At 42.7% G+C, this 107,005-nt stretch overlaps 3 protein-coding genes and 1 long non-coding RNA gene across 5 annotated transcripts; 2 read left to right on the top strand and 2 right to left on the bottom strand.

The window, feature by feature from the left end:
- Positions 1-5,880: 5,880 nt before the first annotated feature.
- On the bottom strand, positions 5,881-36,161 carry ADNP (activity dependent neuroprotector homeobox). 2 transcript variants are annotated; one of them, XM_060124496.1, is made up of 4 exons: positions 36,146-36,161; positions 14,295-14,407; positions 12,407-12,499; positions 5,881-10,302 (listed from the first exon to the last, which is right to left on the bottom strand). In XM_060124496.1, exons 2-4 carry the CDS (start codon positions 14,400-14,402, stop codon positions 7,195-7,197), a joined length of 3,309 nt encoding a protein of 1,102 aa, XP_059980479.1. In that variant the 5' UTR covers positions 14,403-14,407; positions 36,146-36,161; the 3' UTR covers positions 5,881-7,194. The 2 variants fall into 2 exon arrangements, with proteins under 2 accessions (XP_059980479.1, XP_059980478.1); XM_060124495.1 differs by lacking the exon at positions 36,146-36,161 and adding an exon at positions 33,961-34,078.
- On the top strand, positions 35,929-37,849 carry LOC132506079 (uncharacterized). Its single transcript, XR_009535698.1, has 3 exons — positions 35,929-36,045; positions 36,742-36,816; positions 37,003-37,849. It is a non-coding gene; the product is annotated as an uncharacterized LOC132506079 (long non-coding RNA).
- An 88-nt stretch (positions 37,850-37,937) lies between these two features.
- Positions 37,938-60,075, bottom strand: DPM1 (dolichyl-phosphate mannosyltransferase subunit 1, catalytic). The gene is made up of 9 exons (XM_060124498.1): positions 59,902-60,075; positions 56,848-56,947; positions 51,365-51,398; positions 49,192-49,268; positions 49,082-49,107; positions 47,167-47,262; positions 43,767-43,835; positions 41,207-41,321; positions 37,938-40,308 (listed from the first exon to the last, which is right to left on the bottom strand). The coding sequence occupies exons 1-9, from the start codon at positions 60,060-60,062 to the stop codon at positions 40,204-40,206; spliced, it is 783 nt and encodes a 260-aa protein (XP_059980481.1). The 5' UTR covers positions 60,063-60,075; the 3' UTR covers positions 37,938-40,203.
- Positions 60,076-60,349: 274 nt separating this feature from the next.
- Positions 60,350-62,754, top strand: MOCS3 (molybdenum cofactor synthesis 3). The gene has a single exon (XM_060124497.1). The coding sequence runs from the start codon at positions 60,384-60,386 to the stop codon at positions 61,749-61,751; it is 1,368 nt and encodes a 455-aa protein (XP_059980480.1). The 5' UTR covers positions 60,350-60,383; the 3' UTR covers positions 61,752-62,754.
- Positions 62,755-107,005: the final 44,251 nt, after the last annotated feature.

Genomic DNA, 107,005 nt, shown 5'->3' with positions numbered 1-107,005 from the left:
GGGGTCTTGTTCCAGGATTACCAGTTCTTTCGAGATGACCTGTTGACCCAGGCACCTGGAGGCATCAAGGCATTTCCTTCCCATCTTAAAGCAAAATCCTGCTTTGTCTTTTTTTTTAAAAATAAATTTATTTATTTTATTTATTTTAATTTTTGGCTGTGTTGTGGCTGCGCACGGGCTTTCTCTGGTTGTGGCGAGCGGGGACTCCTCTTCCATGCGGTGTGCGGGCTTCTTATTGCGGTGGCTTCTCTTGTCACGGAGCACGGGCTCTAGGTGCGTGGGCTTCAGTAGTGGCAGCACGCAGGCTCGGTAGTTGTGGCTCGCAGGCTCTAGAGCGCAGGCTCAGTAGTTGTGGCGCACGGGCTTAGTTGCTCCGTGGCATGTGAGATCTTCCCTGAGCAGGGTTCGAACCCGTGTCCCCTGCATTAGGCAGGTGGATTCTTAACCACTGCACCACCAGGGAAGCCCCCCGCTTTGTCTTATGGTCAAGAGCACAACCATCTTTGGGTTTGAAAGAATTCAAAGCAATTCTGACTCGGAGCAGCTGTCTCAGAATTTCCTCTGTGAGGCCTCTGTGCTCGCTGTAGATTTAAAGCATCAGAATTCTTATCGGTAAGCACCAGCTGGATGCACTTTAGGCTTGCAAGCCGCTGGGGAGGGGCAGCGGTCTGAGGCTTATTTCTGCCTTCTTTGCGGGGACTTCTGGGGAGTGTGCTTTGCTGGCTGCCTGGGCTGCTGAGGTGGAGGAAGGAGTATGGAGCCGACTGCAGTGGGCAGGTGTACTTGCTCTAGATAATCACATGATTCCCTCAGAGAACCAAACCAGGCAAGCCTGACTCTGCTGGAGGTCGGCCCCTCAACCGGAAGGACTTTCTCATTGGGTCTTCCAGGGAGCAGTTCCGTCATAAATGTAGCATTCGGCGTTTCGCCAGCAAGGCTCTTCTGGGGGAGCCGCGCCCGAGGTGCGGGAGAGGGAGGAGACCTGCGGGAGCGCCCTGGACGATGAGGTTTGTGCTTTTCCTTTGTTGGCACCAGGACTGGGACTGTTTGCAGCGGTGACCCCGCCAGGGCGACCCGTGTAGGCCCGCGGTCTCATCATTGCTCCTGGGGAACCGGCGAGACCTCAGGGCATTAGCTTACACGTGTAACATTGTTTTCTACACACAAGTTGCATCTCTGGGTGTAGAGATGGGGGTTCTTAGGCTGTCCGGCAAGTGCGTGTTTGTTGAATGGAGAGAAATAGAACAAATGGTCTTAAACGGGAGACCACTGGTAGCAAATACATGAATCAGGGGAAGGCTCACGCTGTAGCCTTGGTCCTTGTGTCTTTAGAACGATGGTTCTCAGGTTTGCCTGGGAACCACATTGGAGTCACCTGGGCCACAGCTCAGGCCAATTGCATCAGAATCTCTGGGGGAGGGTCCCCAGCCTCTTTAAGTGTTAAAAATCCGCAGGTGATTTCAAGATGCAGCCAGGTCTGGGAATCCGTGCTTTGGAAGAATAGCAGTTAAGAGACTTTTCAAGGAGGTTTCCTTTGAAGAGTGTAGAGGCCCCAGTATCCGCCTCACACCCTCCTGAGTGTAGTGGGTAGAATCGGGCTTGAGGTGGCTTCTGGTTTGGGTTGAATTGATTGCACCCCAGCTCCAGAGATGGGTATTGCCTGATCTAAGCCCATCGGGGTAATCCTAGCTCACAGTGACTCACCGAGGCTTAGGTCTGGCCTAAGCCTACCAGCCACAGAAACTAGTTCTGGAGTGGTCCAGTTAGCTCCAAGTTCAGGACTCTCCCTCTGTGGTAAGGGAGGGGAAACCCTCTCTCAGGGCAGGTGAATGGGAAGCAACACAAACACCAGGGTCCCTCCTTAGGATGGTGACCGTGTGGGTGGCAGGACGGAAGCACGGACCTGACACCCTGCTGAACATCACTGAGCAGCCTGCCTTCCTCGGCCACAGCTGTTACCTGTGTCCCCTTTATTAAGCCCAATCTGAGTTGGAGTTCCCGTTACTGCCAGTGAGAGCCCTATTTCATAGAAAGGAGTGTAAAGCCAGGTAAGAAGAGCTGGGTAATGACTGGGCAAAGGCTTCCCTGGGAAGCACTCTGAACCGGAGCCATCTCTTGACAAATGGTTTGGTGCCACCTGGCATGCATCAGGTAACACGAGTCCATGGAGACACATCCAATTCTTCCAGTCTCGTCTGGGCCAAGGAAAAAGTCTCATCTTGGTGCTAGTGTGCCCCGGGCCCTTCTGATTTTCCTTTTTAACAGAGCAAGTCTCAGGCTCACAGCCCTCAGCAAGCAATGACGGGTGGCACATTTTTAGTCTAACGTTTTGTATGTGTTTTTAGGGATGCCTTCATTAATGGCAAATTATGCTGGTGGTTCCTTTTTTGTAGAGATGGTTTTCCCTTTTACAAAGGGGAGTTGAAACGTACTAAGTATGTAAAGCAGCTGTTAGGCAGACGTGGCAAAAGTGACAAAGATGGCAATGTGAACGAGTATAGTTTGGGAAACGCTGTGCCAGGGAAACTATGATGTGTTGGTTTAGAAACCAAGGCTCACATGTCTTTGCATTCATAGCAGGGAAAGCTTTTCTTAAGAGGATAGTCTTCAGCCAAGATCAAGGCTGGATGGTGCGGCTGGGAATTCCAGGGGCTGTGGACTCAGATATCCTGAGTCCGAGTCAGCATCTCCCCTCTGCCAGCTGGAATCTTGGGACAAGTTGGCTTCTCTGAAACTTCATGTCCTGAAACCCAAAACCTAGTACTAATACTCCCTTTAGAGGACTTTTTTTTGTGTTGGGGGGTGGTTTAGGGAATTGGGGCAGGACTGTTCTGAGGACTCAAATTATCTTGGAATCTAATGCCCTACAACTAGTCCCAGGAACACTTCTGTGATGTTTGGAAAGTCCTTGAGTAAATATGTACTCAGGATGTGTGCTGAGCCCAGGCATTTTCAGGAACAGTGCTGAACTCCTAGGAAAGGTGTAATCTCACCCCTGGCCTGGAGGCCCCCTCCTTGGAGGGCTCTGTGTTTAAGCCTCTCGGAGTCCTCTTCCCGGGGAAGCCCGCAGAGCCGTGTGCCAGCAGTTGCAGCCACCAGCAAGTCGTGCAGTGGCCTTTTCGCCAGTGGTCCCCAAGGCGAGGCCTTTTAAGTTTTAGATTCCCAGATGGCTGCCCCGCGCACACAGCTGTCACATTCTGCTCCATGCTAGATGGCAGCCAGTATGGCGCTGACATCAAATGCATTGGAAAAGCCCTTTTATTTCTAGCCTCTTGCTCTATCCGTTCCCAAAAGTTGAACAATTTGCTTATTAGGCTATCCATTTTGCTTCACTTGGTAATAAGACATTCATAAAGGTACAGCAAGATTTTTATTGCAAAAACCAGTTTAGGTTTAAATGGCCTCGCACCTTTCTAAGGTATACTGATAACACTGTACATAGCTGGAAAAAACCAGAGAATGTGTCCTGGAAATGACTATGGACTTTCCCTCCTGTGTCCTCTTAGCTGGAGCACTTTGAAATCATGACTTAAGGATTTTCAGGATACATGCAGTTTTTGCCTTATATGCCAATTTTTGAACACAACTCCATTAAGCTGTAATTCCACTAGGATTTGTTATAGTGAATGTTAAAGTTAACTTTTTAAAGTGGAGTAAGCTGATGGGAAGTAGCAGGATGCAAAAAATTACCAAACGGTGATCCAAGTTTGGATCCGTTTTTGAGCTAGCCTTCTAGTAGTAGTTGGCAGAAAACACCTTTTTTTCTAACTTGACTGTCTAGTTTCTCTCAGCTGAGTCTTTCCCTAGACCACGTACATCATGGTGGCCAGTTAATAACTGGTATGTTGGAATGCATTTCAGAATGGTGAGAGCAGCCTCTTCCTTTTGTTTTCAGTCCTCTGGGGGTTTAGGAGTTTGAAATGTTCCTACATGACACTTTGGTGAAACCTGCCTGCTACTGGTGCCAGGCCAGTGAGCTACAGGGTGGGTTGGCAGTTAAGGGTCACAATGGCTTCAAAAGATCATTGCCTAAGGGAGGGGCAGAAGGCTGGCCGGCTGCTCTGTGGAATCCAGATTCAGTATGCTCTACCTAATCTCGCTGGTGAAAAGTAGATTTTTCCATCACTCAAGCTAAGTGGTTCTCCAGCTCGCGTGGCACAGAATCACCTAGAGGTGATTTGGGATTCCCATCTCAAGGTTGGGTGCTGGTAGCCCACAATGTGGGGAACCACGCCTCTATGTGGCAGTACTCACTTGGCAAAAGCAAGCTGGATGGCTCCCGGGGAAGTGTTTCGGGCGGGGCACGCCCAGTCTTGATGGAGCATTTAAGTCAGGCACTTACTTTGTTCCCTCCTGAAGTACTGTGCGTCTTCGCAAGTGGGTAGGCATTTCGAGCAGACAGAAACACAGCCACAGGGGAGAGAAGGAGGCAGATCCTTTTTTACTTGGAATTTAAGAGGGGACAGAGAGCTGTTTGCTGAAGACCCTGTACTGCTCAATGACAGGGAACCAAAGATGGGACAAGAAAATGCTTCAAGGTGCTGAAAAGGGAGAGAAACCATAGTGCTACACAATCTGAGTCTGAAACTCATGGCCACAGGAAACTGAAAGGGCAAAAAGTTCTCTGGAATTTTGTTTTTCCTTGTTAAAAAGCAAATCTACAGGATTATTCAATCTACAGTTATAGACCTTCTCTAATTAGAAGATGGCAGAATGCCAGTTTTTATTTCCAGATTATTCCAAAAGCAAACAGTAGCAACAGCATTTTTTAAAAATGGCTTTTATTGAGACACTTTTAGGGCTTCTGCAACATTTCTACTTGGAAATCTTCTTTATTTCCAGTTCTTAGGTGGCTAAACTCTTCTCATATGCCAACAAGGCCCATTCACACCACCTCAGGAAGGAAGCATACTCATCTATCTTTGTTCAAATGTCCAACCTGGAACGTCCCCCCACCCCGCCCCACTATTTTGCACAAGTCTCACTAGCACTCCATGTAGGCCTCATAAGCCCAGGCTAAATTCTTCCTACCTTTTAATTAGGCAGTCTAATTTCAAAACAAATGTGAGATGGCTTAAATGCAGCTGGTATTACTGTCCTCAAGGGAAAGAGACCTTCTCAATGCCGGCTTTTCTGATTGGGTAATCTGTAGCCTCTTAACTTGGGGACATCCTGTCCTAAATGCTAGCTGGTGTCCACAGAATTTATAATCTGTGTAATGGAGTTAAAGTAGCTCCGTGCCAGCCCCGAACACCCTAAAGGTTCTAGTCTATTTTTGTGCTTTCTCCTGTATTGTTTTTTGAGAGGCACGACTTTACATCTTAGGGGAACGTCGGTCAAACCTTTATTCCTGTGTAGCAAAAGCATTAACAAGATGAACCTTCTGGGAAGAGTCTCAGAAATCATGGAAACTAGCCACTTCAGAACTCTTTAGGCCAATGTCCCTGAGAGGTGACTGACCAGCCTCTGCATGGATTGGAGCATCCATCCCATCACTGTCCTAACTGCCAAAAACATCGGCCTAATTCTGCCTCTTTGTAACTTTCTGTTTAGTACGGGGTTGGCTCTTGGGAATCCATGCATAGTAGACGCATCATACCAGCTCCTTGTATCTTGACAGCCCTCCAAACGTGTGATCTCCAAAGCCTTTTTCATAACAGCAAGATGGTCCAGAGAGTTATAACAAAAGCAGAGAATAGCTGACTGTTTAGTACAATTGTTCCCATTATAAGGTGAAAACTAACATTTACTTCATTTAGACAAAAGAACACCAGGGCATTAAGATTCTGCTTGCAAATGAATGCTAACTTGTTTACATCCTTTTATCGATACATTTACATATATAAGCAGGCTCTGCTCCTTAACAAAAGGGGAACTGAAAAAACTCGAGGATGTTTATTTTAGCAAGTAAAAAGGGAAAAAGACAAAAACCAAACCAAAGAATTTGCAACAGGTGCCTTGAGAGAAAGCATTCTTTATGCCAACGGCAGCAAATCTTGGTCTTCCACAAGTTTCCTCAGTGGCTGTACCTCCATCTCTGATGAAGGAGAGCCATGGCATCAACTGGCACAAGACATAATGGACACACAGGACTGTAATGTGTAATAAAGCAAATATTTACATTAAGCACAATACAGCAATTTATTTAGATGCTTAAAATGAATACAAAGGGAAATAAAGATCACAAAATTATACATACTACAACAGTGTGTCATATATTAGATGGTATAAATGACTACACCAGGGTGGTGTTTAACTAAAGAGAAAACTAAATATCCAAAAGGCAGCAGTCATTGGTTTGCTGCTTCAACACAACACACTTTCATACAGATCTAAAAGGTGTCAAAATTAGTAGCTGCAAAGTCAATTCTTGCATGTGATTTTAGCTTAAAAGATTTCAGGAAACATCTGAAATACCAGTTTTTGTTTTTGTCAGCTGTAATGTCAAGGATATTCAGAACAAGAAAAATTCTATAATACAAGAGAGTCCAGATATATATCTTATGTGGCTGGCCTCTGTTGCGAGATTGTACAAGGTTATGTGCAAAAACTAAGTCTGTCCCGAAGTCCACACTAGCGTAGTTTCAGGCTTTTGCTAGGTCAACTAGATACAGCGCTTATTAACACAGCAAGGGCAACACTAAAAAAAGAAACAAATCTATGATGGGTACACAATAACAATATCAGAAGCATCACTTGAATAGGTCTAAAAGACTGTACAAATATACATTTCAACTATTCAGAATGAATACATGAAAAAAAAAATCAATTTCCCCAAAGTCTACTATACACATTGGACTGGTAGCTTGTATGTTGGCCCTACACTACCGTTTGAATCAAGAGAAGGCTTCTCAAGGACATCCAACCAAACATTTTACAGAGGGAAAGAAATGTTGAGAAGGCAGATAAAATAAACCTCTGCGTTTTCTCGTGTGCGTTCATGAGCCCCCAACTTACTGGTTTTTCACATTTAGTTACTGTGCCTGTCACAGCACGTTCTAAAGCAAGATCAGCCAATCATGTGTCATAGACTTAGAAATAACCACGTGGATCGGAGTGGCCACATGTCCCCACAGCCTGATGACCCAGCACTCAAAAGGCGGTACCAGTTAGAATACAGCTTTGCAGTCATACTGAAAGGAGCACAGAGTTCCAGGCTGCAGCATCTGTCACCAATGCCAGAGAAGCTGGCCCTTACGCCTGCTGGCTGCTCAGTTTAACTCCGGTCAAGCTGCCGTGCATGGGCTCGGCTACTCCATCAGTCATGTTGTCAAACTGCTCCCCGTCCTCACTGTCAATTGTGCTATTCTGCCACTCAATCTGTGGGCTGGATAAGCGCTCATCATTTTCAGTTGCATTCTTCCATTGTGACTGGTCCTTGGACCAAAACCCTTCAACTTTTCCATAGGAACTATTCTTCCATTTCAACTGCTCTCTGTCACCTTGCATGGTAGCCTTTTTTTTGGCAGCTGGCTTACTGCTCCTTGCATCTTCACTCTGGGAAGACTCATCGGACCAGGTTCCTGTTTTCATCTCGCATGTGTTGTCCTCGAAGTCTGACACCTGTTGGGAACCAGGGCCGCTCTCAGATGGAGAAGCAGCATCTTTCCACTCAACAACGTCATCTTGGTCCACCTCACTATCAGAGGCGTCATGCATTAGTTTGGTTGGTTCCTCAGTCAAATGAATAGTTTCATATTTTGAACCATCCTCCTCTTTTTGGTCTAGCTTCTCAGACTCTAAAGCATCCTCAGAAATTACCTTCTGTATGTGTTCCTCTGGGTTATCATTAGGGATTTTAGGCTCAACTTCAAAAACAGGGTCAAAAGGGCTATCACTTCCATTGGATTCTTCTTCCAAATTTTCAAAACTGTCTGAGGAACTGTCATCTTCCTTCCCAAGGTTGAGCTTTTTGTCAGCAGTTTTACTAGCATTGACTCTGGAATCCTTCTCATCATGATTTTCAAATAGCCACTCAGCATCAAAATCCATCTCATGCTTAACTTTGTTTAATTCTTTCATGTTGAAGCCCAGTAACACACCAGGCTTATACTTTTCACAGTCTCGGACACACTTCTTCCTCTTGTTACTAAAATGGGAAGCAATGTCACTCTTCCACAACCATAAACTGGCCGCCAGCTTCTCAATTTCTCTCCTGGTGGGATAGGGCTGCTTGTTGAAATATTTTGTTAGGAAGCTTTTCCTGGCTTCATAGGAATCATCTTCATGACCCTTGGGGTCCAAAGCTAAAACAACAGGCTCCTCAGGCTTCTCTTCAAAGAAGCTGGGCGAATCGCTGTCATCATCTAACTTTCGCTTTTTCAGCAAGGGAAATTCCATTTGCTCATAAGTGCGCTTCACAGGTGCCAGGCCTGGTGACTGGTTAAGCCGAGAGGGTGCATTTGTCTTATCTTGGCCATTCTGGGTCTTTCCAACACCCCTGCAGTGGACCAGATGCAGAGTGATAGTCGAGGCGGTCATGTTGCTGGTATACACGCCAAGGCAGTGGATGCATTTGTAGGTAAGCTTTTTCTCCACTGGGTGAACCGTCTGAATAACCTGGTGCCTCTCTCTTAAGTGATGTGCAAGTGCATCAGATATGGGTCCTTTTAGGATTGAAAAGCAAAGAGGGCAAAGGGTTTTCCCGACATCCTTTTTATAGGGCACTGCAGCTTGAGGTGAACTTTTAACAGGAACATCTGCCTTTTCCTGAACTTTTGGCTGAGGCTTTGGGGGGACTGGAGGGTTATTCTGGGCATGGTAAGCAACAGATTCAGCAGGGGCATCTCTCAGGTTGTATGTAGTTACAAGGAGATGGATGTTAGTGTGACTGCCCTGCTGCAATGTCAAATCAAAACTCAGAGTAGAGTCTGTTTTAGGTCCCATCTCTTCGTCAATGTGAACCATCCGCATGTGTGCTGCCATCTTTTCCACATCATTGAAAGTTGAACGGCAATATGGACAAGACAGACCATGAATTAACATGTGGTTGAGCAGAGTGTCTGTGGGCAAATAGCGATTACAGTAGAGGCATTTGCTAGTAAAATTGTGTATTTTCATAATGTAGTTGGCTACTGCTGGGACTTTCTCAGCTTTATGTTCTTTTTCGAAGTGCACACTATAGACATTTTCAGGAAAAAGCTCATTACAGATTGTACATATTTTCCACTTCTGAGTTGAGGAAGTATTGGGTGGGGGAGGGCCAGTGGCAGCTGCAGTAGGTTTGGAACTGGACTGACCTAATACTCTGGATGCCTGTGACTGGGCGAGGGAAGGAGACTTTAACTGGCCCGATGAGAGAGACGAAGCATTTGGAGACTGCAGCGAGTATCTTGCTGGTGCCTGGGTCCTCTGCTCTGACCCAAGTCCGTAAGATCTTCCATTTCCACTTGGAAGTAACTGCTTCACAGACTGAGACTGTTGAGGGATGGAAACTGGTGCGTTGCCACCTAGACCCAGTCTCATTGACTGACCAACGCCATAGCCCTGGCCTACAGATTTGACTCCGTAGTTGTTCTGCTGTAGGTGAACATTGGACATCATGTTGACTCCTGTAGAATTTAAGTTAGGCTTTGGTATTGAGAGTCGATTCACCATCTGCTGTGATGGTAAAGACCGGACGTTTCCAGAAGCGAGGGAACCAATTCTTGATTGGAGTCCCATGCCCTTCTTGTCTTGAGGTTTGGGAGCAATCAGCATCAAGGGTTTGGATCGGGGAACCACCACATTTGTGTGCCCAATCATGGCAGTGACCTGATAGCCTATGCGTTCATGGTCTTCAATGACATGCTGTACCAAAGCTTCGTAGGACTTTGGCATGAAAAGGCATCGCTTGCAGTGAATACTACTTTCTTCCCGGGCATTTGTGCCTAAGGGGACTGCACCATTGAGTGATTTTTCTCCTGCCTTTGCTATGTAAGGTGCTGCCACATGCTGAAAATGTTCCCTGTAAATGTGCTTCCTAACTATTTCATAAAGAGGATCTCGGTAAGTGCACTTCTTACAGTAATAAACAGCTTGCTCTACACTGTCAGCCTGCTTAGGTTTAAGGCCATCGCTTTTGCTTTTATCTTTGAAAGTGCTGAGGCTGCTACTTGGTGCGCTGGCGTTTGGAGCATGAAATATTTTAATGTGTGTTTCCAAAGTCTTTTTGTCTGCATTGAAGGTACAGTAGGGGCAATTAAGGAGAATCCTATTTTCAAAGTCTTCACTATGGACATTCCGGAAATGACTTTTGTAGGCAGAGAAAAATTTTGAAGAAAATGGGCAAGCACTGCAGCAAAAAGGTTTTGTCCGATAGTCCTAAAGAAAAGACAAAAACTGGAATCAGAATGCCACTTCAGATAAGCAGTAACAGGTTTTAGGCTATTTTCCCCCAGTCTTTTTTGTTTTTTTTTTTTTGCGGCACGTGGGCCTCTGACCATTGTGGCCTCTCCCGCTGCAGAGCACAGGCTGCGGACACGCAGGCCCAGCGGCCATGGCTCACGGGCCCAGCCGCTCCACGGCATGTGGGATCCTCCCAGACCGGGGCACGAACCCGCGTCCCCTGCATCGGCAGGCAGACTCTCAACCACTGCACCACCAGGGAAGCCCCCCACTGACAGTCTTTAAGAGACATAATGCTATTTTTAGAACTGAAACTCTATAATGCACTGAGATTTGAGTATCAATTTTTCCTTTTGCAAAATGCAAAATAAATTTATAAAATATTCAAATGAGAAAGCTGTTTTAAACGAAACACTTGTTTTGGCATCACAGTGTAAATAAAAACTCCATTCAAAGTTCTTCCTCAGTGTTTTCAGAAAAGACCAGTCACATTTGCTCATTAGTTTTAGAGAAACCAAAGACAAACGGCTTCAAGATAAACATTTTAGTTAGAAAGGATAAAAATAAGCTAGGTGAAATCACTACAATTACTCTGTGAACTGGTAAGTTGCTGAAGGCTTCAGATTCACTATATAGTAAAACTCAGGGCCCAGAGTGCTGTAGTGCAATTAGGCATATGATATAAAGACACACCTTTGATCCTCCCCATCATGGAAAAATTTTCATAGAGAAAAAGGCTCATCTTCAAAAATCTGAAAACATTTCCCCCCTCTGATCAAAGTATAGTATTCAGTTTTCACTGAGATCAAAAAACTAATGATTTGAAAAGTCGGCTTTCTTCTACAAGCCATGCTGTTCCTTCTTAAGAGCAGCTTCAAAAGAAGTAATGAAGTGACAGCTGCTTTGATTCAAATTAAGAAATTAAATAAAAATTTCCTACGGACTGTGAGGAAAGCAAGGTGTTAAAAAGCCAATAAAAAAGTAAAGCATTGCAGAATATAGTGGTATCAAAGAGCAACTTACAGAACCATGCTCATTAACATCTGTGCAGTTGGTCCTTTGAAGATAGGTGAAACACAAGTTTGGTGAGAGGTGATCTTTTTTCCCCTAGAAACCTAAGAAACCTACCTTGTTTCAGATACCAATTCAAACCAAAATGAAATACTCTGGTTCTCCTTTAAGCTCAACCCTTTTTTAGTATTTGTAAAACTGAATTAACTAAGTGATGTGTCCCACTGGAAAGCTTTCATATTTTAAGACTGCTGGTTAATACCCTTTCTTGGGGTATTTCTAAGAAAGAAACATATGACTATATTATCAAATTTCTGAGGTGGATTTTAAAAGTACTGATTCCCTGCCAAGTATGTTCCAACAGATGAACAGATCAATAATCCAGAATTACTACAATCACTTGAAATAAACAGTGGTACAGTTTGAATTGATAATCACTTCTCCCTGTGGAAAAAAATCACCTATAACTTCATTTTTGTTATATCATCACCTATTGATATTTGCCGGCATAGCTGGTGCCCTTGATTACCTAATACTGTTTTTAATTCCAATTTGTAAAAATTAAGCTGCACCACTCTGCCATCCTACAGAGCCATCTGTCCCATCCCCCATGTGCTGGCTTAGGCTACTACCCGGAGAGGTTGGGTGACAACACAGATGAGTAAGAAAACATAAATGGAGGCAAGAGCCCTGTCTTCTCTTCTCTAGAAAAAACAAGGATTGCAACACAGAAAAATGATGGATACCCTAGGTGAACAGAATGCTGGAGGGAACATTTTAGAATTAGAACCAAAAAACTTTTGACAGGGGTTAGGGGAGGAGAGGGGAATGCTGGTATATAGTGGGCTTCACAACTTTTAAGTAACAAACTTTCCTATTCTTCTTACACTTGAAGTTTCAGTACAATGACAAAAAAAAGACCAAAAGTTCTTCCTAATTTTCCCTACCTCTTAGGAATATATGAAACAATCAGTTTCAACACTTCCCACGTTAGGTTGTTGCCTACAACAATGCAGTACCATGAAAAATAGAACTGAATAGAACTGGGGAAGTCTCCTGTGCCACTTACCTGGTTTTTTGTAAGTGAAGGGTCCCACAGTCCTACATCCTCCCATGTAGTGTTTTTCAAATAAAAGTCATTAGGTTCAAACTGTTTAAAATCCTAGAAAACAGTGAAAGAAGTTTCAAAAACATTGTATCAACTCTAGCTCAACTTTACATATAAATCCTATCTCTAACTAGGGTTGGGGAGATGCATAGGAAAATCGACACCACCGAGAACTCAACTAGGATCTAGGATCGATAAAGCTCTAGGAAATACAAAAGGGCATATGGATGTTACACTGAACTTTTTATATCAACTAAACATTCCCCTGATGGTCACCAGGTTTCCAAAGAAACCACTGGAAGTTCTAACTAAGTAAGTAAAAAATTCAGCCACATATTAATACCAAAGCACCCTTCGTAAGAGTACTATATAACTCATCAGTTGTAATATTAGAATGGAGTGTAAGAGAGCAACATTCACTTATAGTGCTACAGATGAGATATTCTGGTTCTGTGCAAGAAAAGTCTTTTGTGGGAGATGGGGGTGGGGTGGGATTGGACTGGAACGAAAACTCAGGATTTCTGAACCCCAAAAGGAGGAAAGCTATTCAAAGAAAGCAAGTAGTATTATGTTAAATTTACACTCTTGTGTAAAAATTTGATCCCCTCCACCCTGAGACAGGAACATAAAGAGTTTTATGGTAAAATTCCTCTTGTTCCTAAAAGGGTCACAGTTCAGTGTGGAAAATCAAGTACACATATATTCCAGAGTATGTAGTGGGCGCAATAATGGGAGGAACAAATCAAATGCAGGATAGAAAAGGTACCTTTAACATTTGCATTATTTATTCTTGTGAAGATTACCCCACTGCATGGGAAGTAAATGGACTGTTTCATCAGGCAGATCTACCTGAAACTGAGGGACTGAACTGCCACACCAGGGACGACATAACTAGAGAAATCCAATTTTGAGAAGCTTCAGTCTTCATGATATACCCCTAAAGTAGGATTAATAGGAACCAGGAAAAGAAAACCTGTTGCATGAAGGAAATTGCTTTTTTACTTTCAATTCCATCCAAACATTTACTGAGTGCCTATTACGTGCCCAGCACTGTGCTAAGTGCTGAGGATACAAAGATGGACAAGGTAGTTAAGGTCCCTGGCCAGCTGGAACTTAAAAGGCTAGTGGGGAAAATAGCTTTAAACATTTCTTTCCAATCAGAGGTTGTTGATCAACTAACCACAAGACCTGGAGTAATGAGATCTAGAAGAGGAGACCACTACACTGGCTATCCCACAGGGCTGTTAATAAAGCTCATAGAATAAAAAGGCTAGAAAAACAGTTTGTGAAGTCCAAACTGTTACCTAGGGGAAGATAATAGTCTACGATGGGTCAAAAGGGCCAACAAATGCTCAAATCCCAAGGAAAGAGACAACAAGCACCCAAACCACCACGCCTCAACAATCAGAAGGTCAATCAGAACATTCAGGCATATCAGAATGAGAACAGGCTCTGGAGTCTCACAGACAGACCCTGCCACATGCTCAGCTGTGAGGTGGACCTATTTCTTTACTGGTTCTTCATCTGTAAATTGGAGATAAGAATTCCTATATCCCCTAGGGGTTGTTTTAAGGATTTGAATTTAGAGACCATTTTAAAGCACCTAGTAAAAAATGACTGATGTGGTATGTCCTCAGTGGTAACTGCTTTTGCTCCAGGATGCAAAGATGAAAAAGCCCATTTTAGGGAGAAGGGAACAAGTTAGGCTACTTGAGAAAGCTCAGGCAAAGCCAACGCTGCAGTTAAAATACAGAATCACCCCAAAGAATTAACGATCCTGGCCACTGACACAAAGTAATGGATCAGAAGCTGAGTCATGTTAAAATTTAAAAAATGACATGCTACTTACTTCTATGTGTTCTTTACAGTATTCCAACCCAATGTCACTAAGTATTTTTTTCACAGTTTTCCGGGCTTTTCTTAAACTGCCAAGATTGTTGACAGGAAGTTGGAACATAGTTTCTATTGGAAAAAAAAATTTAAGTCAAGTCAAAACATGTACAACTTGTGATATTTACTAATTCCACTGATGGTAGGATCACAAACCCTGGCCCAGTCTGACAAAAAAGGTGAATAGATATCCTTATCCAGCATGTTCTGAATACTTAGAGCAGGCAGGCAAAATAAGTACTCTCTGATCTTTTCTATTTTTAACAGGACATTTTATATCACAGGTAACATGAATCTAATGTGGCACAATTCTGATTAGACTTTTAAAAAACTAGTTTGGTGATGAGCTTATTTAAAGTTGAGAATGAGGTTTATATACCAACCGATTACTTCAAAATCAAGTGTGAGTGCTTTTCTCCTTGTGATGCTGAACCTCTGAGAACAGAAAAATGTTCACCATTTCAGCATCATTACCACATAATTTTGAGTGCCAGGGGAAATAAGTTTCTGTTGTCTGGGAGCTACCCTTCGTATTGCTGTGGTAACCGTAAGTTTCTGCACACCACCCAAACGAAAGACAAGAATGGCTGTGTAACTTGCCCCCCAGCCAGCACCACACCTGGACAAAGGCACTCACTAATGCCACGGAATGAATGCTGAGACGGGGAAAGCTGGGCACTCAGCACCAGAGCAAATAATAACTGTTACAGACTTTGGGGGGGTCCCTTTTGAAAAATGAAAAGCTTATGTGTGTATGAGGGAATTGAAAAATTATTTAAATGACCCAATACATTAAAGAAGAAATTTAGACCCACTTTCCCAAGTTCCTTAAAAACAAAGGTTAAGAAAATAAAATTAATAAAACTTGGGCAGCTGAGAATTTGTATGGCTTCCAATGTGACCATAAATGTTTCCTACAAAATAGTGTAAAAACTAATCATCGACTTAATAATCCAAATAAATTTTGCAAGATATAAAGTAGTTCTAAAAATCAAAAACAGGCAGAAACAAAAGCCAATGCATCTGGATTTAAAATTTAGTATTCAATACATGAAAATCTGGTTTTCTAATTAATCAAGGCTGTCACTCTATAATACCACTACCATCTGTAAACCACAATCATAAAGTCAACTAATACACATGTAATAAGATATCATGTTACCTCACTTATTATTCAAATCCAAACATCAATATTAACTATGAAAAATGGAAAAAAAAAATGAAGCCTACCAAAATGTCCCAGCAACTTCTAGAAATTCTAAATCTCAATATGTTACCAGAACTTCGTATACCTGAGGCCAAAAGATGAATGCAGTTCACTGCAAAACACACCCTCAGGATGGAACTCCTAGTTATGAAGCATGACTATGGTATCCTCTGCACTCTGCCATCTAATAATCTGTGTATCATTTAGCTAACAGACTTAGAAGTCAGTTCTGATACAAATTAGTGTGCGTTCAAGGCCAAATCCATTATTCCTTGTGGAAATTTTATTCCTAAATTGTTCTGAACCATCTTTTTGATGGTTTAAAAAAAAATCAGTTGCTTAATAAACTGATTAAAAAGAAAAATCTAGGTTCGCACAAACTAGGTCATTTAGAGAGAACCACCTGATAGAAAAATGTTTCAGAAATACAAGAAAAGTGTTCCAGAAATACAGGAAGTGTTACAGGCTAATTCTGAAGAGACCAGGCATCAAAATGAATGTCCATAAACACCCAATTCTGAAAAGAGACATTTTGTTTCTCCATTCATTTTATCAACTCTCCACGGGCCAAAATCCAGTTCTTCTGGAACATCCCATGTGAATCCTGTTTCACTTCAGAGCACAGACGTACCCCAGAGGCAGCCCTTTCTGGCTTTCCCTGCCTCCTGGATAAGCACAGCAAAACACACACACACAGATTTGGAAATGCCGCCCCCCCCCCCCCCGCCCTACAGAAAACATCCTAGGGAGCCAAACTGCAGCTCAGGATAAAGGAAAACCCAGTTTCCTATGGAAAATACCAGGTGTTCTAAGTGCCCACCCACAGCTAACAAAGTTGTTTCAAGACCTCCAAGTGAAGCACCTCGCTGCTTCGTTGTACCCAATTTATCCACCTACGGTTCTGAAAAAGTAAGAATATGCTCTAAGGGAGCTTAGTTACAAAAAACTTATTTATAGACAGTGATATTTCAGCAATAGAATAAATCTTAAGTTTACTTATTTGAGTTGAATTAAACAGGTTTATAAATAAAAGTTACATTGCTTATTGGAAAATGCTACAAAAAAGTTATTTGTTCTATGATTAGCTAGGAGGAATCCAAGTTAAAGTTTACATCAGGACTTCCCTGGCAGTCCAGTAGTTAAGAATCCACGTTTCTGCTGCAGGGGGGTGCGGGTTCGATCCCTCGTTGGGGAACTAAGATCCCGCATGCCGTGCAGTGCGGCCAAGAAAAAAAAAAGAGAGAAAAAGTTTACATTGAAAAATGTAGAATATTCTGAGTTAAGGTTATAACTGTCTTCATAAGCAGATTTCTGACATTTCTAATGACCTTGGGAATTCTATCATCTGCCCCTTTCCCCAGATGGAGGTACCCTCTGCGGAGGCCATTTCCAAGATTTTGTCCATCTGGAGCTAGAATAACACATTCATATGTGTTGGCATCCTCAAAAGCACTTAGAGATTCTTCTGGTTTTTCGCTTATTAAATAAAACACTTCTCTCAGTATATAAAGCAGGTATGTAGTATAGGAATATAATAAGCAAAGAAGGCTCCCTCCTACTCCCATCCTCCATTTCCTGTGTCTATTTCTTAAGCTTTTCTATGCCTGTAACAAGCCAAACGTTCCTTGTAAGAAAGTCTCCAACAAATTCTTACCAGTTAATGTTAGAATCATGGGTGATAAGAAAAAGAACTCAAGGGCCCTATGTTGTTGTTGTTGTTGTTGTTTTTCAGCCCATCACCTGCTGTTAAGAAACAACTTCAAATCAACAGCTGCCTTCAGGGTTCATTGATGTTATCTATCTGATTCTTGGGGCCCATACCTTTCTATTTACTCTGTTAACTGAGGGGTAAGGACAGAGTAAATAGGAAGTTGACTGCCTGAGATTAAGGGGTGTTCCTCACTTTTGAATAGGAAGAGATGAAAACAAATTCTTACAATCCTTACTCTTAGGGAGGAAGATGTCTTACAATAATGTCAAAAACTGTCTAGAGATGGGCATTGAAAGGAATGCAGAAGGGTGGGATTACTTTCCACATTTGTCCCCAGTGGCTAAACCTTTCTCTTGAGCCTCCCTGGCTATCAGGATGGCCATTTTGACGAGGTCAGCACCATTTCCCAATACCAAGGAGAGCTCCCTTCAGCCAAACCATACATTTCTCAGCTCATGGCATAAAAAAGGGAAAAACATCCAAATTAATAGAACGAAACCACTGTTCATCAATCATTTTTGGAGCACCCTTCCCATTAATGTGCTAGAAACAGAAAGCTGAACAGGACACAGCTCTTCCCCTTCAACAGTCCATCGCTTCTGGGGTATACAGCAGGCACTGGGTCACTGGAGTAAAGGTGCTTGCTTCTCCCTGCCCAACTTCCTCTTGGAGCCACTCCTGCCGCAGTGGAGGTGCTGTCAGTTAAGAGGCCCTTCCTCCACCGTGCATACGACACAGGTTAACCAATTAGTGTTCTATCTCTGCAGACACTGGTTAGTACAAACCTGGACATGTGCCCCAAACAGGGCGGACAGTGACGATGCGAAAAGCACAGAAAGGGAAACACTCCTGTTGATACTGCTTAAGGTCCTCAATCTAGCTGTGCCTGAAAGATAGCCCCCTTGAACCATCCCTCCCCCAAACTTTTCATGAACAAGAACAAAAACACATGATCAATTTTGCTTAAGTTTTGGTTCATGTTACTTGCAACCAAAAGTTCTGGTAGACCCACTGGGTAGTGGGACAGAGAAGAAGTGAAGTGAATAAGTAAGGGAAGATGGGGAATTTTATGCAAAATAATTATTCTTGTGAACTGGGACTAATAGGAAGAATAGGAATTTGTCAGGGAGATACAGTTATTCTGAAAGAGGCGTTGGCCCATCGTTTCATTAATCAAAAACACTGTATGGAAAGAGTAAAACATTTTGTAAATTCTAAAAGATTTTGGGGAAAGCTCAAACCCATTAATAATGGAGTTAACGCCTGCGATCTATTAACTGAAGTTAAGTAACTTTTGGTTAAGCATATGATGAACTAGACTTAAATTATTTATTTTTGAGAATGATTTAAATTCACTGTTGAATAATTCAGCCACACTCCTTATCAATCTGCAAATTATACCCACACCTACTAATTAGGGCCAAAACATTAAAGTTTTACCAATAATCCCGGCCAAATTCCCACTCAGAAAGCAATTCCTTCCTCAGAAAGCAAGAGTCAGATGGCTGAAATGAAAATCTGAGATCTGCAGCCATGATGACTTAAAACCATATAAATTATAACAATACGTAAGACTGATCAAATACATGTACCTCTTTTCTCACCAAATACGAAAAGCAAAAGTACTCCTTTACACCAAGTACAAAGAGGGTAAATAAAGGCCGAGAGAACCTATCTCACGAGGAAATATCTACAGGCCAACTCTGTATAAGAGGACTGTACAAGGATGATGATACAACATCAATGACTGTGAACTTCATTTAGGCAAAGAGGTCATTAACTGAGAAACGTAATTATAATCATTTATGAAACCAGAGCTCTGCCAAAAGGCTTGGATCTAGTCAGGGGCTGTACTCAGGCTCATCTGGGTCAGGAAGATGGAGGGGAACCCAACAGATGAGAGGACTAGTTTAGCAGGCTTAAGGCAAGATTTGCAGGACCTAATGTACCAATAGTCAATGGGGCTTGTCTGTGTATCGCAGTTCCTCTGCAAAGCCACCATATCAAGGATGGCATCATTTAGTCCCTGTTTTTAGGGGCAGAAGTATTTATAACTGTGCCATCAGAAAGTAAAAACAAAACAACAAAAATAACCCCCATAAAACCCAATCTTAAACCTTTGACTAGGCACAGATAATCAAGCCAGGAGAAAAAAAAAAAAGCCTCCAAATCAAACTTCTACAGATTTTATTTTAAACGACTCCAAGTATGGATCTAGCGTGGCATTTTCCAGTATACAAATTCTTCATATTTTTACGTGCATTCTTGTATGTTTCAAGTTCCTAATAAGAACATATGGTGCTAATTTAACATGCCAGTAAATATGATGGTGTGTCCTAGTTTCCATCACCTGCAGGCATAACCCTGCTACTTTCTAATATTTGGGAACTGAAATTTGAACATATACCAGAATGACAACTACTGCATCAGTTATACTGTGAATGCAAATCTAGAATTTTCATAGAAAAAAACATTTCTAACACTGTACTGAGAGCTAGACCAGGATAGATACTTCTTCCTGCTAAAACCTAAACACAAGTTACTTAGACTAAACCAGTGGTTTCCACCACCCCACCTGACCTTAAAAGGGGTGAAATCCTTGTTTTTAAAGAAATCTTAGTTGAAATATAAAAAAGATAAAAAGTGGAGGGAGGGGGTCAGGTTGATGGAAAGAGAAAGAAGGAAAAGTTCTCCGTTTCCAAGTATCTCCTTGAAATAGTTACTTGTCTAAACTAAGCTCATAATACAAATTTATGCCAAGGTGGCAGACTACTGAAATGTAGAATCTGGACCTAGCGGACAGTCAACCAAAGCATGACGTTTGATGGCTACAGCAGAATTCCAACAGTTCACTGAAAATCTCCCCTAAATTACAGTTTGATCAGAATATGGTTATAGGAAGCCCACAGTAAGCCTAAGGATTAGAACGTAGTTTATACTCTGTTGTTTTTTTAAACATTTCTACATTAAAGCTGTGAAGAAAGATACAGCCTCTCTGGAAATACCTTTTTGGTAGGGGGCGGGGGGGAATCAAAGGCTGGAAATGATGCCATTACTAGTGAAGAAAAAAGGCAGCAATATTTTCTAAGTTAATAAATTAGGAAGACTTTCAAACTACTACAATATAAACAATTTCATTTTTGGTACATCATCAACCCAAATTAATATGTAAGAAATTCAGATCCTAAATCCTTAAAACAATACTCCACTTAATGCTGGTGCACATATTTATATAATCCACACTGGGGTTTAAGAGTCAGATATTTGAAGTTTCTATAAACCACTGATCTAACTAAAAATATTAAGTTATGCTATTTTCTAAGAGACACAGGCATTTTAAGAAGATTCTCACAAAGAGAATCAAAGCATCAGTTACTTCATTGCTACCCATGATGGCACTTAAAAAAATCTGTGATATCTCTGTGGATTTTGAACCCATTAAGTTAAAAACTATTTAGGCAGAAGGAAAAAAATCATTCCCATATTTCTGCTGTTTTCTCCTCCTGCTACCCCCTCAACAACATATTTAATACCTGTCAATATCACTCACTGAGTAAAAAAAAAGTGTGGTCACTGTAAAACACTTTCTTTTTATAACCAGCAAGTGTTTATCTTTCCTGACTATTCTGGGATCCAAAGTGGTGAACACAGACACCTTATTTGCTTTTCAGGATGTCACTAGCCCTACATTTAAATTAAACCAGATGTAAAAAGCTTTATGTAATATTTGTATTTGAAAAAAAATGAACCTTGTAAAGTCTTTCTAGAACCACCCTCCGATGAGTGAACACATCGAGACCCTAGAGCCTACATTCAGTCTGGAAGCAATCACCCTACTCAATCTTTTTCTAAAACACAGTCCTGAACAGAAGCAGCTTATCTTTCAATTTCCTATAAGGTTTGGCAAAAGACCTTCTGGATGCCACAGGCTCGGCTCTTCACATAAAGGCAGCTCGGTCTCCTCCTTTTCCTCTCTTCCTCAATCCCAAATACCACGAAACAAGGAACTGTCTGACTATCCAGGGGCAGAATGCTCTTCTGGATTAGCAGATAAAACTGTGCAGCATGACAGAGGTAAAAAAGCAAAGTTTTAGTCTTCCCTCTCTTCCATCTCACCAGAAAATGTTCAGTAGTGTTGAGGCTAAAAAAGGGAGTATTTGGAAAGCCGAGAAGGATTAGAAAGAGAAACTACTTTGCCAATGAAGACATACTTGCACCAAAAGCTAAATTTAAATAATGAACATCAATTATGTTGCTTAGGATAATCATATTAGAACACTGTTAATAAAGATAAGAAGCAGGCAGGAAATGTAACTAATTTTTCTTCTGTTCTTAACTACTAACTGCATTAATTTTTTACTATTCTTTCAGTTTGGTAATAAAAGAAACCCAATTAACTGAGTAAGTGTCAAATATAAAACTGCCTCCACTTCAGAAAAAAAAGGTTTTCTTCAAGTGTTTAACCAAATCAATTATTAAATTCCTTAAAATTAAGTTTTCGTAGGGTGGGATACGGAGGGTGGGAGGGAGGGAGAGGCAAGAGGGAAGAGATATGGGAACATATGTATCACTGATTCACTTCGTTATAAAGCAGAAACTAACATACCATTGTAAAGCAATATACTCCAATAAAGATGTAAAAGAAAAGAAAAGAAAAAGAAAAAAGTTTTCGTAACTATTTCTTTGGTAGGTGGACTATATTTACGCAAGGCAAAATGAGTGTATTCATCTAAATACAGCATCCTGTACAAAAATGTTTTATCACAGTAATACTTTTGGCCACTTTCTATGAACAATGTGTGAATCCTTTCCACAAACAACCCTGCTCTAAGAGACTCTCTGCCTGATTACTTTGTGAGGGAAGCACAAACCCCACCAGGCATCTTGTCCCACACTGGACAGCTCTGTTCACAAGTTTACTCTTTACAATGCTCTGTAACCTGCCCACAACTCTCAGTTCAGCTACAGACGTCTAATTACATAGCCACCTAACAGCCTCTCAAGTTTTTAAGACACTTCCTCCTTCCCTCTCAAGACTTCCCCTTCTCCAAGTTAGCCATGCTCAGTTCTTTTCACCATTCCTTCTGTTATCGCCTACGCCAGTCTCCAATGAACAGACTCCAGTTGGTCAATCTCTGTGGTGCCCTGAATAAACTGTTATTCCAGATGTGACATAATCAGGTCAAGTGGGACAACACTTCTCTAATTCTGGATATTATTTTTAAATTAATGCTCCTAAAAGGTGCATTTGTGTTGGTGGCAGCCACTTTACACATATAACTACAGTCAATCCCTTTTTTTTTTTTGCATATGTGCTGCCTTTTTCAGCATTAGCTGGTTTAGCTGATGAGAAAGATATGCTATTCTGAATCCATGTCTGATTAGAAGAGAAATAACTATCAACAGTCTTTAAGTATCTTCTCAATTGAAGGGGCATGAACATTCTAATTCCAAAATGAAGAACAAAGTACACGCCTTAGGAGACAAGAGATTGAGATTCATATTCTAACTAAAATCAGTTATGAAAAAGCAGCACTTTGAATCACTGAAAAGAACCTAGGGTTTTGCCTAATCTAAACTCTTCTCATTTTACAGATTAGCAACTGAGGTGAAGCAACTGGCTTAAGGGTGATGAGCGTGTCAATGACAGAGCTGGGTCTCAAGGTCATCTTCAGACCTAGAATGCAGTGTTCTTCCCATTACCCATGCAGATGAAGCTCTGATCTCTGACATTAATTAAAAGTAAACAACAGCATGTTATATACACACATCTGAAAGTGCCAGAACTTTAATACCCAAGGTTGAAATAACCATAAATAATTCAGCCAAACCAGCTCAAGTGGAGATACGGAGATTAAGAATACACACACAGGGCTTCCCTGGTGGCACAGTGATTGGGGGTCCGCCTGCCGATGCAGGGGACACGGGTTTGTGCCCCGGTCCGGGAGGATCCCGCATGCCATGGAGCGGCTGGGCCCGTGGGCCATGGCCGCTGAGCCTGCGCGTCCGGAGCCTGTGCTCTGCAGGGGGGGAGGCCACAGCAATGAGAGGCCCGCGTACCGGAAGAAAAAAAAAAAGAATACACACACATATCTCAGGTCAGATGGTCCCATCACATCCAAAGAAGTGAAACATGAACTCAGCTCTGAGACCACTTGCCCTAAAGCGCTTTTAACATCACCGTGGATGCCAACAGTCACTAGATGGTCACATATGACGGATATCTTTCTATCCAAACTGTAATGGTAATATATATATATTTTTTTTTAATTAAAAAAAATTTTTTTTTTAAATTTTTTTGCTACACCGTGCGGGTATGTGGGATCTTAGTTCCCCAACCAGGGATCAAACCCATGCCCCCTGTAGTAGAAGCAAGGAGTCTTAACCACTGGACGGCCAGGGAAGTCCCTGTAATGGTAATATCTTGCAAAATGAAAACCACAATTTTAGAATCCTTCAATAAAACAATACCTTTTCAAAAACCAGATATATCCTGTCTCTCCTATTGATAATGGACCAGTTATGCATTATCAATACTCAAAGCACAGTCTTCTGAAAATTGCTTGGGAAAAGCAGAGGCTTTCGTCATCTTTTTTCCTTTTCTAAAGGGCAGGGGTAGGCAGGAGACTAGTCGGCTCTCAACTAACTACCTCTTAGTCTCCTTTCCCCTGCCAAATTCCGTTCATTCTTGTTACAAAAGCAATTGAGAAATGAAAACATATGCCCACACAAAAGCTTGTACACGTATGTTCTCAGCAGTCTTCATAATATCCGAGAAGGAAAATCAACCCAAATCTCCATCAACTAATAAATGGTTAAGTAAAACATGGTATTGATACAATGGGATATGATTCAGCCATAAAAAGGAGTGAAATACCGATATATGCTCCAACATGATGAACCCTGAAAATATTATGCCAAGTGAAAAAAGTCAGTCACAAAAGGCTACTTATTGTATGATTCCGTTTATATGAAATATCTAGAATAGGCAAATCTCAGAGACAGAAAGGAGATTAAAGTTGCCTAGTGCTGGTGGAAATAGGCGGGGGGAATAGAGGGTGATTGCCAAGGGGTACTGGGTTCTTTGTGAAGAAAATATTCTAAAATTAATTGTGATAGGTGCACAACCCTGAATATATTAGAAAACATTGAATTATACACTTTAAATGGGTGAATTGTATGGTATACAAAAGATATCTTAAGCTGTTAAAAAAAAAAGCAATTAGGCCTAGTATAAGATTACAAGATGTAGATAAGGCAAAGAACACAAATAATTTTACCCAAAGACAATAGTAAATACTGGGGTATACTTATCCTTCCAGATTTTATGCATGCATAATTTTTCTCAAACAACAAAAGGAATAGATGTATTTCAGTATTTACTCAAGCAGCAAGAAAACCAACGTTGCTTGAAAATTTTATAAATTCATTTTTAAGAACTATGCTTTCCAATACGGCAGACACTAGCCACAAATGGCTATTAGGCCCTTAAAATGTGGCTAGTCTGAACTGAATTGAGGTGCTTTAACCTTTTATTGTGCTACCCTCACCGCCATCCATCTCCACAACTCTTTTCACCTTGCAAAACTGAAACTTTATCTCCATTAAACAGTAACTCCCCATTTCTCCCCACCCATCTGCACCTGGCAACCACCACTCCGTTTTGCCTCTATGATTCTGACTACTCTAAGTACTTCACATAAGTGGAATCAAAGTATCTGTCCTTTTGTGACTACTTATTTTACCTAGCAATGCCTTCAAGGTTTATCCAGTTGGAGCATCATGTCAGATTTCCCTTCCTTGTACGGCTGAATAATATTCCATGCTATGTATGTATCACATTTATCCAGTCACCTGTTGGACACCTGTTCCGCCTTCAGCTATTGTGAATAATACTGCTATGACCATGGGTGTACAAGTATCTCTTCAAGACACTGCTGCTGGATCACATGGTAATTCTGTGGTTCTACCATTTACACTCCCAACAGTGTACAGTTCCAGTTTCTTCACACCCTCACCAACACTTTTTTTTTTAACAGTAACCATCTTAATGGGTGTGAGATATATTTTCATTGTAGTTTTAGTTAGCATTTCCCTAATGACTAGTGATGTTGAGCATCTTTTCATGTGCTTTTGGGCCATTTATACATCTTCTTTGCCCATCTGAGATATGCTTTTTTTTTTTCCATCTGAGATATGCTTTTAAGCATAAAATATACTTGGGATTTCCAAGACTTAGTATGATAAAAATGCAAAATATCTCATAAATACCCTTCCAAAAATAGACTACATGTTAAAATGACAATACTTTGGATATATTGGATTAAAAATTAAAATTAATTTTATTTTTAAAAACGTAGCTACTGAAAACATGGATAAACCTCAAAGATATTATGCTAAGCAAAATAAACCAGTCACAAAAAGACAAATATTACATGATTACACTCATACGAGATACTAAAAGTAGTGAAATTCATAGAGACAGAAAGAAGAAGCGTGGTTGCCAAGGGCTGGTGGGGAGGGGAGAATGGGGATTTACTGTTTAATGGGGAGAGTGTTTCTGTTCTGCAAGATGAAGAAAGTTCTGGAGATGGATAGTGGTAACTGCTGCACAACAGTGTGAATATACTTAATGTCACAGAACTGTATACTTAAAAGTGGTTGGTTAACATGATAAATTAATTTTATGTTATGTATATTTTACCACAATTAAAAGTAAAGTTAGAAAAAAAAGTGGCTACTAGAAAACATAAGACAAGAGTAGTGAATATGGAACCAGATAAGGCTGCTTGTAATTTTATCAGCAGGGCAATCTGGGTTCAAAATCAGAGACATTTATCACTGATGGGTCTCTTTGCCAAAACTATGAATATTAAGCATCTGTTAAGACTGTTTAAGATTCCTTTGAACAGGATAGATCCTCTAGAGCAAGTCCTGGATGTAACAGAACAACTTTGAAGGCCTTTACAAATTTCCAGACCATTTTGGACAATTTTAAACGAGTGACTCTATGGTAATATATCAACAGCCCCCAAACTGTTAAGCACTTAAAAAAAAAAAAAATCTTAGTAGAGAATTCACCTTCCTGGCAAATCTGCTCCACTCCAAGAGGCCAGAACAGAGGAATAGATCACTTTTGTCAACGTCAAAGGCCCAAATTCACTCTGCCTTAATTAATAGTTTAATCCAGCTAGAGTTACTTTAATGAATTCAATTATTTTTAATTGTGCAAAACTGAAATGATTCTAGAGCATGAAGCAGCAGTACAGAAATGATTTTCACAGAATTTCCATGTATTAAATTTTCAAATCACCTTAAGTTTCTTTCAAAGAGTTACAGGATAGAACTGTAAAAGGGGAGAGGTCCCAGGAAAAATAAAACAGGAAGCCTTTTCAAAGGTAACAGAAAGAGGAAAAATTTAATTTTAGTCCTTTACGCAAGTTTTATTTTCTTTCATATTGGTGTGGCTCATTAATAACAAACCAAGAATCTAATGGGAAATAAAAAGCCTGGTTCACCACGTTATCAATCACCAAAATTACAATGACTCTGTGACTTAAAAGTTTTAATTTATTTTAAATGCTCATCACAGGTGATCTCAAGAGATTTAGTAAAATATGACCTGAAAGTATAATTCATACAACTGGTAAAGAGATATTTATGTCTTTAAATTAGAATCACTATGAATCATTTTTCGGCGCAGATTGTCCTTATCTCAACTGATGGGCTAAATAGAACTCTTAAAATACGCAGGAGGACAAGGATGCCATCTCACTATTCAAGGCAAAGAATGTCCATTACAAGGACCCTGACTGGTTTTTCCCCTGCTATATTCTCTAACACGTTCTTCATTGGCTGGCACATAGCAGGCACTCAGTAAGTGTAGAATGAATGAACAGTCCCTGCCTACAAAGGTCTTATAGAGATGACACCCCATAAATATATACAGGAAAAGATGCAATATGTCAGATGTGTCACAAACTAGATGCTCTGAGGCTTTGTAAGAGGGACAGTTCATTCTCAGCAGGGGCAGTCAGGAGAGGGCGGAAGTAGCTGTTGAGCTGCGGCCACTATGTTAGGTTGGAGAATCTGCACTCACTGCAAAAAAAGTCTCACTGGCACACTTCCAGAGGTGGAAAAGCAAGGAGTTTTAGGAACTACTGCAGAGAGTCAGAATGGCTGCTGTGTCAAGCTTCTGAGTAGTAATAAATGACAAGGCTGGAAAGGCAGGATGGGGATAGAATGGAGGCCTTGAGTGTGAAGCTAGAGCCTGCTGCCATGTCTAGCAGGCACTGAGGAGATGCTGCAGTTACTGGAGTAGAGAAGTGATACAATTTTAATGGCGCTTTGAGAGAATTAATCTGGTTGTGTTTGGCAGGTCCCATTAAAAAAGGTCTGGAGTAAGTAGATTAAGTAGAAGAGTGGATACCAGACCTAGCCATTGTGACAATCACCTGAGGGAGCTCACACCCATTCCAGACCTACCTACTCAATCTGAAACATCTGCAAAATAGCCAGAACTTTAGGTATAAGGTAACAAGATACTGAAATGACAGCACAAGGACGGGGAGAAAAAGTTTAAGTATAAAGCCTATAGCCAACATCAAAATTTGTGTTTTCCAGTAGGACTACACTGGTTTCATGAACAAATATTTAGGTTACCTCTCAGCCACGTGTAAAGATTTTTTCCCTCATAACTTTAAACTTCTATAATAAGTAGGGTGACATAGTACAGTAAAGCTTTCCCCTGCTAGAAAAGATGGTACAATGTAGTAAGAAAGAATACAGCTCTAGAGCTGGACAGATCTGTGTTTAAATCCTTGCTCTGCCACTTACTAGCTTTGTGACTCTAAAAATCTTACTTTACTTCTGGAGGTCTGTTTCTTATGGTATAACCAGTATAACACCATTCTACTGTTCAAATGTCAGAAGGATTAAATAAGATGATGCCAATTAATACTTAAAGCAGTTATTATTATTATTACCTTAAACCAGGTCAGATACTGGAGCAATCACTCTGAAATCTATGAGTTCATACCAGGATATAATCTCTTAAAAAGCACAGATTATCATTATTCCTGAGAATCAGATGTGGTTGCCACACATCTGTTCCTGTACACATGACAATGTGCATTTATACTTACACGTAAGAGTGTTTTTTATATATTTGTGTGAGCCATTCATGTTAGAGTTAGCATACTAACTTTACAAGCTCTGTGGCACTTATAACGGTTATGCAATAGAACATTCGCAAGTACCCAAAATAAACCTAGGTGACTTAGAAATATAAAGGTGTGACCTAGAGTCTGCTCATTAAATATATATATATATTTATATAATATAAAATTTGGGTTACTCCTCTTTTAAGGCTTTCAGACTAAAAAACTAGTGCCTACAACTAGGAACTGTTATTATGGCTGCTGCTTATCCTGTTGCTTTTGAGTATTTAGATTTCAGACAAGAACCCTAGCTGTGACCACCAGAACTTCTAGAACACTAATGGAACCAACGGTTTTCAGGGTGTACTTCTCAGAGTGTGCTGAGAGACTGTAAGAGATATATACAGATGGAGGGGAAGTTGACATTTAAGGGACAATGTGAAAGCTGCCCCTTTAATCAGTTTTATATACTAGAGTTCACATAAAATTTTATTTGAAAGGGGGAAAGATACCTCACTACTTAAAAAAGGACAAAAAGGATTGAGAGCATCTCTAACATCCCAATCTAGCTTCAGGGAGACTGTGAGATGGGAAGCATTTCCCAATTTACTCCATTTTAAATAGGCATTCCAGCCAGACATACTGTGGGAGTGATTCCAACACCATGCTGCCTACATAAGAACTCCATAGGCTTAGTGCTGCTTGCTGTCAATACAGGTGAACAACCTGGCTTAAGAGAAGTGTGAAAAAGGGAAATCAATTAACGAGCAGGCCTAAGAGAACATCCAGATATGTCCATTTATAATCATTCCAGAAGCATGCTACTGGTCTTCATCTAAATGGCCTAAGACAAAAAGTAGGTTATTTTCAATCCCTTAATAAGTGTTCCATGCTGTCTCAAAACTACTCAAAATAATTTTCCCATAGTAATGGGAAATATATTTTTCTCACCATTCTTGAGCAACAAAATATGTAATTTATTTGAATCACCTTCTCACGTTTTTCTAAGCTATCTCCTAGAGTCAAGGCTTAAGCGAAAGCATTATTCTTAGAGCAGGTTTTGCCACTTGATGGCTCAATCCTTACTTTCCACAGAAGTTTTATTTATATTTTTCTGATCTCAAACCAGGATTCTAAGCACTCCCTGCATTAGGACACACCCAGTCTCAGTTCATATCTTTCACAAGAGCAAGAATTCTAATTGTTGACTTAAACGTACATTTAATAAATTCCACCACATTTCCACTAGATAGAAGTTTCTTCAGATATATCAAGTTTCAAGAGACCACTCATATAGGTCCTCAATTGTTGCCAGCTCCCATCAGAAAAGGAAAGCCTTACAGATTTTCAAGAGAAGCACAGGTTGCACAAGCTCTTAAATGGAGCATAGAGGGTTCAGAAAAAGAAAAGGCAGAGGGCAAAAGCCAGCAATTATCTGTCTAAGCAAAAATAACTGCTCAGAGGAGAGAAGGAACAAGACTGCCCTAAACCAAAACACTGGGAAAAGCAATGGACCATAAACAAACTTTCTTTTTAGATCCTTATACAGGCAACTTCAAACCTTATACAGTTGCTACTTCAACTAACTACCACCAGCACAATTCACTGGTAAAGAAGCTAGTGAAGCTAACTGCTATAACTGCGGAGCCCACTTGGGATCCTTGGCTGTTAGCTAACATCCAAGCACAAAACATCACTAAGAAGTTATGAAGCACTCATGTGGGTCTTCATTAGCCAAACAGCTCACAGGGGCCCTATAAAAGCCTGTGCTCCAAACACAGACCTGGGAACCAGCCCAGACATATTCCATGGCTCACTTCATCACTGCACACGGTAGTGCCTTGATTTCCCTACTTGTGAAATCAGTCCTGAGAGAACTGAGAATGGTTTATGAAGTGCTTAGAAAAATGACACCAGTATTATTAATATTATAATACCATAAAGGCCAGCAAGGGGGCCTGTACACTTATAGTTCATCCTTATTAAAGACATCAACCAAGTCATATGAGAAGTAACAAACACAAACAACCCAAAGCTAAGTGACTCAAGTACAAATCTATACCCTTACTGGAAAACAAATTAGGATGTGGAGGGATTTATTTTTAATTCTAAGAGATGGTCAATGCAGGAGTCTCTTACAGATCACGTGCATGTTTCTGAATGATAACTCAATCTTAAACTGTGGCATATGTTCAGGGAAGGCTTCCCTTGGTAATTCTATTCAAAGTCTTTTATGCTCTTCTCTTAATTTCCAAACCTTTATTTCTGGAACACTGCTAAAATTCTTGAGATATCAGGATTTCTCTCGCTGCTGTCCTGGAACTAAGCTAGGGATCAATAAAACCAAAGAGGACTGTGAGTGCATCTCAAAGAAGTCCCAAAGGCAAAGGACAGGAACACATACATGGAGATGAGAGAACCAAGCACGGAAACAGTGAAAAGAATTTTGCATTTTACACGTATTAGAACAAAAATGTGCACCCCTAAATCAAAACTCACTTTACATAGTTGGCTCACATTTTATCCTTGACTTCCTATATATACACGCATATCCCCATATAATCAAGTTGATATATATATATCCCAATCTAAGAGGCCTATTAATATGTAGAGAGCCTTCTCTTTCCAGGGAGGCAGAATGTGGATTCTCATTTAAGCCGACCTCGAAACTGGCAGATATCAAAGGTAGGTCATGACCAAAACAAAGGTATAAGGGGTACTAAGACCGTAAGAGGCTGAGGGAGCACAATCATCCTTCTCCTCACTTTCTAATGGACAAGATCAGGCAAACAAACAACAACAACAAAAATGCAGTCACATGGAACTGTGGCCACTCATGCTGGGCAAAACATGGGTGGCTGTTCTTATAAAGTGTCTCAACGATCAAGGTGGAAAGTGCCAACATGTAAACAAGAAACAGCCTCTACATTCAAGATACCAATTCAGTTAATTAGTGTGGGGCTTTGGTTCATACCAGTTTCAAATGCCAAGTTTCCAAACTAACAACATAAAATGTATATGCACATCAGCCAAACATGGCATTTGCTCCAGACTTAATACCACAAGTTCTCACAAAACTAGGGGAGGAAAAACTTTTGTAAGTTCATGTGATGCTAATAACACATCAAGCTCTGTGAATCTAACTAAAATTATTTACATAGGTGAGCAACATTTTTCTTAATGTTCATGCCTCTTAGGCAAGTAGACGAAAGTTACACTCTTGTGGAAAATATTTTACCTTCTGGAAGACATAACAGACTTTATGACATTCTTTAAAAGTGAAAGTCCTTTGGAAGTCTAGGTTGAACAAGTAGCTCATTACACAACAGGACTGGGCACCTTGATGTAAACTACAAATTAGGTTTTAATAAGAATTTCAAAAAAACTTTTGTAGTTTCACATCATTTTTAAAAAGTTTATCTAAGATTTAAACAGAGTAACAAAAACTCCGACATTTGATTTTTTCTCTGCACAAATGTATTGTTTCCAAACATTATCGCCAATATTTGCACCTTTTATTTGTATTTAATGTCATTTCAACACTAAAAATGTGAACTGTATTTTATGTATACACCCACCCAGCCATTAACAAAATCAAGGTCTACTACAACTTATGCAATTTGTTATTTATGCATGGTTCTCAAAAGAAAAAATACTACTTAAATTCTGAAGTTTTTCTTTTTTTCCCCTAAGGTAGGGATCCCTACTTGCTCCTTTATAACAAAATAGCTCTATGTTCCTTGTTAAACTGAAATTTTCACAATTAAATGTGAAGTCACAAAACGTGTACATCACCTTAAACATATTAACCACCAGATTGCTAAATATTTAACATTTCACAATTCTAAAAATTATTTTTAACATTTTCCAAAATTTATAAGCAGTTACTTTAATATATAATGTACCTAATATAATTATGCTTTCAGCAATCAAATATAAATAATAAATGTAGGCATGTATGTTAATAATAAAAATAAAAATTCATTTTTACTTGATAAAAGCCTACTGATTATTTGGGAGCAAGTACATGTTCATGGAAAGGTTTGTTCTGATCAGAGAATGTTCAAGGTTTTTAGAAGCTTAGCAACTCTTGAGACTGGGTCATCAAAATAACAATAATCAAGAACTTACTTGACACTTAGTCTGTTCAACATGGTGGCGTTTTATTTTTAATATAAATAGTATTAGAACTTTTCCTGCACTCTGGTTTAAGGAAAAAAAGAGAAATTTAAGCAAAACAAATTCACAGTGGATATGTTTAAAATCAATGACTTTCAGAATAAACAGGAACAAGGATCTTTAGAGATTCATAGCCCAATCTCCTCTATTTCCTACACAGAGACTATAAGAGCCAAAAAGCAAAGATTTAGTTAGTTCGAAGTATAGCAGCCTCTAATAAGGCAGTGTTAGGAAATTTTCAACAAGGGCCAAGACAAAGAAGGAACTTCTACTTAAAGTTCAATTAAATAGAATACCCATTCCCCACCCTCTAGTTAATTGAGGCTTTTTAATGAACCCTCACAGTTTACCTAAATTCCAGCCTTCAAGTCCAATTGTTCGACCTTTTTTCTTTTCTTTTTTTTTGGTGGGGGAGAGAGGGAATGCCAAAATCAGGGAACATTTGAAAGTGCAGAATATATGCTTTTTAAGAGCTCACAGTAAGTTTTCCCGTAGGGGGAAAATGGCTATTACCACTAAGGACATCGGTTAACATTATATCTTACGTATAATTTGCTAAATCAAACGAAAGCACCTTCACAAACTTCACCTCCAACACACCCTCAAAGAAATGCTATTCATATTACTCATTTAAAAAGTCGTATAATTCTATATCAAACACAAATTCAAGTCAAAATTATATCTACTTAATACTAAAGCATTTAAAGATTACAATACCCTTTAAATTGTATATCTGATTCTTCTGATTACTAAACAAATTGTAAAAGCAATTAGTTAAGTCTCTAGTGGAATACCTGAACCAAGCTGCCTCCTTTTCACTCACCAAAATGTTACTTGGTAGCAAATGTCCAATGCAAATTCTCCCCTAAGGACCAACTGGTTATATATCAAAGAATACACCAGTTCATTTTCCCATAAATTTATCTTGGTGTATCTTTATAAAATACCTGCAACAAAGTCTTAAAAGTACCCTTAAGTATCAACAACCACTATCCATCTTTGGTAGCAAGTACCTGTTCATGGAAAGGCCTGTTCTGATCAGAGAATCTTTAAGGTTTCTAAATGCTTAGCAACTCTTGAGATTGGGTCATCAAAACAGCAGTAATTGAATACTTAACATATTTTATACACAAGAGTGCAGAATGCAAACGATTAAAACAATATTAGCAACTTCAAAATTTTCTCTTAAACAAGGCACAAGTCATTTCTCTGTTCAGAACCCACATCTGCAACCAGCTCTAACCCGTTCCTTGAGGAATGTGGCTAGGCTGAAATTTTGGAAGTGCTGGCTTTGGTGGTGACCAAGGAGGAAGAAGTCTCTGGCTTCCCTGTTGCTGCAGTTCCCACCCTCCAAAATGAATATACCCACCGGTGTGAATTGACAATGTGGTCCAAAGAGCAAGGCAGGAACGGAGTCCAGATCCTCAAAATGGTAGTACAGGGCATAACCACTAGGCCACCTATCAGTTCAGTACAAAAAGTACAACCCTGTGCATCATGGTGCAAAAGCTGGGGCCTAGGTTTCGCATTGTGCATCTCACACCTATGGAAATAACAAGAGGAGTAAAATCTATAGAAATCAACACACCCTATGAAAGTGGGTGCTCACAGAAGACTGGTGTCAACACTTTTGCAAAGGCGGTTGGCTACTGAGATAATGAACAGCAACCGCAAGTCCAAAGTTGGAAAGAAAGAAAACTTTACAATCAACTTTGTTGAGTCTGACAATGAAGAACTCAACATGGGCTTGATGTTTACCAACAAGACTTTGCAAATCATGACACCCATCTACATACTCATGAAAATTGCTACCCCACTAAAATCTAACATCCCTCAAGGATTTTCAACTCTCAAAGAGCTGAAAAGGTTGGGGCCATGAAGAAGGGAAGTAATCAGCAATTCCCCCAAACCTGTTACTCTGAGGTTTTAAACTTTTCCCTTTACCATCTGACCTTGGGAAGATATGGTGACACATTCAAAGCTTAAGGTGGAAGAATTCCAGAGAAGGGGCTTTCTGTGTACCAAGGATGTGCCAAGATGATTCCTCAAGAACAAATGTGGGTTGTCTAAGGGTCAACAGTTTTGAAAAAGTAAAAAGAGAGAACTTCTAAAACGCAGGGTAAATTCTTTAAAAGAAATAAAATCACTGCTCTTGACTCACTTGATCCTTCACCATGTTGCTGTCAGCTCACCAACTAAGAGTGTGTGAGTGTGTCTTGCTGGGTCCATTTTCCCATGGTCTGTAGAAGGCGCTGTGAAGCACATCCTGTTCTAGCTCTGGGGCCCTTCCCCCCTCTGCAGCCTTACCCAGTGCAGGGAATGCGCCCCCTACTGACTCCAACACTCATCGCCTTTAGCCGACTTGGCTGCGGTGCATTTTGGGTGGGGGCTGGTATTTTCTTCAAGGCCATAAACCAGAAGCAACAATGCGGATTTATAAGGAAACTGTATCAAGCTACCCAGGAGTTCTTTTGTTTTTGTTTTTTCCCCATTCTGAAGGTTCAAGACACTGGCACAAGAAGCATCAGGGAAAGAGATTGGGTGTGTGGGGATGGACAGCATCAAAATGGCAAACACAGGAAACAGTTTGGTTCTTTTCCCTCCTAAGCCTTTGTCTGAGAAATGGGGTTATGGCAAGAACTGTCCAGAGGAATTGGGGAGGCAAGAACATCAAGAAGACTCAGTGTGGGTATGTGTGTGGCTGAAAAGACTATTAGACCTTAGCGCCTGGTCTTGGGCAGAAGAGGAAGAGAAGCAATCGCGCCTTTTCCAGCAGACAGGCATCCAGGTTTGGGGGGAGGGGAAGGCAGGCAGGCAGCCCAGAGGAAAGAAGAGGTGAATAAAAGGGTGCTCAAAGAACTACTCCCCATTCATTGCACACACACACACAAAAAGAAAAAAGAAAAAAATCTTTCGCAGCTTTCTGGATTTCCATTTTTTACCATCTTACTGCAAAGTTGGGGCTCAGAATGCTCGCAAGAGGTCGTGCTGACCAGGCAGCTGCGATTGAGAAAAGGGGGTGGTGGAGGACTCCGTGGTCAGGATAGGAGGGGAGCTGGCTTGTTGGGGAGGAAGGATTGCACAGGGGAGGCAAAGACTTTCACTCCGTGCCATGCATGCTCCCCGCCCCCCAATCTATTCCCCCCCTCCCCCGACTAAAGGTGGGTAGACCTGGCAGAAGGCTCGTCCCAGGGATTGGGGGTGTGCGTGGGGGGCTCATTTTGGGCGGGGGGCGGGAGTAGTTCCAGGGATGGAAGAAGCTCGATTCTTGCTGGGGGCGGGGTGGAGAGAGATGCCACTAGCCGCAAAAGCTCCGGCGGCCAGGGCGGCTGCTGGCCTCCGCGGGCTCACGGGGCGGGGAAGGGGGGTCGGGCTGCAGGAGGAGGCGCCCGGACCGCGGAGCAAGAGCCCGGGTAGCGGTCCGCGCCGGGGCGGGCGCTCCGTCAGCACCGGAGTATGCAAAGGAGCATGTGCGGCCGGAGGGCTGGCGGTTTCAACAATAATGCGCCCGCGGGGCCGGCCGTGGGTCCGCGCGCGGCGGTCGCCGGGCTTACCTTGACTCGGCCTCGAGGCGCGCGCGGGGCCGGCGTGCTCGGGGGCCGGGCGGCGGCGGGCGGATGGCGGCGGCACGGCGCTGGCGGCGGCGAGGGCGCGCCCGGGGCCTCGTCGCGCTCCGGCTCGGCGGCCTCGGCGGGGTCCGGCTCGCGCCGCGGCCGCGGCTGCTGCCGGGGGGCGCGGCGGGCGCAGCAGAGCGGCGGGCGGCGGCGGCGGCGCGAGCGGCTCCCTCCAGTCCCCGCGCGGGCGGCGGCGGCAGCGTCGTCGAGCGGTGCAGACAAAGGAGGGGCGGAGGGAGGAGACGGAGGGTGTGGGAGAGGCGGCTTCACCGGCGCGGGCAGGCGGGCGGCGACGGCCGCGCTCCTCTCACTCCTCAGCAGCGGGGACCGAGAGAGGGAGCTGTGTCTGAGGAGACGCCAAAATCCCCCTTAGCGCTGCCCGCGGGAGGGGGAGGGGGCACAAGATGGCGGCGGCCGGGGGGGCGGGAGTTCAGTTCATGGATCCCGGCGGGCGGCGGAGGGGAGACCGGGCCGGCGGAGGCGGCGGCAGCAACGGGCGGGGGAGGGGGGGCTGATCCCGCGTCTCCCCTCAGCAGACAATACAAGCGCCTCGGAGCGAGTCCCCGAACCTGCCCTAGCCAAAATGGCGGCCGAGAAAGAGCGGAAGTGACGTAAGTATCTCATTAGCATAAGAGGACTCATTGTCCAGCTAACTAAGGGGGGCAGTGGGGGACAGTACCCTTCCCCCCAATAGACAACTCTTACTCCCACCTGTGTTTGCTCCTAACTTTTTCTGAGGGAGGGTGGCATCAGCACCTCCACCCCCACCTAAGGGACATTATATAATCCCCACTGAGGGGGAGCTCTCGCGAGAACCAAGAGGATTTGCCATTGACCCACTAGGAGGCGCCGCGGATAATGGCCGCAGTGCGCCTCCATGGCCCGTGTGCACGGCGGGCGCCTTCCTCTGGCCACAGCGCCGGCGGCGGAGGCACAAGCAGAGGGCCGCAGCACGCGCTGCACTCAGTCAGGTGGCCGCGCTGGGGATCCTTGCGCGGGCCCAGCTGGGCCTGGACTACATCTGGTGGGAGGGGGCGTGCGCGCAGCCCCGCGGCTCCACGTGCTGGGAAGCCCGCGCTCTCGGGCTGGGCAGCAGCCGGAAGGGCAGACACACCTGGCCGGTCATGCCCGACACCTCCTGCTTTAAATGAGGTGTGAGGGCCTCGTGCTTCACACACCCACTTGAGATGAGACCCAACCCCATGGATGCTTGACCCCTTGCGGGTGAGGTGCGCTATTCAGTGGCCAGGCCTGCGTTTTACAGAAGGCCGGCTGTTGCCCTGGGACTGGACATTCTTCCGAATCAGTGATGGACTCTTCTCTTTGGCCTGAAGAAAACAAGTGGGATCCCTAGCGTTTGAGGCCACTGGGCTGGTGAAGCCCAAGGATGTGAAATGATGTTGCCAGTGGGCCTCCACAAGATCCTTAAAAACCAGACTGTAGTCCCAAGCCTTTTAGTGCTCCCACAATTTGCACAGCATAGGACACAACGTGGGCCTTTGTAAATTTAGGTCAACCCCAACCAACACATTGTGTTCTCAACATTCTTGAATCCACCTTTTATAGTTGAGTGCATATGAGTGTCTATCACTGGCTAGACATACTTAAAAGTAATAAATGTCAATTGTGAAGGATTAACCAAACCTGTTAAGATGTGCTCTGTACATCTTACACTTATCTTTTGCTGTTTCTCTAAATTTCATGTTAAAATAGTTTCAAACCATACGTAACATCCACAAAGAATCTGACTTTACTGAAAACAGAACAAATTGTGGTTACATATAGCTCAATGTCTAAGGCTTCAGTTAGCAGGTTTAACAAGCTGTTTCATCCAACACAGTATTCCGTTAATTTCTGAAATTGTGATAAACTATATCTTTAAAAGCCAAATCAGTATTTCAAGGGAAAACAGCTGAAAAAAGTTGTAAAAAGGAGGAGGGGACCCAAAACATTCAATTTAGAGAAACAAAGATGAAGAAGCTAATTCCATGTTGCAGAAGACAGGCAAGAACTAATATGAAATAAGCAAAATAATTTTAAATTTAGTTTTCCTTAGATATACTTAGATTTCATACAGAGATAATACCAATACAAAGGGAGAACATCTGGATTTCATCCTTGGCCCCATTTACAAAGTAAAAAGGGATGCTGGATTCACATGTAAATGTTTAAAAAGATTTTACAGTGTTTAAGTCACCAGATTTACTACAAAAATCTATCTAAATAGTCCAGATTCTTTTCTAAATAACTTCCAAATGGTGAACGTTTTCACTGCTCAAATAATTTACTGTAAATAATGATAGTGTTGTAATGATTGTGGGAATAAGAACCAAAAGACTAAACAAAGGCAAAAGGTACCTACCCTAGTGAGGTCTGAGAAGACAGTATTTTATAGTGGGCTCTCTGAGGTGGTTATTTAATCTCTGCTCCACAGAGTTGACAATGAAAATTTAACTTTGGGCTCAGACGAGAAAGAATCTAAACACTCAAAAAAAATTATTTTACATCAGTGGTAATAAATTTTCTAGTTGTTAGTAGTGATGAGAGAAGTCACTTCCCCAAGGAAGAGGGGTCCATGGTGGGCCAGCTGTTCAGCTCTGCATAAAAGGGAAACAGTAGAGGCCCTTATTGGAATGTGTCCTATGGATTCAACTATGAGAATTGGTAATGTTCAAAACGACACCAAAGGTTTTATACTCTGGTATTCATTTCTGGTAGGATCTGTTAGAAATGCAAATGGAAAAATCAGACTTGAAGTTTCTTCAGCAGCCAAATTAAGCCAGGAAAATGCAGTAGTAGGAATACTGTTCACTGAATCTGCTTATTAAATGACTTAGAGACGCCCCTTCCTTTTACTTGCTAAGGAAAGTCAATTTGATCTTAAGCTTATTTGCTCAAAGTATGCCTTACTCAAAATTTTAAAAGACACTGCGTGATCTAAAAGCTATGCTATACTTGGAAATTAATCTTTTTTGCAATACCCACTTAAGGTGGGTAAATAGAATATTTCTGAGGGCTTTACTGAACATTTCAACTGGCAGAACAGTTTTCTCAACAGAAGAGCTACAGGGGATTTAGTCACGTTACTAAAGATGTATGCTTTGCTAAGGGTCCTGAAATAACATGAAAAATATTTTGAGGAAAAAAACATAGTTGTTTAAAAATTACTACAGCTGCGAATTCCCTGGTGGTCCGGTGGTTAGGACTCGGCGCTTTTACTGCCGGGGGCCCCGGTTCAACCCTAGTTGGGGAACTAGGATCCCACAAGCTGCACAGCACAGCCAAAAAAAAAAAAAAAAAAAAAAGGTGGGGGGGGCCAGAGGTGTGTATTTCTTTTTTAGTTCATATAGAAACAGCCATGTATCATATGTGTATTTCATGAATATAATTAGCACTCCTCTTACTTCTGACATGTATTAGGTATGAATCCAGAGCTATGAATACAGTTTTTGTTTGTTTGGTTGGTTTTTTTTGCGGTATGCGGGCCTCTCACTGTTGTGGCCTCTCCCGTTGCAGAGCACAGGCTCCGGACACGCAGGCTCAGCAGCCATGGCTCATGGGCCTAGCCGCTCCGCGGCACGTGGGATCTTCCCGGACCAGGGCACGAACCCGTGTCCCCTAGCATCGACAGGCGGACTCTCAACCACTGCGCCACCAGGGAAGCCCCTGAATACAGTTTTTATAAAGAATATTTCAAAATCTTCCCCATGTAAGAAATCCTGCATTTGCATACGCTAATGAAGGATTTTTATGCAAAAATTTCATATACATTTATTTATAGGTCTTAGTACAGCAAAATGTAAACGAAAATTGAGAACGCTGCTCATTTTTCTAATTTGACATATAAAATGGAGTTTCTCAGGAAAAAAGATTTGCATGAAATTTACCTTACCTTATGATTTATGTTCTAAGAGTACATTTTATAAAAATCAGCAACCAGGCTTCTTTTATGTTTAAATTGAAATGAACATGATTAAGTATAAATGAATAACTTTCTTTTATGTAGTAGCAAAGAGGGTCAATAGTCCTTTCAAGAAAGAGACTATTTCATTTCCTCCCAACTTGGATTCACCATAAACACGATCCACAAATGATATTGGAACCTAGTTAAAAAAATATATGTTAAGTGAGTCTTCAAAAATATTAGAAAGGAAGCATAGCAGGCATACAATTACTCATACAACAGAAACAAGATTAGTCTGCTGATAGCAAGTCCTTCAAGGTAAATCCGAATTATGGGATTCTTACAGCAACTGTGTGCACCTCCAAGTCTTCAAAATTAAACATGCATTTTACTATCTAAAAATAGGTCATCCAGCCAAAGCTACAAGTGTTTTGAAAAGCATTGATCCTGAATATTAAGTTGGTTTACTCAAGCTTCCAAGAAAAATTATATGCCCGAAGTAAAATGGCCTTTCACCTAATTTTTTTCAGTAGTCCATCAAATTTAGCTGTCACTGTTTTAGCACTAAGTTAACAATCTTATAACTTCCACAACAGTAGTAACATTCTAGTTAGCTATTTTCTTGCTCTGAATAAGAATATTATTGTTAAACAAGGAGAGTGTTCCCTAAGAACTTACTAGCCGGCTGGAAATATTACAAATCCCCTCTGCTCCCCCAATTCTTGCCCTTTTCATTTACTCATAGGCAACGGGCAAAAGGGATTCATCACTCATTTTTAAGTAGGGTGGCTGATGGCTGAGACAAGGGGAAAAGCAGCAGACTCATCCCATAATGCTGAGTGGTCAGAAGAAAGGGAAAGGAGAAAGAAGATACCGGTAACTTTTATTTATTTAAAAGGGAATGCTGCCTTCTGTTATGCTTTAAATCTTGGTAAGTCAAATATATTAATTTTAAAGAAATGTGAATTTTCACCCTTTTGCATGGACACCTGGAAGCCTTCCACATTTTTTTAGTAGTTTATGAAAATTAACCTTTTTATGATAAAGAGTATAACCCTATTGTTTCTTTATGAGGAGTATAACACTATTTACCATACCTCGCCAACAGTATAATTCAGCTGTCTCGCCCGAACAATCATCTCCATCTGGAAGACGTAGCCTTTAGAAACACATTTTTCTATTAATTTCTGTAAAACTTCTTTTCGGTATAACCTGTAAGAAATTAAAATGTATATGAACACCTGGATAAATATACATGCCTACATGTATCCTGACCTTACAAAAAGTTCACTGGTATTTATAAAACCTTAAACTTTCACCAGCCATTTGTATATAGAAAAGTTCTCACAGTTGATGATTATGATACATTTGTCCTGAGCTGGAAAGGCCATAAAAATATTTGGTAAATAATTTGGGACGATTTTGAAAATGAATTCTTAGTATCTTTAGAGAATTATCTTCCTATCACACTATCAGAAATTATAAAAATATGGTGATAAAGTGAATCATGTGGAGCAGAACGCCCCCATCGTTTGTAGTTTTTATTTTCTTAATTTATTTGTAAAGCTGAAAGGGGAGAAACGGTTTCAAATACTGGAACAAGAGTTGACAGATGATGAAGCAACAATATAAACTAGGTAACAAGAAATAAGTAGTTAACAGACATTTCCTCATAAATGTCTATGAAGTTCCTATTTCCTGAGATCTGAATAAATTCCTGAGATAAACTAAGTCCCTCTAGGATGAGCTTGGTTAAGCTAGGTTAAGACAGGAAGTAGGGATCACAGGATGAGGCAATCCTGGTGGGAATCAGATATCAGCAACTGAGGTCGCAGTTAGACACTTAAACTGGGCGAATGCACACCCTAACTTTAGATGGACTGCAGGCCAAAGGCAGAGCTCATCAGATTTACAAAGAAAGACAGGAGCTGGGAAGTCCTATGGGTGAACTCAGTCACGTTCTTCAGGAGCTCCCTATTTTCAGAGTCACTGAGGTTAAAAAACAAAAAAAACCCTGAGCCTCAGTGAGTAGAAAGGCAGCAATTTCTACCTCTTTCTTCTTGCTGTTTTTGTTTCTGAGAAAGCTAGGTGAGGCAGTAACTTCGTTCTCTTGGTAGTTAAAGCCACCTGGATCTATAATGCCAGAGGGCTTTATACCTGGCTGGAACTCACATATTTTCTCAGGCTTCCTTTCAGGTTACCCCACCTTTTGGTTTTTCAAGCTTTTAGGTGGCTATCAGGCTAAAGCACAGTCCTTAGAGGAACCTGAGGGGGATTAGTGGTATGTACTCCTTTACCCACACAGTCTCCATCAGAACTCAAAAGAGTAAGTCTGGAATAAATGTGAAGAAAGGAGATTCTGATGGTAGTAATATTCATTCAATAACAAATGTTTATTGAGGAACCTACTGTGTTTCAGGCACCTTTTCATGTTTTGGGATTTTAGCAGTAGAAACTAAAGATATATGTCAAATGATGTTAAGTAGGGGAGGGAGGTCTGGGATTATGGGAAGAACTATGATGGTGGGATAATGGAATAACGTTTCAGCAGTACCTTTAAAACTAGGATTAGGCTACGAATTCTTTCCCTGTAAGAGTCACTTTATTCCCATAAGAGTCACTTTGTAAGATTTATTTCTCTTCATTGCCACCCCTGCCTCCTCCACCACAATATCTTTTTTTTTTTTAATTACAATCTTTTTTTTTCCTCTGGAAATCAGAGATCTTTATAACACATTATTCATTTGCCTCAAAGTGTAGAACTGAAGAGATGTATTTATGGGGTCCCTATCTATCTTTTATACACCAAATTGTGCTTTCAAAATAATTTACTTTTTAATTCTAGAGAGGTTTCATTTTCATTATCTGACCTCTAATTTGCGATGGCTCCTCTCTTCACTTTTGACTCTGTCTTACTATCTCTGAACTGCTATCCAACAGACTTGCAGCTGCACTAGTGGTACTAGTTAACCTTCAACAACCAGCTCCTAAATTTGTGTTTGTGTGTTCTAATGAAGTATGGAAGAATCAACATTATTTAATGGATAGAAGCAAATGCCAAGTAATAGAAAGTATTAACCAATGCATGGGTCTCAGCCTTAAAGCAGATGAACAGAAATTTTATAGTTTCAGAGATAATACACACACCCTCAGAAACAAACAAAAATAAAAAACCCCCAAGGACCTAGCAGGAGGCTTCGCTCCATTTAAACAAGAATTTTTTTTTAATAAAAAACATGGAGAATAAGGAAACTGAAAAAGCTCTATATAAATATTAAAGATTTTAAACTTTTCTGTGGACAATGCTATAAGCTGCAGAAAATTACTGGAAGAGGCACTGTTTTTGAAGCCCATCTCAGTAATATCCTGAATGAGCAGTCCATGGTCACCTCAGGCCCCTCAAGGGCTGAGCAGCGATACTACTGTTAACAAGCACACGAACCTGTCATCCATACTCTTTAAAAAGTACAATATTTTCCCTTAAGATGCTTACGCTTCATTAGCAGCTTCTAACCAACTTCAGTCTGTCTTTTTTAGCGTTCCAGAACAAAAATGGGATAGAAACGAAAAGTATTTCTTTAAGTCATTATAAAGCAAGAAATTTAGGCAAGAAATTGTAAATAGTAGAATACACACAATCACAGGTTTTCACTGTACCTGAAACTTCCTGTTAAATCAGACGCTCCTGGTCTCAGCAAGATCTGAGTTATAAAATTGGCCCCACGGCTGCCAAATAAAAGATTTTCTTTATAAAGTACAATTTCTAAACAAAAGAAATACACCCAAGTGTAGAGTGCTAAAAATGCTACACTGACTTCATAAATGCAACACTATTTCACAAAAATGTTAATTCTATGGAACAAACAGAAATCAGTGAAAGGAGATCTGGTAGTTCTCATTTTTCAGAAAATAGGGATTTTTATTCTTGGAATGTGACATGTAGAGGTGACCATAAAACACTCATTCTTCCAAACTCTAGGTGAGAATGGTAATAGATTTTTTAACTCAACTCGCATATTTGCCAACAGTCATGATTTAGAATTACAAACATCTGTCAAGACAGCAAATGTGATCTATCAGGGATCTGGAGTTTCTTTTTCAGATTCAGATCACCAAGTGATGGCAGTTTCCAACTGGGTAATAGGTCAGTTTGCATTAAAATGGCTTTTTAAAAAATTTTTTTAAAAAGGTGTGCAGGTGGGAGAAGGTTTTGGTTTTTGGCAATCTCCGGAAATTGACCAAAAGTTCCATTCTGAGACTTTCTTAGTCTGCTTGGGCTTCTATAACAAAATACCGTAGACTGGGTGGCTTAAACAACAGATATTCAATTCTCACAGTTCTGGAGGCTGAAAAGTGCAAGATCAAGGTGCTGTAGACTTGGTTCCTGGTGAGGATCCTGTTCCTAGCCTACACATGGTACCTTCTTGCTGTGTGCTCAAGTGGAGGGGGGCAGAGGGGCTGAGGGTGGGGGTAGGAGGAGAAAGGCCAAGCTTTCTTGGTTTCTTCTTGAAAGGGCACTAATCCCACCAAAAGTGCCCCACACTCAGGACCTCATCTAAACCTAATTACCTCCTCAAAACCCCACTTCCAAATACCAACATTCCCTGCATAAGGTACTTTAACACATGAATTCTAGCAGAAACATTCAGTCCATAACAATGACTTTAGGATCTGTGCTTCAAACACAACTAGGTATCAATCAACTATAATCTATTACTGACTAATAGCTATTATTAACATTTCAAAAAGATGTGAAGTACACTTGGAAAAAATGACTTTGGTACTGCAGCTATATTTTAGTGGGCTCAGATTATTTTAGAGTGTTCAGATTCAGAAAAAAGGTGTTTTTTTTTTTTTGGCGGGGGTGTGGAGGGCAGCAGGGGAAGCAGCCTGGAGAAAACAGTTTCTCTGCAAAGCCAGGGTAACCATCAAGGGAATCCTTAGGAGTGTTTCTTTCTTTCTTCCTTCCTTCTCCTTCCCCCCTTCCTTCCGTCTTCTCCTTCCCCTCCCTCCCTTCCTCCCCCGACCCCCTCGTGCCCCACAGCACGTGGGATCTTAGTTCCCAGACCAGGGATTAAACCCAAGCCCCCTGCATTGGAAGTGCGGAGTCTTGACCACTAGACTGACAGGGAAGTCCCAGGAGTGTCTATTTCATATAAATAACATGGTTAGGGATATAGTTGGCATAATGGCTAACAGAAACATTTTCCTTCAAATAGCTACAAAAAAATTCCAGGACATGGTTTACCCACCAAAATGGGTGTAATCAAAGGAATGTGAGTGTATATGTATTTATGTGTATGTGTGCGTGTCTGTATGTATATATTTGTACATCTATTTAAGATAATGCATTTTAAAATTGGGGTCTTTTAATTAAAATGCAGCAAGAGTCAGACAGACTTGGGTTCAATTCTGGTTCTGGACCATACAAATGAGACCTTGAGCAAGTGATACAGACTCTTTCTCAGGAGTTTATACTATAAAGTCAGTGCAGACATTAACAACTAATGACAGATACAACTCAATACAACTAAATGATCCAACTAAACGCTGTAAATTGTCTCTGACTGGAACTCCCTGATTTTAAATAGTAGCTTTAATGAACAATTCAGAGAGGCCTGAGAGATCACTGATTTGTTGCTCTCAACCTTGGCTGCACAACAGAATCATCTGGGAGCCTGTGAAAAATACTGATGCTCTTGCACCACCTCTGGAGATCCACTCAAATGGTCTGCAGTATGTGTGTGCACAAGAAAGGGAGGACAAACAGGGAGCAGTTGTGTATAATTTTCCCCCTACATGACTTCAGTGCTCAGGAGGATTGAAAACCACTGAGTCATCCGACCCCTTCATTTCACTGAAGACTGAGGCTCTTACATGTTTGAAATACTTGCCCAAGGTTTAACAGTTAAGAGGCAAAAGTGACATTAACCTAACAGAACCTTCAATAGGAATGAAGTGGGTGATAAAAAATACTATCAGTAAGAATTTATATAAAGTTATGTTGTTACACAAAAAGCAATAAGCTATATAGATCCTTTAGAGATAGAAACACATCTTCCCAACAACCTAGGTGCCATAGATTAAATATGGTCAAATATTCTTTGTGGGTCTTCCCATCAAGAGGTGGATTCTATTTCCCCACCCCTTGATTATGGGCTTGCTTTGACCAAAAATTAATTTGGTGTTAGCCCCAGAGCTTAGGACTCAAGAGTCCTTGCAGCTGCAGCCTTGGTACTTTTGGGTGCTGCCCTTAGGATGCCATGTAAAGAAGCTGATCTAGCTTCCCAGGTAAGCAGCCACATGCAGGAGAACTGAGATGGCCCAGCCAACAACCAGTACCAACTGCCAAACATATGAATAAGGCCATCTTGGAGCCTCCAGCTGAAGGAAACTGCATGAGTGAGCCCAGGTGAAGTCAGCAGAGGAACCAGTAGCCAAACCACAGAATTGTGAGAAACAATAAATTGTTGCTGTAAGTCACTCAGTTTTGGGATGGTTTGTTACACTGTAATAGAAAACTGAAACAGTTTGTTTTATTTCCATCTTATCATGAGGAAAGTAAGCCTAGAAAAGGTAAAATATGCAAGGGGACACAAGTAATTAAAAGACACAATCAGGACTTTAACCCAGGTCTGCCTCCAAAGCCTCACTACTTTATGCTGCTTAGTAAAAGCTGAAATCATGAAGTGTCTTAAATTATTGAAAAATATATATGGAAAAAATTACATATTTAGTCCAAAAATATAGATGAATAGTTCACTTAAATCAAAGCTGAAGGTCCAGCAGAACAAACTGTGCTGAATTAGACCATTTCTACGAAAGGTTCAAAGGTTTATGCAAATTTTTCCCAAGTGAAAACCATCCAAAATACAATACTGTAACACAGGAAAAACTGTGGGTAAGAAGCTATCTGGGAATACTTTCTGGAAGTTACAATCTGATCCCACAAACTCCAAGGCAGCATGGTAATTTAATCCAAATACCTGTTAAAAACGTATTTCTAGTAGTTACACTAAAAAAAAAATAGAGAAATCATGAGCACATACATATATACCTGATTATTTTCCTTTTCAAATCCCAGCCATATACACCTCCATTTCCTTTGTAGCGAGTTCCAGAGACAATGTCAAAATTACCCTCCTTTTGCTTCCTGCAGAAAAAAATAAATTAGCTGGCAATTAGAAAAAGCTGTTGAGCTTTCAACAGAATTGCTAAAGCGAAGCTTATGAGTATTTTTAATTCTAACAGATATCACCAGAAATTACTTTCCAAAAAGGCTGTAGTAACTCATACTTCCTCCAGCAATATCCATGTTCATCTTCTATCATCTTATTGGTGCTGGATGTATTGTTCTATATGTCTTTAATTTTGAAAAACTAATAGTAACACACGGTTATTTTAATTGCATTTCCTTGACTACATCCCAGGGTGAATATCTTCTCTTAGGTTTATTAGCCATTTGGACTTCTTCTACACATGGCCTGCTTGTATCTTTCACCCATTTTCTACTCCACTGGTTCTACTGCCTTATCAGGTCAAAGGAGCTTTTGTGTATTGGTGATCTAAGCAGAGAAGGTATTTCTGAGGTGACTTTTATGCAGAGATCAAACAAGGAGTAGTTGGCCATTAAGGAGCAGTGAAAGAGCACTTCAGGCAAGGGGGAGGGGCATAAGATGAGTTCAGAATGCAAGGCAGGGGCCACATCACGAGTGGTTTGAGGGGCAAGTAAAGGAGTGTGGATTTTTCCCCATGTGTTCACAGGAACTCCTGGAAGTGTTCTAAATAGGTGAGTGACCTGATCTGATTCTGTTTTTGTGTATTTAGCTTACATTCAGAACAGCTTCCAAATTCTTATTCTGAGAGGTGTCATGGTCTCTTGGGTTTTCTAAAAATATAGTTACATTACCTGCAAATAAATGTAATTTTGTATCCTTTACCAATATATACTAAACTCTTATGTTACAACATTACTTAAAATCTCCATGTTTAATGATAGGTGGTACGCCTATAATCATTGATGAGTTTATTGGAAATGACTCAACATTTTACCATTTAATAAGACCTTTGTGGGGAAATTCCTTGGTGGTCCAGTGCTTAGGACTCTGCTGAAGGCCTGGACTAAAACCCTGGTCGGGAAACTAAGATCCTGCAAGCCACGCAGTGTGGCCAAAAAAAACCAAAAACAAAAACAAAAAGTAAGACCTTTGTGTTAGGACCAGGTTGTCTTCAGTATGTTTTCCTTCAGTATGGTTTCCTTCTATTTCTACATTAAAATTTTAATTAGCAATGGCTAGTGAATTTTACCAAATACGCTTTACCATCTATAGACTTAATCACGCTTCTTTTCTTTTCTTTTTAAAAAATATTTATTTATTTATTTGGCTGTGCCAGGTCCTAGTTGCAGCACACAGGCTCCTTAGTTGCGGCCAGCAGGCTCCTTAGTTGTGGCATGCAAACGCTAAGTTGCAGCATGCATGTGGGATCTAGTTCCCTGACCAGGGATCCAACCTGGGCCCCCTGTATTGGGAGTGTGGAGCCTTAGCCACTGGACCACCAGGGAAGTCCCCAGTCATGCTGCTTTCTTTGTTAATGTGATAAATGAATTTTTTTGACCGATTCCTGATTTTGGCATTCCTGGAATAAACCCCAGGTATTCATAGTGTTCTACTCTTACGATGCAGGGCTTAATTCCATTTAACAGGGAAGCTGCTTTTCATATTTTTCTGTAGTCTGTAAGAATTAGGTAACAAAGGAATTATCTGTTGATTACTCCTCTCAGGGCTCCTAAAAGATATCATTTAGTCACATAACTAAATATTTACATGTCTCAAAGCTATACCTTGGTTTCATTTTTGATAGCAAACTTAAAATAGCATGAGTATTTTTAATGAATGAAAAATGAAAATAAGTACAAAATCAATATAAGGTAAATGATTTGAATAATTCTTTCAAATATTAGAAATACCTACCTAATGAATTCAGGAATAAATTTTGGCTGAAATTTAGAAAGAATAAAGAGTAGGTCAGTAAAACAGGCTAAGACTATCATAAATAGCCTCTAAAGAAATATACCACTCACATGGTGTGAGAGATCAGCATCCATGATGACTACGTAGTTTCCTGTGGCATGTTTCACCCCATGAATATATGCAGTTCCTAAAAATGAAAATATTTATATCCATTAAAGGAAATCACCAGAAATGCTCAGGTATATATCTGAACAGGGAAGAAATTGCTAAGCACCTCTGAAAAGCATACATTAGTCCTCTAACATCCTATTTGTTATTCTCCATCAAAAACATCTCTCGGGCTTCCCTGGTGGCGCAGTGGTTGAGAATCTGCCTGCTAATGCAGGGGACACGGGTTCGAGCCCTGGTCTGGGAAGATCCCACATGCCGCGGAGCAACTAAGCCCGTGAGCCACAACTACTGAGACTGTGTGTCTGGAGCCTGTGCTCCGCAACAAGAGAGGCCGCGATAGTGAAAGGCCCGCGCACCGCGATGAAGAGTGGCCCCCGCTTGCCACAACTAGAGAAAGCCCTCGCACAGAAATGAAGACCCAACACAACCAAAAATAAATAAATAAATAAATAAAAGGGCCAAGCATTTGAAGCCCTTAAAAAAAACAAAACTCTCAATTTCATTCTTTCGTCTCCAATTTCACTTTAGTCCCGGGCACCATCTTCTGATGCGTGGATCCCTACCTAACCAGTCTCTCTGCTTCTGCTCAGCCTATCACCCCTCTCCCACAAAAGCTACGCAGTGAGTGTATTCTACACTGGAAGCCTGGTACACTAGAGCCCTGTATCTGGGGCCAAAGGTGCAACTAGCAATTACTTAGCCACCCTCATGCTTAAATATTTCTCGGGGACTTGGCAGGTAAGGGTGACTGGTCAGGAACAGGATGTGGGAATTCCTGCATTCTCTAGCCCCAAATCACTACAGTATCTTATTAGAAAGGCAGAACTCTTCTGACTTCTTTTGTTAAGAAGTGATTATCCAGGGACTTCCCTGGTGGCACAGTGGTTAAGACTCCACGCTCCCAACACATGGGGCCCAGGTACGATTCCTGGTCAGGGAACTAGATACCACACGCATGCCGCAACGAAGGAGCCTGCAAACCGCAACTAAGGAGCTGGTGAGCCACAACTAAGGAGCCCACCTGCTGCAACTAAGAGCCAACCAGATTAATTAATTAATTTTTAAAAAACATGACTACCCACAGCTTTTTGGATTTCCACTGACGGGTTAGTAATTCTTGGTGGCTTTCATGGCAGTTTCAAAATTATTTCAATCCCAAAGAACCTTCTGGATTCAGATATTCAGAACATTTGATCATGCCATGAAACTGAGGGTCTTCAGGACAGCAGATACTCAATTTTCAAGAACTGTGCTTCCTCCATGCTCCCCCAATTTTTCAGTAAAATTATACCACTTTTCAACATAAAGCAGCTGTGACCAACAATAGAAATAAAGGCATTCAAGATTTTCATCTTAGAATGACTGACCTCATCTGAGCTTTTCTATAACCCCTTACATTTTAAAGCTGGAAAAGCTTCCTTTTAAAAAAATAAACACCTTTTAAAAACTTGTAACTTCAAGAACTGTTCAAAAGACTTACAGCTAAGGCAGTGTGCTGGTCTAAATGTTTGCCCTTAGATCCCTTCTCTGTTCTTTGCAGGGTACTATATTTGTTTTCTTGTCAACTGGTTTCCAAGCAGCTTTGGGAGGCACAGGAAGAAGGAAGATCTCAAGGAGAAGGGGAAAAGTCCAAGTGTCCTCCCCTTTACTCTGCCTCCCAGCATGGACCAGATTCCATCCATGGCTGCCACTTCTGCCAAGCATCCCTGACTCCACCATTCTAGCTCCTCTGGGCAGCCCGGGTTCCCCGCTCTAAAAACACCATCTCCTCCATTGTTGCTCCAGCCCAGGAGCGGTAGTGAGCTCCAGCTGCTACTAATCTCTGAGTAGCCCCACTGTTCCATTTGGCTTCTCAGCAATTCCTTCACCTGTGTAACCAGATTCTCTGTATTAAATTCCCTATATTGAAAGAATTACAGTGGTTTCTGTTTTCCTAAGTGGGCTTTGCCTCATACAGGCAATTCAAGTTAAACCATCTGAATATCATTAAGATCATTAAAAACCATCACAGGAGGTGACTGTATTTTGGCCCTGTTCCAAACTGGGGAAATACACACTGGATAATCTTACCAAGGCAAGGAGCAGGCATGAGGGGTGAGAGGTTCTACTTACCTAGTCCCAACTTTTGCTCCCGTGGTCTTAGAAGCTGTAAGAATAAGAAATGGCATTTTAACACAAATAATCGAAAATCTGACTAATAAAAACTCTTTTTTAATAAGTGCTCACTCATTTTAACAGAAATACAGCTGCATTTATTAGACCTTAAAGCAGAATATGCTTAACATTTTTTGCCAAAGTAAAAAAAGCATTTAGTAACAAATCAAATAATTTAATAGCTTTCAAGGAAAAGTAACATTCTTTCACCCAAACCCCACAGACCAAATCTTAAACTCCGCCCCCTGCCGCACCCCAGAGCTATCCACCAAAAAAACATTTTTTTATGTCTATTACTTGATTTATCATTTTAAGCAATATCTATTGATTCCTTCCTAGGAAAACTGAGTATTTAACTCACTTATTCTATACCTTTTTGGAATATTTGATAGCCATGCTTGTTTTCTCAATTCCCTTTGTGATTTTAAATGTTGATACTCCATCCACTTATCTTGACTCTATGCTTGGATGACCTCATCTTATTCTCTATTGGTCCAATGACATGATTTCAGGTTATATTCCTAAGATTAAATTCTTTCTCCTTACAGTTTGTCAATTAGTCTTTCTACACTTCTTGCTTCATATATAAACACTGACTTAGTTGTTATTTCCCTTTTTCTCTAAATTTCTGGAAAAGTAGAATGCCAAGGTTTTAGTGCTAAGTTTCTGAGGTAGGGGGCTCAAGCAGACTAACTACTGAGCATTTCTTATCCTCCTCCCTCCCCCGCCCCCCGGCACTTGCCAGTGGGTAAGCAGGTTGCCTCAGACTGCAATCTCCAAAGTATTTCCAGTTTAATTTAAACAGGATAGATTTTCTCTTTTTTTAAAAAACTACACGCAAGCTGCTATAGGTCTAGGGGAGGAACAAAGATGATAAAATACATTCCTACCCCATGAGTTTTTATATAGAGGAGAACTAGACATTCAATCAATCATCTATAATAATTACTATTCACTGAACAAAATCAAACCAGACATGTCAGGTTTTATTTGATTTTGTGCTTGACTGTTACTGACAAAATACTGACCTCATCTGGTATTTGCCCTGAAAAAGCAAATCCTTTAAAGTTCATCTTAGATTTTCTATAACCGTGTGTTTTAGCTAAAAATCTTTTTTTCAAACAAAGGATAATTTTGTTATTTATAATTTTCAGAACGTTCAAAAGTTTATATAAAATACAAACCACGTTACATAGATAGGGTACCATGGAGCAGTTAAAAGAATGAGGTAATCTGGTGACAAAAGACGACCAAGGTATAATTAAAGAGTAACAGAGGGCTTCCCTGGTGGCGCAGTGGTTGAGAGTCCGCCTGCCGATGCAGGTGACACGGGTTCGTGCCCCGGTCCGGGAAGATCCCACATGCCGCGGAGCAGCTAGGCCCGTGAGCCATGGCCGCTGAGTCTGCGCGTCCAGAGCCTGTGCTCCGCAACGGGAGAGGCCACAACAGTGAGAGGCCCACATACCGTAAAAAAAAAAACAAAAACAAAAGAGTAACAGAATGATACAGGAAGACTGCATTTCTGTTCAAAAACAAAAACACACATATAAAACCACATTACCTGGTTCTATAGATGTAGACACACACACATGTGCACAAAAAGATCTGGGGTAACATATACCAAAATGTGGACCAGGATCTCCCCCTGGAGAAGGGACTGGGATGCAGATCAAGAAATGCTCATCAGAGGCCAATTCAGTTTTACTGGTAATATTTACATTTGACAAGAATATACTTGTTGGGCTTCCCTGGTGGCGCAGTGGTTGAGGGTCCGCCTGCCGATGTGGGGGACGCGGGTTTGTGCCCCAGTCCGGGAGGATCCCACATGCCACAGAGCGGCTGGGCCCGTGAGCCATGGCCGCTGAGCCTGTGCGTCCAGAGCCTGTGCTCCGCAACGGGAGAGGCCACAACAGTGAGAGGCCCACGTACCACAAAAAAAAAAAAAAAAAAAAAAAAAAAAGAATATACTTGTTTACTTCTTATGTAATAAAAAGTTCAAATTGTTTCATCTCCTGTGCTTTACTTTCAGACTGCTAATTCCACCCCTCTCCTTTTTTTCCCTCCTCACATCAGTATGATTGCTTTTTCTTACACGAGGCAGGATGGCTTAGTAGATGACTATGGAACCCCCCTGCTAATTTGCTGTGTGACCCCAGGGCAGTAATGGGCACACAGAGCTCACCTCACTCAGCCGTCATCAGAAGAAGCTGTGAATTCACAGGAAGTGTGTGTAAGGGTACAGGGCACATACCCTGAAGAATGCTTACCACAACTGCTTAGAAAATACCATACAACACTATGATTTGTTTGACAAAAAAACTTACTTTGTAAAAATCTTTATCGTAGAAAATCTTGGTGATACTTCAGAAAACGATATCAATTTCCACTAGGATCAACACCATTTGAGTGGATCTGTTCTACTGTACTCTCGAAAACGGGTTGGGAGAAAGAATAAAAATAAATCTGCAGCTAAGAAAAGGCTAATCGTACTCTATTTTGCAATTCTTATCAGTGAGGCTCATATTTTTTTCACTTTTGACCATCTGTAGTTCTTTTTTTTTTTTGCATCGGCAGGCGGACTCTCAACCACTGCACCACCAGGGAAGCCCTGTAGTTCTTGTTTTTATGAATATTTATTTCTGTACATTTGATTAGGATACTGATCTCTTTGTCAGAGAAAATATGTTGGTATTTGGGGATGAACCAAATATTTTTAAGTAGTCAAATCTCTCAATCCTATAGTTATGCTTGACATTTAGAAAGTAATGAATGTGTGTTACACTTCATTATCAAAACAATTTTTAAAAATACTAAACTATAAATAATGACAAAATATAGATGAGTCTATCTGATCTCAAGTTGGGGGATGAAACAAGCCATGTACATCAAACATAATAGAAGCCCACCAAATCTCATATCTCCCTGCCCTGTGATCACTGTTAACAGTTCAGAATATGTGCCTCCAATTCTTCTATGGTCCCACTCCTGCCATTTATTAATTACCTATGTACCCTTGGAAAGTCACTTAACCTCTAGTCTGTTTCCTCACCTCAAGAGTTAAATTTTTTTTTCCTTAGCTTTTTTTCTAAAATATTCATTTCAGCCAGTTTGAAAGGCTAACAAAGCATCTGTGAATATTTTATCTGAGGTATTGTAAGGTGGTTCCTAATTTTTCCCCCAACTAAATATATATATGTCACCTAAAAAGCAAGCAAGTGCCCTCCCTGGCATAGCTTGTTATTGGTGCGTGCGCACGCGCACACACGTAATATTCTAGTTTAAATGACCTAAAAGTGATAAAATAATGAATGAATAGGGAATTTCCCTGGTACCACACGGAAATCATGATAGTAAATGCTATTTTTTCCTCATTATTTTAAATTTTGTTGGATTGATGGGAAAAGTGGAACCCTTTGAAGACCATGTTGTTTTAGAATTTGAGATCAATTCATCAGGCATTCCTTAAGATCAATCAATCACACCTCAAGGCTGAGGTTCTTTGACAAAAGTATTCAAAACACTGTTAGGTTGATGTTCCCAGATTAAATGGAAGTGCATAATGAAAGTATTCTACACATTATGTGAATCAGTAGCCCTGGCCCAGAACTTACTAAAAACTGAGGAACTGTTGGCCAAAAATATGAACCTAGCATTATCGGAAGTCACTGCTAGAAGGATGAAAATCTCAGTTTTTACCTCCTCTGTACACTTGTACATCTGGAGACATTCAGAGAGGACTGAGGTGTGCTAGTTCTGTGAATTGCTCGTCTGTGAGATGGAAAGAACCTCTAGTACAGGATAGATTTACCGTGTATATAAGAGTAACACATTTCTTTAAATGCTTCTCACCAACTAAGATCTCCTCCAACTGCATAGAAATTATTTCAGTATTGGGACTAATCAAGAATATCTGGACCCAGAGCCTATTCTTTTTTTTTTTAATTTTATTTACGTATGTATGTATGTATGTATTTATGGCTATGTTGGGTCTTCGTTTCTGTGCGAGGGCTTTCTCTAGTTGCAGCAAGTGGGGGCCACTCTTCATCGCGGTGCATGGGCCTCTCACTATCGCGGCCTCTCTTGTTGCGGAGCACAGGCTCCAGACGAGCAGTCTCAGTAATTGTGGCTCATGGGCCTAGTTGCTCCGCGGCATGTGGGATCTTCCCAGAGGAGGGCTCGAACCTGTGTCCCCTGCATTGGCAGGCAGATTCTCAACCACTGCGCCACCAGGGAAGCCCAAGCCTACTCTTTATGATGCTTAATTGCCATTTCTTGAAATGCAAATATCAATAAAGGTTCTCCAAGAGACTTCTTCGTTCCTTTTTATGGCTGAGTAATAGTCCATTGTATATATATGTACCACATCTTCTTTATCCATTCCTCTGTTGATTGACATTTAGGTTGCTTCCAGGTCCTGGCTATTCCAAGAGACTTCTTTATTCCTATACCAATCGTTCTCTGTTGGGAAGAGGGACAATTTTGCCCACAAAGGGAGGGACACTCGATGTTATCCAGAGGTATTTTTGGTTGCCACACTGAGGAGGGGGGCTGCTGCTGCATCTCGTGGGTAGAGTCCAGGGATGATCCTAACATCCTACAACATACACGACAGTCCCTCACAGCAGAGACCTATCAGGTCCCAAGGTCAGTAGTGCTGAGATTGAGAAATTCTGGTCTATACAAATTACAAAATACCCAAAGCCTAGAATGTGTTTTCTAATTAAACCTGGATTTAATGTATGCTTTTGGCCCAAGAATTAGCTGAAGTGATCTCACAAGTATGCTCCAACGTTTATAAAGCCAAAATACTGATCAAAAATAAAAATTACAAAGCTATTACAAAATGAACTCTACATCTGCCTAAGTTACTCCTGTAGAAGAACAACAGGCTTTAAGGCACAGTGGGAATATCTAAAGTTTAAGACTCAGAAAGTCAATCCAAATACTTCCACAAGACTGTTCTACAGATAAAAATAAAAATGCCAAGTTCCCTGAAAAATCATGTTTCACATGAAAACAATCAGTCACCTTTCCCAGCTACAAGCTAGCTGTAGGCAGGATTCTCTACTGACAGTATGAGAATACCTAGAGAAAGGGAGTGCTAAAGAACAAGACACATTACTAACTGCAACCTAGCTCTACCAATATTCCTTCTCATTTCAGTATCATGCTTTAATTCTGCCCTTCAAGGAAACTGATCTGCAGAGTCAGACATAAAAACAGAGTTCATCCAAAGGCTCACTATCTTGCTGTAAACCTACCACTGACTCAACATATCAAAGACATGTAAAATCTCAAGCACAATGAAAATGCATCTAAACCCCAAGTGTGTAAGTTGCTCTTTAACTTTTTCAGTTTCTAGACAGACTGAATTTAAGCACTGTTCATCCATCATCTTTCCCCAATATAAACATAACTGATATGATAGAAAAATGACTTACAATTTTGTCTGACCCATAGATCTTCTCCAACTGTTCAGCAACATCCCTTGTTCCATCTGGGCTTCCATCATCTATGATTATAATTTCATAGTTGAAGCCACTAAAATAAAAAAAAATTAAAATTTTTTAAATTTAAACTACTGCTTGGAGACAGTAGTCTCAAATGAAAAAATGATTTTAAAATCACTAATTCCTCCCCAGTATAAGTGGAAATTTATTGCCATGTTAAGCACCAAGGAAAACTTTAATTATCAAATGACATAAATGTCAAATATTTACTATGTCACCTCCCAACTACGTACGTTGCTGGAAAATGCTATACAGTCCTGATATGTTAAAATTCTCACAGAAAACATACTCTTTCGTTAAAAAGATTATAGTGATCATATATATTATATACGATAGGATATCATATAAAATTTTATACCTACTTGGGAAATGGAATTGTGGAACTTTAATATCAAGTCTTAGTTACATAAAATATTTCAAAAATATATTTAAAGATATCAAGTCAGCTGAGTAGCTCTGGGTGATTATTCTTTTTAATTTAATCCATGAATAGATAAATCTAATTTAATTTCACCCTTAAAATATCCACTTGAGAATGGTGACAGTCTTTTACATCACTATTTCAAACAGTTATACCCATTATCCCACACTATCAAAACAAACAAACAAACAAAAAAACCCAACACCCCCCAAAAACCAAAAGAGCATAGAATGACAAAAGATGTCAGTGCTTCAAAATTAACATCTTTTCGTTGTTCCCATTAACTTCATGTGACAGTTTTTATTCTAAAAACAAGCCAGCACAATACTTGGATGTACCTGTGATCACCATGATATCTCTCCCCACCTCCCTTTAAAGAAAACATTCTTTTTGTTAACTTTATTGGGAAACTTAAGAGGAAAGAAAAGGAGATACAGACAAACCCCCGAAACCCAACATTCTGCTTCCTCTGGTCCTGCTTGAAGAAACAAATGCGAGGAAATCAACCAGAAAACACATTCTATTGTTAAAAGCTTTAAAAAGTCGGCCCCAGCAAACTTGGAAGAAAGCAAAACACATCCTAACTTCTAAGAGTACATAAGATGACTTCAGTTTCCAACAGTGCATTAAATTTGGCTCGTAAAGCCAAAAAAAGTTAAGATGTTGGACTTCCCTGGTGGTCCACTGGTTAGGACTTTGCCTTCCAGTGCAGGGGGTGCAGGTTCCATTCCTGGTCAGGGAGCTAGGATCCCACATGCCTCGTGGACAAAAAAACCAAAACATGAAACAGAAGCAATATTGTAACACATTCAATAAACACTTAAAAAAAAAGTTAAAATGTTAATTCTAGTTGTTGTTCTGAAAGAGATATACTTCATAAACAAATGGAGTCATTCATAAGCAAAATTACTGCCCTCTCCACTTCAAAGCACCCACACCACCTGAGGGTGAGGTAGTTAAAGGAAACAAGCTGAGCACACTTTAGATTACCTGACTGCCATCTGAAAAGAAAATAGATGTTTCCGTCAATAAACTTCATTTTGATTAAAAAAAATCCACCCAGAAACTACTGAAAGATAAACTGCACTACATAAAAAAATTAAAGAATAGAGCAAAAAATATTGTATAATCAGAAGACAAGCTTCAACAAGATCAGCTACATGACAATTTCTCTCATCTGGAAAGAGCTTGAGAAATCAAAATATAACTTAAAGAAAAAAGGGTTAAAAGCTACGGATAAAAAAACTTCGAAAAGCCGTGAATGTGAGGATAGTTATTTCATTCAAAGAATTATAATCAAAACAGCAGTATCTTTCACCAATTAACATTTCCAACAATGTAGGTTTAATAAAACTGGCTGGTTGGTGGGGCAACAGGCCCTCTCTGATGAATGTTGGAGAGTCCTAAGCCGGTACTATCTTTTTTGAGAGCAATTTATCATTAAGTATCAATCTAAGCACATCTCTGTCGACTCAGCAATTACACCACAAAGACTTTATCCACGTTATACTAGTAAAAGTAAGAATGTGTAAGGAGCACTTCTTACATGTCAAGCACTTTTCTCAATGCTGTTAAATACGTTGTGCACAAAGTCCCTATTCTCATTTGTAAAGTTAAAGTCAAAAGAGAAAAACAGAAAAACTCTGGAAATAATCCGTGTTCACTGATATGACCCGGTTAGAAAAATTATAACACAGCCATATGATATTACCCAATTTTCACAATAATTTGCGAAGTTTGTATGTGCTGATATGGAAAGATCTTCAAAGATTTACACATGATCCCATTGGTGCAACCGTAAAACAAGTTACTTCGTACTGATACCACGATTTTTTGAAGTTTAAAAAAAACTGTATAACTCTTTCAAATTCAACTCCAAAATCTCTGTTTCTAACAATCACATCAAACATCCACCAGCGAATCTGCCCTTCTGCCCTCTCCAGAAAGGATGTCCAGCCCAGCAGCAGGTCCCTAACCCACAGAGCCCAAACCTCATGCTTACATAAGCCCTCAGCACCCGGGCGGGAGTGAGCGGCCTCACTGAGAGTCCTGGCTCCTGCCGCAGATCCTAACCACCTAGATAGAGGGAGGAGTGAGGTCAGGCTTTCGGCCTCGCAGTAATTAAAAGGGTGGCTAGGGACTTCCCTGGCGGTCCGGTGGTTAAGATTCTGAGCTCCCAACGCAGGGAACGTGGGTTCGATCCCTGGTCCGGGAACTAAGATCCCACATGCTGCGGGCGCATGCCAAATATAAAATAAAACAATAAAAGCAAACAAGTAAAAGGGGGGCCAGCCCTTCTAAGAAAAAAGCGGGGTGAGGTATAAGGCAGTGTATAATAAAGGAGTGTGTCACAAAACCCGAGGGCAGAGATAAGAACCCGAGACATAGAGAGAACCCGGGAAGTATCCGCCTCCTTCCTCGTAGGGTGGCTTCCTCCCCAAGGCTTCCAGCGGGAGACAGAAGAGAAGCCAGGCAGGGGGCCGCCTCTCGCAGCCAACTGCCGACACCCAGGCCGGGAAAGCCAGCTCATCTCACTCCTCTAGGAGGGCGGCCGGGCGCGCTACCTCTCGGAGAAGCTCTTCACCAGCAGCCACACAATGAGCGGTAGGTTCTCGCGCTCGTTGTAGGTGGGCAAAAGCACCGAATACTTGTCTTGTCGCGGGGTGCGCGGCTCTGACTCCCGCGGAGACCTAGTAGACGGTCCACTCGCTTCCCCGGAGGCCATGGCAGAGCTGCACCAGGCGCCGGAAGCGGAATGACGTCAACGCGGCGCGGGAAGAGGACGCGTCGGAACGTACCAAAGCCGGGAGGAGGGGGATGGTCCGGGTGGCGAGTTCTAGTCCTCCTAAGGCTCTCTGCGTAGTTCCATTGGAAACAGTCAGGACTTGTGACTCTTTCAAGTTGAATCTGACGGTTGCTTCAGAAAAATACATATCTGTTAATCACCTTTCCCCAAGCTCCATAGAGTTGTTTAGTTTATTCCAGTCTCAAGAGGAGGGAAAGCCGGAAACGGAAATGCCTTTGACAACCTCCCAAAGAGGCTGCCATGGCGGCCAGGGAGGAGGTGCTCACTTTGCAGGCTGAAGTTGCCCAGCGTGAGGAGGAGCTGAGTTCCCTGAAGCGGAGGCTGGCGGCGGCTCTTCTGGCCGAGCAGGAGTCAGAGCGGTTGGTTCCGGTGTCTCCCCTGCCGCCGAAGGCCGCCCTGTCCCGAGATGAGATTCTGCGCTACAGCCGGCAGCTCGTGCTGCCTGAGCTGGGCGTGCAGGGACAGCTGCGCCTGGCGACCGCGTCCGTGCTGGTCGTGGGCTGCGGGGGGCTCGGCTGCCCACTGGCGCAGTACCTGGCAGCGGCCGGCGTCGGCCGCCTGGGCCTTGTGGACTACGACGTAGTAGAAGTGAGCAACCTGGCCCGTCAGGTGCTGCACGGCGAGGCACTGGCCGGCCAGGCCAAGGTCTTTTCGGCTGCCGCTACACTGCGCCGTCTCAATTCGGCGGTGGAGTGCGTGCCCTACGCCCAGGCGCTTACGCCAGCCACGGCGCTAGACCTGGTTGGCCGCTATGACGTGGTGGCTGATTGCTCCGACAACGTGCCCACTCGCTACCTGGTTAACGACGCCTGTGTGCTAACCGGCCGGCCCCTCGTGTCGGCCAGCGCCCTGCGCTTCGAGGGCCAACTCACAGTCTACCACTACGGCGGTGGGCCTTGCTATCGCTGCGTGTTTCCGCAACCACCTCCGGCGGAGACGGTGACCAGTTGCGCGGATGGCGGGGTGCTTGGTGTGGTTACCGGGGTCCTGGGCTGCCTGCAGGCGCTGGAAGTGTTGAAGATCGCTGCAGGTCTGGGCCCCTCTTACAGTGGCAGCCTATTGCTCTTTGATGCCCTCGGAGGTCATTTCCGCTGTATTCGGCTGCGGAGGCGCAGGCCCGACTGTGCAGCTTGCGGGGAGCGGCCCACTGTGACTGATCTGCAGGACTACGAAAGCTTCTGTGGCTCCTCGGCCACCGATAAGTGCCGCTCCCTACAGTTACTGAGCCCAGAGGAGCGAATTTCTGTCGTCGACTATAAGCGACTTCTGGATTCCGGGTCACCCCACGTGTTGCTGGACGTCAGGCCTCCAGTGGAGGTGGACCTGTGTCGGTTGCCTCACTCCCTACACATCCCTTTGAAACTTTTGGAACGGAGGAATGCGGAGAGCCTGAAACTCTTGGGAGAAGCAATCCGGGAAGGGAAGCAGGGCACACAGGAAGGGGTATCTCTCCCCATTTATGTGATCTGCAAACTGGGCAATGACTCCCAGAAAGCCGTGAAGATCCTGCAGTCCTGGACAGACTTAGACTCTTTAACAGTTCGGGATGTTGTGGGAGGCCTCATGGCCTGGGCTGCCAAAATCGATGGAACGTTTCCGCAATACTGAGATGGCCGGTAGAGTCTGACCAGCGAAAGATGTGTGTTGTCATGTTACCTAAAGTTTTTTTGCCTTTATGAATGTATTTGCATTTTTTTCAGTAATGTACGGAACAGCCTGGGATTCTCCAATATCTGCGGATAGGTGGACTTCTTTTTATAAGGAGCTTTTTAATTGTAACTTATTGGGTGATGTAGCAATTAAGGGGTTATAACACTGTTCCTCTGAACTGTCTTGTGTTTGCAGCACTTGGATGGTGTGTTGAACAGGTGGGATAGAATGTAAATGACAGGACTTTGTGTTTTGAACTGCAGGTCATTTGCGTGTCCTGCCTTTTTTTTTTTAAATCTCCCAATTAAAAAGCTCTTTAAAGTTGTCCATTTTATTGCTTGGAAAGGTGTAATATAGTTACTGAATTGATCATGGATGATATAGTTAAGATAAGTTTATTGTTTACTAAGACATTCTTTGCGTGTTATTTCTAATTCAAATGATGGAACATGCCCTAGAGAATTCAGTGTTTAAAATGTAAATTGTTAAAACATTAAAATGAAACTTAGCTGGGAAGTGGTCATTCGATTAAATATTTTCAGTTAATAGCCAAGTAAGATATTTACAGTCTAGCAAGATAGAAACCACCTTTGCAGCATGTCAGTTTCTTTTATAAATTGCTGTTGTTTTCTTAGACTTAACTTCAGGGTCCACCTTATGTGGACACATACAGAAATTTCTAAACTGTGTGGTTTGGCTTGCTTTGGAATCTTCAAGTCCCAAGTCCCAGCCTTCTGCCCTCCCCTGTCCTTTTGTCCCTGTCCAACCTGTTATTTTTATTTTTGTCTTTACTGTATGGCCAGAATGCCAAATACAATATTGAATTAAAGTGAAATAATGAACATTCTTCTCTCCTTTGCAGTTTCAGGTGAAGAACTTTGAATATTTAACCAATATTACTTGTTACTGCTTTACTGTAGATAAATACCTCCTATCAGATTAAATAAAATTCTGTATAGTTCTGCATTTTTATGTGCTTTTTTTCTTCTGTTAATGTTGTGAATTACATTTTTTTTTATTGTGGCAAAAATACCCCCCACATAACATAAAATTCACCCTCCTGACAGTCGCCACATGTACAATACAATATTGTCAACTCTGTGCACATGCTGGGCACCAGATTCCAGAAGCCTCCATCCTGCATGACTGAGACTTTATACCCACTGAACAGCTCCCCGCCTCTCCCCTTTAATTTACCTTTTCTATTTTGATTTAATCTATTCCAGTGTTTTATAGCAGTATAAAATGTTGGTGTTTTTATGTTTGTGTACTTATTAAATAGCTTTTTCATGAAATGTCAGGTAGTATGCCCAACTTCCAACGTATTATGCAACAAAATTAAAAGCAAAAATTTGGTATGTGAGTATATAGTAGAGGCAAACTGAACAATCCATGATATACCAAAAGGGGGCCTCTATTCTCTAGCTGATTGTTGTGTGGCAGGCTATAATCATCAGAAATCACAGATGGAAATGTAAAATGTTTGTATCGCTGAGTACAATTTTTTTTTTTTTTTTTTTTTTTTTTTTGCGGTACACAGGCCTCTCACTGTTGTGGCCTCTCCTGTTGCGGAGCACAGGCTCCGGACGCGCAGGCTCAGCAGCCATGGCTCACGGGCCCAGCCATTCCGCGGCATGCGGGATCTTCCCAGACCAGGGCACAAACCCACGTCCCCTGCATTGGCAGGTGGACTCTCAACCACTGCGCCACTGGGGAAGCCCTCTGAGTACAATTTTTAAAGATTAAAAGCGTTGTGGGCCAGACAAAACCCTCTGCAGGTCAGAATTTCTCACCAGTTTGCAGCCTCTGACACAGACTCTTGTTTTATGATAAAAGGATGGTATTGTTTAATAATCAAATTCAAAATGAGACATCACTTTTTGATTGTGAGACATAGCTCATTTTGGAATAGGCATGCTTAAAGTATGATAGGCCTTTGTTATAAAGACAAAGCAGGTTTCTTATGACTGTTTCTCCCAAGGAGAGGTGGAAATAACTGACAGACCTGGAGAGGAGAACAAAGATGGCTGGCCTCTGTCACACTTCTTACTCCTGGGAAGTGAGCTAATTCTGATATATATCAGGAAACAATCAGGTGGACAGAGGAGGAACTAGTTCATTCTGTAAAGACAGATGTCCTAAAGTTAGGCAGATTTGCTAGTTCCTGCAAACCTGGTTGTCAGTGGGACAGGCAACAGAAGTTGACCCTGACTGATTGAGAGAAGGGCTTATTAAAGTGATCTGAGGGCTTCCCTGGTGGCTCAGTGGTTAAGAATCCGCCTGCCAATGCAGGGGACATGGGTTTGAGCCCTGGCCCGGGAAGATCCCACATGCTGCAGAGCAACTAAGCCCGTGTGCCACAACTACTGAGCCTGCGTTCTAGAGCCCGCGAGCCACAACTACTGAGCCTGCGTGCCACAACTACTGAAGCCCGCGCACCTAGAGCCCATGCTCTGCAACAAGAGAAGCCACCGCAATGAGAAGCCCGTGCGCCAAACGAAGAGTAGCCTCCGCTCACTGCAACTAGAGAAAGCCCATGCACAGCAACGAAGACCCAACATAGCCCAAAATAAATAAAATGTAAAAAAATTTTTTAAAAAAAGCTTTAAAGTGATCTGAGGTGCTTTTGAGAATTTGGGGGAAGACTCGAAACTGTACTTCCAGGAACGATGCCCAAGACCATGCACAGAACTGACCTGAGAACTCTGTCTGTGCTGTGCCGTTCCATCTAGTACTAGAGGAAGCCGGCAGCACAGCCTCGCCAAACACTTGACTTGGCTCCATGCTCTTCCAGAAAGCGCAACACCTCAGCCACAGCCTAGGGGCCAGAGAGCAGAGTTTCTTTCCACCACTCTTTACTGAGTCAGTCTTATGAGGGTGTGTCTGGTAAGTAGAGCCTGGTCACATGCCTTCATCCTAGCTGCAAGAGCCGCTGGGAATTTGAGTTCCGACATCTACAGTAGGGAGGCTGAACTCATGACCTGGGATTTTTCTCAGATTAGGGAACGATTTTTCAGAAGATAGGCTGTTAAGAATATGACAAGTATCCATGACAGGACCCAGATCTTTTTATTCTTTGAAATTCTCTTTTCTCTTGTAGCTAGCATTTTACAATCAGATGGGATTTGAACCAGATAACTTTTTTCCTTTTCATTGAACATCAAGTGTACCAGTTACCATTCTAAGCTCTGGGATAAAGAAAGATGAACAAGAGGGAATTCCCTGGTGGTCCAGTGGTTAGGACTCTGCGCTTCCCCTGCTGGGGGCCCGGGTTCAATCCCTGGTCAGGGAACTAACATCCCACAAGCTGCGAGGTGCAGCCAGAAAAAAAAAAAAAAAAGAGAGATTTCCTATTGCTATGGAGTTTACATTTAAATGGACAGGGGGAGACAAGTCAACAAGTAGGTTAGTGATAAGTGCTATAAAAGACAAAACTATGTGATGTATTGGAGTGGGGAGGGGAAGCTATTTTGGATAGATTCAGAGAAGGGTTGACATGAAACACAAAGCCTGAGTGGTGAGAAGAAGCCAGTTAGGTCTGGGAGAACATCCCATACTGGAAGGAATACAAGTGGGAAGACCCTGAGACAAACCTGTAATGTTCGAGAAACTTGAAGAGGCATGTCAGGCTGTGAACAGCTGGGGAGAGTAGAACAAGGTGAGGTTTAGGGAGATAGGGAACATACCATGTAGGTTGTAGACCATAATAAGGGTTTTTTATTTTAAGTAAAATAACAACTAACATTTATTGAGCACTTACTGGTGATTTGGGATTTGAACCCAGGTGGTCTGGCTGGAGAGCCTGTGCCCTAAGCGGTATACTATGCTGACTCTCAGAACTTTGTAATTGTTGTATATGTTTTCATTTTTGAAAAACAACCTATGCCCTGATAATCGCAGAATGGAAAGAGCTTGTATTTCAGATGCAACACAATTGTACTCTGATGCACTTGGTTTGCAGACCTCTCTCTAGGGAAGGAACCCCAGAGTGAAATCCCTGGGAGCCCTCTGACACACCTAGGCAGTAATATCCAGTTAATCAGGAGCCACTTTGGTCAGGGAGGGTGAGAAATAAAGTCTCAGCGTAAGGAGTCACAGCTAGTAAATAGAACGGTGGCCAAGGAGGGGGGTCAAAAAAGGGCAGTAAGTCGCCTGAGAATGTTCCCATGGGAGATGAGGTGTGTTTTTGTTGTTGTTTTTTTTTTTTTAAGCTTGTTTATGTTTAATTAGCTGCTCCCTCCCACAGAAGCAGAGGGTCCCCTGGGAGCCTGAGGTCATGTATGTGGCCCAGTTTGCTCTACCCAGGAGATTTCTTTATTTTCATAGGTGTATTTTCTCAGGGTTCCATATGTAACATGAGGTAGACCTGTCCAGGTAAGCGTAAAATCTCATCACTAGAAATCATGCACCTGCTGAAGATTCAAGATAATTCTGGAGTTGGTTGGGAATATTAGGAAGACTATTATGGTGCAGGAGTGGGAAAATATTTTGCAATAAAACAGTAAAAGGGGTTAATTCATACCTTTGATGAAATATAATTTCCAAAGCACTCAGGATGTGGGAGAAAGCTAATCAAATCAGCCCAGAATTTGGGTGATAAATAGTATATATACAGTTTACTATAATTCACTATGAAGTCCTATATATTGACACTGATTCTGGTTTCTAATCTTTAGTCCAATTATTCAGAATTTAAAAAACAATAAATTGTGACTTATCCAGGTGTTTTGTTCCTGACTATTAACGCCATCTGTTGGACACGTTGCTGAAGAAAAGGAAAGAGAAAAGGCTTATATTTTAAAAGTTCCCCTCTTGGTGGCACCTTGGTTTAAAAGGTGTCAGAGTAGGGTGACATTGATGGAAGATGTGTGGGGCATTATTTTTAATTAACAGTATTTTCCTTACCCAGTGCTTCCAGATGAGGGAGGCCTGAAACCAATTGGAAGTTAACAGACCAAAGTTCAGGTGAGTTGGAACAGTTGACCCTCAAGTAGAAGAAATCTCCCAGGCAAGGCTTGCTATGTGTAAGAGCAAAGGGAAGCAGTGCCTTTACAATCTTGACTTGATCATCCGCGGTAAGCTCTGAGTTGTCTACCCAACAGCCTTCCCACTCCCACCTCCTTTTTCCTGGCAGTGCTGAAAATGTCAGACTCCTTTCCCAGCCTCCCCTGCAGTTTTGGAAGAACCTGCACTTCTAAACAATTTATTCCATCAAATACAGTTCAAATCTGTCTACTTCTCACTGTCTCGACTGCTGCCACCCTAATCAAGCCATCTCTCCATCAAATGTATCACTTTTTAGGGACACACGCAGCATGAATCGCACTGTGGAGCACCAAGAACCAAGTATCGCTCTTAGGTCTTAAGATAACGAAAGAGGTACCTGTGTACAGCAGGGACTGCCGGCCTCATAAATGTCCTTTTGGTAATCTTGAGACCTGTGAAGGAAAACAGGACTTTTAGATCACGTTTCTCTTAGTGACGTAATGAACAAGACTTATCTACTTTGTACAGAGCTCAAAGGGATTTGCAAACTCAGTAACTCCGGGGGCTAGGCAAGTAAAGAAATGAGTAAAGGTGGTCAGCTAGGGACCATGGTGAAGCAGAAACACAGGTCCCATCGAAAGCCACTATACAGCTAGCTCACTTTGCCATACAGGAACGTGGTTACAGTGTTGACAAATGTTTCAGTGTTTTAAGAAAATCTGAACATTTGGAGTTTTCCACGAGATCTCCTAATTTTAAAATGTTGAAAACAAAGTTTAAAATTCCAAAACTCTTTTCGCATTGAAGTATACACATAGGAGGCTGAAGAGAGCCTTTAGGCTTAAACAGGAAAAACCAAACCAAACCAACCAACCAACAAAAAGCCCAAAACACATGATTTGCATCTTATTTAACTTGGTGGCCACGGATGTTACGGAGTGGTGGGAGACACCTAAAGCAGTTAACAGTTTGTTAACACCTGTAATTTGTGTTTTTCATTGTTTTTGTATTTATAAGCTAATCATCTTAAAGTTTTGAAGGAAAGTATACTTTTTGCTCATTTTAATGTCATGTAAGTTAATATGTAAAGTGGTTTGAGTGATATTTTTCAGAGGACTGAGAAATTGGAATTGGGGAGCTGCATGTGCTATCAGTCAATATCGTTTGCTTTTCCTCGTATTCTGGTGAATTGGTGATTGAATGTAATTTTTTTAGAAAAACGTACCTGCATAATAGAAAATCAGAGTGAAGATGGAAGAGTATAGGGACAGAAAGGAGAGTTTGCACTTGATACTTTGGGAGATTTGCACCTGTAGTGTTTTGGGCTGGATTAGACCCATAAACGAACGTTTATTTAATAACAGCAGGAAAAAGAGTAGTAAATGGATTGTTTAAAAAAAAAACTGTTGACAGATGATTCACAATGATTATCTGAAAAGGAGTTTTTATTATCCTCTAAAACATTTACTTCTAATTTAAAGAAGCAATATGCCTTCAAAGCATCAATAGCATATCAATGTTATGATCATACTCTTTGTTTAAAAACATGCTTAGTTTTAAAAAAGTAATTCATGCTCATGGTAAATTTGAACAGCTCAAAGGTATATATACTAAATGCAATGTGGTATCCTGGATTGAATCCTGGAGCAGAAAAAGGATATCAGTGGAAAAACTGGGGAAATCTGAATAAAGTCTATAGTTTAGCTTAGTTAATTTCTTAGTTTTGGAGAACACCATAATTTGAAAAGATACACACACCCCAATATTCATTGCAGCATTATTTGCAATAGCCAGGACATGGAAGCAACCTAAATGTCCATCAGTAGAGGAATGGATAAAGATGTGGTACATATATACAATGGAATATTACTCAGCCATAAAAAAGAATGAAATAATGCCATTTGCAGCAACATGGATGGACCTAGAGACTGTCATACTGAGTGAAGTAAGTCACATAGAGAAAGAAAAATATCATATGATATCGCTTATATGGAATCTAAAAAATGGTACAAATGAACTTATTTACAAAACAGAAATAGAGTCACAGATGTAACAAACAAACAAAAAAGTTATGTTTACCAGGGGAAAGGGGGGAGGGATAAATTGGGAGACTGGAAATGACATATACACACTATTATACATAAAAGAGATAACTAATAAAGACCTACTGTACAGCACAGGGAACTCTACTCAATACTCTGTAATGGCTTATATGGGAAAAGAATCTTAAAAGGAGAGGATAAAAAAAAAAAAGAGAGGATATATGTACATGTGTAACTGATTCACTTTGCTGTACAGTAGAAACTAACACAACATTGTAAATCAACTATACTCCAATAAAAATTTTAAAAATAAAAAAATAAAATAAAATAATTTAAAAAATTATAATTCTCAAAAAAATTGTTTTTAGTTTTGACGCATGAACCAGGGGTATATAAGATATTAACGTTAGGAGAGATTGGGTGAAGGGTATACAGGAACTCTGTTTACTATCTTTGCACTTTAAAATTATTTAAAAATAAAAAGTTTAAAAGCAAAACAAAAAATAGTGTATTGAGAAAGTGCAAGTCTTCCTTCCCACTACTAACTCCCATCCTTTCAGTTCCTTCCCTAGAGACAATCTCTGTAACCAGCCTTATACATGCATTTTTGTAGATATAGCTCTTTAAAATAAATGATATTTACACTGTTCCTATACTTTGTTTTTTTAAAAAGAAGTGTGTACTGTCCACTGTTCCAGTTTCTCTCATTTCACATAGATCAGCCTCAATCTTTTACTTATTTATTTATTTGGTTGTGTCGGGTCTTAATTGTGGCCAGTGGGCTCCTTAGTTGCAGCATATGGGGTCCTTAGTTGCGGCAGGCGGCTTCTTTAGTTGTGGCTTGCCAGCTCCTTAGTTGTGGCATGCAAACTCTTAGTTGTGGCATGCATACAGGATCTAGTTCCCTGACCAGGGATTGAACCCAGGCCCCCTGCATTGGGAGCTTGGAGTCTTAACCACTGTGCCACCAGGGAAGTCCCCAGCCTCAATTTTTTTTTTTTTTTTTTTTTTTTTTTGCAGTACGCGGGCCTCTCACTGTTGTGGCCTCTCCCGTTGCGGAGCACAGGCTCCGGACTCGCAGGCTCAGCGGCCATGGCTCACGGGCCCAGCCGCTCCGCGGCATGTGGGATCCTCCCGGACCAGGGCACGAACCCGTGTCCCCTGCATCGGCAGGCGGACTCTCAACCACTGTGCCACCAGGGAAGCCCTCAGCCTCAATCTTTTAAACCGACATTTAGAGTGCCATATACATGCTCTCGGTGTTCTTTAACCAGTTCCCCCATTGAACGACATTTAGGATTTTCACAGTCTTTTGCTATTAGTAATAGTACTTCAGAGAATATCTTGATATGTATATCTTTGTACCAATACATTTAACAATAATGATAAAGTGCTTACTATGTACCCCACAGAGTTCTAGGGTTACCTGTGAGAGTTCATCTGTAGGATGAATTCCTCAAAATGGAATTCTGCCAAAAAATATGTCCAGTTCAAATTTTGAGTAGGCAGTGCCAAAGTCCCTTTCCAGGGGGCTGTATTAATGCATACCAACATGCCTAAGAAAGGCTATTTCCCAACACAATCGCCAGCATAGTCTTTTTAAACTTTTAGATCTTTGCCAATCTGATAGTTTTTTAAAAATCTCGTTATTTTACATTTTTTATTATAAGTAATTTTGAGCAGTTTTTCATGTGCTTAAATGTCTTCTCATATTAAAAAAATCTGTTTATTCTTAGCTCTTTTTTTCCTACTGAACTGTGTGTTCTTATTCTTATTGATATATACAGTTAAGAAAGACTGCTTAGGGGGGAAAAATCTGTATTCCTTAGCAAAAGAGATTGGAATGAATTCATTCTGCAGACATTTATTGAAAGTCTACTCTGTACCAGGCACTAGCCAAGTTCTGGGGATACCAGATAATTAGGATATGGGGCTTGCCCTCTAGGCGTTCATATCTCAACTTTATACGGGTAATTTATAGAGCCCTTTCCCACCTGCATTATTTCATTTAATCCTTCAACAACTCTGAGAAAAAGGTAACTCCCTCTTGTTCATAGGCTCCTCTTCTCTGTTTTTACCAACAATAGATTTCCCTGAAATAACTTCATTGGCAGGACGCCTTGTCCTCAAAGTGGAATCCTTCTGTCACTAACGAGATCAGGCTCTCTGTTCCTGTGTAGCATTTTAGGGACGTTTCTATTGTAGACTGGATAAATTTTTCAGCTGTTCTCGAAGTATTTTATGTATCTTGATCATCATCAGAAACTTGGAGCCATGGTGGGACATTGTGAGTGCAATGAATGGCCGCTATGAAGCTTGTCCCTGTTGGTCCACTGTTGGTCTCCTGATGGGGTCAGATTCACTTCAGTGCAGACTCTGATCTTCTTTTCAGAGTAGATGGTTGGAGTCAGGGCACTTGGGACACCTAGACCATTAGCTAAGCACAGATATTTCTGACACACATTCTTTATTCCCAATGCATGGCTTGCATAGACTGTTTCATTTAAGATTCTCTGTGTACATTTTTTTTCAAGAGTTTTAAAAAATTTATTTTATTTAATTTATTTTTGGCTGTGTTTGGTCTTGTTGTGTGTGCACGGGCTTTCTCTAGTTGCGGTGAGCAGGGGCTACTCTTTGTTTTGGTGCATAGGCTTCTCATTGTGGTGGCTTCTCTTGTTGTGGAGCACGGGTTCTAGGTGTGTGGGCTTCAGTAGTTGTGGCCCAGGGGCTCTAGAGCGCAGGCTCCATAGTTGTGGCACACAGGCTTAGTGGCTCTGCAGCATGTGGAATCTTCCCGGATCAGGGATCGAACCCGTGTCCCCTGCATTGGCAGGCAGATTCTTAACCACTGTGCCACCTGGGAAGCCCCTCTCTGTGCACATATTTATAATACAATTTTGCACTTGAGTTTCCTGATTTGGAAACAAGCATTTCATGGGAACTGTTTTTCCTTGGTTGAATTTCTGAAAGCCAGATATACAGGGATAATGGCTTTAGCACAATGCTTTTCCAGGTCCAAGGCAATTTTGAAGTTTTGGTATTAGAAACTCCTATGTGGGCTTCCCTGGCGGCGCAGTGGTTAAGAATCCGCCTGCCAATGGAGGGGACATGGGTTCAATCCCTGGTCCGGGAAGATCCCACATGCCGCAGAGCAACTAAGTCCGCGAGCCACAACTGCTGAGCCTTCGCTCTAGAGCCCGTGGGCCACAACTATTGAGCCCGTGTGCCTAGAGCCTGTGATCCGCAACAAGAGAACCCACCGCAATGAGAAGCCCGTGCACCGCAACGAAGAGTAGCCCCCACTCGTCGCAACCAAAGAAAAGCCCATGTGCAGCAACAAAGACCCAATGCAGCCTAAAATAAAATAAATAAATAAATAAAAATTTTTGAATTTTATTTTACTTATTTTTTATACAGCAGGTTCTTATTAGTTATCTATTTCATACATGTTAGTGTATACATGTCAATCCCAATCTGCCAGTTCATCCCACCACCACCACCCCTCTGCCACTTTACCCCTCAGTGTCCATACGTTTGTTCTCTACAACTGTGTCTCTATTTCTGCCCTGCAAACCGGTTCATCTGTACCATTTTTCTAGGTCAAATAAATAAATTTATATTAAAAAACCCTCCCACATGTAATAAAATTATACAAAAAGGTCTATTCTTGAGTTGTTGATTTAGTCTTTGTTCTAAGAATGAGGTCATAGTTTGCAATAACTTAACTTCCATTAAATAAAATTATTTTTAAAAATTTATTTTGGGGCTTCCCTGGTGGCGCAGTGGTTCAGAGTCCGCCTGCCGATGCAGGGAACGCGGGTTCGTGCCCCCGGTCCGGGAAGATCCCACATGCCGCGGAGCGGCTGGGCCCGTGAGTCATGGCCGCTGAGCCGGCGCGTCCGGAGCCTGTGCTCCGCAACGGGAGAGGCCACAACAGTGAGAGGCCCGTGTACCGCAAAAAAAAAAAAAAAAAAAAAAATTTATTTTGGAGTAATTAGAGATGCACAGGAAATTGCAAAAAAAAAAAAAAAAATGTACAGGGAGTCCCTGTATGCTCCACCAGTTTTCCAAGTCCCCATCTTGCATAACTATGCTACAATATCAAAACTAGGGAAATCACATTAATGCAATCCACAGACTTTATTCAAATTTCATCAGTTATACATGAATTCGTGTGTGTGTGTGTTTGTGTGTGTGTGTAGCTCTACGAAGTTTTATCAAGGGTAGATTCAAATAACCACAGTCAAGATACAGAGCTACTCCTTTACTACAAGGCCCCCTCCAGCTCCCCTTTTATTGCCATTCCACCTCTGCCCCATCCCTAATGCTTGGCAACCACTAATAATTTTGTTATTTTAAGAGTGTTATATAAATGGAATTATACAGTATGTAGCCTTTAGCAATTGGCTCTTTTTCACTCAGAATAATTCCCTTGAGGTTTGTAGTGGGTTGAATAGTGTTTCCCAAAAAGATACGTCTAAGTTCTAATCCTCAGAACCTGTGACTATGACCTTATATGGAAACAGGGTCTTTGCAGATGGAATTAATTTAGGGATCTCAGGATGAGGTTATCCTGGATATATGGTGGGCCTTAAATCCTATGACTAGAATTCTTCTAAGAGAAAAGAAAGGGAGATTTGAGATACAGAGACACACAGAGGGGAAGTCCACCTGAAGAAGGCAGAGATGAGAGTGAAGAAGCCACAAGCCAAGAACTTCTGGCATCCACCAGAAGCTAGGAGAGAGGCATGGAAGGATTCTCCCTCAGGGCTCCCTAAAGGACCAAGCCTTCTGACACCTTGTATCAGATTTCTGGCCTCCAGAACCATGAGAATAAACTTCTGCTTTTTTAAGCCAGTAAATTCATGGTAGTTTGTTGCAGTCATCCTCGGAAACTGATACAAGGTCCGTCCAAATTGTTGCATGTGTGTATCAATAGTTTGTTCCTTTCTATTGCTGAGTGATGTCCACCTTGTGGATTGCACTGCAGTTTATTTGATCACTGATGTGAGTTATTTCCAGTTTTTGGCCGTTACGAAGAAAACTGCTATGAATATAGACTTACTTTTATAAATTTTACTTTTGTTTATCAAGATAAAGCCCCAATCAAACTATTTACTCTGAAAATTTCCCCTTCACTATTTATTGTGAAATCTGGGTCCCCATTTTAAGTAGACTTGCCTTCTTCTAGTGCTGCTTGCACTTGCCTCACTGGGGCCTGCGGTCCTCTGCTCATCTGGCTATAAGACTTGCAACCAGGTCAACTCCGTTTTGTGGATGGGAGCACAAGCTAAACTGGCCAGAATTAATGCAAAATGAAGGCCTCTTTTGAATGGGTGGAGCTTAGAAATTCAGTGTGAAGGCTCCCACCCAGGCCCTTATCTTTTACACCTGGGGATTACGGCTCCGTCCAGCTGACACGGCACATGGAGGCTGCAAGAAACGCCCACAGACCACACAGGGTACATTTGCTGCTCCACACGCTTGAGGAGCTTGGAAGAATGTTCCGGCAGCCTCGGGAAGGAAGGTTATTGAACAGAGCGATTTACACAGGCCGGATGAGGTTATATTTCCTTCTGTTCCTCAGTCGGGGAAAGAGGTGGGGGGTCTCCGTTCAGCTTCTCCCTTGCTCCTTGTCTTTGCATATTTTCTGAGCACCTTCTCTGTACCAGCACTGGGGGTGCAGCAGTGAATAAGGTAGACCCGCTCTTTGCTCTCAAAGCCAGTGTTGTGGGAGAGAAGCTTTAAAAAAATGAGGTGCACAAACAGAACCAGCTACATAATTTACGGGGCCCCTCGTTCAAACACTATTAAGAATTTCACGACAGAGGCAGCAGAACATTAAAGCACACGTGGGATATTTGGCAACGTCTGGAGACATTTTGGTTGTCACCCTGGGGATGGGCAGGGGAGTGGGTCACCAGCATCTAGTGGGTACAGGTCAGGGATGCTGCTAAACATCTTACGATGCACAGGACAGACTCACAACAAAGATTTATGCGACCCCGAATTTCAGTTGTGTCAAGGTCCAGAAAGAAAAAAAATGCAGAGGGGTTTATGAAAACATACAGCCAGGGGATCTGCCTTGGTCTGGGGAAGGCTTCTTGGAGGAAAGGCCTTTTGAGCTAAAACGTGAAGACCGCATATGCCCTGGAGGAGAGGAGGTGGTAGATGTTGGGGTGTTGGGAGGGAGTGTCAATTCTTAACATCCTTTTCTTCTTTAAGGAGGTTCAAAACCAACAGAGAAAGAGACATGGGGTTTAGGGAGACGAAGGTGAAAATTCTACCTTTATAACTAAGAAAGCTACTTAAGGACTTCGCTTAGGTTCTGCCAAACTGGCTAATTCTCTGTCCCCGTCCCACCCCGTCCCCACCATGCACTTACTGCCCCAGCGGGTAGGCCCACCCCAGGGAAAAAAGATGCCCTACTATCCACTAGAGTGCACCCCCGCCACCAATCTCAGAAAGACAGGAAGGGCCAAAGCACATTTGCCCAGTTCCCTCGCCCCAGCTCACCAGCGGGATAAATCAGTCACAGTCATCCTCTCCGTGGAGGCATGAGAGGGTGAGCGAGGGCTGAGAGAAGCTGGGATTGATGGGGTCAGGCCTTGGTAGTTTTTTAAAGTTCTCCCTCCCAGGCTGGTCCGATAAACTACAGGACGCCCAGTTAACTTTGTACTTCAGATAAACAACAAATACATTTTTGTAGTTCAAGTAATGTCTCAAAGATTGCCTGGACATACTTGAATTACAAACGTATTTGTTGTTTATCTGAAATGCAAAGTTAACTGGGGCGTCTTGTATTTTTATTTGCTGAACCTGGCAAGCCTGTGAGCCCAGGTGATTCCCACCTGCAGCCAAGGTTGAGAACCGCTGACCCAAGGAAATGGGAGGAGTGGGAAATAGGTATCCTCCTCCCACCTTTGTTCTTCTGACCCTAAAGCACAACTATTAAGCCTGTGGACAACTGGGGTTGGGCTGTCCCCTGGGGCGGGTGGGCAGCGGGATATCAGTCTTTCATGCCAGTCCTGGGCCTGCCTTCTTTTTTTTTTGGTACGCGGGCCTTTCACTCTTGTGGCCTCCGGAGCACAGGCTCCGGACGCGCAGGCCTAGTGGCCATGGCTCATGGGCCCAGCTGGTCTTCCCGGACCGGGGCACGTACCTGTGTCCCCTGCATCGGCAGGCGGACTCTCAACCACTGCGCCACCAGGGAAGCCCTGGGCCTGCCTTCTTGAACCTCAATACCAGCCAGTGTTTCTTGTGGATCCTCCTAGAACGATGGCTCAGCAGTGGACTGGGAAAAACATGGTCTTTAAGTCAACACAAGCCTACTCCCACTGAAAATGAACTCCCTACTCTTTTCCCATCTCACATTATGTCCAGCTTTGTTATCCAATATGGCCTACCAGAGGTGCGGTCACGAGATTATATAGACTCCCATAATTCAAGCCAACGGTATATTGCCTCGCATTCGAATATAAAGTCTTTATGATAACCCTTGGGACAAATTCATGTCCAAAGATCCCTTGTAACTGAAGGTGCAAGTAAATTGAAGTCGAAAGGAATAAAAGGCTGAGCTCAAATCCACTGGCGCCTGTGAGCTGTAAGACCGAAGCAGTTAGGGGCCAAATTCATCTGCCCTCATTTCTTATTTTGCTCAGACTCAGCTGTTTAGGGCCTGTAAGGATACCAGGTAGAGTAGGGGGTCCTTCAGCAGCTGCAGTGTGGGCTGTTTCCCTCTGAACAGGTGCAGCTCCTTCAGGGTCTCAGAGGCTGGACTAGTCATGTGAGACCCCTTGTTTAAAGAGCTGAAAGAGGGAAAGTGAAACACAGGTATGGTGGCCCCGGCCCTGTGCCCATAGCATTTTCTAAGGAAGCAAATTCCAGCCTTGAACAGCCCCCAGGCAATGATACTGCCACACCCACCTCCTGGTCTAATCCAGACCCATGTTATTATTGCTAATGACAGCAGAAAATGACACTGGTACCAGCTTCATGCGGATGCAAGCTGAAGGTCCAGACATCACAGCCAGTGAACATAAATCCAGTTGGAACAGAGAGCTTGTTCTGTAAAAGGCCAGAAAGTAAATTTTTTTGGCTTTGTGAGACATATTTGTCTCTCTTGCATCATCAAAGGAGTCAGAGACAATAACTACTTAGCCAGTGGGCATGACTGTTTTGCAATAAAACTTTATTTAAAAAACAGATGGTTTCCCCCCCACCCCCCACCCCCCAAAAAAACAGATGGTGGGCTGTAGTTGGCTGACCCTTTAATTAGGAGCAATATCTCACTAAAAGCTTACTTTTGGTACTAGCCACTTACCGTATTTAGAGGGAACATCCATTTACACATATGTCCTAGGTTTTTTTTTTTTTTTGCCAAGTTTTAAAATGTGAGGGTCTTGGAGAGTTCCCTGGTAGCCTAGTGGTTAGGATTCTCGACTTTCACTGCTATGGGCCTGGGTTCAATCCCTGGTTGAGGAACTAAGATCCCACAAGCCACGCGGTGTGGCCAAAAAAATAAATAAATAAAAAAGCGAGGGTCTTATTTGAGGTCTTTTCCTTCATACTCAGGATAATCATCTATAGCAAAGAATGATCCAATTCAGTTGACTGAATGCCAACACTGTCCTATGTGCTTTATACTTAGTAATTTGATTTCTATGAGAACTCGTCAGGTGGGTTCTATTATTGTTCTTGTTTTATAGGCAAGGAAACTGAAGTACAGAGAAATGGAATAACTGGGTCAAGTCTACCCAGCTAGAACGTGGGAGAGACAAGATTTGAATCCAGGCAGCCTGGGCTGGTCCAAAGCCTCTTTCTGTTTGCTACCCCCTTTCGAGCCCTGTGTTTCTAGGGTCCTTATGGGAAACGGGCATGAGCTCTTGGTGAGCAGGTGTGTTCGTCCTGGGCCCTGACTCTTTTTTTTTTTTTTTAGTACACGGTCCTCTCACTGTTGTGGCCTCTCCCGTTGCGGAGCACAGGCTCCAGGCACTCAGGCTCAGCGGCCATGGCTCACGGGCCCAGCCGCTCTGCGGCATGTGGGATCTTCCCGGACCGGGGCACGAACCCGTGTCCCCTGCATCGGCAGGCGGACTCTCAACTACTGCGCCACCAGGGAAGCCCCTGGGCCCTGACTCTTGACGGGAAATTTCTTTGGCCTGCAAAGCCTGCCTGCTGGGGATGTTTCTTACTCTTCCCGAAGCTGTTGTTTCAGCTGCAGATTCCAGAACTGAAGTTATTGCTGAAATGTCTGAACCCCAACCTTGGAAGGCTGGTGAGGACCACACTTCTGCAGGGGCTCCTCCAGACATTCCACTCCTCTTTCCCTCAGTTTGAAGGAAATCCCAAACATTATCATTCCTATTCATTTTCTATTGCTGTATAACAAATGACTGCAAACTTCGCAGCTTTAAGCAACACAAACTTATTATCTCACAGTTTCCGTGGGTCAGGAGTCTGGGTGTGGGTTAGCTGACTCTTCTGCTCAGAGTGTCACCAGGCTGGAGTCAAGTTCTTTGTCAAAGCTGCAATTCTCACCTGGGGCTTGAAGTGCTCTTTGAAGTTCACTGGCTCTTGGCAAAATTCATTTCCTCGTAGCTGTAGGACTGAGGTTCCCGTCTTCTCCCTGCCATCAGTAGACTCTTGCAGTCTGCTCCTAGAAGCTCCCCGTAGTTCCTTGTCATACGCCCCCGCAAGCAGTTCAGGACATGGCTACTTGCTTTCTTCCAGGCCAGCAGGAGCACATTCCTCTGACTTCTTCTGTCCCTGATATCTGGATAACGGTTAAAGAACTCACCTGATTAGGCCAGGCTCACCAAAGATAATCTCCCTTTTGATGATGAACTCAACTGATTAGGGCCCTTATTTACAACCACAACAATCCTTTTTGTCTATAATGTAACATATTGGGTGAGTGGTATCCCTCGTATCACACTCAAGGGCATTAGTGGTTGGGGATCATCTTGGATTTCTGTTTACCACATCATTTTATCCATACATGTTTTTAAAAAAACAAAGGACTTAAAAAAAGCAATAACTGAAATACCATTATTGTATGTTGAGTAATAACTCTTTAATATTATTAAATATCCAATAAGTATTCTAATATCCAGTTGTCTCATAAATCTTAGAATTCTAAAAATGTTTGAATGAGGATTTAAATAAAGTCTACAAATTCCAATTGGTTGATATATGTCATCTATCTTTTTTAAAAATTTTTTTATGTTGCAAACATTTTAATGATTATTGTTGAACATACATTTTAGAACTTTTTTACTTCAAACTGCAACAAGTTAAATAAATGCTTATAATATACAAGGAAAATACAACCAAAAGTAAGACTTGCATTAAGTTTGCCTCGTATCTAAACCAGTTTTTACCACCACCTCTGCCTTAGTATATCTTTATTTTTGAATTGCACAAACACACTTAAGAATTTGATCTTTACAGTATGGCATTTAGGAAATAAAAATATACTCCCACCTCAAAGAAATAAAAAGGTTTTGCATGATTATATGCCAAACAAAAGAGAGAACACTAGATATACTCTGATAGTGCAGGCATCATTAAAAAGGAAAAGAAAAAGCTTGAGATGCTCATTAACTCTCTATGTCATCTATCTTTTAATCTACAGATGTCACCCTCCAACTTTTCCTTCTCCCTGGCAGTATGTTTGTTGAAGAAACTGGGTTGTGTGTCCTGTAGATTTTCCCACTGTCTGGATTTTGCTGATCGCAGCCCTGTGGTGTAATTTAACATGTTCCTCTGTCCTCCGTATTTCCTATACATTGGTGTTTAGGTTTAGTGGCTGGTTCAGATTCAGGACTGATTTTTTCTGGCAAGACATCTTTACAGGGGGCAGTGTGTTCCTGCAGCAGGAGGCAGAGAGTCTGGGTGTCGCTTTGTTTATGATGTTAGCAGCCCTTGATGATGGACATAGCCCTTGCCTATACTGATTTGTTCACTAGGGTTTGCAAAATTGTGACCTGTATTGATTTTCATTCTTCCACTGTTCCTGCTCTGACAGTAGGAATGAAGCTCATATGTTTCAAACCACCTTCATTCCTCCTTAATTCCCTGATCAAATCGGATTTGGGGAAACAGAGTTCCAGGCAGAGCCCATTTTGATGGTCTTCTCAGACTTTGGATTTGCCTTAATTTCATCAAACGATTTCTTTACTTCCATCTAAGAAGTTAGCATATTATCTCTATATTAAGGCTCTTGTTCCTTATTTGGTTATTAGTAAACTCTATCACCTGTCAGTGGGTGAAGCCACACTATGTGAAGTCATGGTCATAGTTCATGTAATCGATAAATTGATAAAGACACACGGAGGATGGTGCCCTTGAGAGCCTGTGAAGCAGCCATGTGAATTCCAGAAGCTTCTTCTCTCAGTACCCAAAGCCATTAAAAACAACAATTCTCTCAAAATAGTAATAGAGTTTGGGGCAGCCAATTGGGCAGAACCTACTTGGGCTGGGCAGCACTTCTTTAAAGCCAGACTCTCTGTAATGCAGTTGAGAATCCCAGCCTGCAGACCGGCTGAAAGCCACGGTAAAATCCACAATCATTGTTATCAAAACCCTGCCTCTTAGAGGTGAAGCGTTACTGGAACCAAAAGATGGTCACTTATAATCAAATCACAAGCTAGACCCAGACCTGATCTCGTTACCTATAATCAGTCATGTCTCCTCCATAACGAATTTCAAGGTCCTAGCCAATGGTGGATTCACCATGAAGACAACGACGTTTAAGCTTTGGACCTCTCACCTGCCTGGACCCTCTTCAAAGCCCTCAATGAGATCCTACTAATTTTGTAAATTTTTTTTTTTTGGCCACACTGCATGGCTTGCAGTATCTCAGTTCCCCTACGATTAAACCTGGGCCATGGAAAAGTCTGGAATCCTAACCACTAGGCCACCAGGGAACTCCCTGTAATACTTTTCCTAATGAAAGTCCCTAAATTATATAAGCATCAGGGTCCCCAAGCCTGGCTCCACCCCGTTCCTAGCCTTTCAACTCACTCCCTCTATTGCCTCAATTCCAACAATGCCTTGGCCCACCAGACTGTACAAATCCATGGCCCTACAACCTACTCACTGTACTCCCCAGCTCCCCTCTCCCCATATTTTCACTTTCCTCTAACCCATTTTAGATTCTATTTTCCATTGCTTTAATCACTTTCTAACATACTCCACACCCTTGCCCCTTTTGCTACATTTATATACTCTATTGGCAAAATCCCAGCCCTAATTAAATTCAGCCTTCTGGTCTACTCCTGCACCTGTGCAGCTCAACGTAGCAGGAGAAAACACCACCCTGCTGGTAAGCTGAGCCAGAAGATCAAAGCAGAGAGAGACATCACCCGCTCAACGACTCTTTCCCAATCCTTCTAACTAAAATCTCAGGACTGACTCTCATTGGACATTTAATGATGGCAAGCAGGGACGGGATACTCTGATTGGCCAGGTCTGGGTCATACACCCACCCCTGAAATGGGGCTGGGGGTAGGGTAGCTCCATCCAGACCCATGGACTGCAAGTGGGAGAGAGGTCATTTTTGTTTTGAAACATAGGTTTTATTATTATTCAGGAATGATGAGGCTAACAGATCAGGAGATGGCTGCCATTGAAAAGATGGTTTTGTACCCACAGATTCCAAAAAAAACTAACGTGTCATGGGGGAGAATGGGGGTTGGTCAGAGTGAGGGGGTGGGAGAAACATTGCCAAGAGCCTTTCTTGTGGTTTCCATGAGAGGAAACAAGGAAACAGGGTAAGCAGCCTCAGGACTGGCTAGTTTGAATAACTTCAGTGGGCTCTGGGGCAGAAGGGCTGTCCCTAGTGGCTTGGCCCGTGGGCCAAGTGATCAGAGCAGGGATAGTGGCCTGGAGTGTGAGCGCCAGCAGGGGAGGTAGTGCGGGTGTGGCTCTGAATTGGCTGGTTTGCATATGAAAAGCAAGCTCCAGGGCAAGAAATTTACCATCTTTAGGAACTGACTAACTCTGGGAGGGGCAGTCCCTCCAGGGTCTGCAAGGCCCCAAACGTCAAAGCATCAAAAATACAGAATAAAAAAATGTAATTAATACAGTTCTCCAAATAAACATCGAATTTCTGTGGCCAGAAGTGGAGACAGATGCTGGGCAGGCAGAAACAAAAGATCCACTACAGAAATACAATTCCAGCCGTTCTCACCCCAAATTAGGACTCTGCTTACCTTCTCAATTTTTTATCCTTGATCTCCCAGAGGGATGCTCGCTCTTTGTCACTGGGATTTAGTGCACCCTCAGGCCTCCTGCTTGGTCCTGTCCTGGGATCCCTCTCAGAATGTCTAGGTCTTCTCCAGGTTTCTCAGCCTCAGGTCACCGGGTCCTGGGGCCGCACCTGCTCCTGCCATATTCATCCTGGATCACTGTGGGGAAAAGCTGACAGTTGACAGTGGCCGTGGTTCTCACTTCCCCTGGCACCAGGCCCTCTTGTTTTGTTTAATTGTGACCAGAAATTGTGCCTGCTGTCGCCAGGAGCAGGGGGTGATCCGAGCCACGTGAGATGTTTGTCTTCAGGCGGTAACGGGATTGTCAGTCACCTCAGAGGCACGAACATTGGACAAAGTGAGAGACGCACCATCAGGGCACCTGCCATTCGTTTTGAGACGCTTTGGGCTGTTCAAGGGACTGGGCCCTTTTTGTTCCCACATCCGTATGTGTGTTGAGCTCTTTCCCAAGGGAGCTGGGCATTCATTAGAAGCTGCGGATTAGAAAGTGCCTCCTTTGTGGTTCTGAGGTTGAATCATGTCAGAAGTGGGAGCTGATGAGCCAAGGTGGCAAGAAGCGGGGGTCCGGGATTCTGCGTGGGGAGGGGGCTCAGGTGCACCCCCTTCCTCCTGCAGGAGGCTTTTGTGCTCAGCAATCATCCTTCTCTTTTCTCTAGCAGCCCATTTTACCTCTCAGCTTCTTCCAGCAGGAGCTTCTGAAAACTGAATTCAACAGTTTTCTCTGCTGCTTGCAAATTGCGTGAACTGAGCAGTTTCCCTGGCGCTGGACTGGTGTTTGGGTTTTTGTCAGTGGTTGTTTTGGGATCACCTTGATCTATATGAGTCCAGATGAGTCTGGTTTACTACGCTGATCTTCCCCCAAACCCACCCCTCCTACAGCGGAGTCCCCAGCTCTGAAAGTGGTACCACGCTTCCAGGTGCTGAGGCCACGAACCTTGTAATCATGCTCTCTCTCCCTTATTCCCACATCCCATATGCCATCAAACCCTGTCAGCTCTACCTGCAAAATACACCCAGAATCTGGACCTCTGCTGGCCTAAGCACCATCACTTCCAGCCGGAACTGGCGCATCCCTGGTCTCTGCTCCTACCTTGCCTGCCTCAATCTGTTCTTCCAAAGCAGCCAAAGGGAATCTGTTAACACCTAGGTGGGTCCTGCCACACGGGTGGTCAAACCCCTCCCCTGGCTCCCATCTCACTCAGCGTAAAAGCCAAGCTGTCCAGAGGACTGCCAGCTGCCCTCTCACTTCTACGGCCTTGTCTCCTTTGCTCTCTCCTGCTCACTCTGCCCCAGCCACACTGCCTCACAGCTGTGCTGCCAACATGCCAGACTTGTGCCTCGGGGCCTTTGCATCGGCTTTACCTTCTGTTTTGCCCAAATGTCACTTTCTCAGGGAGGCCTTCATTTACTTAATTAAATTAAAAAATCAAAAATTTAAAATGCAATTTTAAGTTACACATTCTCTCGGACTTCCATGCTTTGTTTTGCTCCATGGCATGTCACCCTCTGACATAATTATATTTTTCCTGGTTTATTTGTTTACATCTGTCTCCGTCACTAGAATGGCAGCTCTGTAAGGGCAAGACTTGTGTCTGTTTTGTTCCCTGCTGTATATCAGTGCCTAGAACACAGGAGGTGCTCAATAAATATTTGTCAAATGATTGGTTGAATCACTCTGGCAACCATGTTATGGTCTGAATAAGGGTTTGGAATTGGTGATGACCCATCAAACAAAAATCTGCGTGTGTGTCTGTTTTGAGGATGCATGAGGGTCCCCTTTTGTCCGCTGCTCTCAGAGGCAACTCACTTGCCAATTCGGTGGCTGAGGCAAGGAGTAAACCGATTACTCTTCCCTGTGAGTGAAAAGTTCCACTGATACTGTATCTACACATTCTTTGCAAATGTCAGTGGGGGTGAGTCATGGGCTGAGGGATTGCTCCATGGAGCTGGCCTGAGCCGACTCGATGACTAAGTCTCCCCCATGTGATGTCACCAGAGTCAGAATGACCCCCCGACCCTCGCCAAAAGGGAAAAGCATTTTCAGTGAGGATGCCTGAGCCGACTCTGCTGCAGCCAGGCTGGACCTGGGTAGTGTGGCATAGGTCAAAGGTGTGACCTTCGGGGACACCTCTAACCGTCTGGCAAGTCACTCCTCCTCTTGGATTTTCCTTGTGTGTAAAGTGAGGATACCATTTATTCATTCAACAAATATTCATTGAACACTGAGTAGAGGCTGGAGATGTTTAGTGAGCCAGACAGACAGGTACCTGTTTTCAAGGAGCTCACAGTTGGCGAAAGATGCAGATGACAAACAGGTGAGGAGAGAAGGACAATACTTTCTCTATTGGGAATGTCATGGAGGGAATAAAACAGGATAGTGGCAGAGAGAGTTGGGGGCCAGTGTCAGCAGGACAGCCAGGAGGAGATGGTGGCAGGCAGAGACCTGCAGGTGGGGAAAGAGCCATGTGAAAATCTGGGTGGGGGAACCAGCAGGGGTAAAGGCTCTAAGGTGGGAGAAAGCTCTGTGCATTTGAGGACAGAGGCTGGTGTGGCTGGAGGTGGGAGGGGGTGAGGGCAGGAGACAGTGTAAGGTCAGGGTCAGAGGACGTAGGCACTGGGAAGATACAGTGAGAAATTTGGGTTGTGTTCTATGGACCTACCAAGTGCTAACTGCCATGACGTATAAAGATCACAAGGGCAAGAACGGTGAGTCCTTCCTTCTGATGTGTCTGGCGGGGCCTAGACCCCTGCTGGAGTGGAAAGACCTCTGGTGAGCGTTCCCTGGGCTTCCTCAAGCCTGCAGACATTCCCGGGAGAAAATCAGGCTGTCCAGAGCAGTGCCATACTGGGGAACCAGAGACAGATCCTGGAGTGGGTGCAGGGTGGCTGGCTGAGCGTGGGTTACCTTCACCTGGGCCACATCGAGCCCTTGGTTACCAGTGAACAACAGTCTCTGACGAAGGTGAGCTACGGAGCTGACATGGTCCGTCTCCCTCATTTTCTGCTTCTCAGTTAGAGGATCAGCCCGACGCTGCTGCCCCAGTACCAGGAGGGGGCACTAGTTTGCTTTGAAAAAGCTTGTCATTTTGTACACTTGTACTTTTAAAAAAATGGAACATTCTGTAAATCAACTTTTAAAAATTCAAAACATATTTTAGTCGAATTTTAAGTAATTCTATTCACGAAGTCATAGGTTTGCTGTACTGGTTTAATCTTTTCCCTAATATACATGAAAATAAATATGTCCCAACCATCATAACTATAGCCATCCTTTATATAGTACTTCCTGTGAGCCAGGCATTGTTCAAACAGCTTTATTAATAGGGCTTCATTTAATTCACACAAGCTTGTAAGGTGAGTCCTATTGTCATCCCTGCTTCACAGATGAAGAAAAAGAGGCAGAGGTTACCTGACTTGCTCTGGATCCCACTGTGGCCAGTGGCTTCAAGGCTTATATGAGGTACCTTGAGTAGATAAAATCATAGGAACAGAAGGTTGAATGGGGTTACCAGGGGCTAGGGGGAGGGCAAATGGGGAGCTGTTGTTCGATGGGTATAGAGTTTCAGTTTTGCAAGTTCTGAAGGTCTGTTGCACAAAAATATACTTAATACTAATGAACCGTGCATATAAAAACAGTTCAGGTGGTAAATTTTATGGTATGTGGCTTTTTAAAACAACAATTAAAAATTAAGGGACTTTGGAGATTGGTTCAAGGTGGCAGAGTAGAAGGACGTGCGTTCACTCCCTCTTGTGAGAGCACCAGAATCACAACTAACTGCTGGACAATCATCGACAGGAAGACACTGGAACTCACCAAAAAAGATACCCCACATCCAAAGACAAAGGAGAAGCTGCAATGAGACGGCAGGAGGGGTGCAATCACGATAAAATCAAATCCCATAACTGCTGGGTGGGTGACTCACAAACTGGAGAACACTTATACCACAGAAGTCCACCCACTGGAGTGAAGGTTCTGAGCCCCACGTCAGGCTTCCCAACCTGGGGGTCCGGCAACGGGAGGAGGAATTCCTAGAGAATCAGACTTTGAAGCCTAGCGGGATTTGATTGTAGGACTTTGACAGGACTGGGGGAAACAGAGACTCCACTCTTGGAGGGCACACACAAAGTAGTGTGCGCATCGGGACCCAGGGGAAGGAGCAGTGACCCCAGGGGAGACTGAACCAGACCTACCTGCTAGTGTTGGAGGGTCTCCTGCAGAGGCGGGGGGTGGCTGTGTCTCACCGTGAGGACAAGGACACTGGCAGCAGAAGTTCTGGGAAGTACTCCTTGGCATGAGCCCTCCCAGAGTCTGCCATGCCATTAGCCCCACCAAAGAGCTGGGTAGACTCCAGTGCTGGGTCGCCTCAGGCCAAAGAACCAACAGGGAGGAACCCAGCCCCACCCATCAGCAGACAAGTGGATTAAAGTTTTACTGAGCTCTGCCCACCAGAGCAACACCCAGCTCTACCCACCACCAGTCCCTCCTATAAGGAAGCTTGCACAAGCCTCTTAGATAGCTTCATCCACCAGAGGGCAGACAGCAGAAGAAGAACCACAATTCTACAGTCTGTGGAAGGAAAATCACATTCGCAGAAAAATAGACAAAATGAAAAGGCAGAGGACTTTGTACCAGATGAAGGAACAAGATAAAACCCCAGAAAACAACTAAATGAAGTGGAGATAGGCAACCTTCCAAAAAAGAATTCAGAATAATGATAGTGAAGATGATCCAGGACCTCGGAAAAAGAATGGAGGCAAAGATCGAGAAGATGCAAGAAATGTTTAACAAAGGCCTAGAAGAATTAAAGAACAAACACCTAGAAGAATTAAAGGACAAACACCTAGAAGAATTAAAGAACAAAGAAACAGAGATGAACAATACAATAACTGGAATGAAAATACACTAGAAGGAATCAATAGCAGAATAACTGAGGCAGAAGAATGGATAAGTGACCTGGAACACAGAATGATGGAATTCACGGCCATGAAACAGAATAAAGAAAAAAGAATGAAAAGAAATGAGGACAGCCTAAGAGACCTCTGGGACAACATTAAACGCAACAACATTCGCCTTATAGGGGACCCAGAAGGAGAAGATAGAGAGAAAGGACCCGAGAAAATATTTGACGAGATTATAGTGGAAAACTTCCCTAACATGGGAAAGGAAATAGCCACCCAAGTCCAGGAAGCACAGAGAATCCCAGGCAGGATAAACCAAAGGAGGAACACACTGAGACACATAGTAATCAAGTTGACAAAAATTAAAGACAAAGAAAAATTATTGAAAGCAACAAGGGAAAAATGACAACATACAAGGGAACTCCCATAAGGTTAACAGCTGATTTCTCAGCAGAAACTCTACAAGCCAGAAGGGAGTGGCACAATATATTTAAAGTGATGAAAGGGAAGAACCTACAACCAAGATTACTCTACCAGGCAAGGATCTCATTCAGATTCAACGGAGAAATCAAAAGCTTTACAGACAAGCAAAAGCTAAGAAAATTCAGCACCACCAAACCAACTCTACAACAAATGCTAAAGGAACTTCTCTAAGTGGGAAACACAAGAGAAGAAAAGAACCTACAAAAACAAACCCATAACAATTAAGAAAATGGTAATAGGAACACACATATCGATAATTACCTTAAATGTGAATGGATTAAATGCTCCAACCAAAAGACACAGGCTCGCTGAATGGATACAAAAACAAGACCTATATATATGCTGTCTACAAGAGACCCACTTCAGACCTAGGGACACATACAGACTGAAAGTGAGGGGATGGAAAAATATATTCCATGCAAATGGAAATCAAAAGAAAGCTGGAGTAGCAATACTCATATCAGATAAAATAGACTTTAAAATAAAGAATGTTACAAGAGACAAGGAAGGACACTGTATAATGATCAAGGGATCAATCCAAAAGAAGATATAACAATTATAAATGTATATGCACCCAACAGAAGATCACCTCAATACATAAGGCAACTGCTAACAGCTATAAAAGAGGAAACTGACAGTAACACAATAATAGTGGGGGATTTTAACACCTCACTTACACCAAAGGACAGATCATCCAGAGAGAAAATTAATAAGGAAACACAAGCTTTAAATGACACAATAGACCAGATAGATTTAATTGATATTTATAGGACATTCCATCCCAAAATAGCAGATTACACTTTCTTCTCAAATGCGCATGGAACATTCTCCAGGATAGAACACATCTTGGGTCACAAATCAAGCCTTGGTAAATTTAAGAAAATTGAAATCATATCAAGCATCTTTTCTGAAGACAACGCTATGAGATTAGAAATCAATTACAGGGAAAAAAATGTAAAAAACACAAACACATGGAGGCTAAACAATACGTTACTAAATTACCAACAGATCACTGAAGAAATCAAAGAGGAAATTCAAAAAGTACCTAGAGACAAATTACAAAGAAAACACAACTATCCAAAACCTATGGGATGCAGCAAAAGCAGTTCTAAGAGGGAAGTTTATAGCTCTACAATCCTACCTCAAGAAACAAGAAAAATCCCAAATAAACAATCAAACCTTACACCTAAAGGAACTAGAGAAAGAAGAACAAACAAAACCCAAAGTTAGAAGGAAAGAAATCATAAAGACCAGAGCAGAAATAAATGAAAAAGAAACAAAGAAAACAATAGCAAAGATCAATAAAACTATAAGCTGGTTCTTTGAGAAGATAAACAAAATTGATAAACCATTAGTCATCAAGAAAAAGAGGGAGAGGAGTCAAATCAATGAAATTAAAAATGAAAAAGGAGAAGTTACAACAGACACGGCAGAAATACAAAGCATCCTAAGAGACTACTATAAGCAACTCTATGCCAATAAAATCGACAACCTGGAAGAAATGGACAAATTCTTAGAAAGGTATAACCTTCCAAGACTGAACCAGGAAGAAATCACAAGTAATGAAATTGAAACTGTGATTAAAAATCTTCCAACAAACAAAAGTCCAGGACCAGAGGGCTTCACAGGTGAATTCTATCAAACATTTAGAGAAGCGCTAACACCCATCCTTCTCAAACTCTTCCAAAAAACTGCAGAGGAAGGAACACTCCCAAACTCATTCTATGAGGCCGTCATCACCCTGATACCAAAACCAGACAAAGATACTACGAAAAAAGAAAATTACAGACCAATATCACTGATGAATATAGATGAAAAAATCCTCAACAAAATACTAGCAAACAGAATCCAACAACACATTAAAAGGATCATACACCATGATCAAGTGGGACTTATCCCAGGGATGCAAGGATTCTTCAATATACACAAATCAATCAATGTGATACACCACATTAACAAACTGAAGAATAAAAACCACATGATCATCTCAATAGATGCAGAAAAAGCTTTTGACAAAATTCAACACGAATTTATGATAAAAACTCTCCAGAAAGTGGGCATAGAGGGAACCTACCTCAACATAATAAAGGCCATATACAACAAACCCACAGCAAACATCATTCTCAATGGTGAAAAACTGAAAGCATTTCCTCTAAGATCAGGAATAAGACAAAGATGTCCACTCTCACCACTATCATTCAACATAGTTTTGGAAGTCCTAGCCACGGCAATCAGAGAAGAAAAAGAAATAAAAGGAATACAAATTGGAAAAGAAGAAGTAAAACTGTCACTGTTTACAGATGACATGATAGTATACATAGAGAATCCTAAAGATGCCACCAGAAAACTACTAGAGCTAATCAATGAATTTGGTAGAGTTGAACGATACAAAACTAATGCACAGAAATCTCTTGCATTCCTATACACTAGCAATGAACGATCAGAAAGAGAAATTACAGAAACAATCCCATTCACCACTGCAACAAAAAGAATAAAATACCTAGGAATAAATCTACCTAAGGAGGTAAAAGACCTATACTCAGAAAACTATAAGACATTGATGAAAGAAATCGAGGTGACACAAACAGATGGAGAGATATACCATGTTCTTGGATTGGAAGAATTAATATTGTAAAAATGACTATAGTACCCAAAGCAATCTACAGATTCAGTGCAATCCCTATCAAATTACCAGTGGCATTTTTTACAGAACTAGAATTAAAAATCTTAAAATTTGTATGGAGACACAAAAGACCCCAAATAGCCAAAGCAGTCTTGAGGGAAAAAAACGGAGCTGGAGGAATCAGACTCCCTGACTTCAGACATACTACAAAGCTACAGTCATCAAGACAATATGGTACTGGCACAAAAAGAGAAATATAGATCAATGGAACAGGATAGAAAGCCCAGAGATAAACCCACGCACCAATGGTCAACTAATCTATGACAAGGGAGGCAAGGATATACAATGGAGAAAAGACAGTCTCTTCAATAAGTGGTGCTGGGAAAACTGGACAGCTACATGTAAAAGAATGAAATTAGAACACTCCGTAACACCATACACAAAAATAAACTCACAATGGATTAGAGACCTAAATGTAAGACTGGACACTATAAAATTCTTAGAGGAAAACATAGGAAGAACACTCTTTGACATAAATCACAGCAATCTTTTTTGATCCACTTCCTAGAGTAATGGAAATAAAGACAAAAATAAACAAATGGGACCTAATGAAACTTAAAAGCTTTTGCAAAGCAAAGGAAACTACAAACAAGATGAAAATATAACCCTCAGAATGGGAGAAAATCAATGGACAAACGATTAATCTCCAAAATATATAAACAGCTCATGCAGCTCAATATTAAACAAACAAACAAAAAAAATCCAAAAATGGGCAGAAGACCTAAATAGACATTTCTCCAAAGAAGACATACAGATGGCCAAGAAGCACATGAAAAGCTGCTCAACATCTAATAGTTAGAGAAATGCAAATCAAAACTACAATGAGGTATCACCTCACACTAGTTAGAATGGGCATCATCAGAAAATCTACAAACAACAAATGCTGGAGAGGGTGTGGATAAAAGGGAACCCTCTTTCACTGTTGGTGGGAATGTAAATTGATACAGGCACTGCAGAGGACATTATGGAGGGTCCTTAAAAAACTAAAAATAGAATTACCATGTGACCCAGGAATCCCACTACTGGGCATATACCCAGAGAAAACCATAATTCAAAAAGACACATGCACTCCAATGTTCACTGCAGAAGTATTTACAATAGCCAGGTCATGGAAGCAACCTAAATGCCCATCGACAGACGAATGGATAAAGAAGATGTGGTACATATATACAATGGAATATTACTCAGCCATAAAAAGGAATGAAATTGGGTCATTTATAGAGACGTGGATGGACCTAGGGACTGTCATACAGATTGAAGTAAATCAGAAAGAGGAAAACAAATATCATGTATTAACACATATATGTGGAACCTAGAAAAATGGTACAGATGAACTGGTTTGCAGGGCAGAAATAGAGACACAGATGTAGAGAACAAACATATGGACACCAAGGGGGGAAAGTGGAGGGGGTGGTGGTGGTGGTCGGATGAATTGGGAGATTGGGATTGACATGTATACACTAATATGTACAAAATAGATAAGTAATGAGAACCTGCTGTATAAAAAATAAATAAAACAAAATTCAAAAAAAAAGAGAAATAGATTTAAAGAAAAATATTGATTATAAACAATAGTAATACATGCAACAAAAACTGTGACAATGGTAGGCAAATAACAGAAGTTTGCTGAGTACTGCCTTATCTCCTAACTAGTTTGGGACATTAGCCAAGTTAAAATCAGTAAGTGCTATAAACCACTTTATAATGTTCTTGTCAGATTTCACCACCAGGGTGATAGATGGTCTGTGTTTGAAATGTATACACAGCTTGTGTAGAAAGGTTTGAATCAGTTTACAGCTTAAACCAATCCAAACAAGCCAAGTGGAGACTGAGTCCAGGCACGGACTCAGGAAGAGTGGACACCGTCATGCTTCGAGATTCACAGATCACTAGCTACAACTTGGCCCCAAAGTCATGGCAAACATTCCTGGCAGCAAATGCAAAAACAATAAATGTTGTGCACAACCATTTCTGTTTTCTTAAAAAAAAAAAAAATTAAGGGACTTCCCTGGTGGTGCAGTGGTTAAGAATCCGCCTGCCAATGCAGGGGACACAGGTTCGAGCCCTGGTCCTGGAAGATCCCACATGCCTTGGAGCAACTAAGCCTGTGTGCCACAGCTTCTGAGCTCGCGGGCCACAGCTACTGAAGCCCGTGTGCCTAGAGCCTGTGCTCTGCAACAAGAGAAGCCACCGCAACGAGAAGCCCATGCACTGCAACGAAGAGTAGCCACTGTTCACCGCAACTAGAGAAAGCCCACGTGCAGCAATGAAGAGCCAACGTAGCCATAAATAAATACATTTATTTTTTTAAAAAGTAGAATAAATTTTTTTTCTTATTCAAGGTCCAGCCGCTTATATATTCTCCAACAGAATACAAAGGTTCAAAGGAAAAAGGGTGTGTGTGGGATACTCCACAGCATGGTATCTGTGGGAGAACACAGAGATTGGGGACCTCTCCATCCACTTTGTGACAGCCATGCTCCACTGGTGTCACCCCAAGGGCCCTTTTCTGGGAGAGGATTCTGAGCAGGGTGGACCATGTACTTGACCTAGTAACGTGTTTTGTTTTTTTTTTTAAGTTTAAGTATGTAGTCATTTTATCACGTATTTAATCTCTTCCCAACAAATGTCACGAGACTCTATTAAGTGTTTTGGCTTCAAGGATTAAGCCTGAGATTTATTTAAACTTTGCAAATTGAACTTTTAAAAAAGAGATGTTTGCAATGTTTAAAAAATTCCAAACAATTCAAAAAGATAAAGAGTAAAAAGGAACTATTATTCCCACCCCCAACTCTCAGACCCCCAGTTCCCTTGCCCAGAGCAGCCATGGTTATCAGCATCCTGTGTCTCCTTCCCGAGATGGTATGTGTGTGCACAGCCATAGATGTAAAAATACCCTTCTCTTAAATATAAATGTGACCATAATACACACCATTCCACACCGTTAACAATGTCCTTTTAAGATTGTTCTAGCTCAGTACATGTAGATAACCTACTTCTTTTAAATAGCTCAATGACTATTCCACGCTACGCATGTACCCCAATCAACTCAACCAGTCTCTTTGGATGAAGGGGCTCTTCAACTTTTTTTGTGCCATTGTTACTGAACACAACTTCGTGTGCCTGACGCATAGTGAGGCCAAACAAGTCGAAATATTGGAGTTTGGAGCAGAGAAGGTTTTACTGCAGGGCCAAGCAAAGAGAATGGGTGACTCACGCTCAAAAACCCTGAACTCCCCAGCGGCTTTTGGGGGAGAAGTTTTTATAGGCAAAATTTGGGATGAAGGCTGCAGGATGTGTGACTTTCTCCTGACTGGTTGGTGGTGAGGTAACAGGGTGGTGTTCCAGGAATCTTGTGCTCAGCCTGAAGTTACCATCCTCCACCTGGGTGGGGACCTTAGTTCCAGCAGAACTCAAAGATATTGTTATGTGTATCCGTTGAGGAGGAACCAGGATCCTACTTTAATCGTTGCACTATCATTTCTTTCTTTCTTTCTTTTTGCGGTCCGCGGGCCTCGCACTGTTGTGGCCTCTCCCGTTGCGGAGCACAGGCTCCGGACGCACAGGCTCAGCGGCCATGGCTCACGGGCCCATGTGGGATCCTCCCGGACCGGGGCACGAACCCGCGTCCCCTGCATCGGCAGGCGGACTCTCAACCACTGCGCCACCCGGGAAGCCCTGCACTATCATTTCTTGATTGCTCCGCCTTTGTTTCTGCATTCTCCTACTTCCCTGATCTGTAAATGTTTGAATCTGCCCTTTGGTACTCCGGGAAGGCCTAGGAGGCTGAAGTCTTTATCCTGAAAATAAGAAATGTGGGACCTGAAAAGAAATGTGCCCAGGAGAGCCCCACAGGGTCCTGCTGGGTTCCACCATAGTTCCCTTTGACAGGCTGGTGAAACTAAAGGACATCTCAGAAAAAAATGTTTTTAAGAGCATAAAGTAAGATACATGGGGACACAAGAGAAACCAATTACATGGAAAAACATATCTGTCCATGGACACTCTGGGAGTCTGTGGACCCTGGGATAAGGACCCCTAACTGGTTCCCAGTCTTTTCTTCTACTATAAACTGCTTCAGTGAACATCTAGGTACATATACTTATTTATTTCTGTAAAATAAATTTCTAGAAGTTGAATTGCTGGGACAAAGATCTCAATTTTCCATGAAAAAGTACTGCCTCTACATTAAAAAGTGTATTTATAAAAGTAACACTGTCATTGGGAAAACACTTTGTATTCTGTTACAAGTTAATCACTAAAGGGATGTTGCCTATAAACTTAAATTATCCATAATGGCCCATCTCTGGGAACCCTGCCTCCCAGGTAACAAGTGTTAAACTAAAATACTTTTGTTTAGCTCACAGGAAACGTACTGACCAGGCCCACCTGTGAATGGCTTCAGGAAGGAAGAAATGAACACATCCCATTCAGAGTCTGGCTGGAACCAGGACTTTACCCCCTCCCCTTTTAGTATGAAAGAAGCCTAAATGAATTCTAGCTCGGGTAAGATGGTTCTTTGAGACACTAGTCTACCATCTTCTTGGTCTGCTGATTTTCCAAATAAAGTTGCTATTCCTTGCCCCAGCAACTCCTCTCTTGAAATATTGGCCTGTCATGTGGTGAGCAGTATGAGCTTGGACTCGGTAACAACACTAGTCCCCGAAAATGATAGTGAGGGTCAAATTAGACCAAAATAGAAGGATGCTTACCTCATGCTTGGATCAACAGGTGATCGGGCAGAACATACATAGGTGATAACTAGTTTTATCTATGAGGGAATTCAATCCTTGTGATGTGATAAGGAGGTTCTAGGTGGGCAGGTGGGTGATAGCTTCTTAGAAAAGGATGGCCAAGGCAAAACTATAGACGGGGTGGCACTTGAGTTTGAGGACTAAAGAATGAGAAGTAGCCAGACATGTAAAGATATGGGAAGAGACTGTATTTTTCTCATGCTGACATTACCCAAGTTTTAGGATTGATTTCTAATCTAAGGTTGAAACCATGAAACTATTGTGAAGAGAGCCCATCAAACGTCTACATGACATGGAACAGATGTTAGAGACCACTTGAATGATTTCCCCCTGGAAATCATGGAAGGGTCTAGAAGAACATGGAGAATAAAGGAGAGCCTAGGAGAGAACTTCTTCCGGATGCACAGGTATTTAGGGTTCTTACCTCCTTTATGGAACTTTACAGACCTGAACCTTTACGAGCAGGGTCAGTGGGAAGAGCGGTCTTGACTCCAGGTTGTAGTTCTCAGAAAGACCAATAGGTGGGGGTGAAGGACAAGAAACAGCACTTCGTAGCGTCTATAATAGATGGTTGCCGTTCAGGTTGAACTAATTACTCCCAGAGTGTAGCTCATGAGTACACGAATGCCAGCTTCTGGTAGATTAATACGTCTGAGGACGTGGGAGCTCCAAAGGAGGAAATTAATAAGGGTCTATGTACCACTTGTTATGGGCCAAGGAACTTCAAGCTTATTTGCTTGCAAACCTTTTCCTCCCTCCTCCCTCCTCCTTTCTACTGCTAATCAGGCTTGGTTCTAAGTTCTCTCCAGGCCTGAGCTTCTTTCATCCTGATTGCACAGCCATGAAGTTTAGACAGTGCGTTTCAAAGTTTACCGTGCACACCAGTCCCCTGGAGAGCTCATTAAAATGCAGCCTCTGATGCCGTGGGTCTGGGTGGTGGGGCCTGAGAGTCTGCCTTTCTACAGGCTCCCAGATGAGCCTGGCGCTGTAGGGCCTTGGACCTTGCTTTGCACACTGGGGGTTCATTAAGTTTGAGTAAAACAGGCACAGAGGTCTTAAGGAACTTGGCCAAATCCTCATATATGGCCGAGCTGACATTTTTTAACTCACTCAGGTCAGCTACACATCAGGGGAGGTGGAGAGGCCACTAATTGATGCTGAGCGGCTGGCTAATTGTTAAGTGTTTCTTTGTGTTGGGTCAAGCGTTGTTTTTTACTGAGGGTGTAGAGTTAGCATTCAGATGGGAGAAAAAAAAATCCATCTTTATTTCACTAACCTCTAACTGAAGTTTAGTATTTCTTCCCACCACGAATGTAGCAGCAAACCTCTGTAGTATTAGCCATGTCCCGTGACCTAGGATGGAGTTCAGGACCTGCAGAGGAGTTCAAGACGTGCCACCTCCAACTGCGCTGCTTTGGCACATTGATAATGTTGGGCTTGAAAAGCAGCAGGTACAAAGAGGGCTCTCTGGCCTCTCCTTTTCTTCCTGAAAGCAGGGGATAAACTCCCAGGTGAAAGAGGCCCTCCCTGGACAAGAAGGAAAGAAACAGTCCTATCACCAAAGATGAGGAGGCCGAGAAAAATCTGTACAAACAGACCTTGTGAAAATATTTCATCTTCCTTTATGTTTTTAATTTATTTACTTTTATTTTTGGCTGTGTTGGGTCTTTGTTGCTGCGCGCAGGCTTCCTCTAGTTGCGTCGAGCGGGGGCTACTTTTCGTTGCGGTGAGCGGGCTTCTCATTGCGGTAACTTCTCTTGTTGAGGAGTGTGGGCTCTAGGTACGCGGGCTTCAGTAGTTGTGGCTCGTGGGCTCTAGAGCGCAGGCTCAGTAGTTGTGGCGCACGGGCTTAGTTGCTCCGCGGCATATGGGATCTTCCCGGGCCAGGGATCAAACCCGTGTCCCCTGCATTGGCAGGTAGATTCTTAACCACTGGGCCACCAGGGAAGTCCTTATTTTCCTTTAGTCTCCCCATAATTTTAGTTATTTTTTCCATAACTGCTACTCTTTCTTTAACCTAGTATATAAGCACTAAGGCCTGGTCACTTCTTTGGGTCTTCACGTCCTTATGAGGAAATGTCACATAAAACTTTTATTAAATCAATTTCTATGCTTTTCTCCTGTCTATCTTTTGTTGCAGAGCCCAGCTGAGAACCTAGAAGGGTAGAAGGAAAAAGCTTTTTTCCTAGATCTATCCCCTACATCTATCATAGAGAAAATTCCAGATATTTTCATATTACATTACACTTGCTGCAGGTATCTTGAAATATTGTTTATGTTCCTCAGTGTCTCCAAATTATGGTAATTATTAGAACCACTGCTATATCTTATTAATTCATGGATAACAAAGAAGTTCATTTACTACTGAACTACCTATTCATTTAAAAAATATTTAATAGGGCTTCCCTGGTGGCGCAGTGGTTGAGAGTCCGCCTGCCGATGCAGGGGACATGGGTTCGTGCCCCAGTCCGCGAGAGTCCCACATGCCGCGGAGCAGCTGGACCCGTGAGCCATGGCCGCTGAGCCTACGTGTCCGGAGCCTGTGCTCCGCAACGGGAGAGGCCACGACAGTGAGAGGCCTGCGTACCGCAAAAAAAAAAAAAATATATATATATATATATATATATATATATTTAATGGCTGTGTTTCAGTATGATAGGCTTCCGTTGCAATCCTATACATTTTATTTTATACATTGAAAACTATTTTTCTGAGCAGGCACCCATGGTCGCTGTTTTAGTGCTGCGCTCTCCATGTCCTGTCTTATTTAACTTTCAAAACAGCTTATTGAGGTTTGGGCTGTTATTTGCGCCCTTTTTTTTTTTTTTTTTTTTTTTTGCGGTACGCGGGCCTCTCACTGTTGTGGCCTCTCCCGTTGCGGAGCACAGGCTCCGGAAGCGCAGGCTTAGCGGCCATGGCTCACGGGCCCAGCCGCTCCGCGGCATGTGGGATCTTCCCGGACCGGGGCACGAACCCATGTCCCCTGCATCGGCAGGCGGACTCTCAACCACTGCGCCACCAGGGAAGCCCTGCACCTTTTTTTGTGGAGGAGGATGCGGAGGCTCAGACAGGTAACTTGGTCAAGGTCACCTACCTGGAAAGTTGGAGCCTGGATTTGAATGAGGCTGTTCCTACAAAGGGAAGTGTTGGTGTTAACGGCTGAACCTGTTCAGAAGGATTCTCCAAAGACAGAGCCCAGGGGCAGAGAAGGCACCAAGAGGAAGTCTGACCAGTCCCTGCCTCTTCCTGACCTTCGCTGGCAGCTGCATCTGATTGGTGGATCCCATGTCACGAGCCTGTGCCCTGGCTGCAAGGGAGGCTGGGAAAGCGAGTCTAATAGTGGGAGGCTGGCTCTGCACCATAAAGTTGGGGATTCCTCAAAGCTGGAAGGAAGTTCAGAAGACAAAAACCAAACCAAACCAAATCAAAAACTAGTTCACTACAAACCCTAGCTATAGACCAGGCAGCCCAGGGGATGCAAACTTCTGGCAGCGCACAGGCTATGAGCTGTGGTTGGCAGATAATAGTAATTACAGCAATGCTAACTGAACACTTACTATGGGCCAAGCAATATTCTAAGCACTTTACATGCAGTAACTTATTCTATCTTCACAACCCTATGAGAGAGGTATTATCATTAGCATACCCATTTTACAGAGGTGGAAACTGAGGCTCAGAAAGGGGAAGTTGTTCCCTCTTAACCACCTGTAGTGTCATCCATTGAATGTACCTATCTTTTGAGTGGCTTGTGTACTCTCCAAGCCCTGCCACCCTCTATTGCCTCCTGTTCCTAATTCATACATGCAGGCTGCCAGTCCGGGCTCTTCAGTTTTACATTTGAGTTTCCCACCCCTGCCCAGTTCTCTGAGATTTTTGGGATAGAGATGAGGGGGAGAATGTCTTGCAGGTTCATCTGAATGGTTCTTGACCAGAATTTCTGGCATTGAGTCCAGGTATCTATAATTTTTCAAAGCCCCAGAAGATTCTAGTGTGAGCAGGGCTGAGAACCTCTGGATTGCTTAAGAATCTTAGGCCGGCTTGTGTGATGAATCCCGATTACACACTGTCACCTCACTGGATTGGCTGTGTCTCTTTGCAAATGTGTACAGAGCAGGGGTCAAGGTAGGCACCGGGATGCAGCAGTGGAGGTGAAGAGAGGCACAGCCGCTCACAGTGGGGTTGCTGGGGGGGTGGGGATAGGGAGTGAGAAGGCAGGTGGGAAGAGCATTCCAGACAGAGGGGACTCTGCACACGTGAAAGTCTGGGGTCAAGAGAACTTGGAGGGTTTGGGCATGAACTCTTATGCCATCAGCTGCCACTTGCCTGTGCCTGGCCCCCTCTCCCTCTGCCTGCATGCCCGTGTTCCTGGTTGCAGACCCCTACGTGCCTGGAGCTTTCAAGAGAGGTTGGAGCAGTGAAAGAAGAGGAGGCTGGGAAGCGGAGCTGGGGCCAGGCTGCGGAGGACTTGAGACCACCCTTAGATGTTAGCCTGAGGGCCCTGGGGAGCTGGGTGTTTTATTTGGGACTTCTAAAAAGCATCTGGGCTTCCACAAGCTGGTAGAGGTGGTTTGGAGCAGCAGCTAAGGTAATCAGGTGTCCTGGTTTACTCAGGACTTTGAATTCTAAAGCCAGGAAAGTGTTGGGCAAACTGGGATGGTTGGTTGCCCTACTGGAAGCTAAGCGTCCCCTCAACTTTGTCTCCGCAGGATTCTGGTCCCACCAAGTGTAGGTGTAGACCAGTGTTCCTCAAACTTCACCATGTATACAAGTCACCTGGATTCTTGTTGAAATTCAGACTCTGATTCCACAGGTCTGGGATGGGGCCTGAGAATCTGCATTTCTAACAGGCATCCAGGGGGCACAGGTCCATGTTTGAGTAGCAAGAGTTGAGAGCACACTCAGGCTCACTGTAAACCAGCTACTTTGGATCACAACTAGGAGAGAGAGGCTACGATCACCCAAAAAGCGCATCTATCTCCCAAGGCAAATGCAAACCAGTCCCCTCTCTAATGGGTTGCTCAGGCCCCAACCAGACAGCAGAAAAATTAGCTGCTGAATATGTTTTTGTTTAAAATCCAATGCATACCTCTCGCAGGCAGCACCCACCACAGGCACTGTCCACTTGGTTTGCTTTCCAGTCATTGGGTCCCTCCTGCTTGGGTGCAGTGGGGCTGCATTTTGCATCTTTCTCTCCCCCTCTCTTTTTCTTTTATTGCTTGTACTTTTCACTCCACAGCAGTCTGGGTCAGTGTGCAAATGAGACAGTCCCCTGGAAAATGACAACTCTTGCTGGGCAGCCTGTTGGAAAGAGATTGAAATCAGTATTTTTTTTTCTTTGTCCTCCTGTGCAAGTAGACATAGGTTTGTTGCAATTGCTGGAAGGAACGACATTGACCTTTGAGCTTCTAGGAATGCTTTTTTGAAGAGTCTCTGTTATAGCACTGCCATCACCCCTGCTTCCTCTTGCTGCTGCTTACATAGAATGGCTCCAGGGCTGGGCAGTTCAGCACGGTGAAGCTGGGTGCTATGTGAATTTGGTAAGTTTCTTGTCCTAGCTGTAAATGGGGATAGCGACTGTGCCTGCTGAGCTGGGCATTCCCTGTTGGCTCCCAGACCTATTCTCTGCCTTGAGAAGCTGACCGTTCGGGACTGCATCCCTTGGGCATCCTGTCTTCTGGCTTTGGGCTGGGTTTACAATGGGAGGTACTTGTAGAAGACAGCTGTTGTTATTTATTACCCGTTCCCTCCTTACTATAGGTTGCAGCTGTGCATTTCTGTGACCACAGCTCCTGCCAAGCAGATGCCGCTATAGCTCCAGCCCTGGGTTGTTTGCCAATTACTTATTATTGCTTCTCAGCTCCAAATTCACCCTTCAATACCTGCTCTGCCACGATGGAGAGTTCCTTTCCAGCATCTCCCGTTTGAAGTGAGTGCAATGTTAAGCTTTATCAGTAGAGGGAACTAGAGGGACACTGCTGGCTCTGCTTCTGTTTTTATCCGTCATTCACTTTTTTTTTTTTTTTTGCGGTACGCGGGCCTCTCACTGTTGCGGCCTCTCCCGTTGCGGAGCACAGGCTCCAGACGCAAAGGCTCAGCGGCCATGGCTCACGGGCCCAGCCGCTCCGCGGCATGTGGGATCTTCCCGGACCGGGCACGAACCCGTGTCCCCTGCATCGGCAGGTGGACTCCCAACCACTGCACCACCAGGGAAGCCCCCGTCATTCACTTTTACTCCGTGAGGTGGAACACATCTCCAGGACCTGGCCAATCAGAGCACCGCCTCCTCTTGGCCTCACTGATTGACTCAGGGATGTGCAGGTGATGTAGGCTCCCAGTCAGAGTGAATCTCAGGGCTTATGGCAGGAGCTATCCCAAAGATACCTTGATCTTTCCTGTTAGACTTGAACTTGAGAAGATGAGAGGCTGGGCTGCTGCAGCCATGTTGTCACCAGGGCGGGAGAGTCTTGAGCTGCCAGGTGAAACAGGAGCATTCACCACAGGGATCATGAGAGTGATGCCGACAAGGTGGGGATCGTAAGATGGGGAGAAACAAGACTCCTCATGACACTGAGCTGTGACCTTGACTCTTCAGTGATGCAAGCTTATAAATGTCCTCTCTCCACATTCCTTCCTCCACCACCACGCTCCCTCCCACCCCCCTTAAGCCAGTTTGAGTTGGATTTTCTGCTATTTAGAAACATAGCAATCCTGCCTGATAGAATATCTGTTTCGATTTTTACAAAATGGCTTTAGGAAAAGAACTATTGCTAAATATCTGCTTTTTGCCAGGCACTTTACTGCATTATCTCATTTAATCCTCTTGCCATCCACTCACAGCCCTTGTAGGGTGGAAGGAAGGTGTGTTATCATTATCTCCATTTTCCAGATGAGGAAACAAGGCTCAGGCAAGGTAAGTAACTAGTGAAGGCCACCCAGCTAGTCAGTGATGGAAGCAGACGACGGACCGTGCAGAGTGGAAGCCAGTTGTCCACCTTCTCAAGTGGCCAGAGCCGTGCATCGCAGCAGAGGGGGTCCACACTGGCCAAGGAGGAGGGCAGGGGTGAAATACAGATCCCTGAGTAATCGTACAAAAATGCAGCTCCGCCACATTCATTCTCTGCTAACGAAAAGATCTCCAAATTGTGGTTCTGCCAAGTCTTTTGGAATGAAGTGTGAACGTGCATTTGTAATTAGCAGCCGTTGTGCAGGCAAATGAGAAAAGTGCGAAAGTCCCTTGAAATGTTATAAAAAGTCGGGCAAAAGCATACCTCTATTACCTTGTGTATGCTATTAATTTATCAGTCCCTTTTCATTGTTGCTGGCTGAGTTTGGGGAGAATAATGAACAATAATAGCAATAGCTACTGTTTGTGGAGCACCGACTATGGGCCAGGTTCTGTTCTTGCTGCTTTGTATTCTTTATTTCATTTAATCCTCATGTCATCCCAGTATGGTGGGTGTTGCTCCTTTTTTTTTCTTTCTTTCTTTTTTTTTTTACAGGGGATGAACTAGACATTCATTAACTTGCCCAGGGACACACAACAAGGCAGTGGCTTGTCAGGGAGTTGAACTTCGAGATTCTCTGGCTCCAGAGCCCAAGTTCCTTCTGTTTGTCCTGGGACTTGCAGCATTTCCTGCTCCTTCAGGGTGTCCCACTCACATAAATTAAGAAAACCATATGGATTGACTCCTCTGAAGACCAGTGTTACTGGCTGGCTAGAGTGCTAAGTTCAGCTTGAAGATGCTCGTATTGTTAAAGGTGTCTTGATAGATGCTAAACTTCACAGGACCCTTCCTGGACTTCTGATTCAGATTCAGGTATGTATCAGTCAGTTAAAATGACAGACACCCAATTTATTGGATCACATGAATGAAAAGTCCAGGGGAAGGGATGGCTTCAGGCACTGCTGGTTCCAGGGATTCATTGTTGACATTAGAACCTAGCTTCTCTCTCTCCATCCTTTGGTTCTGTTTCCTCTGTATTGGTTCCGTTCTTTGGCTCCCATATGTACACCATTCAGATTTATATCCCGTGAGGAAGAGAGAGGTTCTTTGCTGATAGGGCCTGTATAAATCCCAACATCCATTCGGAGGATGGAGTCCAGGATGTGGCAGCCCTAAGATGCCCTCAAGGACCCAGGTACTCACGTTCCTGTTCTGTCATCCTTGGTACTTGGCTTATATCTTCAGAGTCACTTCACTGTCCAAGACAGCTGTTTGAGACCCAGCAATCACATCTATGTTCCAGGAACAGGGAGAACAGAAGAAGGACCATTTTTCCCCTCTTCAGGAGCAGTTTCAAAGCCCCTACAAGACTTCACTTACATCTTACTGGCCAGAACATTTTCATTTGGCCCCGTCTAGCTGCAAGGGAGGCTGAAAAATATAGCCTTTATCTCAGTGGCAGTGCACCTGGATAGAACTGGGGCTTGTTGGTAAGGAGGAAGGGGAGAATGGGTGGTAGATGAGCCACTAGGGCTTCTGTCCCAGTGGCCAGATCTGTCCCAGATGCTGGGGGGATGGATGCTGGGGAGGCAAACTACAGGTGCCCACTAAACTTGGCAGTTAGTTTTCTGCTGGGGTCTAATAGCGCCTCTTCAGTGAAACAGGTATTTCTGAAAGAGTTCTGGATTAGAGGTCAAAAGTTCTGATTGCCGATTCCAGCTCTATTAACTGGCCATGCGGCCACATACACCTCATTTTGCCTCTTGTGTCTTAGTTTCTCCAACTGTAAAATGGGGACTATAGTCATATCAGTCGGCTATGCCTCTGCCTGCGAGAATGCCTGACTGACTAGCAGTAGGGTGACCAACTCATCCTGGTTTTCCTGGGACTTTTCCGAGTTTAGCACTGAATGCTAAATGCTAAATGCAGCATCCTGGGAACACCCTGAGTTCTAGGCAAACTGGGATGATTGGTCATTCTAAGTAGCAGTAACTTAAATCAGAAAGGCATTTATCGTTTGGAGGTAGGTGTCCCTGGGTGAGTTCAGCAGCTTTACGATGTCTTTATGGACCCAAGCAGGCCCTCTGCATCTTTCAGATCCACCCTGCTTGGCAGGTTGGGTTTCCTTCCTCCAACTTGCCATCCCCTGGTCATGAGTATGGCCACCCCGCTTCAGCACCTGTTGTCTTAGGTTGGCCTCCCTAGAAGCAGGGGGCTGAGATGGGGAATGAGGCACATGTGTTTTATTCAGATGTGCTTTCAGGAGAAAGCTGCAATGGAGAAGGGAAGCAGGATTGGGCAGGGGAAAAGGTGAGCAAAGATGTGGTTTTGCCTAGAGTTTAGTTTCTGCCTGATCCCACAGGGAGCTCTGAAGCCTGAACAGCATCACAGAACAAGTTCCACCTTGAGGCAAGGGGCTGAGGACTTGCACCTGTGTCAGCCAGTCGTGGCTGTGGGCTGGCTTGGTGGGGTAGGGCTGTAACCTCGAAGGTATCTCTGGGTGCTGTGATTCCCTGGAGAGGGGGCTGCCCTGAGTTATGACAACACAGCATCTGGGGGCTGGACAACTACAGCTTCTTCTACCCATGTCTTCACTCAACAGCATCCAGGGCAGAAAGGAGGAAAGAGGAGAAAAGGGCTTTCTCATATCAGAGGGAAAATCTCCCCAGTAACCTCAGACAGACTTCCTCTGGGGTCTCGTTTGCCAAAACTGGGTCACGTGCCCACCTCTGACGACTCATTGCAAAGGGTGATGGGATTACCATGGTTGGTGTAAACCCTGGGACTGGGCAAACAGGGGACCTGCTGGTGCAGAAGATGGGGAACGGCTTTCACATGGGCAACTAGCAATGTCTGCCCCCAACACTGCCCCAACTCTGGGGCTGTGGTGAGGTCCAAGCACCGATCGCAACTCTGTAGACACGAGTGGTTGTTACTTATTTCCCCTCTACCTCTTTCCCTGGTCCCTGCAGGCAAACTGGTTAGGCCTCCTTAACAGAGATGAGGCTACCCTCATAACTCTCCCAGATCCTTTGCTGAAGTTCTGGGCAAACTTGGGCTCTTGCCTTGGGCACGTGGAGGAGGCTGGAGGGCCCCCCCCCCAAGTCTCTGCCAGAAACCATAGATCTTAGCGTTTGGGGATGTGCTTTCAGCTGGGCCTTCCAATTTATTCTCCTTCAAAAGCAAAGCACAGCCCAGCAGCCTGGGATGGGTAAGACTCAATAGCTGTGGGCAACATTGCTTCACTTTTGCCAGTTCCCTTCCCTTCCCCAGAGCTGCCCCTAGGAACCTTGGTTGACTCTCACTGTTGAGTAATTTTTATGCCTGTTTCAAAAGCCTCTGAGCTTCTAAAATGAGGCATTTTCCATCTAATCTTCTTTATGGAAAAACAGCTTTTATCTATTTAGCAGCTATTCTGTTAAATGCGGTCACATACCCACCTCCTTGGGCTTGTCCTTATTAAATGGACTTGTCATTTAGAGAATGATTCTAAGGACTTCTTTTTTGTGTCCCATGTATATATAATAATAAACACGGTGGAATGCCAAGAGCTACCAAGAGGTATGGAATGAAGTGTGGACGTGCATTTGTAATTAGCAGCCGCTGTGCAGGCAAATGAGAAAAGTGCGAAAGTCCCTTGAAATGTTATAAAAAGTCAGGCAAAAGCATACCTCTATTACCTTGTGTATGCTATTAATTTATCTGTGCTGTGACAACACAGCATCTGGGGTCTGGACAACTATTAGGGACGTAGTCCTATTAGGTTCTTTTTGCCCCCTATTTTTAAAGGCAAGGCTAGTTGGTGGCTTTAAATTTATTAAAACAAATTTATTTATTTGGACATTTCCAGGTCATTTGGGTAAATGGCACGTTCTCCTCAGAAAAGAAAATGAAAAAAATATTTCGGGGGCTTCCCTGGTGGTGCAAGTGGTTGAGAGTCCGCCTGCCGATGCAGGGGACACGGGTTCGTGCCCCGGTCCGGGAAGATCCCACATGCCGCGGAGCGGCTGGGCCCGTGAGCCGTGGCCGCTGAGCCTGCGCGTCCGGAGCCTGTGCTCCGCAACGGGAGAGGCCACAACAGTGAGAGGCCCGCGTACCACACACACACACAAAATATATATATATATATATATTTCAGGCTCTGTTTTATGTTTTCAAACAAACTCCCACGTTATCTTTTTATACATTTGCTTAATGATTTTTTTTTGGTACGCGGGCCTCTCAGTGTTGTGGCCTCTCCCGTTGCGGAGCAGAGGCTCCAGACGCGCAGGCTCAGCGGCCACGGCTCACGGGCCCAGCCGCTCCGCGGCACGTGGGATCCTCCCGGACCGGGGCACGAACCCGTGTCCCCTGCATCGGCAGGCGGACTCTCAACCACTGCGCCACCAGGGAAGCCCTCTTTTTATACATTTAATTAAAAATACATGGATGTTGATGGAGGACTAAATTCACACGGTGGAGGGACTTCCCTGGCGGTCCAGTGGTTACAAGTCCACGCTCCCAATGCAGGGGGCATGGGTTTGATCCCTGGTTGGGGGAACTAAGGTCCTGCATGCCATGCAGAGTGGCCAAAAATATAAAATAAATAAATTCACATGGTGGAGATGGTTTCCAAGCAGAAATCATCGGGTGACGTGGGGGTGGGGGTGGGTTATTTGACCGCTTAACTGTGGTGCCCTTTTACAGGAATAGATTGTAGTGAGAGTCATGCCACCACATGTATGAACAAATATGGTTGATATGTGTATGTAATTTGTAGGACTCTGTATAGAAGGGATCCACAGATTCATTTATTCAGCAAATATTTATTGAGCACCTACTACATGCCAGGTGCTGTCGTAGACTGAGGATACTGCTGTGCAGGTCCCTGCCCTCATGGAGCTGACCATCTAGTGGAGAAAGAAAGCCCATGAGCAACACATATATAAGGTATTGGGTGATAATAAGGCTCTCAGAGAAGGATGCAGCAGGCTAAGGGGCTGGGTGTTTTAAATGTAGATTTTATTATTATTCAGGTACAGCGAGGCCAACAGATCAGGAGACAATTGCCATTGAAAAGATAGTTTGTTATACTCATAGTTCCCAAGAGAAGGGGGCATGCCACATCGTGGGGGGACACATGGGGAAGCACAGGGCTGGTCAGAGGC

This window comes from Lagenorhynchus albirostris, chromosome 15, assembly GCF_949774975.1.
Source record: "Lagenorhynchus albirostris chromosome 15, mLagAlb1.1, whole genome shotgun sequence".
NCBI lineage: Eukaryota > Metazoa > Chordata > Mammalia > Artiodactyla > Delphinidae > Lagenorhynchus > Lagenorhynchus albirostris.
This window is presented reverse-complemented; position numbering and strand designations above follow the sequence as displayed.

What these genes read in the sequence shown, in the direction of transcription:
- MOCS3 (XM_060124497.1), top strand. Translation starts at nt 60,384, where the DNA reads ATGGCGGCCAGGGAGGAGGTGCTCACTTTGCAGGCTGAAGTTGCCCAG.
- ADNP (XM_060124496.1), bottom strand. Translation starts at nt 14,402, where the DNA reads ATGTTCCAACTTCCTGTCAACAATCTTGGCAGTTTAAGAAAAGCCCGG. An exon ending in ACTGTAAAGAACACATAGAA is followed by an intron (nt 12,500 to 14,294) that starts GTAAGTAGCATG and finishes ACTGTTTTCTAG; the next exon opens with GATTTTAAACAGTTTGAACC. An exon ending in CTTCACTTACAAAAAACCAG is followed by an intron (nt 10,303 to 12,406) that starts GTAAGTGGCACA and finishes TCTTTTCTTTAG; the next exon opens with GACTATCGGACAAAACCTTT.
- DPM1 (XM_060124498.1), bottom strand. Translation starts at nt 60,062, where the DNA reads ATGGCCTCCGGGGAAGCGAGTGGACCGTCTACTAGGTCTCCGCGGGAG. An exon ending in TCTATGGGTCAGACAAAATT is followed by an intron (nt 51,399 to 56,847) that starts GTAAGTCATTTT and finishes TTATTCTTACAG; the next exon opens with CTTCTAAGACCACGGGAGCA. An exon ending in ATGCTGATCTCTCACACCAT is followed by an intron (nt 49,108 to 49,191) that starts GTGAGTGGTATA and finishes TCTAAATTTCAG; the next exon opens with CCAAAATTTATTCCTGAATT.